General features: G+C 41.0%; 2 long non-coding RNA genes across 2 annotated transcripts; one reads left to right on the top strand and one right to left on the bottom strand.

Annotated features, from left to right (window-relative positions):
* The first annotated feature begins 41,011 nt into the window (after positions 1 to 41,011).
* Positions 41,012 to 54,061, top strand: LOC112545166 (uncharacterized). Its single transcript, XR_003088603.2, has 4 exons — positions 41,012 to 41,123; positions 47,600 to 47,643; positions 51,060 to 51,282; positions 53,881 to 54,061. It is a non-coding gene; the product is annotated as an uncharacterized LOC112545166 (long non-coding RNA).
* Positions 54,062 to 68,070: 14,009 nt separating this feature from the next.
* On the bottom strand, positions 68,071 to 128,258 carry LOC102455542 (uncharacterized). Its single transcript, XR_012901536.1, has 3 exons — positions 127,864 to 128,258; positions 86,889 to 87,048; positions 68,071 to 68,642 (listed from the first exon to the last, which is right to left on the bottom strand). It is a non-coding gene; the product is annotated as an uncharacterized LOC102455542 (long non-coding RNA).
* Between the last annotated feature and the right edge of the window lie 15,921 nt (positions 128,259 to 144,179).

The following is a 144,179-nucleotide window of genomic DNA, read 5'->3' as shown; positions in this document are numbered from 1 at the left end:
AATTAGCATAATTGTGTCCGGCTGCCATTTTGAAATCACGTTATTGCAAAATAAAAAATCCCGTGTAGCAGCGTTATTTCGAGAAAAAACCCTTCTCTTGAAATAACTGCTAAACCACATTGTATGATCAGCATTATGATCACGAGAGTTACTAACTGTCACAAGTCAACAATATACCTCATTTGGAACTAGAAGCACGCAATCAAGCAGCAGCAGAGACAAAACAAATGTAAAACAAATACAATACAGTACTGTGTTAAATGTATACCTCTAAAACGGGAATTCAGCATTTGTTCTATATAGCCAAGTTTCAAAGCTGTATTCAATCAATGTTTACGTGTTAACTTTTGAAAGAACAATCATCATATTTTGTTCAAACTTAAAAACATTTTAGAATTACAAACAACCTGAATTTTCAAACTGTTCATAACTCTGAGGTTCTATTGTGGTTCATAATAGTGTTTCTTATCCTTTGATACTGATTATTTAGGGTTTATAATGTCACTGTTTTTTCTTTCCTGCATATAAATTCTCTCTTCCACAGAAGAAACATTCCTGCTATTTATCACATATGGAGTACAGTAGAAATGGAAACCATCCTTGGCTTTTCAAGCACAAAAGGACATAATTCTTCATAATCCCTACGGGTATGTCTACACTACAGCATTATTTCAAAATAGCTTATTTCTAAATAGTTATTTCAATATAGCTTATTTCGAAATAACTCGTCTAGACACAAAATGCATTTCAAAATAGTATTTTGCTATTTCAAAATAGCGCGTCCACATTGATAGGATGCTGAATTGCATTTAAGGCCATCCGGAACCGGTTCTGGCAGGGCATCAGGTCAGGAGTTACCTTGTGTGGCTTCTGCTTGAGGCTATTTGAGATCTGTGCTTAAAGGGAAGCCCTCTCCCCCCACCCTCCAGACAACCAATTCTAAGGTTTCCCTGCTTGCTTGCCTACCTCGCTGAGGGACAGCAACGCATTTTTTTCTCTGCATGCTCTGGTTGCCCTCACTCAGGACACCACAGCACTCTGCAGCATGGAGCCAGAGCTGCCCCTGGGCACTCTGGTGCTTCTCCTGGATGTATTGCTGCGAGCCTGGCAGCACATTTTGCAGGCAGTAACAGTCTATCTGGTGTGCCCCAGTGGGGGCTTGTGCCACATTTCTCCCTCACATCCTTCCACTTACCCCTCACTAGCCCCCCTTCCTGCTGTATAATAAAAGACACATGTGTTCATTACAACAAAGCCTCTTTATTGAACAAAATTGGGGTGGGGGAAATGAAACTAAGGTAAGACTGGGGAAAGAGGGTGGGAGAGGGGAGGAGGGAGGGGGAAACCTGGGAGGAGGGAGTTGGCAGGGGGAGGCAAGAGGAAGAAGGGGGAGGAGAACCTCAGGGCTCAGGGTTGGGGGGTCTTGCCAGCTCAAATGTCTCCCAGCACTGGGGGTGCAGAGGCCTCGGCATCCCTGGGGGTGTGGGGAGAGTGGGGAGAAAGAAGCAGGAAGGGGAGAAGGAGTGGGAGAAGGAGCAGTAGCTGGGGAGGCAGCAGGGGCTGGAGCAGCAGGAAGAAGCAAGCTCTGCCCCAGGGTCAATGACAACCTGGGGACATGGACCATCCTGCCCCCCATGATGTGTTCCATGATGTGTCTGGGTCTGCCCCTTGTTAGGAGCTGCCCCCTGTAACCCTGGCATAGGCTTGCCACAGCTCCTTTATTTTCATGCGAACCTGCTCCTGGGTTCGCATGTGGCCTTTGGTGGACAGGCTGGCAGCCATCTGCCTGTAGATGGTTGAGATCCCCTGTTTAGTGCAGAGATCATAGATGTTGGAGGCAACTCCCCAAACCTGAATTAGATCTCCACACTGGACCAGGTAGGTGCCCAGATTTTCCGGCCCCTGGCAGGATCCTGGGAGCTGGCAGACTGGTCCTGGGGAGCGGTGGAGGGCTGGCTGGCACTTTCTGCCTGGCTCATGCTGGGGCCACTGGGTCAGGTGCAGTGACGGCTGGCAGGCTTGGAGCTGGCACAGGCTCTGTGGCCAGAGTCTACACTTTAAGGGTTCCGGGGAGTGGGGCATGGAGAGGAGTTTTCTTGGTTGTGCTCAGAGTGGGCCACCAGGCACCGTGGGAAGTGCTGGAGGCCCCTTATTTTGTAATAAGTATCTACACAACACTTATTTCAAAATAGCAATTTTGAAATTGGTTCTATTCCTTGTGGAATGAGGTTTACCAATTTCATAAGCCCTCTGCTATTTTGATTTAATTTTGAAATAGCGGTTTGGCTGTGTAGACGCTGGTAAAGTTATTTCGAAATAACGGCTGTTGTTTTCAAATAAATTTTCTGTGTAGACATACCCTAATAGGTGTACATAGATTTTTACTAGTTTGTCCTTCTTAAATTTAAAAAAAAAAGAAGCATGAAAGAAGTTTTATGTTTTCCTCCAAAGAAATATAACATTTTCCTTTCCATAGCAGCTCAAATTAAATAATTTTTAAAAGAATTTTTGGATGTCTATGAAGATCGTATCTCAGGCCAGGTCTATACTAGGGAGCAATGTCAAATTAAGGGATGCAAGTCCAGCTGCATGATTAGCATAGCTGTGGATGTAGTTAGAGTTTGAGTTACCACAGCATCTCTACTGTGGGATATTGCTCCACTGACATACAGGGATTGACAGGAGTGTGATCAGCAGTTGATTAAGTGGATTTTTACTGAGACTCCTGGGAGATGGATCACCACAGTGCCAGTGTCCTGGTAAGGCCTTAGCAGTATCCAGTCATTTAAATTGTTCTCTTATTGATATAATCAATAATAAATATTTTCCAGTTTCTAATTACACTGTCTCTATACCCAACAGGTTTTCTTAATGTGAAAACCCAAGTCTCTATCTCCAAACAGATTATATGCATTCACCAGGATTTTAATTTAGGAAAATATATAACCTAAAATAACCTCATACGATATTATTTTTAATGTGTACAAAATTATTACCTACTCTCTTGCCACAATAGAATTTCCACTATTAATTCAGTGCCCTATTTAAATAGTTTTGATTAATCTGTATTGCTGGATTACTGTGATGAAACTTGAAAAGGCCAAGATTTACTGATCTTGTCGGTAGTGTAAATCATCCTCCACTATTGACCTCCTTCACTGGAATACTGAATGAAGGCTTTTCTGTAGATACAACTGAAAATCCCAATGTAGCCCACACATCCTTGATATTTCATATCACTTAGCTTCTTTATATAAAGCTAAACTGTGAACCCATTACTTTCGCTGCTATGCAGTCATCAAGCAAGCTGGGCCACTGATTTCAGTGCCAGAAGGAATGAGAGTTTCATAATCTGGCCCACAGCAAATAAGGGTAAAAAAGGTCATATTCTTTTTCATTGCTGATGCAGAGAAAGAACTAAAGGACATTCTTAAATTTCCAGGATTTTTAAATTCAGACTACTCAGTCAGATTGGAGGATTTAAAGATATGCAGCTTAAGAGATCTGAAGAGCTTCTAACACCTGCAGCCACTGAGAAACTTTGTTGCAGAATAGAGCCTGCAGAGAGCTGTTTTCTTCTAAGTGTCTTTAATCATTCTTCTATTTTTCCCTAATGAAAAGTAAATAAAGGTACCACTTGCCTTTTATTCCTTCCCTTCCAGGTATGTCATTTGCCACATGACAATGGCAAAGAAGCACAGAAAAAGTTGTTTCCTGCTCCACAAGAATCTTTACTAGAATAAGGAAAGTAATATTATCCCTAAAGCTACTATTTTCCTTTCTTTCTCTATTTCATAGTTGGGCTACTGTTAAAGCCTTCACTGGCCTCCTTCTTGCCTGGATTTCTACTACATTTTATTTTAATCCTTGCTTTCTGGTTCCTTTTTTTGTTCAGTAATATCAGTAACTTCTAACATGCTACTACTCTTTTATATCATTATTATTATGAAGCATCCCTACCACCTCAAACGCTGTTTACTTCCTTTACCTTTACCTTCAGGGCCTTTTTGAAAAACTGTGTTGTACTGAAATTTCCCTTTCTAAAATTTAGCATCACTTTGTGCCTTTTTGGTCTCCTACCTCCTCTCCCCCAGACACTGAGGCTATGTCTACACTACAGAGTTTTTCCAGGATACAGGAGGCATCCTGGAAAAACGCTGCCAAGTCCAGGGAATGCGTCTGCTCTTCAGAAATTTTTTTTGGAAGAGCAGATGTGCTTTTTCGTCATCCCTGTAAACCTTGTTTTACGAGGAAGAAGGGATGTTCCGAAAAAGGTTTTTTTCCTGACATTTGGCCCATTGTAGATGGGCCAAATGTTGGAAAAGCCTCTTCTGAAAAAAGAAGCGGAAAAAGCTGCACAAATTGAGATTCGCAATTTGCGTAGCTTTTTCCAGAAGAACAGTGTAGTGTAGACATAGTCTAGGTCTAAATATATTATTACTGCTGTTACTTAGTGGATGAATTCGTTTGTGTGTGGCAAAGTGCTTTAAGGCAAGAATAGCATCCCCTCTTGTGTGCTCTAGAACTAGTTGTTCCAAGAAGCAATTGTCAACAATATGTCTCTAAGGTTTGTTTTATTATGCTGTTTGACTACTAGAGTGTAAGGCCAGAAGGTACCATTAAATCTTCTAGTCTGACATCTTGTATATCACAGGTCATAGAACTTCATGCACTAACTCCTTCATTACGCCCAATAATTTGTTTGACTAAAATATATCTTCCAGAAAACCACTCAGTCTTGATCTAAATACATCAAAGGATGGAGAACCCATCACTTTCTTGGAAGTTTGCTCTAATTGCTTAAGGCTTACTGTTAAAAAAACTGCTTAGTTTCTAATTTGATTTTTCTCTTTTTAACTTCCAGTCATTGCTTCATGTTAGGCCTCTCCCTGCTAGATTAAAGGACCCAGTCTAGTACCTGATACTGTCTCTTTTCCTGTGAAGTTACTTATACACTGTAATAAAGTCACTGCTCCATCATTCTTATAATCTAAAAGATTTTTCTCTTTAAGTCTCTCTCACTATATATTTTTCCTACCTATTGAATCATTTTTGGAGAGCTTTTCTGCACACTTACCACTAAATGTGGATAGTAGAAATCACCAGTATCAAAATTTTGTTTCATCTTCTGCCTTTGATGGCTTTTTCAACATTGTGTACCCTTTTCTTCACATAAAAGCTGGTACAGGTTGGACCTCCCCTCTCTGGCACCCTTGGAACCTGACCAGTCCCAGATGAGGGATTTTGATGGACCAGAGGAGGTCATATCTGTCCCCCTTGCTACCTGCCCCCCGGCCCCTGGCCCTGGACCAGCTGCCGGCCAGATCCCCATTCTGCCTCTGGCCTCACTTCTCCGATGGTCCCCACCATCCCTGCCTGCCATGCTGGGCAGCCTAGCTCCAGCCCAACTCCCTGCACACCTGGCTGCTGCCCCTCTCAGCAGTCCCGCTGGGGCATGCCGGGCATTTGATCACCCTGGGTAGCCCAGCTGCATTGCATACGGCTCTTAGCACTCATAGGCAGCCCTGGTGGATCATGCCCGGAAGCCCAGATGCAGCACACCAAAGCAGCCCAGCTGCAGGGAGCCAGGTTCCCAGCCCCACTGGCAGCTCACTGCTGGCAGCTGCCAGCCTACTGGGCTCTTAGCTACCAGCCCTCCACTGGGAATCTGGTCCTGGAACATCTCTAGTCCTGTTTATCCAGAGAGTCCCTGTTTACAGAGGTTCAACCTGTAATAAGAAGGTGGTGAGAATATCATTACTGCTCGTGTCACATGACAAGTCAACTACGCTTGGAACCAGCAGAGGTTGCCACCTGTCTCACCTCATCTGAGAACTGTGATCAATCATAGTGCAACTATGTCAGCTGAGATGTTTGGTAGCTTTTTTCTTCATCCCATTTTATCAAATTATGATCTTATGGGTAAGCTTCTAGGTGCATTCTGAGAGTTAAATAACACCGTTAGAGATCTGGCATATTAGACTCACATTCTTTAAGCAATCTTTCCAACAAAGGTTTACTGTAAGGTTAGAATATTGCTCTCTGATCTGTCCATCCATAGGAAACTGCACTGGGCTTACTCCAGTGACTGCTATGGGAGTTACAATTTGGCAGATATACTCATGTCTTTTGTGGTAGAATTCCCTTAGCATATTTTTTTCTCTTTCGGTCCTTTTCTATGTGGGTGATGAGGGCTTGAAGCAAAATACTTGAAATAATTCACTATTGCAAGTGTGAGGAACCTCTAGTATGCTAACCACACACCATTCATCAGGATTATCCATTGACGGTCTGCCTGATGGTTTGTTTACATGAGTGTCCAGAGGCTAATTTAATCCTTTCTGTTCTGAGTGGTGAAGTTGACAGGTTACTCCAAAGGTATGTCTAGACTAGAGTATCTTCACCTCTGGAGAACATGAGTGATCAATGAGGTTCCTTAGTAAGGCATCAATAATGTTAACTTCCAAGAACCCAATTGTCATCTCTTCATGTTTGCATTGCTGTATCTATCCACTGTACTTAGCACTATATTTTTATTATAATTAAACATACAATCAGTGTTTGACATCTTCAGTTCTAGACTCCAGATTGTCAAAAGGCACACTAAAGATACAGATAGACAGTGGGATTTTGAAAAAAAAATCAGGGAGCTAATTCTCACTTATTTTAATAAGAATTCAGAGCCTAGGTTCTTGTAAATATCCTAATAGGCATTTATAGACTTAAATAATTTTGACAGTCTGCCCCTAGATCTTTACTATTCATTAAAGCATTTGTGGTGTTTCACTAGCTTGACATTATCATGATTCTGCAGTGTTTTTGTGAACTGTTTGTGTGCTCATCAGCACACACAATTCATTCTCTTTGGCTTCAGCTGGTCTCTGTATCTAAAAGACCTCTAGAACTACATGCTATAGGTTCACACTCACCTCCATGTAACCAGGATAGCACCTAAGACCTAATCTACACAAAACTATTGATCAGTATAATGTTTTTACCATATAGTTATTTCAATAGAACCCCTAGTGAGGACTTGATGCTGTTATAAAGATGCCTAACAATGGAACGTATAGGATTGTCTATGCTAGTGTAATCAGTTTTAATATGTCATAGCTGCAACCACATTACGAGGCTATTTTACCACTTAAATTAGGCAACACAAAATGGTACGACTTTCTTGGGCAGATGATGATTTAGATTATAAATAGCGTGATCTTTTTGAGGAAACAATAAATATTAATTTACTCCAACATTTCGTCATGCCAAGAAATAGCAACTGTTCTGATACATTTTTAAGACAAGGCCAGTCTAGTCTAGGTCAGAGCAGGTGTCAGGCTTAATGGTTGGAACACATTGGGACCCAAAGACTAGGGTCAGAAGTCTGGATCTGGGTCAGAAGATGGAGCCAAGGATCAAGTCCAAGGTCAGGAACTGAAGCAAACAGGATATCAGACAAGGAAGGGCTAGAGGCAGGACACAGGCAAGGACTGGAGCAAGACAGGAACAGGCATAGTGGTGGGCATGAGCACTAAGCAGTCTGTGATGTGCTGCTGCTGCTGCTGGCTTAAGATGCAGATTGCAGGCCTCTGCAAGCCTCTGCAGCCAATCTTGCATGGTGCAGAGGCGGATTTAAGTGATAGTTACACACCACAGTTAGAAGTTTGCCAGTCTATATTTGAGTCTCTTCAGAACAATTACGTTAATACCATACATTTGTGGTGACTTATTAATGTTTAATTTATCAAATTGTTCCAAACCCTCCTCTAGTAACACCTCAGTCTGACGGCAGTTCCTCTTTATATTCTCTGCAGTGAAAACCAATGGAAAAAAACAACCATGTAGTTTACTGGAATGATATTGTCTTTTTTTTTTTTTTTTTTGAGTGCTTCTTTAGTGCCTTGATTATCCAATGGCCCTATTGACTATTTGGCAGACTTCCTGTTTTTGTTGTACTTTCAAAGAATGCTGGGTTTTTTTTGTTAGTTGCTCTTTACATTCTTTTTTTGGCTTGCCTAATTATACTTCTACACTTGACTTGCCAGAGTTTATGTTTCTTTCTATTTTCTTCAGTAAGAATTGACTTCTGATTTGAAAGAATGTCTTTTTGTCACTAACTGTCTCATTTACTCTGTTCTTTAGCTGTGAGTGGGGGAGGGAGATCCTCTTTACTATTTGTTAGGTTTGGGTTTTTTTGTTTTGTTTTGTTTTATTTTGTTTGTGGGGTTTTTTTTAAGGGTAAGGGAGATACATATAACCTGAGCCTTTAGTACAGTGGGTTTTTTTATAAAAGTGTCCATGCACCTTGCAGTTTGATTTTTATTTAGCTAAACTCCTCATTTTTATGTAGTTCCCCCTTTTGAAGTTAATTGCTACTGTGATGGGTCTCTCTGGAATTTTTCCCCCTACAAAGATGTTAAATGTAATTACATTAAGGTGGCTAATTACTTAGATCTTGTGCAGCATTTAAGACTAAATCAGGAATTGCCTCTCCCCTTGAGGATTTCAGGAAAAGTTGTTCCAAGATGTATTCATGTATTAGGTCTAAACATTTTAGCTTTGCCTTTTTTCCTGAGGTTACATATTGTCAATGTGAGATAGTTGGAAATCTTCACTGTTATTGTATTTTCTGCCTCTATAGCCTCTCTAATTTTCCTGAACATTTCACAGTCACCATCACCATCCTAGCCAGATGGTAGACATATATTACTACAGGTATATTTTTATACCTGTTTAAGCAAGGGAGTTATATCCATAGAGGTTCCATGGTACTGTTTGATTCATTTAAGATTTGCTTAAGATGCTTTACTTTCTTTTACATATAGTGCCACTTCCCCATCAGCACTGTTACCATCCTGGCCAGGTGGCCAGTATATATTTATACTATTATGCTCTTCTTATTCAAGCATGGAATTTCTCTCTGTAGATGCCTATTATAACACTATTCTGATTTGATGGTAGCCACTATAGTTCATTCATCTTAACAGGCATATAAAATGTGGCAGTAGTTAGTTGTCTACCTTTTTCATTTGTCTCTTTCTCTTCATTTCCCTCCTGTACTTTTATCAACTTCTATTCTTCCCTATTTAAAAGGTTATCAAGAATCCTCTTCAGTAAATCCTTCCCTAAAGAACATTACTGTCCAAGCTATGTACTTCTCCACAGCAGCTAGCTTTCCTTCATCCCTGAGTTTAAAAACTCCTCTATGACCTTTTTAAATTTTACATATCAGCTATCTGGTTTTGTTTTGATTTAGGCAAAGCCTACCTTTCCTGTATAGGCTCCTCCTTTCCCAAAAGGTTCCTCAGTTTTTATTAAGCTTAAATCATTCCTCCAAACACTATTGTCTTATCCATTAATCAAGAACACTTTCCTGGATCTCTTTGAGATAGGTTGATGGTTTCAAGACAGATAGACCTTTGTATCAGAGGAATTGCAAATTGGCACATCCCAGACAAGTACCAAGTGGTATTCTATGTTGGGAGGCAGAGTGCCTCTTGGAGTTCCCATCCTAGCCACGTCTCTGCTTCTGCACGCCTTGGCTATGTCTACACAGCAGCGTTATTTTGGAATAACTGGCATTATTCCGAAATTTGACTTTAGCTCTGCTATGTAGATGTGTCCCTTTATAGGAGGAAGTTTCCTCCTCCAATACAGCTGGCCAGCTCTGCAAAGCAGTGAATAGCACGGAGGAATGGTGCTATGATTCTCACTTCTGCCTACTCCTTCATGACCATTTTGGGGAGCCAGGCATTCAAGGGAAGTAGAAAGAGACCATGGGATTCATATTGGTCTTACTGAGGACTGAGTAATGATATATTCCCATTCCAGAGTTAACAGAACCCAGGCCTGAGGACTGGGTGAGGTTGTCCCAGGTGCGAGCAGCCACTGTAAAGCAATACCTGAGTTACTGCGTCCTTCCTGATGCTTCACATCCATTGTCTCTAGGACTTCTGAGGCAACATGGAGCCTGGTTTGCAGGTTTGTTTAATTTCAGTGCAGAATTCCAGGCTCAGGCTGAGGCCCAGACCCTAGAATCCCGAGAAGTGGGGTCCCAAAGCTTGGGTAGCACAGAAGCCTGTGCTGCAATGAAACGGCCCTGCGTCTGAGCTCCATCCAACTGAATTAGCTGACACAGGCCAACAGCAACATTTTAGTTGCAGCATAGACCTAGAAGAAAAAGCTCATTTTTGCCCACAGATCTATAACTAGACAGTGCATATCAGAAGAGGAAGGCACTGCTGAACATGGTCTGATAGGGGAATGACTTGCACACAAGAGTGTAAGACCAACCATTTACTATGTTATACTTTGATGTTCAAAAATTTAAAAAACAATGGATAGTCCTGCAGCACCTTAAAGACTAACAAAACATGCAGATGGCATCATGAGCTTCCATGGGCACAGCCCACATGGTTGTGCCCATGAAAGCTCATGATGTCATCGACATGTTTTGTTAGTCTTTAGGGTGCTACAGGACTTCCCATTGTTTTTTAAGTTTTTCCATTTACAGACTAACTCGGCTACCGCTCTGAAGCTTTTGATTTTCAAAGTTGTCTGAAAATAGATTAAGTGAAAGCAGCTATAAACTTTCCTCTTCTTTCCCTTCTTCATAGTTCAAGCATTCCTGTTGGGGCATGTAAGTTTCAATGCATGTAATTAGGTGTAAAGAAGCATGTGGTGCCAATATGATAATTCTGGCTCAGAATGAAGACTTCCTGTAAAACAAGTGACATTTGTAGGGTGATGCCAACTGTCTACATAAACCCTACTGTTGCTTGACTTCCATGCTGAATAGTAAGTAGGCACAATGCCATCCAAACAGACGTGCATGACTTCAGAGAAGCAAAATACCATGTATGTATCTCAATATGATCAAACATATTTGCCCAGAACACAGTTTCCACCCAGGAATGTCAAAGCACCCATCTGTCAAGTAAATCTAGACCCAATGAGTCATTAGCAACCCATCAATTATTTGGATTGACTTCTAAAAAATATTCCTCTGAAGTAAACAGATAAATTTTGTACCTGTTACCTGCTTCTTATGTCTGGTATTGGAGAGTCATTTTAATATCGTTTTCATTGTCTTTATTTCTATGTGCCTATCTCTATGGACTTAGAAATGAACAAATATTGGGATTATGAAACCTGCTGAGATACAGTTCAATTTTAAATCATATAGTATCTTTCATTCAAACTGTTTAAAATAGCTTACTAGAACAAAATGTTTAAAATAGTTTACTAGAACTAAATAATATGGAAATGCTGTGCTTACAGCAAAAAAAATCAGCATTAGGAGACAAATATGAAATATAGCTAACTTAAAAAAAATAAGATCCCAGCAAAGATTTTAAAAAATGAATGGCTAAAGTTAGACTTCTAATAGTACAATTTTCTAAAGTCCCTAATGGTACATCCACACAGCACGCTTATTTCAGATTTTTTTTCTGAAATAGCTTATTTCGAAATAGCACATCTACACTACAAGGAAGCCTCAAAATTAATCCAAACCAGGCTTCCCTAATGTGGATGTCCTACCTCAATTTAGAGCCCCAGGAGGCACTGGGGATTAATTACTTTGAATGGCCCTAGGGAGGAGCGGTTTTGAAATAGCAACAGTGGAGCATCCACACTACTGCTATTCCGAAATCGCTATTTTGAAATAAGTGTTGTTCCTCATGGAATTAAGTTTACAAATTTCAAAATAAGCCATCCATTATTTCAAAATTATTTTGAAATAACGGAATTGCCATGTAGATGCTCGCTTTGTTATTTCAAAATAACTCGTAATAAGCTACGCAAATTGAGCTATATCAATTGTGTAGCTTATTTTGAATTCGTTTATTTCAAAATTGGGAGTGACTCCACTACACTTATTTCAAAACAGAGCACTCTTCCACTGACTTTCCTCACTCTTCGCACAATGAGGGTTACAGGAGTCAGAGTAAGAAATCCTCCAGCTTGACAGTATTTAGACATTGTTACAAAATATCATCTTGCTGTGTAGACACTGACTAAGTTATTTCAAAATAACGCTAGTTATCTCTAAATAATGTTTCTGTGTAGATGTAACCTAAGAGACTTAGGGGACGTCTATACTACACGCTTATTTCAGAATAAGCTATTTTGGAGGAAATACTCCGAAATGGCTTATTTCAAAATAGCATGTCTACACTGAAAATGCCATTCGAAATAGCACTAAACTATTTTGAAATGGAACAGCCACACTCATTGAATGCTGAATCGCATTTAAGGTCATTTGGAAGCACTTCAGACAGGAAGTACACCAGGACAGCACTCTTCCTGGAGCTGCTGCCTTAGGTTATGTGAGGCTTGAGCTTAAAGGGACCCTCCCCCCTCGTTTAGCCATGTCTCAGGATCTTCTCCTTTGCCTACCTCCTTGAGGGACAACAAAGCCTTTTCTTTGCCTGCTATAGTTGCCCTTGCAGATGCCTCAGCACTCCTACCAGGGAGCTGGATTTGCCTGTGAGCAGCTGATGGCACTTATACGTCTTAGTGCACATCCTGCTTCAGTTTCTGTGAGCTGCCTTCATGGCTCTGCAGGAACATAACCCCCAGCTTCTTGTGGATCAATTCCTCACCTCTCCTCAGGTGTTGCTCATGCAACTTGACCCAACTCGCCCTTCCCTGCAGATCGTGCAGTGCCACTTCTGTCACCTGGACAGCGGCTGTGACTGATGGGGAGGAGAGGCTCAGGGCTGGGGCTGGGAGTGGCACCTGTGTCGGGTGGTCCCACCGCTTCATGTGGAGTGCCCTCAGTGGCCATGGGGGGAGTTAGAGGGAGAAGCTGTAGGGCTGCAGCAGCTGGAAGAGCTGCAGCAGCTCCTGCCAGGTGTTGCACCATAGTTAGAGGTCCTGCTCCAGTCTCCAGTCCTGCCAGTGCCTGGAGTGTTGCAGGGCTTGCAGGGCAGCAATAGGCTCCCTCTGGAGGTCCTCATGGGCTTTCTGGCACTGGTGTGTCATGCAGGGTCAGAAGCATGGCACAGGAGGTGTTGACCACTCCCCTCTCACAGCTGGAGAGGGGCCCTGAGAGGGAGAACAAAAAGAAGGTCAGTCATCATATGCATCATATGCATATGCCATACATGAAGCCGAGCCTTCATCTCTGAGCTCAGACCAAAAGGTCACAGGTCAGATGAAAGTGATGTGCTTTGAGTAAGACCATCTGTGGCCAAGACAGCGGTCCCTTTCCTGCAGGGACCCAGATGTCCTGGGGGGGAGTCTCACTACCGCCATGTTCCAGGGATAAGCAGGTTTAGGAAGCTGCTGGCCAGATGGGGGTCCATGGGGCAGCTGGGCTTCCCTACATGCCACACAGACACTGGGTCCAGAAGTGGTGGCGTCCCACAGGGAGAGGACTTGTATCTCTGTGTGTTGGAGGAGAGGGGCGAAGGGTGTTGGAGGGAGGTGTGTGCATGCGGCAGACACTCCTGCACCTCACCACACTGTCCCTGGAAGCAGATGCTGCCCCAAGAATGCGCGGCACTGCTCTGTGTGTCTCTCCATGTCCCCAGTCTCCTTCTAGTGGTGGCTTGTGGTGGGAGGATCCTCTGTTGCTGCCTCCTGGAGCTGTGTGGCCTTTACTGGCATTCTATGGGCACCCACATGCACAGGTGGTTGTGCGATCCCCAGGCTGAAAAGGCTAATTCAGACCAAAAGTCCATCTAGCCCAAAATCCTTTCTTCCAACAGTGGCCAATGCCAGGTGCATTAGAGGGAGTTTTACTCTGAGAGTATTTTGGCATCTAAATAAGTAAGCTGATTTTCATAAATTCTCAGTACCCAGCAGCTTCCACTGATGTTAGGTGGACAGCATTTCTGATTATGAGGTCACTTAGTCAGATGCCTAAATATAGATTTAGGAACATAACTTTGGACACTCACTCACCTTTGAAATCATGGTCAATATGATTTGAATATCAGACTAGAGCAGAGATAGATTATTTCCGAGGGACACACGAACATGCCATTCGGATACAGCAACTATGAGATCCCCTGACAATACTGTGCACAGAGACTCTTCATCAGACACAACTAGTGTAAGCAGGGGCTGAACTGCTACTTGCTATCAGCCAGCTAAAAGGAGGGGTGAGTGTGCCTACTACAGTTGTTCAGCTTTGCAAGGTAATTAACTGTTAACTGTTGACATGTAAATACTGCTCAGGAGAGAATCCCAGGTGTGGCTATGTAAAAATCCCATTCAGCCAGGGCCGATGGAAGGTCAGTGTTGGAATGGAATGTGGAGAATTGTGTATAATTTGGGACTGTTGTGGGGGTAACTAATCATGCTACCCCTAAATGTGGGAACTGTAAAACTTGCCACCAGTGCTTGCAGGAGAGACACCACCATCATGGTAAGAGGTCTCGGAAGAACAAGCCTCCCCCTTCCAGAGTTGAGTGAACTGAGCTGGGGGAAAGGGTTAAAGGACTTGAATCAGCCTGCTTCACACCTGCCAGGTGTGAGCTATAAGACTGGCCCAGCCTGCACCTTTCCCCCTTTGTTTTAAGGACAGACCTAAAGCAGACTCGCTCAGGAGTCTTTTCTTTCGCTAGTCCAGTGAAAGCTGGATTAATTTGGCAGCCCAGCTGGTGGCTAAAGAGTTGAAATCACTGAGAGCTGAGATCACTGGTTTGGCTGAGAGACAGACCTATTGCAGCCAGTGAAGTGGTGGCGATCTGCGGCGTGGCGTGGCGTGGTGGCAGGTGAGGAGCAGCCATCAGCGGCATGGTGTGGCGTGGTGGCAGGCGAGGAGCAGCCACCAGTGGAGTGGCGTGGAGCGGCAGCAGGCGAGGAGCAGCCATCAGCAGCGTGGCGTGGAGCAGCAGCAGGTGAGGAGCAGTGACCAGTGGCGGCAGCAGACGAGGAGTGGCGGCAGGTACCCAGCGGAGCGTCCAGAGGTGTGGGACGAGACAGCTGGTGGAGTTTCATATAAGGTGCCCCCTATCTATCCCCCCACCCCCATTTCTACCCAGGTTGGGAGGTGAAACCCTGCAGGTGAACTTTGAGACTCTGGGTGGCACAGACCAGGGGACTTTTGGGGTGTCGGACTCTTTGGACTTTGGGCAATTCTTGGCTGGGGTGGAGGCTTGGCTCATGTTTGAGTTATGAACTCTGTGGTGTTTTCCCCAAGTTAATGCCGTATGAATTCTCTCTCTGTTTCATTAAATGTTTCTTTCCTACACTCAGACTCAGTGCTTGCGAGTGGGGAAGCATTGCCTCTCAGAGGCGCCCAGGGGTGCGTGAATTTCCCAGATTACTGGGTGGGGGCTCGAGCCAGTTCTTTGTGAGATTGACCCCAAGATATTGAACCCAGCCCTGGTTACTGCCAGGCCTACCCAGCAGAAGGGTTACACTAGGATAAGTCAAAACCATCTCATCTATTCAATAGAAAGCAGAGTACAACTGGAAGCCTCATAGGGGTCCTAAACCCAAGAGGATTAATGTCCTAAAATTATCGTGTTTCCATCAGTGCCTGTTCAAAGGTGACATACCACATCAAGTTAGAAAATTAACTTGTTCCTTTGACACAGATACACAATATGAAGTAATACGGCATTCATTCTCCAATATGAAACTAAATATAGTATATATCATCCCACTGTTAAATTGTAAAAAGACATAGCTCTAAATTTTCCTAGGGGAACAGATTAGTTTTGCACAATGCCCTGAACATTAACACACTCAAGTTCCACAGGGTCAAGAAGGGAAACAAATTGTAAAGTACCTGCACTGAAAAAGCCTTTCCCCCTACATTAGCACCGAGAGAATACAAAACAAGAACACATCAGTTGTTCTCAACTTTGGGGATTGTGCACAGAGAGATAGGTGATTTCTCAGCTAGCTATGACCCAAATATGTATCTGCAGCTTGAATTGTACCTGAAAGTGGATCAGGAAAGCACTTCTATACATTGTTTTCCACTGTTCACTCAGCTACACTAGGTAAACTAATTATGGTTTCAGCAGCAAATGTGAGGTTTGTGCTAGATAAAAGAGATCATTACAAAACATTCTTACAGCATCAGATGTAGTTTCACAAAAGGGATTAAATGACAGTGCTGAATTCACACATTTTTAGATTTGGGAATATTTAAGCTATTTGGCTACATATATGGAAAAATGGTATTTTTCACTGACTGTCATTGTCATATTATGTGATTGATAGCAATGTATATTGCAGGCAGGTCTATATTGAATGATTAATGAATCTGAAATAAATGTCAAAGAGTTTTTGAAGTTGAATACCTAAAATTACTGTTTCTGAAGAGCTATATAAAAGTACATGACTTTTTGCATTTGTTCCTTCTCCTTGATGAAGATTTTAAGTTGAAACTTATAGGCACTTTAAGTTTTTGATAGCCATTGAGTGATGGCCTTTGTCATTACTGTATGAAAAAAAGGATCTTACATTTTAAGTGGTAATTAAGTACTGTGCATCTTAGGTGCCAACATTAAATGTTTAACATTTATAGGTAAGATAGCACTGCATTCTGTTTTCCCACAGCCATTATTTTGCTATTTTTTTCTTTATACAAATGCTAAAGCTACAGCATTCCCATATTTTCTTTGTAATTCAATCAGGCCTATAGAGGGGCAAAGAAGTTCAATTCCAGTGAGTCCTACACTGACCCACTACTTTTATTTTTCATAAGTAATAATCACATCCTGTTACTGTTTCAATCACAGAATCCTTAGAGGCTGAGTCCTATGCACATCTGACAAACTATATTGAACCCAGTGTGATTCCTTGTCACTATATCAGATGGGGCTTTGGGGGTATCATATGTCTTACTTTCTGGTGTGGATAATGGCATAGTATAATCTCTAGGATTTAGTCGAGCAGGTATGAAACACATTGCATATCTAAAGGTTATTTTCTGTCAACAAAAGCAAATTCCACTGAAATTAGGAATGTATTTTGGCAAACACAATAAAGAAGAATATCTAAAACATTGACTGAAATAACTGAGGATTCCTAAATGTAGTCCATTATGCCCTAAGTCATACTGAGGGTGAAAAAATAAGCTTTATACATAACCCATTTATTTTTCATGTCTTGTAATAAGCAAGCTGTAAGCACAGTTCAGTATGTGATAGATTTCCTTCCATAGAATTTAGCCTTCCTCCGTCCCAGCCCATTGACAGAGTTCATTCCTGAAATTTATCAGCATGGGTCAGTGACAGAGAGGGTTCAGCTGTTGATACATCCCATGAATTTTTACACAGAGTAAATGCCCTGAAGTACCTTCTACTCCAAAAAAGAAAGCTTCAGTATAATTACAGGATTGAGCTATGAAATAGTAATTTATTAGGAAGAAAAGGCACATTTTGCTAACTCAGAACTGTATTTTCGTAATTCTATAGTGAATACAACAGAGAAGCTAGATTTGTACTATTAGATTACCTTTAGGGTTTTCAAGAGGCATTCTGAGGGATTGTCTAGCCTATTTTGTAATAGGAGCAACAACCCCATTAAAAACCAATCTAATTGCATAATCTTGGTATGCACTGCACAAACCAACTGCCATTCACTTGAACAGGTGTACAGCAGGAGAACCAAGCAAATGGGCCCCTACCAGATAGCACATATTATATGACTACACTCTGGACAATGGGACAACAGACCAATATTTAACTGGTCTTTTTCGGAGAAAGATTTTCTAGCTGTACCCCAGATCCTACGTATGAAATGGTCCCAGAGGCATGATTTTCCAGTAGTTACAAGTAGTTGAGTAAAGAATGACTATGCTGATTTTTGTCTGTACGTTTTCAAGTCATTGTACCTATGATATTTGCAAAATTTCTCATCCACCCTAGTAAGTAGTGTCTGTGCATGCCTTGTGGGAGGTCACCAAAGACTAAAGCACAAATCATCTTCAGTACTTGTCTACGAGCTGTTGTATATCTGGCACACTACCAATAACAAGTAAATGAGACGTTTTAATGTATCTCAGTAACTCCACTGAGAAAGGAAATTTCCACTAGTAGGAAAGGAACCTGGAGTATCACTAATGATGCTGCCATTGGAAGGCTCGGCTGAATTACTACCAAAGGACCTTGTGAAGCTTGACACTTCAGGAAGCATCATAGGAGGGTCTGAATTGCAGTGCCTTATGGTCCACTGATTGGTAGGTGGTGACCTATAAACCAGGAAACCATTTTAAGAGAGCTCTCCAAGCAAAAAATGAAGATAATCCGCTTGGTACCTCTTCCAATCTGTCCTTGCTCTGAACCCTAGATTCTGGCTGATGACCCTCGTTTGTCCCTGGCTCTGCTACCTGACTATTGTCTGTAACTTGGTGCCTGACTATTGACTTCCTGGTATCCTCCCCTGGCTTATCCCCAACTGTGTTATTTGTCTCTTACTCATAACTTGATGTCTGACGCTGACTTCCTGGGACCCTGACTCGGCTCAGCTCCAGTCCTGCTACTTCTCTCCTCACTGATAAATGACTAGTGGATGAATGCTGCCTAAGACATAGCCCTGACATGCTCAGGAACAGAACACTGGTCTCCTACCTCCCACAGAGCACTACTGCAAACACATTCCAGAAAGATCCCAGAACACTGTGATACCAACATATACCCTAACGAGAACATGAACACACTGATCCACTCTAAAAATAAGGTCAGGATGAATGTGTGATGGATAGAGATGTACATGGTGATGGGTGGTAACTGGCTACAGGGGGTGTCATCTAAACATGTCAGAGGGGCATGTTTTATCTCTGTATACATGTTTTATCTCTATATGCACTTGTATTTCAAAGGGATCATCTTTATCTAGCAGAGGAGACAATGGAAAGTCCAACCACTGACTAAGCCAGTCCATTGTCATAGGTATGTGCACTGTCGTGCATTGACAGTACTTGTAGAATGCATCATTAGCAAAAAACAAACAATAAACCCCAAACAACAAAAACACCTTACCAAATTCTTTATTGGGAGTTTAATTAAAGTCTGCTGTTTCTATTATCTGCACAGAGCTGAACTAGCATGCCAAACATTTGTCCACTCTACCAACACCACTCAAGAAAGATCTTGGATTCATTATATAGTTCGCTAAAAAATTCAGCAGTTAAAAAGGCTAATCGAATGTTAGCAGCAGTCAAAAAGGCTAATCAAACTTTACCAGCAATCAAAAAGGCTAATCGAATGTTGGGAACATACTTAGAAAGGTGCAGAAAATATCATAATGCCACTACAGAATTGTGTGGTTTACTCATAGAATCACATAATCATAGAATCCTAGAACTGGAAGGGACCTCGAGAGAGCATCCAGTACAGTCCCCTGTCCTCATGGCAGGACCATGCACCATCTATCCCACCTGCTCTTAAACATCTCAAGTGATGAAGATTCCACAACCTCCCTAGTCAATTTATTCCAATGTTTAACCACCCTTACAGTTAGGAAGTATTTCCTAATATCCAACCTAAGCCTTCCTTGCTGCAATTTAAGCCCATTGCTTCTTGTCCTATAATTACAGGCCAAGAAGAACAATTTTTCTCCCTCCTCCTTGTAACACCCTTTCAGATACTTGAAAACTGCTATCATGTCCCCTCTCAGTCTTCTCTAAACTAAAAAAGCCCAATTCTGCCTTAAAATCATAGCTCATATTTTCTATGCTTGTAATCATGTTTGTAGCTGTTCTCAGGACCTTCTCCATTTTCTCCCCTTCTTTCTTGAAATGTGGTGCCCAGAACTGGACACAATACTCCAAATGAGGCCTAATCAGCACAGTGTAGAGAGGCAGAGTGACTGCTTGTGTCTTGCTCACAACACTGTTGTATAAAGCCTCCGCCGGAGCTGTTGCTTGATTTACACATACATTTTCTGGAAATGCATTAAACTGTAAGGTTCTGCCATCGCATGACTTAGAGAATGACAAAACCTGCTGCTGACTGCATTGTTGTGAATAGTAGGTTTTGGGGGGGGGCAGTTGTCTTCTAAGTCACTTTATTACTGACGATTTATGGATAATTAAGATGGAAATTGTTCTCAGTCAGTGCTGTGCTTTGAAAGGTATCTTTGTAACCATTGAGCTTTGAAGCGTTGCAATTGTTTCTCTATAACTTTCAGCTACCTTGCCTTTTAAATTTTGCAACTTGTTGTGAGATTGTTGAGCTTTGCAACTTTGTAATCTTTCTAACTCTCAGCCACTTTGCTTGTAACTTTCTCTAAGCTGCATTCCCCCTTATGATAAGAATGTGCATGTGAATGGAGACTGGAGCATGTTTGTGGTGAGGGAAACAAGGCTAACCACATGGAGCCAGAAACCATGTGGTGACTAATTAAAGCAATCACAGAGACACCAATGGAGGAAGATCTGGACATGCTTCTCAGTGAGGAACATGGAAGAAGGACCCTGCATTGGTGACAGGAGCCATCCAGTTCCAATAAAAGGAGAGAGCAAGTGGCAGTAGCCCTCTTTCTGATCAGTTCCCGAGCTGGGATCCATGGCTAGATGAAAACCTCTGGAATCAATATGCCTGCGCTCCCTCTGCAACTTTTTGCCTGTGTAAGTGTGTGAGAGTCTGAGGTCATGTGTGAATGGATGAATGTATGTGTGTATGTGTGTGTAAGATAGCTCCTTTCCCTTTGGTTTAACTCTATAGTGGCATTCAAAGACAGCTCAAACTTTAATTTAACCCTGTAGTGGATTGTTAATTCCTCATTTAATAAATCGATATGAGTGTAACCCTGAGATGGTCTCCAGTGAAATTTGGGATAACACACTCCTGTTAATGCATCCCAGAATCATGTTTGCTTTCTTTGCAATAGTGTCACACTGTTGATTCATATTTAGCTTGTGGTCCACTATGGCCCCCAGATCCATTTCTGCAGTACTCTTTCCTAGACAGTCACTTCCCATTCTGTATGTGTGAAACTGATTGTTCCTTCATAAGTGGAGTACTTTGCATTTGTCCTTATTAAACTTCATCCTGTTTACCTCAGACCATTTCTCTAATTTGTCCAGATCATTTTGAATTATGACCCCATCCTCCAAAGCAGTTGTGACCCCCCTCCCAGCTTGGAAACTTAATAATTGTACTCTCTATGATATCATCTAAATAATTGATGAAGATATTGAACAGAACCCACCACAAAATGGACCCTTGTGGAACTCCACTAGTTATGCACTTTCGGAGTCATGGAGAACCATTAATAACTACTCTCTGAGAATGATTATTCAGAATGCTTATGCACCTACCTTATAGCAGCCCCATCTATGTTGTATTACCTAGTTTATTGATAAGAAGGTCATGTGAAACCACTGGAGCATCGTTGGTCTCATATCAAATCCTTTACTAAAGTCTATTTATACCATATCCACAACTTCTTCCTTACTCGCAAGGCTTGATATCTTATCAAAGAAATCTATCAGATTGATTTGACATGATTTGTTCTTTATATCAAATTTTCTTCCAGATGTTTGCAGATGATTTCCTTAATTACTTGCTCCATTATCTTCCCTGACACAGAAGTTAAACTGACTGGTCTGTAGTTTCCTGGGTTGTTGTTATTTCCCTTTTTATAGATGGGAACTATATTTGACCTTTTTTAGTCTTCTGGAAACTCTCTCAACTTCAATGGCGTTTCAAAGATTACAGCTAAAGGCTCAGATACCTCCTCTATTAACTCTGAGTATTCTAGGATGCATTTCATCAGGTCCTGGTGACTTGAAGATATGTAACTTTTCAAAGTAATTTTTAATTTCTTCTTTTTTTATTTTAACCTCTACACCTACTTCATTTCCACTAGCATTCACTGTGTTAGACTGTCACTGTCACCATCCATCTTCTTGACAAAAATTGAAACAAAGAAGTCATTAAGCACCTCTGCCATTTCCAAGTTTCCTGTTAATTCCAGATTTCCTCTTAACTGAGCAATGGGCCTACCCTGTCCTTGGTCTTCCTCTTGCTTCTAATATATTTGTAGACTGTCTTCTTGTTACCCATTATGTCTCTAGCTAGATTGAGCTAGTTTTGTACCTTTACCTTTCTAATCTTGCCCCTTCCTTAACTGTATTGTTTGCTTATATTCAACCTTTTAAATTTACCTTCTTTCCACTTTTTATACAACTCTTTTTGATTTTTAGATCATGGAAGATCTCCCAGTAAAGCCAAGATGGGTTCTTGCCATACTTTCTATTTTTTTTATGCAGTGCTATAGTTTGCTAATGGGCCCTTAATAATAATGTCCCTTTGAAAAACTGCCAACTCTCTTCACTTGTTTTTCCTCTTAATCTTGCATCCCATGGAACTGTATCTAACAGGTCTCTGAGTTGACTAAAATCTGCCTTCCTGAAATCATTGTCTCTGTTTTGCTGTTCTCTCTCCTACCATTCCTTAGAATCATAAACTCTATAATTTCATGATCACTTTCACCCAAGCTGCCTTTCACTTCAACCAGTTCCTCCCTTTGTTAAAATCAAATCTAGAACAGCTTCTCCTCACTAGCTTTCTCAACCTTCTGAAATTAAAAAAAAAATGTCTCTAGTGCAGATCAAGAACTTAGCTGAATATCTATGCCCTGCAGTGTTAGTTTTCCAAGAGATGTCTGGATAGTTGAAATCCCCCATCAACTCCAAATCCTGCACTTTAGATTATTTTGTTAGTTTAAAAAAAGCCTCATCCACCACTTCTGCCTGGGTAGGTGGTCTGTAGCAGACCCCTAGCAAGACATCATCCTTGTTTTTTTACCCCTTTTAACCTAACCCAGAGACTCTCAACAAGTCTGTCTTCTACGTACATCTCCACCTCAGTCCAAGTGTGTGCATTTTTAATACATAAGACAACACCTTCTCCCTTTTTATTCTGCCTGTCCTTCCTGAGCAAACTGTACCCTTCTATACCAATATTCCAGTCATGTATATTATCCCACCAAGTCTCTGTGATACCAACTATCTGATAGTTGTGCTTATTTATTAACATTTCAAGTTCTTCCTGCTCATTTCCCATACTCCTTGCATTCGTATACAGGCATCTAAGATACTGATTTGATTTTGCCCCACAGTTCTGCCTCACCCCTCCTTTTGTCTCTGATTTTATACCGCATGTTTCCTCCCATTTCTGAGCCATCTCCCAGGTCTCCATGTTTTTCACTTACTTGTGGGCGTTGGTCACCTACCCCAGTCGAACTTAGTTTAAAGACCTTCTCATTAGGTTAGCTAGTCTGTGTCCAAGTACTCTCTTCCCCTGCCTCAAAAGGTGAAACCCATCCCTGCTTAGCAGTCCTTCTTCTTGGAACATCATCCCATGCTCAAAGAAACCAAAGCCCTCCTTTGACACCAGCTAAGCAGCCAGCCATCCACATCCAGGATGCACCTGTCTCTTCCTGGGCCTCCACCTTTGACAGGAAGGACTGAAGAGAATACCACCTGCACTCCATACTCCTTCACCAATACTCCCAGAGACCAGTAGTCACTCTTGATCCACTCAAAGTCACATCTTGCAGTATCATTTGTGCCCACGTGCATGAGTAGCATGGGGTAGTAGTCAGAGAGCCAGATAATCCTCAACAATGCCCTCATAAGATCTTGAATATGGACTCATGGTAGGCAGCATATCTCACAAGATGACAGATGGGAAAGAAAAGAATCTCCAACCACCACTACCCTAGGTTTCCTCGCAGTGGTGGCTGAAGACTTCCCAGCCTTGGAGATACACTGCTTCTCCTGTTCTTTCTTAGGGGGTGATTCTTTGTCTCCTGTATCCAGAACATCATAATCGCTCTCCAGAACCATGGTGGGAGGGAAGGGAGCAGGTGTAGAGCACTGCCTGCTGCCAGAAGTGACCAGCTGCCAGTGTCCCCTCCCTCCTGAGACAGAGCCATCTCCGCCACCAGTGGTGTGTCAGCAGTCTTTTGTAATGGAATAGCTTCCTTAGCCTCAACAGTCTCCACATGAATACTCTCAAGGAATTCCTCGTGGATTTGGATGCTCCTCAACCTAGCCACCTCCTCCTATACTTCTCCTACCTTCTTCCTGAGAGATTCCACCAGCAAGCACCTTTCACAATGGATAGTCTTCCCAACCTGGATTTCAGTAAGTGGGAATTACAAGCCACTTGGTTCATATCTTAAATCATGTCACCCCATCTGGATATTGTGGAACTGAAAAAGTTTCAGAGAAGGACAGCCAAGATGACAAAGGACATGAAACAGCTTCTGTACAAGGAAAGACTAAACAAATTAGAGCTGGTCTTCTTAAAAAAAATGATTAATGGGGTATATGATCCATAAAACCATGAACTGTGTGGAAAACCTGAATAGCAAAGTGTTATTTATCTCTCCTACAATAAAAAAAGCAGAGGTCAGCCAATGAGATTCAATGGCAGTAGGTTTAAGACAAACAGGAAAACCTTTTTACATACAATGCATAATTGACCTATGGAACTCATTGCCACTGGATACTGTGATGTCCAGGAGCATAACTGGGTTCCAAAAAAGAATTACATAAGGACATAGAGGACAGGTCCATCGATGGTTATTAGCCAAGCTGATTACCAATGCAACCCCATGCATGGGTTTACCGTAAACCTCTGACTGACAGAAACTCAGAGGAGAAAATATGGTTATATCTTGCTTCTTTGGTTTATATAATGCATTTTATATAACATACAGTTTTCAAGGAATGTAACTACCAAGTTATATAAGGATTTACTGTATTTTTTACCTTCTGTTCTGTACTACGTGGCCTTAAAGATTTTGTGTTGGAATGCTAGTGAATAATGAAAGTTAATTTAAACAGTCTCAATATCTATGACTGAACAAGGTATGTTTGTGAATCTACACACACACACACACACACACACACAAACACGTATATATATACATATATATGGAACAGCTTCTGTACAAGGAAAGACTAAAAAGAGAATATGATCAAGCAGAGTTTATAAATTCCTTTAGAAAAAGAAGTGTTCTCAGACACAAAAATGAATTTTTGATACAGAAAGTCCCATCTGCTATTTTCTCTAGTTTCCATATGCAACAGACAGTGCATGACAGCAGGCTGCTGTCCTTTAGTAGAGGATGCATAAGAAGCCACAAATTCTGCACTTTGCCTGCTTTCATTGAGGCTGTTGAAGCATTTGACTAATTATGATGCTGTTATTAGTTCTCCTATACCTTCAGAGCAATTTTCCTCACATTTATGTGCTCTGCCAGTGCACTTTCTCAACAGAGGTATAAATAGGGCACTTGTAAATATTTTAGGAAGGGCACAGATGGAATCAGACACAATACTTCACTGTAACATAAAAGATATTCTAATCGCATCTAGTTACAGGGAAGAGAAAATAATTTAAAACAAATATTTAAAAAAAGAAAAGTCAAGTTTAATAGGGAGCTGCAATCTTGACAATCCTGATATAAGAATGAGAGCAGAAGGAGATAAAGCAGGCTGCTCCCTTAGGCAGATTGGCTCAACTCAGTCATCATGCTCCAAACTGGATCTATGCTGATAGCCCCAGAACACATGCTCCCCTACAGAGGTTCCTCTCCTCCAAGCAGGAGCAAGAAACCCCCTGAGAAGTTAAACTTTATAGCTTAAAATGTTAACACAATTTTTAATACATCACAAGAAGTAAACTTAGAGAAAGGGAAATACAACCCATGTGTCTTATAGTCAAGCATTTCACTTTGGCCCCAAAAAAGGTAGGGAGAAAGTAGGGAAGAAACATGGATTTTCATTGGAATATATTGTGCCTCTGTGCATGTGCAGCAAACCCAGCTATTCAGGTAGAAGGGTCCAGAAAAAGGTTGTGACAGTTAGTGGACATGCTCAGTAGCTGTTTCTGAAGCTGCATCTTTCATTATTGATAGGGCTATGATTTTTGTCAGAGAGGTGACAGTGGTCATAGAAATTGTCAATTTGGATAGAAATGACTGTAAAAAAATCATGTTTTATTAGGCCCCAGAGGCTCTGATTAGTCTTTGTGACTTGACAATGTGGTTTCTGTAGATGAATATGGAGAGATGATTGGTTTAACCCATCCATCCCTTCATCTCCATCTACAGAAGGGTCAAACCTGAGTGGTGCTGATATCTTGTATGCCAGGTTGCAACATCCAGAGCAGGGAGTCTAGACCTCCCACACAAGAGGCCTGATATGGGATAAATTTACCCATCCTAAAGATATCTTAATGAAAGAACATGCAAGAGCTCACATAGCAAGAAATTACAAAGGACCCTAGAAAGCTAGTTGTTTAGTGAGGTTTAAAAATTCAATAGTTACAAGAAAACGAATTGTACCATTCTTACACAGGTTGAACTTAAAAAAACACAGATAATCTAGTAGTACTTTAATATCTTAAGCTAAGCTCTTGTTTAGTTTTATATTTTCGTGTAACTTTTCATAGATACTACAATTCACCAAAAACTTGAAAAACTAGAGACTTTGGTTTCCCTACCCTCCAGGGTGTCCCATTTCCCGAAAGTCCTTCTCACCCACTAAAATGTATGAGTACATATATGTCCAGCAGTGCTAAATCTGAATACTGTACGTACTTATATGCATGTGAACCCCGAATACTATCTGTTTTTGCACTGGTGGTTAATAATATGTTCAGATTATTAATATGGTTAAGGTTAATGAACTAATTATTTTTAGACAAGACATGAGGCACACAGACTCACTTTATTATGTAAATAACTGCTAGCAGTCAGTGGCCTTTGTATTGCTGTTTGCACCTATAAATTAATCTTGAGCAATTTTTAATAAGATTTCAGGGAATGTTTGTAATGATGGTTTTTAAAACAAAATAATACTGTTAAAATACTGTTCACTGAAGAGCATGTTTAGTGTATATGCATAAACATAAACAAATATTAGAAAAACTCCCTTGCGAATGGATGTTCTGGGTGGAATGGAAGTCCAGCCAGAAAAGATAGAGGACAGAATGTCCTCTACATTGGCAGATGAGCACTGCAGCCATAGATTCCTAAATAGGGCAGAAGGTTGTGACAAACAACCCAGAAGTCATTGCCATGAGCCTGCTACTGTGGGAAGCCAAGTATTGGCTCATGTTTAGCTTATATTTCTGTACACAACTGAGCATGTACACATGGCAGCTATACCCAAATCCAGTCAGAAGCATTGCTGCTTCCCCTGGCCATCACATTCCAAGGTCTAGATGCAATGGACACAAAAACACACACACAATATAGCCCACAGATGGTTCTGAAATGGACAATTAGCAGCAGAAACATGATTGTGCTCCCAGAGATGGACACCCACTGTTTGAGTTAAGACTCTGTGGGTGTGTCTAGACTACAGATTTTTTTTCAAAAAAAGTGGCCTTTTTTCGAAAAAACTTCCCCTGAATCTAGACTGCTGCCACGTTCTTTCAAAAGTAAATCGAAAGAACGCGGCAGTTTTTTCGACCACGGAAAACCTCGTTTTATAAGGAATAACAACTTTTTTCGAAAGTGCTCTTTCGAAAAAAGGCTCTATGTAATGAAAACTGTGCTTTTTCAAAAGAGAGCATCCAGACTGTCTGGGTGCTCTTTTGAAAAAGCGGCGTGCTCTTGCTGCTCTCTTTCAAAAAAGCAGCTTGCTTTTTCGAAAGTACTGGTTGTAGTCTAGACTCTCTTTTTCGAAAGAGGCTTGCAGTCTAGACATAGCCTGTGTGTCATATGTGGGCAGGGAAAAGAAGCAATCCAGAGACAGCAAAGCTTGCTGTGTGAAGAAAGATGTTGGAGCACATGAAAGAGAGAAAAAAATACAGAGGTGAGTTATAGCTAGTTGTAAAGTGGCAGACTGTGAAGTAAATTTCAGGAGCAATAAAATCCAGAGGGGGCTGGTAATAAACAAAATAATGAGCAGCAAGCAGAAGCACAGTTAAAAAGGATAGTAATATCACCACCATAAGCCATGGTACATCCTTTTGCTAAGGGGCACAATTAGTATGTTTACCAATCACAGATAACCTAGCAAATGTAATAGGTGACAGCCGTACAACTATATGCTCCCCAGGATAAAATCTTGGGTGGTACAAAGATTGCTATACAAATTCATGTTTAGCACTTTATAGATTAATTTTACATTTGAAGCAGAAATTGGTAATACAGGCAAGTATTTTGTAGCGTAGAGAGTTTGTTTATTTTTTAAACATATATCCTTTTTCCTCCTCTGACTACGAGTAGCAGCAGACTATTCACTGCAGAGCTGTGTGAAATTTTTCCAGCAATTAGTAAATTTGCCCACCAAAAACATTTTAGGGTATCAAAAGTATTCACTAAAGATGATGAATTGCTGAAACAAGGGGGGGGGGAGGAAACATGTTCTGTTTCATTTCAAAAAAATGTTTCACAATGTAGCTGCTTATTAAAACAAAAAGGTGAAAAATACCCCCAAATGAAACATAATTCAAAAAAAGTAAAATGTCATGTCTGGTAGTTTCTGAGCTATTTTTTTTAATTGAAGAAAAACCAAAAAAATCAGCTTAAGTTCAAAACAAAACAATATTTCAGGGGGACAGGGTCAGCACCAGAACTGAGGCAACTATTCATTCAATTCTAATCCACCAACCCTTTCTACAGGCATAGCTCATTTGCCCTGTTCCCAGAAGCAACATTCTCACACACACACACGCACCCAGTTTTTGCCCCCAAACCCAAAGCTGCACAAATTTCTTAATACACGAGTCCCTGAATTTTATACCTAGTAAACTCAGTGAGAATTCCCTCTCCCCCTCACACACACACATTCTGCTAATGTTCATGCAATACTAACGAGATGCAAAGCTTTAACAGCTAGACCTGAGAGTGAATTAACTGGTATTGATCTAAAAATGGTTCCCTCTCTCAGCCACAGAATATTTCCGTTAAAAAAAAAAGTGGAATATTTCCAATTTGAATTAAAAAAATCTGTTTTCTGGCCAATAAAATCAAACAATTGTGAGGAAAGCAAATACTTACTATGAATCAGTACAGTTCTTTCTTGATAAAAAGCTATGAGTGAAAGATTTTCATCAGCTCTGGAGTTACCCACTTGGTTTTCTGAACAATATAGAGGGTGTGGTTACTTCATAGAAACTTGATTGCTTTCTATGGGAATTTCATTCTGCGTGCTCACACATCAATGAATCCCAATGGCAAGCACTTTTGGACATAACATAGAGCACCATGTGCATGCTCAGCTGTTTAAGAGATAAATATGAAAAATCTGAGTCCAAATTCAGCAGGGCAGTCTCACTACCGTGTGTTGTTGCATTGATGCACTGTGGCCATAAACTTGCAAACACTGGCCAATTCAGGCAGGTTTATGGCTACTTTGTTTTGTCAGAGTAGGTGCTAAGCTGCAGGAATATACCATTGAAACTTGAGCTAGAATCTTACTCTGAAGGGCTTGCAAATGAAATAGATGAGGCTACAAAGAAAGGATAGGGAAAATGGAGCAGCCACAAATGCTAGACTGTTGGCAGCCTTTCTAAAACATTGTGTGGGGTTTTGGTTGGCACTCTACTTATGTCACGACCACAGGGAAGAGCTGAAGGATCCTGGGACTGCCAGGGCATCTAGCCATTCAGCAACTGACATATCAGGGACAATGGGAAGTATTAGGAACCCTGAGTCAGTCTAATTGACTTGGTAGCTCAGCCATGGGCTGGAAGACAGTAAGGGGAAGTAAATAGATTAGGTCTGCGGTGCCAGGAAGTAGGGTAAGGATTGCTTTAGTATACTTTTAAAACTGTCGACTGCTTAGTATGTTTTGTAACCTGCTAACAAACTTTTTCCTGTGTTTAGGCTGAGAAAAGTTAATCTGTTTGATTGGATTTGGTGTTGTTTCTGTGTGTCCTTTTTAACTGTTCAGTTTAAGATAAAGCTACTAGCTGAGCTGAGGGTATGTTATATATTGGGCATCTGTCTATTAACTAGGAGGGAGCACTCCACCTCACAGATGGATCTGACTTGGGAATGGGGAGTAACTGAGGTGGATGCACCATGATGAGAGGGAAAGGTGAGGGCATCTCACTTGTCATAGTCTCCATTGTTCAGGCTCAATCCTGGGATCTAACAAGCAGTTGTGATGTCCCTCAGAATGGAGGAAATTGGGCAGCAGCCTTACACCCAATCCCACAGTGTTCTAAGGCCCAGTAAACCAGGCCCTGCTGGGATAACCTTGCTAGATAGATTGGGGGGTGGAAGTCCCCTGAAGCTACTACTGACCTATCTCTTCCCACAGGCAGGGAACCACATCCCGCCTGTTTCTCTGGATAACACCAGAGGTGGTGAGAGACACATTGCTTCTCATTCCAATGAGATAACTTAGAGTGGGATTGGATCCTATTTTACAATATGCCTGTCCCTAACCACATTACATAAAGCACTGGGATTTGCACATAGCTTTCCATTTCACATCCATTGTTTCTGGGGTTTAATTTGGCAGTTTTAAACATCGCAAGTACTGTACCCTGACACCTCGCTTGTTTAAGGAAAACCTATGGTAAAGTATATCACTGTGAGGCAATCGGATAAATGTGGAGTTTTTAAAAGCCATTCATATTCATCGCTGGCCATGAATCAGAAAAAACTCTCAGCAGGATCTGGATGAACCATAGCTATACACAGCTGTGCATGGCCTAGGCAATGTGCTCTAATCTTCCCCTAACATCCATAGATGCCAGGAAATAATGACACATTGCCAGTATTATGTGCAGATTTTAGTAATCATGAATTCAGTGCTGGGCATAGAGAAATGTATAGGACCAGTAGCTTTTGTACTGCTCTGGCCACTAGGTTCATGTGTATACTGCAGTACTCTGTGTGCTCATTCCCTTCAGCCACAAATTTAACAACTGTGGGGGATTGTCATTTTTTCCTAAATGTAGTGGTTACACTGAATGTTTTACTGACAGCCTCTCCTGCCCCATTCACTTTGCCACAGGTAGTGTAAGGCCTATTTTTCACCCTCTCTGGTGTGGATTAGGTTATTCTTGTATAAAAAGATGCAGGGTGTCACTATTTAAGATTTGGCAGTTGGTAGGGTTTGCATCAGAATCTTTTAGGGACTGGAGTTCTGTATTATTGGTAGATTTATCCCCCTTTCTCTCAGAAGGTAGCAATAAATACACATGCTCATTGATATTTGCTTTGAAGCACAGGCATTCCCTTAGTTACAAACTTCTGACCTATGAACAGCCACACATACAAACAAAAGCTCACCTGTAGCCTCAGGGGAGTGGGTGAGAGGCACAGGTGGCAGTGAACAGCACAAGTGCTGGCCGGAGGACTCCAGAGGAGCAGGGGGTGGTTGAACAGCCAGTACCTGGAGCAAAGTGGTACTCTGAAATGGACACTTCCGCTTCAAACTGTCGCTTCTCTCTAGCCACCGACTGCATAGCTGCCTTGTGCTCCTCCGGAGTCCTCCAGCACACTCTCGCATCACTCATCACCTCCTGGTGAATGGGGACTGGGTACAGGCTGCAGCTGGTGCCTAAGGAGGTGCAGGAGTCAGGGCAGGGCCTTGTGGATGTGGGGGCCTCAGGTCAGGAGGCTGGAGGCATGGGGTGCAGGATTCAGGGTGGGGGGATGTGAGAAGGGGGAGCTCAGAGGAAAGAGTGGCAGGGTCAAGGAAGAGAGTGGGGGTGGCTGCCAGCATCTCCCTAAGGGTGGCTCAGAGTGGGAGGGAACTGCCCACGCCACTTGCTGGCTTCTCCCCAGACTCCACACGATTAAGAGGGTGTTGCGTTCCCTGCCTCTTGGCTTTGTCCCTGGGGCTGGGCTGGAGAGGGGGTCTAGGGTAGGGGCAGCCACACAGGCCGGCCCTCCTGGCACTACCCAGTCCTGGGCGAAGAGGGAAGGGGTGATCCATGCAATCCAGTGCTCCCCAGGACTGTTCTGGGGTGGGGGGCAGAGGGGATGGTTTACACAACTGGCCCCACAGGTGAGCATATGCTGCAGAGTCTCTATATGCTCTTACAGTCCCCATCTGCTGGCTCGTTAGCTCCAGTTGCCACAGTTCATGTTTTTAGCTTTAAAAGTCCCTAGTAGGCCAGACCATCAGTCACAGATATAGAGGGATTTCTAAATGGGCCTGATCCAATGCCCGTTGAAATCAAAGGAAGGACTCCCATCGGGTTCAATGGGCATTGGATCAGGTGCTGTATTTCACTGAGTACAGAAAATTCTACAGCTATCAAACCGATCTACCAACTGATCTTAGGAAAAAAGTAGCATAAAGCATGCTTCTCCCCCTGCCTCCAAAAATCAAAATGGAAAGAACAAATGGAAACTTTTTTTTTCATAATCCAAGCATTAGGAGGGATAAAAGCTAATATTATGTCTGTCAGCCTGGCAAGTAATTGAAGCAGCACTAGAGACAGTTGACCACCAAAATGGTATCCTAGCAACATAGAGTAGTCCAGTTACACACAGTGCTATCAAGCCAAAATTATCCTTTTCAATATCTTAGCTTCAAGAGAGCAGGGATGAAAATGCAGGGAAGGATGAATGTGGTGAACATTAGAATGAGAGAATGGGGCTTTAATTTAAGCAAGGATTTTTAGAAAGTCTGTACAAATTGAATAAAGAATACTCCCATTTTCTGATAAGTAAGACCTCCTACTTTTGGTCAGAGATCTTCAGACAATTATTATTTCAATATATTTTCAGAATATGACGCATGTATATTTTTGCTTTGTGTAATACATATATCAATGTTTCCCTTTAAAGTCACTTAAATGTTTAACAGAGTGCAAATGGGGAGGTGGGTGAAGGCAAATTATATTTTAATCACTTGACATTTCTAAATCTTTAAAAAAATATCTCTAAGTAAATTCGCCTATAAATTATAGCTCTCAAATACAATTATTTCTTATATTGCTTCTAATAATAAAATGGGGGCAATTACAGCAATGTTGATAAACTCCAAAACTTGAGCACTTTCAAATTGTGTAGAATAAATTCTCTTAAGAGCTTTTATTATTGCTACAGCTATTGATCCTACTGTATTGAAATCATTTACCAGGATGCTTAATGATCATCCTGTAAATGACAAGTGAATCTGTATGTATAGCAATTGAAGCAAAGGATTCCATCTTCATCTTTGAGTAGTGACAAAAAGAATCAGTTGACAAAAATGCAAGTACTTTCAGACATGAAGAGCCAGAACTTCCAGCTGCTGACAGACAATACAGTTCCATTGACTCTAATCAAAATAGGTTAATTTACACCAACTGAGGAGCTGGCACATTCAAACTCCTGAGAATATAGCAGGGTTGGAAGGGGAGGAGGGTTGTTTTGTTTGTTTTTGCTAATGCACACAGACGGTAAAACGACCATCATTAACAGATGTCCTGCTGCCTAAATAGTATTTCTGGAAATACCGTGACAGTGCTCCAGTTTGCTGATTCAGTGACTGTTTAGCTTAGTGCCCAAGTATTATCCTTCTGGAAGACCCTGAACCACTGAACTGATATTAAAAGTACAGTGTTTTATGAGTTCTTATCCATTTTTGCATAAAAAGCTGTATGTTAAAAATGGTTCTAGATGCAGAGCCAGAATACATGACTCTTTGCTGATTTTGCTGACCCCCCCCCCCACAAAAACAGAACCTCAGAAGTTTTAAACTAAATTTAAGAAAATTGAATTAATTGCAATATTAATAAAACAATTTTATTCAAATACTCATCTTCTCCCTTAATTTGTAGTTCTAATTTCTTTCAGTGACCTGGCAGTTTCCAGATAGCTCCCTCTTTTTGTTACTCATGTAGGTGATAACTTCTCCCCTTTGCCATTTGGGCAACTTCTAGTGCCTCCTGGGAGAATTGTTTCATCCCATTTGATATCTTCTTTTGCTTTCAAAGAAATAGTTTGTCCCGAGAATTATCTTAATCCACTAGGACAATGTATCCTTCTTTCTCTAATTCCAAGACTAACTCCTATTTTGGCCAAGGGTATCTGAGCAGTCATGTAACCAATTGCAGAAAACAAATATTTTCCTGTGATCTGGCTGCCACTGTACAGGCTGAATGTTTCTGACAGGCAATCCCTGAATAATAAAGCTAAAGAATTCTGAAAAACAATCAGGCCTGAGAGTTGATGGGAGCATGCATTAACTGAGGCTTTTAAATGAGATTCAGATGAATATTTGACCAGGAAATTGAGATGCCTTTGGTAAGTTAGGCTCTAATAATAGCAGGACAGAAGATAAACTCAGTCTATAAATGTATGAGATCTAGTTTGAAAAGCATGAACCTGAAAGTCTGTCCATGATAGGCTATGACTGGTCTTTTCCAATCCCTACAGGAGGCTCTAAGGCCCTACTGAACCATGATCTTATTGCCCTATGCTCCAGGAAGCAGAAAAGTGACAGCAAAGGAGCACCAACAGTGGGTCTGCCAGGTCTACCTAGAAAGGCTTTACAGATGTTATCAATCAGAGCCCAACAGGTTGAGATAAAAGGACTTGTCCTTAGCAGATCAGTTCCTGGCTAGAACCGAAAGGGTGAGTTGCTCTGTTTTGTCCAAAGGAGCTGCAGGGATAAACAGAGTTTGTTTCTGGCTCTTTTTTCTTACACTGCGCTTGCAGAGAGAGAGAGAGAGAGAAAGAGAGAGAGAGGAGGAGGGGGAGAGGGAGAGGGAGGGAGGGAGAGAGAGAGATGGAGAGAGGGAGGAATTAAAAACTGTAGCCCTGAGGTAAGGATGAAGCTAAAAGGAGCTGGATATAAAGTAGCCGAGGAAAGAAGCAGCATCAAACTTAAATGGAGCAAAGCATAGCTGCTGTTTATAGAGTTCCTGGCTTGGAACCTGGAGTAGTCAATGGGCAGAAGTTCCATTACTGACCACAATGGCATAAGGACAGGATTCATTAGAGAGCCTGAAAAAAAGGGTCTGAAGATCCAAAAGGAGAGTTAGGAGACTATTGGATTGTTTATTATCCCAGAATGGATTCACTGGAATATGTGACTTGGCTGAAGAACCTCACCATGGAAGACCCACCAATGTCAGCTGACAGCATGCAGGGGGTGCCAGTGTGAGAAAAGAACTACATGACCACCCCAGCCACTAGGAAGTGAGCAATAATTGAGTGCTTCCTATCACATTGACAAGAGCACATGAAACCTAAATGAGAATAAATAGATCTGTAGGCTTCCTCGGTTCCACAAAACTAAGAAAATAGTGTTTTGTTACTTTCCTGTGTGTGACAAGTTTTTCTGTGTTTAATTTCCGGTCAGACAGGTGATAAGGTCAAGAGTTGTCCTGGTTCAGATGAAGATGAACCTGGAAGAAGCTGGAATAATTCCTAGAATGGCAGTCTTTTTTTTTTTTCCTTAATGAAATTCTAAACTAATTTCTATGTAACATATTATAATTAAGGTGTATGCAATAGGAAGATCACTGTAAATGCAGATTGATTAAAAAATGAATAGACCAAGAATCCAAGTATGTCCCAAAGATTTTGTTCAGTACCCAATTAATGTTTCAGTGATATTAGTGAATTTATTTGTGAGTTGTTGCTGCAAAATAACCTAATCAAGAAGGATTTGAACCAGCTAGCCTTCAGCCATACTCCTGAGGATATCAATAACATAGATTCAAAAAATGAAAAATTTCATTGCCAGTTGTGCACCTTGTTGGGTTTCACTAGCTCTAACATGGTGTGTGGGGGGAATTTCTTTGCTGAGGTTCCTTTATCTGCACTTCTGTATGGACAAAAAAATTAGATGCTCTACAGATCAGGTAGATTAAAAACTCCTCTTTTTGTTTGCAAAAAAGCAAAATAGCTTATACTATCTTATATTCCTAGTTTGGTTGACAAAAGGAATCTCCATTCATAAGCATGGGTGACAGTCAGGCTTTCTGCCATATTCATCTTGTGGGTAAAATATAAATATGTGGGACATTCTGCAGCCAGTAGAGAGAACTTTCCTTCTTAGTTCTTATGTATCAGCTCACATTCATTCAAGAATGTTTCTTTTCAGTGAACTTCACTTGTATTCCCTTCAACTACATCACCTTTTTTTCATTCAGTGTTACCAGAGAGAAACTCATTAATATGACAAAAAAATCAGTTAGCAATGTTAGACCACTTAGCACCTGAGCACATTCCCAAGCCCCTAGCTTTCCTAAAGATGTCATTCAGGATGAAGAGAGATTTATTAAATCTTTTTTGGAGACTCTCGTCTAACCTATATTTATGGGGGAAAATAGATGATGGCAGCAGCAATTAACAGTCTGACAAAACTGCAAAATGAATGTGAAACACTTTCTGCTTCTCTGTATTTATTTTTCATGGGACCAAAAGAAACCAGAAACTAATAGGCAATTAGATGAGTAACATTCCTGTGAGAAGGAAGTAGTTATGACCCAGGTTCTAGAGATGAGTAGCAGTGGATTCAAATGAACATGTCAGTAATTATGTTTTTCTTAGATAGTATTTGCCTTCGAGAAACACAATTTTTAAAGATAATGAAAATTTGCAGAAGCAATAATTTTTGAATGCAAGATTTTCATTCTGTTGAAGGACATACTTTTTTTGGTCAATTTGCAGCCTAAAAGAACCAGATTTTGTTCCACCGATGTAGCAACAGTCAGAATAAGGGCCAGAGTGGAACTTCAGCTTGAATACAGAAGTGCATCTAATAAAGATAAGTGGGTACTAGTGTTTATCTGAGTAAAAGAATGCTTAGACCAGATGAGGCATTGCATATTAAGACCTGTATTCGCCACACTTTCTCAGACTTCAGCCTCTCAAAACTCCCACAAACCTTCTTGTCCCTTAAAGGAAAAAAGTTTTTAATTAAATTCTTGAATAAACCTCCAGAACAAAAACACATCATGCAGACTTCAAGCACCAGACAAATTGCCAGTGCAGCAGCCTTCAGCTAGGTGAATTATGGATGCCCCTGAGCTAGGTGAAGTATGGATGACCCTGATTTAGGACTTGAATAATGCTATCTGCTTGCTTCTGTTGAAAGAGAGCTGTTTATCTGGGGTTTTGTGGGGGAAAGAACTTGTGCTGGCTTTTTTTTCCAGGGGGAGGGGAGGGTGTATGCACACAAAATACTTTACTAATGAAAGAAATAGTTTGCTAATGAACTTTTAGCTTCTCTATATGTGAGCCTTCGTAAACCATGGAAAAACTGAAAAACTTGTAAATGGTAAATGTTCTTGTATTTCAGGATATTACAGATTTGTTAGAGACAGTTGTGATTATTAATAGGACTGGAAGAAAAATGAGGGTGACAGATTTGTTTGCAAAACGTTTTAATAGGCAGTTTTGGAAGTAAGTGTGCAGCGTTTCTTTAATTCTGCTGTACTGAATAAAGCAAGAAGTAATTTCATTCTAGACAGGTTTGAAAAATTGATTGACTTTTGATTATTCTTATCCAGTTCCCATAAGATATTCTGGTATTAGATCTACAGTGTATCTAATTACTTTTTGCTATGTGTCGGGGTATTCTGCATCCCCGCGGGAGTGTATATGCCAGTGTTGAGCAACCTGCAGCCTGTGGGCCACATGCAGCCTATCAGGGGTCTATTTGTGGCCTATGAGACATTTTGTTTACCATTGCCCACGTACAGGACTGCTTGATTACACTGGTTTCTGTCCATACAGGGGTTTTTCCTACCATTATTATTTAAATTATATATATGTAGAGCAAAGGCATTTGAAGTGAGGTGCGTGCGGATTGCACACAACATTGACTATGAGAGCCATCTGCTCCCCCTGCATCCAACCAATCATTGCTACAGTTCAGTCAGTACATCCCAGAAATTCCAGTTATACAAGTGCAGTTAGCAAAACTACTGTATCCTGGGAGGCTGTCCTGTATATGACAATTTTGCAGTCCACTGAAATATAGGGTCGCTTGCGCAGCCAACACACTAGCTTCGGTTGTCCATCACTGGTACATGCAAACTGGATGAAGTAATAAATGTGGCTTTGTAGGTGCAGGCAGCTCCATTGATTTCAGTAGAAGTTTTGTGCACAAGTGATTGCAAAATACTTCTACAGCTCAAGAGTTACTTCAAATTGAGACCATTTTGGGTTCCTTCAACATTCAATCTTATTAGTAAGTGCTTGACTTTCTGACTTTATGGATGTGTATTTCTCTTCAATGTGATTGTCTTTCTAGGGGTTTAAAAGTGGCTGATTCATGTAGCTTCAGGGCTTAGCCAAGTTAGTCTGTACAGGTAAACTGAAAAAACAACAAATAGTTTGGTAGCACTTTATAGACTGACAAAACATGCAGATGAAGTCTACGCAAGTCCAAAGAATCCATTCTCAGAGTTAATCCTAGGAATTTCATAGAATCCTACTATAGTAGAACTAGAAGCAGCCTCAAGAGATCACCAAGTCCCGTCCCCTGACCTCACAGCAGGATCAAGCACCATCTAGATCATCCCTGATAAATGTCTATCCAACCTGCTTTTAAATATCTCCTGGGATGGAGATTCCACAACATCCCTAGGCAATTTATTCCAGTGTTTAATCACCCTGGACAGTTAGGAAGTTATTTCCTAATGTCCATCCTAAACCTCCCTTGCTGCAGTTTACGCCTGTTGCTTCTTGTTCTATCTTCAGAGGCCAAGGAGTACAATTTTCCCTCTTCCTTTCTGTGATACCCTTTTAGATACTTGAAAACTGCTATCATATGCCCTCTCAGTATTCTCTTTTCGAATCTAAACAAGCCCAGTTCTTTCAGTCTTTCCTCATAAGTCATCTTTCCTAGACTTTTAGTCATTTTTGTTGCTCTTCCCTGGACCTTCTCAAATGTCTCCATCTTTTTTGGAATGTGGTGCTCAGAATTGAACACAATACTCCAACTGAGGCCTAATCAGCACAGAGTTGAGTGGAAGAATGACGTCTTGTGTCTTGCTCACAACACTTCTATTAATGCATCCTAGAATCATGTTTGCTTTTTTTGCAGCAGAGTCACAATGTTGGCCCATATTTAGCTTGGGTCCACTATGACCCCTATATCCCTTTCTGTAGTACTCCTTCCTAGACAGTCATTTCCCAGTGACCAGTGGAAAGTGCATGACCCTGGAAGTCATCAATTGTGGAATATATTCCTGTCTCTATCACTGACTCAGTATGGGAATTTGGGCACGTAACATAACTCTTCACTCTGTTTTCTTTTCTGTAAAATAAAGTTGAATGATGCTTACTTGTCTTTGAAAACTAGTTTGAAATCTATGTATATTTCTACTAATATAAGAAGTCTGAACATTAACTGTTCAATTGCAAGTTTGTCTTTAGGTTTTAAAATTATCCTGCTGAAATGAATGAAGTAGTACAAACCATCTGCAGACTTGGAAACACACCATAGATCAGTTTATGTTCAGCTTATGTTTTCAAAGGTGTCTGTACATCTATATGTGCTAACTTCTGGAGCATACCTGTGCACAGGGGATAAATTCCAAAATACACCCCACAGCCACAGAAGTTCAAAATACAGAGGACCCTAAAATACATCAATTTTCAGCTAAAAGTGGAGGGTCTCTGTTAGAAAAGAAACAGGCAACCCAGGAGTGGATGAGGTAAAAGAAACTGCTTTATTGCCCACGCATGTTAGCCTCGGACCCCTAATACATCGTTCCGAGTGACAACAATTTGGCACCAATTACTGTACACCCTTTTATCTATTTCAGTATATTAATTCACACGTCTATCACTACTTTCCCTAAAATCTTATTTAGGATGTTAACTCACATGCAATGAATATTAACAGGCAGGTGATGAATATTATTATACCTGCTCCTAATTACTATTTACAAAATTTCTAATTAAATCAACACTTTTCTACACTACAAACTTTCCAAATCACCGGGTTACAGAGATTACAAAGAAAATAACCCTGAAAATATTTTACACGGAACCAGTGAGGGCAAGTAAAAGACACAACAAAGGAGAGCAGTTGCATGCTTATCAATCTTTCTAGGCTGCAAGAACAAAGGGAAAGAGCATATTTATTCATTAGAAAGGATACCACCTATTTTGACCGAACTCTTAATCTATCTTTCCAGACTGCAAAAACAAAGGGGAAAAACATATTTAAAGGGCAATGACTATTTTGGCTAGACCCCTGATGCATAGTCATCCCAGACCCCTATTAATTTTTACACATCCCAGCAGTCTCACTGTCCTCTCATTGTGACCAAGCTTTTGTCATAAGCACTCCTGGAATCATCATCTATCCACCATTCCAACAAAAGAACACTAAGTCTACTTAGCATCTTGGGTGCTAGTTTAGGAATTGTCATGGGTTTGGGAGACACAAGCTTTTAGTATTTACAGCCCAGGGTAAAGAAACAAAGAAATAGAAACAATGAAAGGGTGAATAATGGAATTCCAGTGATAAAGAGAAGCTACTGCTATTTTCCTTGATAAATAAAAGAGATTCCCTTTTTAGAGGCATGGAAATGTCCTGCAGTGATCATCTACCCAGCATGCTTTATTTAAAAGAAACACAGGATTGTTGTTTCTGAACATACATTATTATCAAGTTCTAACACAGAAACTGTATCAAATGTCAACTACTGTGTCAGCTTCTCATAATAGCTGGATTCTCTTTGTGCCAGCTGTACCTTCAGATTCTAGTAGAACTGCTATCCGAAGAGACTCAGTTAGGTAACTATGCAAAGCATAAATCACTAAACTTCCAGAACCAAGCTAAGTCCCCCTCAAATAAACCAGTCTGCCCTTTGGTAAATGATGTGTTGCTGACTGCCAATGCTGAAGCAGGTAATCACTGTAAGGAAAGACTTCAAAGACCCTTTGACTTGATTTATTTCTAGGCAAATGTAATTCTATGCACTTTCAGGTGTAATCTGAATTCAACAAGCCTGGATCAAAAACATAAGCAGACTACTTTATTTAAAAAAGAGGAACAACACAATTTTTTATTGAATAAAGAGAAACTGTAAGAGCTGGGATGTCTTTTTAGACCAGAGGTAATCTAAGATGCATGTCATCTGCCATTATGATCAAATTATGATGCAATCAGTCATTCGATTGAATGGATGATATTTTATTGTGAGGAACTTATTCAGTGACACCTGATGTTTGTACAGTAAATTGTAAATTTAACAGCTGAACATGAACAGAAATGTAGTTTAATATATGGTATAAAAAACACTCTTCAGAAGGTATTGTATAACTTTTCTTAATGACTTTCATTTTATCCACACCTGTGTTCTCATTTCCATGTACATTTTAATACAAAATTGTTATGTTATGTGGCATGATTAACATACCTTTGTTTGGAAGAAAATCTTTATTAGAAAATCATGATGTTAGAAAAATCAACAGTAACTGAATTTCTTTTTTTACCCAATGGTTACAAATATATTTTAAAACACAATGTCCTAAACATTAAAATGCTTGCCATTTATTTTCAGATGTTGCAAGTCTAAAGAAAAGAAATCCCATTATTTTAGGTAGTCAAAAAGCTGCAATAAAGGGACAATGTGGGATAAAGTAACAGAAAGCTACTTCGAAAAAATTAGATTCTGAAATATTCTAAATGCACTAACAATTACAGACAGATTCAACCTGACCCTCAGTTCTTCTGAGTTAATTGAAATACTGACATGGTGTTTAGGATGACAACTTCAATTTCCTTTCTTACTCTTCATTCTTACAAGTTGGAGATGGTGAGTTGGTCTTATTGAATGAAAAGGTAGCAGGAATCTCCAACCTAGAGTTGCCATTTTACAAAGAGAGAAAGCAAGCAAAGAACATTATTGGGGTTGCATTTGAATTTCAATTTACAATTACATTGCCAATTTAAATTCTCTTTTATTTGATCACAGTGCCTGTGCTTCTCCAGCATTACTACATGAGAAAATTGAATATCAATGCAGCGCCACATTAATCACTGCTGAAGTAAACACCCAAACATTTTCATTCACATTAACATAAAATATGATGGGCTGGAACTATAATTTATTATAAACTATACTATATAAAATTTATAAATATCATATGTACTTATTCATAAAATAAAACTTCAAAAAAAGGAGCCCAAATCCATGTTTTAGAAGCAATGTTTTTCAAAAATGCTGAGGCCCATTGGACAGCTGACAAATATGGTTTGAGGAACTCACATGTATGTTCCTGTGGCCTGGTTTTTCGCTGGATAACCATCATTGCCATCAACTTCAATGGAATCTACTTGTGACCATATTTTAGCATTCCCATAGCTGCATTTGGCCTGAAAAACTCACGTTGGCTGTCACTGCTGGCTCCTGTGAACCTCAGCATCCCAAATATAACTGTGGAATTTGGTGATTTACATGTTGAGGAAAAATCATTTATGTTACTTCCAAAATAAACCTTGGCTTGTTTGTATAAATGGCTCAGGGCTAAAAGTTGTCACACAGATTCCACTCTTTTGCTATAAAACCATTTACAGAGTGTAGGTAGTCATGGTAAGCTCATTCCTTGTTTTTCAATTCACTGTTCTTTTAATTATAAGTCATAGACATAGGGAGAGAGAAAATTGAACTGTCAAGTTTGCTTTGAGTTCTAACATTAAAGAAGGAAATTAAGCATAATCTGGAGATTATGAAACAGAAGTTGATCTGTATACAGATTTCGACATATAATAAATGCATAGAAGGAAAACTGCTATGCACCGTGATAAAATACCTGTTAGAATATATCTTACACAAGGTTTTATGGATAAATACTGGTCCTTAATTAAACCTAGTAGTTTATCAAAACTTCTGAGATTACTCAAATTATTGTAAAGGATTTTTCACAAATGAGGTGGAAAAATCCCAAGGCCCAAATCTTCCTTCACTTAGGTAAGAGGCAAGAAAGAGGAGCTGGTGTAGAATACAATCTTACCAGAAAGCTTTTCAACTAATGTCATCGCATTTTATCACTTTTCTTCTACTGCCCATTGTGTTAAGTGCACATCCCTCTACTGTTCTTTGACGATTCATCTTTATTTGTCTATATGTCCAGATCCTGAAGTCAGAATCTAAAGAAAAGAAGGCTAGAAATATGCATCTCACTTGCCTTGGAAAGCATTTTGCAGGTTCTTCAGAACCCAAATGAAACATTCCACCTGGTTTTAGGTGTTTTTATTGTTGTAAGGAGTATTTTGACTGTTGGTCAGGCCAGCTATCTGCCCTGTTTAGGGATGGGGGTGAGGAATGGGGAGGGGGTGGGTGGACCTGTTGTGTATTCCTTCCCTGGCTTCTCCTCTGCAGATCTAATACCTCCCTGGGCCCCTGTCACTGGGCTTCAGACTGAGGTTTATTCAGGCCCCAGGTCCTCTGGCTCACCCTACCTTTCCCCAGCACTGCTCTGTCTGAGGTACCCTTGGCTAGTAGACAGCAAGATCCCTCATCCTTAAGCTGAAGGGAGAGGGAACCCTCCTTGCTGAACATCTATTTATATACAGCTGATGGGCTTTGATTTCCATAGACCCTCTCCCAGTTGGTTCCCACCCTCAGTCCTCTCCTAGGGCTGTTTTAATATTTCCCATTCGAGTGTGGGGAAACTGCCCCACATTATATGGAGGTATAGGTTAGATATTAGGAAAAAACTATTTCACTAGGGCTGTGTCTAGACTGCAGGGTTTTTTCAAAAAAAGTAGCCTTTTTTCGAAAAAACTTCACCTGCATCTAGACTACAGCCACGTTCTTTCAAAATTAAATCGAAAGAACATGGCTTTTCTTTCGACAGCGGTACTCCTCATTTCACGAGGAATAACGCCTTTTTTCGAAAGTGTTCTTTCGAAAAAAGGCACTATGTAATGCAAACTGTGCTTTTTCGAAAGAGAGCATCCAGACTGCGTGGGTGCTCTCTTTCGAAAAAGCGGCTTGCTTTTTCGAAAGTACTGGTTGCAGTCTAGACACTCTTTTTCAAAAGAGGCTTTCAGTCTAGATGTAGCCTAGCATGTGGAATCTCCATCCATGGAGTGGGTGGACTCTCTATATGGGTGGGCTCTTCATCCTGACAGGTTTTTAATTTCTTTCTTGACAAAGTCTTGACTAGGATGATTTATTTGGGTTTTGTCCTGCTTTTAGCAAGGGGTTAGACTGAATTACCTACTCAGTGTTTTCCAACCCTCATTTTCTATGATAGTAAAGTCTATGCCCAAAGGTCTCAGGGCATCAAAAATGACTAGATAAAAAGGGCAACAGGCCCCCAATAAAACTGTGAAAAGTTAAAAATCCAATATCCCACACATCTGTAAACAGCCCAGCTAGGGAATGATATAGAATACCATTCTTCTCCACAACACAAATTACTTGTCCTTTGTTCTTTACAGTAACTTCCAATAGAATTTTGAATCAAGTTCAAGGACTCAGTCCTTACTTTCAAGGGCCTGAGACCAGAATATTTTAAAGATCATTCAAAGCTATGATACAAAGGCCATAGTTAGCAAATTTGCTCACTTGGCACAATGGCATGCTTAATGACACAATTTGTTGAAAAACCAGTCTGAGACTGTAGGATGACCCCTTCCCAGGAATTAAGAACCACTCTAAGTTCCAGATGTGTTTCTTTGATCTTTCCTTCTCTATCATGAATGCAATGGGACAAGTATAAATATAAAACCTACCAAAACAAGACACACCACTGATTATGCTCCTGCCCCATGAAAGTTGTAAGTCAAGTGGCTTAATGCACTACTGGAAGGCACTCACATATTGTCAATGTGATAAGCACAGTATCAGATCTTATTCAGAATAGAGATTTAGGCTCATTCTCTGTATTGAAATACCCCAGCACTCAGCACGCAATTCAGAAGTTCAACCTCGATCTACAACTCATCTTATAGCTAGTGTTTTACCTACCTCTATTATAGATTTAACTGGAGCCCAAGTTCCACACATACACAGAACTTACAAATTCAAAAGCAGATCAAGATGTCAGTTTTATCGCTCAGATTCAGTTCTAAAAACAACATGAAACACAGCAGAAAAGAAACAAAGTTAATCCTTTGCACCCTAGCATGCCACCAATGTGCTCTGATATGTCAACAAAGAGAGCATTCCCAAGTGCTGGGTTCCTTATCCTATCCCCTCTAAAGTCTATATACCCCATGCTAGTTCAACAGCGAAAGTTAAAGAAGCATTTGCCTGTCTCCTCAGACATAGTTGATGGGCAGTACCAAAGCTTCTATGAAAAGGAAATGGCTGCAAGGCAGGTGGATGTGGTAGTTGCTAGAGAGGGAGGGGAATAGCAAAAGAGGAAGGCTCCAGCAAACTGGTGAGAAGCTGTCAGACAAGCCAATACTCCAAAGTGGGTGAAGCTAAGAGGTAGGAAATAGCTCTGGGAACATCAAGTTCTAGCTGTTCCAAACATGGGTCCTGAGCTAAAAGCTGGGGAAAGTCCTACCTCCCCCAGCCAGGGACTTTTAAAGAAGAAGCTCCTAAAACCAAGAGAACTAGGGATGATTAACCACTAATAAAGATATAGAACTCAAAGGGTCAGAGACTATTAAGGACCTGGCCAGGAGGAATTAGGTCATAAAAAGGACTGGACAAATGCAGCATCAGATGTATAGGAAGGAGCCAGGTTGGTGTAGTTACCTGTCCTGCTACAAGGGGACACTAATAAAGATCTATATATTACACAGCCCTACCAGCCCTTAGTTACTGACAGGATGGTAGGCGGGGCTTAGATAGCCCTGTATTTTTCTGGAGAGGGAAGGATGTTACAGCAATGTGAGACACAGAACTTCCATTTCATAGGAAAATCCATAATTTTGAAATTTGTTTTCATTCCAAATTTGAAAAACAAATCAAATTAACAAAAACTGTCAGGTTAAGTGGAGGGTTTTATTGAAATGATTCATTTTCATTTCTATATTTTAAATATAAAATTAGCTTTTGAAATGAAAATTCAACATTCTGTTCTGCAAATTGCACAACAGAACATTAGGCCATTAAACACTTTACTCTTTGTTGGTGTTACTCTTCATGTGGGAATTTATGATGTTGCAGAAATGGCATTTTCCAATAAAAAAAATTTTCACCAGAAAAACCTTTGATCGTCTCTACAATATTAATGTTTTGTAGTTAACCATAAGGAAATTTGGACTTTCTGCAGTTGCTAAAGGCTTCCTATGTAGCCTTGGACAGGCCTTCTCTGGGATTGGTTCTCCATTATTTTGCCCTAATCGATTTGGCTGTGTCTACACTGGGCCACTTATTCCGGAAAAGCAGCTGCTTTTCCGGAATAACTTGCTAGCTGTCTAAACTGGCTGCTTGCTTTTCCGGAAAAGCAATGACGATCTACTGTAAAATTGTCAGTGTTTTTCTGGAAAAACTATGCTGCTCCCATTCGGGCAAAAGTCCTTTTCCGGAAAAACTGTTCCGGAAAAGGGCCAATGTAGACAGCACAGTAGTCTTTTCCGCAAAAAAGCCCCGATCGCGAAAATGACGACCGGGGCTTTTTTCCGGAAAAGCGCGTCTACATTGGCCACGGACGCTTTTCCAGAAAAAGTGCTTTTCCGGAAAAGCATCCTGCCAATGTAGATGTGCTTTTTCCGGAAATACTTATAACGGAAAACTGTTCCGTTTTAAGCATTTCCGGAAAAGGGGGCGAGTGTAGACGTAGCCTTTATGTATAGCTCTGCAAAGTGTGTAAAAAAATTGTTACTGAATATAAAGTGCTTGCCACAGGAATACATGCTGTGCCAAGTTCAAGCCAATGGATAATCAAGACTTTGATTTTCCATTTGCCCATGCATACAGAGGTGGCTAAATTCCTTATATCTGTAAATACATGCAACATGCTATAGTGTTTTCAGCTTTAAAAGCTAACAATACCGTTTTGATACAAACTTGCCCTTAAGCACAATTATTGTCACTGATTTCAGTGGGCATATTTACCTGCTTAAAGTTAAGCACATGAGCTCTTTGCAGGATCAGGGCCTTGATTAATAATAAGCAGCCACTGCATTTTGAAGCACATGGGCTTTGCTGACTATCTTGTGCAAATCTGCTGCTTCCTTTAATAGCTGCAATCTACTGTACAAGGTGTTGCAAGAGTAACTTCAAATAAAGCACATTACAGTAACCTCACCTACAGGTCATGAAGGGATTGAATTTGAACATAAGACTATTAGTGGAGGTTTCTTATTGTGTAAATTATTCATATTTCAATTTTAAGGGTTTTTTTTCCAAATGTTATTGAAATCTTCCTGCCCTGGAGCAAGCTTCATAATAACTTGAGTTAATATATTTGCCTTTCACCTTTCAGAGGTTTGGGTTTAAATCTGGCTCAGGTCACAAGCAACATTAGTTCACTGGTCAGATTAGTTCTTTAATTTGTCCATATCACAAAACCACTGTTGTGGCGGAATTTGGCTATAGAGTGCAATGGGGAAGCTATAACAGAGGGAACCTAGAGCTTGAACAGGGATTCTGCAGGTCAGGTGTATTTTTGGCAGAGCTATTTGGATCTAGTCAATACTATACATTTCCCACTTGCATAAGAAGTGTTATTCAGCAGTTTTATTTGCGAAAATGAAGAAAAATTTGTTTAGATATTGGTTTGTCATTCATTTATTGAGATAATAAAGCATCATTAGAAGATTTATTATAATCTCATGCCAATTTCTGACTCTAATCTTGCTATGACTTATTCTCATCAGGTACCTACTCCCATCTGTTCATCACAAGAAGACAGCTCATATGGGTAAAATTTAAGCATGCATATGAGTGCAGTATAAGGCTCTTAGTGGTGATATCGTGAAAAAAAATAAACTCAGACTTTTTCAAATGTGAATACATGTTTAGGTTAAAACAAACAGCCTAATCATAGAAAAACAAATGGTCTAGTAGCACTTTATAGACTAACAAAACATATAGATGGTATCATGAGCTTTTGTGGGCACAGCCCACTTCTTCAGATGACCGGAGTTATGAGTTTAGGATGTTCACACCCAAAATAAATAGGAGAGGAGAAGGGGGAGGTGGGAGGAAGAAGGGGAGTGGGAGACAGGGAGCTAGAGGGAATCAGTAAGTATCTGAAGATTGGGTAGTTAAAACTAAGCAGATAAAAATCAAAGTCAATAGATAGTATCCTTCCTGACGTAAGAGTCTACACAAAGAGCTGTTCGTACCTTCAATGAGATGATCAGATAAGGACAATAATTATTTGTGAATAACTTACCCAGCTTTTAGTGGGATGGGAAAAAAATCCAACAATTATTTCTTGTTATTTATTGTTTGATTAGCTATAGAACAAGCCAAATAATTATTAGAATAAAATTGCAAAAATTGTCAGATAAATAATTCACAACCAATAATGCAACCAATTCCATTAATACTTTAACACCAATTATGGTGCATGTCCTTTATTACTTTTCTCCTATATTTTTGACTATGGACTAAGATGCACTCTGATGTACCAGTGAACTCCCAATGGCTTCAGTGAATTTGGCCATATGTTTAAGAATATTCAAGGATAGCCATACCTACAAAACTCACACCCATGCTTAACTGTATGTATGCCAGTATTCCAATTAGACAAAGGCTACGTCTACACTGGCCCCTTCTCTGGAAGAGGCATGCTAATTTACAACTTTGGAATAGGGAAATCCACGGGGGATTTAAATATCCCCCACGGGATTTAAATAAACATGGCCGCCACTTTTTTTCCGGCTTGGGGAAAAGCGCGTCTAGACTGGCGCGATCCTCCGGAATAAAGCCCTTTTCCAGAGGATCTCTTATTTCCTACATTTCAAGTAGGAATAAGAGATCCTCTGGAAAATGGCTTTTTTCCAGAGGATCGCGCCAGTCTAGATGCTCTTTTCCGGCTTTTCCCCAAGCCAGAAAAAAAGCGGCGGCCATGTTTATTTAAATCCCGCGGGGGATATTTAAATCCCCCGCGGATTTCCCTATTCCAAAGTTGTAAATTAGCATGCCTCTTCCGGAGAAGGGGCCAGTGTAGACGTAGCCAAAGGGTATGTCTAGACTACACACTTCTTTCGAAAGAAGCTTTTTTCGAAAGAATCTTTAGAAAAAGCTTCTTTTGAAAGAGATCGTCTAGACAGCCACAACTTTTTCAAAAAAGCGATCCCCTTTTTCAAAAGAGAGCATCCAGGCAATCTGGATGCTCTCTTTAGAAAAAACCCTGTTTGTATTAAAGAACGCCTTTTTCTGAAAGAGCTCTTTTGGAAAAAAGGCATTTTTAATAATGGAGAATGCCTATTTCCTAGAACTGGAAGGGACCTTGAAAGGTCATTGAGTCCAGTCCCCTGCCTTTACAGCAGGACCAAGTACCACCCCTGACAAATTTTTGCCCCAAATCCCTAAGGCTATGTCTAGACTGCAGGCTTCTTTCGAAAGAGGCTCTTTCGAAAGCATCTTTCGAAAGAGCATCTTTCTAAAGATCGCGTCTAGACTGCCGGTGGATCTTTCGAAAGAGAAATCCGCTTTTTCGAAAGAGAGCACCCAGCGAGTCTGGATGCTCTCTTTTGAAGACGGCCTCTTTACATTGAAGAATGCCTTCCTTCGAAAGAGGAACTTTCGAAGGAAGGCGTTCTTCCTCGTGAAACGAGGTTTACCGCCATCGAAAGAAAAGCCACGTTCTTTCGACATAATTTCGAAAGAACGCGGCTTGAGTCTGGACGCAGGGGAAGTTTTTTCGGGAAAAGGCTACTTTTCCCGAAAAAACCCCTGAGTCTGGACACGGCCTAAATGGCCTCTGCAAGGATTGAACTCACAACCCTGGGTTTAGCAGGCCAATGCTCAAATCACCGAGCTATCCCTCCCCCTTGTAAAATGAGGTTTACTGCTGTCAAAAAAACCGCCGCTTTCTTTCGATTTAATTTCGAAAGAACGCAGCGGCAGACACAGGTGAAGTTTTTTCAAAAAAATCCTGTAATCTAGACATAGCCTTAGTGTTTGCAGGATCAGTTTACTGATATGAGATAACTTTACATCACATCAATATAATCGTGTGTCTGATTTTTTTTAAATGTGCATGTATCAGTGCCTGAACAGGACGATCAGGTTCATACTTGGATCATAACTTCTCCTGGACAAGGATCTTGTCTTCTCTAATATGTACAAGTGTTGTATACACCAATGATTCTGTAGAAATAATGACTGTGCAAAGGCTTCCCCAACCGACAGATCCGCGTCTAGACTGCCATGCTGTGCCGGATCAGCTGATTGTCGGCACAGTGCGGTGGCCATGTTTATTTTAATGAAGAGGGGATTATTTAAATCCCCGCTTCTTTGCCTATGCCGGGTAAACTAGTTTACATGGCTCCATCGATGGAGCCATATAGTCTAGATATACCCTGTATGATCATGGATCAACAGTTAATGGCAGATGGGACTTTGTTCTTCTTTTCTTGATGGGGCTTTTGTCTCTCTTTCTCAGGTGGGTTCATTTGCAGGGCTCACTCGTATTGTTCTTCAGCCATCATGGTGGTACTGTCAGGTCGTCTCCAGGCAGGCTGGCTTCAGAGACTGATTCCTTTACGTGCACACACACACACACACACACACACACACACACACACACACACACCTAACTTTAAACAGAGTTAAGGCAGTACAAAGTTTAAAATGCAGTTTCAGTTACAATATGGTTAAAATGGGGTTTCACTTAGAATATATAAAAAAAAAGTTTCAGAAAGAAGTTACAACAACAGATTCTCCAAAGGCAATTCTTAACAGGTTATTAACAATTAATCAAAATCAAATTAATAAAAATCGGGCCACAATTCATGAAATTACATACATGATGTCACATTAAATATTAAAATTTTGTAATTTTGTGCTGCAGCCCTACCAAGAGACAAAAGTGTTAAGGTGACCATGTATCTGTCCAAACCCGGAACATATCTGGGGTGTGAGACTTTGGGTTATCTTTCTTTTCTTCGCATTCTCTCTCTCTCCTTTTTCCTTATGTGTAAATAAGAGTTTGGTTTTGCTGGCCAAGACTGTATATTTTTGTAGCATCACAAGCCTGAGATCAGACAGGCCACAGAAAGCAAGCCCTAACCAGCCCAAACAGTGGTGCATGTGTGCCAGGTCTCAGAGTGACTGATAAAACAGTGTTCTGTGTTTGTAATATTTGTTTGTTTGTTTCCCCAGCAGTGAGACTGCAAGAGGAAATCAGGCCCAGAACAGAAGCGACATTTTCTATCTTTGCTGTTCTCTTCTGACCCCTTTTGCATGTCTTCACCTTGTTTTGCTTTTAAATAAATGGACTGGGCTTTAACATTAGCAGCAACAACTGCCTGATGTTGACATCTTTAAAACAATTTCAAGGACTGTCAGGCAAGAGGATTTTCCTCATAAAAGCTAAAGGCTAAGGGTAAGAAGTTAAATGGTTAAAATGAAAACCTTATTTAACACTTTACATTTGAAATGCTTTAACAGTTTCCCTTCCTTTCCTATATCTTCCAGGAAAGGTTAAAAAGATTTTAGTGGCTTGTTTGCCATGGCACTAACAAGGCTGAGGTCTCTGTATACCTACCCTCAAACCTTGTTTAAAACTGTTTAATAGGATGTTCATGATTTAGAGAGAGTCAGTGGAGATGATGATGTTGTATGAGTCCCTTGCTTTGGTCTGTCCCATTGTGGTCAGGACATTTTTTAGGATAAAGACAGAGGACTTGACAGCTGCCTGGCTCCATCTTGTTATCCGATTTTTCAGTCAACCAGCATTTGTATCTGCTTGTTATTTCCCGCCAAACTCTCTTTTAAAGAAACTGATGTGAAGTGGTGGGTGGAATAGCCTATCCTCTCATTATTTTGTCCACCAATTAAGCCTAATTTCCATCACAACAATTGTACTGCATTGAATTTCAGTGCCACACTTCTCTTGTTTACCAGGCATCATCTTAACAGTCACTGAGTTATGTCAGTAGGCTTATTTGTTTTGACTTATTCCGTATTTGTTTCCCTTGCACACCCTCCCCATCAACATTTATTGTTATAGGTTATTGTGAGATTTTAAGGGTTTTTTCTTTCCCACAGTTAAGATCACAACTGGGCTGCACCTACTAGACCCCAGTTATCATTACAAACCTAACAATTGCTGAAAGCACGTTTCCTAAATAGGAATGTTTTCCTGAACTGAGGTAAACAATCCTACTGCTCATATTGATGTCTTTGGCAAAATTACTACAGTGGCACCTCCAAAATCTGGGATTCTCTCGTCCAGCAACATCCGTGGTCCAGCATGACCATAGACGTTCTTGGATGAGAAAGCCCCAGCGCAGGAGGGACAGCAGCTGGGAGCCTGGTGCAGCCCTGCCAATCTACTGGCAGCAGAGCTGCAGCAGCCTGGAAGAAGATGTCTGTCACACACATCTGCAGCATGGCCTAGACCACAGCAGCCCATAACAGGGAGTCTGGCTAGGCCTCATCAGCCTGAGAGGCAGCGGGGCTGAAGCAGCCGACACAGCAGTGGTGACAGCATTGTGATTGGGGCTGCCTGCCACCTGGCATCAAGGCTGGGGTCACAACTGCAGTAGCTGCAGTGTCTTGCTTTCCAGACCCTAAGATTATACCTACTTATGTAACCTCTGGGTTTCAGCTGCAAGTAATTAAACACACAAAACAGTGCTGTCAAATTCTGGGGTACACACAGGAATTTCAAATTCAGGGGCTACAGCCCCCAAAGATGACCACCACATCACCCTCCCTTCCTACCATCTGCTGTTCTTCTCTATCTTCCAGTACAAATGAGGTGAAAAGCAAAAGAATAGGCAATCAAGCCATCAGCCCCAGAAGGCTCTGCATACAGTCTTAGTCCTTCACTAACACCTCTAACAGGAGTCCTCAGGATAAGCCTGTCTTCCTCCCCTTTTTGTTTCCTTTTAAACTCTTCTCCAGTTGGAGCAAGTTTTGCAGAGCAGGAAGAGCCAGTTCTGCCATTAACCCCTTCCATCCCAGTGCAGAGTTTGCATGCCCCATCAAAGCTGGTAACTTTTGATTTAACTGTGTCACGTGATTATGAAGTCACACAATCGTACAACAACTGAAGAACAAAAGCAGAGTAGAAAACAAAGGATACACATGGCAGGTACTTATATGGATGTGTAGGGAGCCTGCTTCTTCCTTGCTAACACCTGTCACTGCTGTAGTTCCTGAGCTTGGCTAGGGACTGGGACACTACTTCAAAGAGGCAGGGAATGAGAAGAAAGAACGGGGTCCATTGTTTTGTACCATTCCACAGAGTCAACCAGATTGAATGGGCAAGCAGGATGCAGCAACTTAAAGTTATTCAGCTGCACAAGAGACCAGCCTAGATGTTTGAGGGGTGGGGCAGAAGGTTTGCAATCCCTGTCCAGTCCAGATCACTGTTCCATAAGGGCAGAATGTGAAACCCTACTCTGGAGGCAGATAGGCACACTGAATTAGTAAACTGGGGGAGGCCAAGAGTCTCTGCTAGAGACCAAATTTTCTCTTCTCACCTCAGCAACTGCAACAGAGATGTCAGCTGCATTCCACAAAGCAGCTGCACAACCTCCCACACTTTATCTCATGTAGTATTTCCAGAATACAGCCCATCTATTCCCATTGTAGAATTAGGCCAGGCTGAGAATTTGGCTCTAGAGGGTTCATTTTGAAAGTTCCTGAGTGCTTGAGAGCATAAACAGGAGACATCCAGCACCCTGCATGATAGGTGGTAGAATATAAATGAAATGGCCCCTGATTTCCCTGTATATAGAAAGGGTGTCATTTAGTCTGTGCACCAGCTCTTCAAATAAGGCAGAGTCTCATGTACCAGAATAATCTTTCTGTGATGGTAGCAATCAGTGTCTCCAAGATAAAGAGCAGCACTGAGAATCTGCATTCACCTTTTATCTGCCCTCTTTATGCTGGTTGTGTTGATGAAGTCTACAAAGCAGCCTGAATTGAAAGTCAGTTTGATAATTTGTATTTGCTTTCTTACCTATCATAGTTCTCATCTTCCGCAACATTTTCCATTGCTTCTCAAACAAGTGAAGTCAGCGATTTTTCTCCTGGGGGAGCAGTACAGCTGTCAGTATCCCAATCTACCCTCAAAATGTGGTATTCATTTAAGAGTTCCGGGGAAGAGCAAAATAGATGTAACCTTATTTGTTTATTTTTAAATTGTCATGTTGTTTCAGATCATTGAAGAACTCGAGAAATAAATGAGTAAATGAAAAATATCACTAAAAGTGATGTTGTATGAAATTAACCAGGAGAATCAGGATTTTTGAGGACATTAAGTTCATTCTCGTCTTTAGAAATTCTGTTGATTATCCATTTTCCTGCTAACTCAGATATTGAAACACAAAGAAATAAGTGACTCTATGACAGATTTACGCTCTTGTAAATGAGAACAGTATTGGTCCAACAAGACTGATCCTAGACTATATTAGGTACCAATAACTATGAAGAATAATACAACAGTGATCTGGTGGATTGCTTTTGATTATATACGGAGAGTTCTGTTTCAAATACATAGGCACAATATGGCCTCCTGATAGTGATGAGCACTCACAATTTCCATTGAATATTACCTAAAATCAGGTCAAAATTTAGTATAGGAACAAAAAGAAATCAATAGTGGTTGAAGGTGCTCTGTTCATGATAAGACAGCTCAACACCATGCAGGACAGGCCAAAATTAACTTAAATAAGGTCTGGGGGATCATTGCTCTTCTGTTACCAAATATCTAGAAAATATTACACTTATCCCCAACAACAACAAAGAGAACAGAACTGCATCAACATACCTAAATAAATTTATATATGAATGATATCGGCAGAGTCATGCATCAGATAGGATCATTGGAAATACATACCTGTGAAAAGAGATCAACAGTTACTTAAAACTTTTCAGGAAATAAAATAATATTCACAGTAGTGCCAATGGATTAGAGGTATACTAAGATGGACAGTTCATAAACAATCTGTTTTGTTGGCAATATAAATAAGTGGGTAACAATTAAAAATAAAAAAGCTAAGCTGCAGTAGAAGAAGGGCTTCTAATTAACCAGCTTTTGGAAAGAACAACATAAAACAGTCAAGTTCCACTCACTATTCATGCTCTGAAATTTCCATCCTTGTCCCAGCCTTAAATTTCCATCTTCTGTGCACATAATGTATATGACTGGAGGGACTGTATTTGACAGCAAATTTTCTCTGACATGGAACACATAAAAGGGGTTATGTTCTCCAGTGTGACCCTAGGAATCTTTGATTGGGGGCTTTTGACCTAGACGTTTGATATCGAGGAGCAATGCATTAGGTACAGTGATAAGTATGAAAATAATGATGTAGGTTAATACTGTCATTAAGGAAGACACTTGCTAATATTAATTAGGGCTGTGGTGACATTCTCCATACTGATATGCAACAATCCCTTGAAACAAATATCCATACATTTGTTGGCAAATTCACAGATGATGTACAGTTCTCGAGTGCCAAAGCACATACACCTACTAAAGCAACATTTATATTTGCCTCTGTCAATACATGGCACTTCACAACATTCCAGAGGAATGACTGAATTCAGGGAAGTTCAGGCTCTGCTCTAGGTACCATCATTATCACAAAGGGTAGCAAAAATCCAAAATTACCACCTCTCCTATTGATCTATCTTTCCATCTATGTCCCTAGTTAGATTCCCCAAATAGCTAGGCTTCCATGGTCCTCTCCTTCTTTTTGACTAATCAAAAAAAAAAAAAAAAAAAAAGCAGTCAAGTTCAGCCACATCCCATCTGTTTCAAAGACAGCTATCCGGAGCTCACTTCTTCCCTGCCTCCTTTCCTTGGCTTGTTTTGATAGTATAGTGAACATGAAAATCCAATATTCAGGTTCATTTTGGCAGACTGGATTGTGGCAGTCCTCATACTTCAGTTTGAAAGACTCATCCAGCACTACTATTCATTTCACTTTAATGCTTTAAACATAAAAAATATGATTCAGGAAATATCCAGGGACTCAGTACTTAAATTGACAGGGCTAAATGGTGAGTGCTCTCACATATGAAGAAAAAAAAAGATGATAATGAGAACAATTAATTACCCAAAGTACATTTTTAAATTTCTTTAATATGTTCTGTTACTGACGATTGCTCTAAGCACAGTTGACAAAAACAGGCTTTAAGAAATCTCTAACATCTAATGGTTGATTTGATTTTAATAACATTAACAAGGTTGATTTCCACCTTCAATATGCCCAGGATGCCTGACTCTATCGCCCACTTACATTTTGAAACTAAAATGTTCCATCTTTCTCTTATGCTGCCCCTCACACTTGGGAGCTATTTCTCTTATACGTCTGCAAATCTCATCATTCACCTCTTTCAAATCCCTTCTTAAAAGTCTTCTTTGGTGTTAGGTATATAAAACAGGCTATGGGCATCCTGAGACCACAGCTTATTATGTGGACAAATACTGTGTCCTTGTAATCAGTCTGTCTGTATCCACCTGTTGTCTTTTATCTTAGATGATAAGCTCTTTGGCCCAGGATCTGTCTTTTTGTTCTGTTTTTGCAGTGCCTAGCTCAATGAGATCCTGGTCCTTGACGGAGATTTTTGGCGATAAGATAATACAAATAAAAATATACTTTTAGATAGCACCATTTATACTGAAGAATTCTAAAGAAGATAGATAAGGTGGCCCAGGTAGTCAGGCAGACAATCTGCACACTGTTCACTATACAACAAACGTTTCTCAAAGACACCGGGATATATTTCTGCTGCTGTGAAAAATGTCATAGAACCATAGAAGATTGGGTTCGTTAGGACCTCTGTAGGACCATCTGCCTGCTCAAAGCAGAACCAGCCTCCACTTAAATCCCAATTAAATGTTGCCCAGCAGATAGGACCTTAATTTTCAGTTAAGCCTCATAGGCCTGGTCTACACAGGAGTGGGGTCAACCTAAGATACACAACTCCACCTGTCAAGTATGAGAGGAGTAGCCGTGTTAGTCTGAATCTGCAAAAGTGATGAGGAGTCCCATGGCACTTTATAGACTAACAGATTTTTTGGATCATAAGCTTTTGTGGGCAAAGACCCACTTCGTCAGATGCATGCAGGTCTTTGCCCACGAAAGTTTATGCCCCAATAAATCTGTTAGTCTATAAGGTGCCATGGGACTCCTCATCGCTTTTGCAGATTCAGACTAACACAGCTACTCCTCTCATACTTGACACCATTCAAGGCACTGCATTTAGTCGTATGGAGTGTAAATCCATCAACCTCATGAAGAAACTCGCACAAGTACAGACAGATATGATCTTTCTCTTCAAATGCAAATGGATGGACATCATACCAAATGGACATGCCTCTGACGAAGTGGGTCTTTGCCCACGAAAGCTTATGCTCCAATAGATCTGTAACTCCACCTGTGTTAATTGTGTTGTTGTAAATCCTTGACCACACTGCTGGAGGACAATGGGAGCATACTATCCTGCCAGCTTCCCTAACTCCTCACAGAAGGAGGAATACTGGATGTCATCCAGGGCTGCCCTCAGTAGTCACTTTAGGGATCTACACTAGACCCGCTAAATCAGATGCTGGAAGATTGACCTCCAGAGGGTTGATCTTCTCTGTCATGTAGACATGCCCATACAGCACACTGCATATCTAAGTGCTCCACTAACTATATTTTATCTTACAAGGATGAAAGATTGTGCTGAGTACACTTGAGACTTAATCCTGTAGTCCCCAAAAGTCTGAGTATCCCAGATCTGGAGTCTCTTCTAGCAAGGTGTTCAGCATCTCTTTGGAAAGTAACTGCATGACTGACACAATCCACCAAAACAGGAACAAATCATATTTTCATTTGACTCATTATGCAGGCTAAATTTCATGAAGGGAGGAGGGGGGAGAAGAGATCACAAACATTTTCAGAAACAAACTAACGGCCAGATAAATTCAAAAGCAAGGAAAAATATGATTCCACAAATAGTAGTGAAACAAACTTATGATGTTTCTTAACAAACTGCTGTTTTTACTATTCAACCAGCTCTAATTAAAATCAACTGTACAACTTGTTTTTTGGCAAGCCATAAAAGGTTTAACAAAATAATATGCCACACGTATACAAAGCACATTTGTAGAAACCCTATTGAGAATAGAGAGGGCATGGTTGAATAGTGGTGAGGTTTACTGATCCATTCCATGAGACTGAAGAATAAAGAAGAGGTAAAAAGCACATGTTAAGCAAGTCCCCAGTTTCTATTATCCCACAGTTATTTAACAAACCTAGCAAACAGCACTTCACATTCACATCATCTGCTGCTGTACTAAAAGTGGCTCAGAATGCAGCCCTGGGGAGGCATGTTTTGATCAATTCTGCTTCTTTCCCTTTCAAAGTGAATGAGATAATGCAGCCGTGGAACAGCACCTTTTAATCACATCAGCAGGATCCCATTGAAAAGTAGTACAATGCCTCTGTAAGTCAGCTTTTCCCTAAAACAGGTACTCCTCTCTCCTCTTCTTCCTTTGAAGAGGTGAAAACAGCTGACATCCTTATATCACAACCAAGGCTCAGAACAAGGTGCTCTCTATTATCTCCAGTAGTTAGTCACTTTTGCTGGCAGTGAAGAGCAGATTTGGGTGGCTAACAAAAAGTATATGTAACTAGCAGAGGCCAAATTAGATTAGGAAGAGCTGAGGTTTAAATTCTACTGACTGTCTCACTTGCTTTCAAAGGAAATGTTGTCCTTGCAAATGGAATTAAAAAAGGAAACACAGGAAAGTGTTAATGATTACATGATTACAAGTGCTAGAAGGATGACAGAAGAAAATATGCAGATAAGGTACTAGGTAGGGTTCTATCCCTGCTAGTGAGCAAATACAGTGGTTGCACCTCTGTTTTCTCTTTTTGTGGGACAGATTAGTAGCCATAGCTGGTATGGGTATGGACAAGGTAATGAAGACTGTAGTGTACAGGTTCTGAAACTCTGCCTAGAAAGGAAAAAGTAGGAAGGGCAGAGATCATAGAAAGAGTTCAGAGATGACCATTGGTCTAAACAAAATGATGTGTGCTACTAGCAACTGTGAGGGATGCCTAAACATCAAAGACTTCAAGAAGAATGACAGTCTTTAGTAATGTGGTTCCCCTATCTGTGCATATAAAAACCCACTTGTCGTCTTGTGATACCACTTCAGAGAGTATGTGAATCTGTTACTGTCTTACATGACCACAGAGCCTTGCTAGAAAGTTTTCTGCTTTTTCCACCTAAAAGGTCACTGATTTAAATCCTGGTTGAGCCCCTATTCACAGGATTGCCATAATCTCAGTCCACAGTGGGCTCCCAAATTGATAACATGAGTTTCTACATTTTACACTAGATAGATAGGCTCTGTAGGTAGGGGCTAAACCAGACACATCTGCCATTGAGCACACATAAAAGAGGCCACTTGACAGGTATGTTATGCGTCATTAAGAAGAAACCAATTCAGAATATATGTTCTGTTTTTCCTTCAAGTTAACTAGTCGTTAGCCATGGTCTTATCTTGGGACATCCCTGAAGTTCTCACCCATTTGTGGAGCTGCAGTGGAGCAATCTACCTCAAAGAGCAATGAGGTCTAGGGGGCCATGTCTACACTGGCGGGTTTCTTGCACAAGAACATCTTGCGCAAGAGTTCCTGCGCAAGAACTCTTGCCCAATAACACGTCCACACGGCCATATGCTTTTGCACAAGAGATGTGCTTTTGCGCCAGAGCATCCATGGCAGTGTGGATGCTCTCTTGCTCAAGAAAGCTCTGATGGCCCGCAAGAGCGGGCGGGCTGTGTGGACGCTCGGCGGGTTCTTGCACAAGAACCTGCCAGTGTAGACATATCCAGTGTGTGTGTTGTATGTTCAAAAATTCCTCACTGAGGCCTACAGAAAAAACAGGAAACTAAAGTCTCGCTGTAGGGCATAAGCACTTTCCCATAGACCTAACCTTGAAAGAACAGAGGTTTGGGTCACTTTTCCTTAGGGAAATGTGTTGGAGATTTTTTCTTTTGAAGCTCAGAGAAGCTGAGGTGTTCGCTACCCACTGTTTTTTGGCCCATTGGATGGGGCTGATTGGTCAAAACCTATAAAGAGAAGACTGTGTATGTGTGTGGGCGGGGGGAGGGAGGAGGAGGAATTAAAGAGCTGAATAGTTGATTACTAGCCTAAAACTGAGAGTGAGATTTTGGCATAGGACAGGGCTACTCAACATGCAGCCCATGTTTGCATGCAGCCCGTGGTGCCTTAAGCTGCTTCCCAGGCCACCTGCCTGCCTCATTGATGGGGCTCCAGTGGCAGCACCAAGCCAAGCACTAAACCGCATGGCTTTGAACCAGGCCACATGTGCAGGAGCTGTTGACAGATGGGCGTGGGGAGGGGGAGGTGGCAAGAGGTGGCAGCAAAACACACCTACCACATCTGCCACAGTGGTAGTGTCTCCCTGAGCCAGGCCAGGTCGATGCGTATGCAGAAGCTGCCAGGAGCAGCAAGAGGCATGTGGCCAGACAGTGACAGAGCTGGGCAGTGAGACAGCATGGTGGTGGCAGAGCCAGACAGTGAAGCCAGGGTGAAAAAGGTCTGTGCTGGGGCTTGGGTAGGGTTACCATATGTCCAGTTTTTCCCAGACATGTCCTTGTTTTTACATGTTAAATCACCATCTGGACAGCTTTTAGAAGGCAAAAAATGTCTGGGATTCCAAACTGAAAAGTTCCAGTTGCTTTAGCCCAGTATCCTGTCTTCTGACAGTGGCTTGTGCCAGATGCTTTAGAAGGACAATTATTGAATAATCCATCCCCTGGCACTCAAAGGTTTAGGGATCCTAAAGCATGGGGTTATATATCTCACCATCTTGTTTATTTGCCACTGAACTTCCCTAGTTCTATTTTGAGCCCAGTTATACTTTTGGCCTTCACACCACCTGACAAGTTCAATAGGTTGAATGTGCACAGTGTGAAGAAGTAATTCCTTATTTTTTAAAAAAGCCTGCTACCTATTCATTTCATTGGGTGATCCCGGTTCTTGTGTTACATGTAGAGCCCTACCAAATTCATGGTTCCTTTTGTTCAGGTTCACTGTCACAGGTTTTTAGTTAATTTCAGTGTCAGATGTTTCATATCTGAATTTTCAATGTTGTAACCATGGGGATATCAATCTGAAAGGGGGCCATAAAGGATCTCAGGATTGCCACCCTTATTTCCTCACTGCTGCAGCTGGGGAAAATGCCTTCAGATATGGGTGACTAGTGAGCAGCAGCTGCTGGCCAGGCACCCAGCTCTAAAAACAGAGCTGCCACCAGCAGCAGTGAAAAAATGATGATCACCAAGTATGGGCAATTATCACTTTTTGGAGGGCAGGACTGGTCTTATGGATCCCATTGTCAGAGAGGCATTGTGGTTGCTCCTACAGCAAACTCACTTTTAATCTGTAGCTGGGGAAGAAGCAGGACTTTTTTCCCTGCACTAGTTGCTCTCAGGATTGGGTCAGGCTCACCTCCATAAATCTTCTCATCTGCAGGGAGATCTGTGACTGTGCTACCTTCAGAGCCTAAACTTCTGTGATACTCTCACTTCTGTGCTACCTTCATATGCATCCTATGATCAAATTTTATCCCAGGGTTTTGTCCTCCTCTGTCACTTCCAAATGATCAAGCTTATAGCAAAATGCATTGCTATTAGTCCATAAGTGCATGACTTTGCACTTTACACTGTTAAATTGCATCTGGCCTCCTATGGAAGCTATTCATTTTGTTGTTCTTTTGTGTACCTTTCCCAATTCTAATATTTCTTGTTTGAGATGGAATGACAAGAACTGCATGCAGTATCAAGTTGTGGGCACGTCATGGATTTATAATATTATAATACTTTCTAGCTTTTTGTATATCCCTCTGCTAATGATTCCTAACACTTTTAGCTTTTTTTGACTGCCACTGCACATTGAGCAAATGTTTTCAGAGAGCTATCCACAATGACTTCAAGATCTTTTTCTTGAACAATAACAGCTAATTTAGACCCTATTGTTTTGTATATATAGTTAAAATTATGTTTTCCGGTATGCATTACTTTGCATTTATCAACATTAAATTTCATCTCTCATTTTGTTGCCCAGTCATCCAGCTTTGTGAGATACTTTCATAATTCACAAGAATCTGCTTTAGACTTAATTATCTTTAGTAAATTTGTTGTTGTTTTCAAGCTTTGCCACCTTACTGTTTCTCCCTTTTTTCATTTATGAATAGGCTGAACAACACTGGTTCCAAGACCCCATTATTTACTTGTATCCATTGTAAATCCTGACCATATATTCCTACCTTTAATTTTTTAATTGGGTACTAATCAATGAAAGGACCTCCCTTCATACCTCATGACTGCTTATTTTGTTTGAGAGCTTTAGGTGAAGGATCTTGTCCGCGACTTTCTGAAAGTCCATAGACACTTATATCCACTGTCTCACTTTTGTCCACTGCTTCTTGACATCCTCAAGGAATTCTAATAGATCGTTGAGGCATGATTTCTCTTTACAAAAGCCATATTGACTCTTCCCAGCATTTGTATTCAGCTGTGTGTCTGATAACTACTTTTTTTTACTATAATTTCAACCAAATTGCCTGGTAGAGCTGGGAATAAAACTACACCCCATCCGCCCCCGTTTCTAGTCCAATATCCTACCCATCTTGTCATACTGCCTTTAAGGATCAGGGTCTTATGGCCTGATACAAAGCACATTGAAATCTCTGAATATACTCTAATTAACTTAAGGGGTTTCTGGAGCAGGATCTTTGTGAATTTCTTACACATTGAATTTTGTGGAAGAGTATATTTCATAGTATAATTAGAAAAAAGCCTTAACTGTGAGTGTGGGACTTTGCACAGTTGGTGCCAGAGATTAGAGCTGGTGCCTAACAATTGTTTCAATTTGGTTTTTTTTCTCTAGGTTCATTTAAAAAAAATCCTTGGCTTACCACCTGACTGTTCAAATTTAGTAATATCACATGTCTTTGACCTACTTCACATGTTTTGTTTCTGTTTTATTTCAATCATATTGTTTCATTTGAGCTGCTAGTTTCTTCTAGGTTTCATTCACATCATATTCATATCATTTTATCTCTGATTTAGTCCAGTAGCTCCATCTTGACTTCATTCACATAATTCCACTAAGCTAAGGCACCTTTTTCAACTTTCAGTGTGCATATAACCAGTAAACACACACACACTTTTAATAGCATAATTTATGTAGTCCCTTGGCTTTACACTTTTAATGTGGCAAAAATAGAATTTTCAAATACATATTTTAGCCACTTCAAAACTGACCCAATATTTCCAGATTATCTTTTTTGGGTGCTGAGATCCTTTCCAGCTGAGTTTGTTCAGGACAACATCACCCTCCGCCCCCTTGTCCACACACGTCCCCCCCACCAAAAAAAACCCCAACAGGTTGCCAAAGAAACAATAGAATTTAATTCCCAAGTGAAAGTCTAAAACACAGACTAATATATTTATTATCCACACTGTAACAAACCTTCTCTTCACTGCAGTACAGTTATCAAGTTTTTCAGAACCCACCGTTACTTTATATATTTATGTAGGATTCCTAGGGAAAAGAGGGAAGTCAATTTCCTAACCAAAATCCTTTATTTCCTATGTTTTATGCATGATTTATTTTCTTAAAGGGAAAACCCCCCTGAAAAACAGATAATTGCTACTGTATTCTTAAATTAATGGATTTTTTTTTAATAATGGAAAGAGAACAATACAGATGCTTCCTACACACATCTCTCAAGCACATCAGACACACTAACATATCTAGTCAAAAATACTGAGAGATTGGTCCCAGCATTCTACCACATAAGGAAAACTACCCAGTGCCCTATAATATGCCAAAACTCCAGTCAGTGATCGCAACATTAGGTGCTAGATAACTAGTAAATAAAAATAAAAATTCTATTTGTAGATAAGGTCGAAAAACTCAGCATGAATTGCTGGTGGGGTTTGTTTTGGTTTTTTCTTTCAGTGAATTTAGTGCTTAAAAAGTGACAAATTGACTGTCCAAGCAAGTAAAGCCCTCTGTTTATCCAGAGACTGGGTACAGTGTGAATAGCCGTGCATATTTCTCCAAGCCTGCCTTCAGTGTACTTCAACTCTGTCCTACAGGGTATTAAGGATCAGGGCCTGCAGCAGATTTGGTCTCCTAGCAACTCAACAAGAATAGCTAGCCTGCAGCAGGTTACCTGATTGACAGCATCATCAGGAAGGGCAGCTGTCTGGCTTTTAAGCTCAGCAGCAGCAGCAGTTTCTTAGTTGCTCAATGTGTACCTTGACTGCCCTAGTGGTACTGATCCTTGGCTCCACCCTGATTCATGCATTTAGTTCTGGTACTGACCCTGAACTCTACCCACCCTACATGTAGCTCTAACTGGTAGGCAGAAGTCTTGCTTTAACCACTAGGCAACACTTTCCATGGCCTGATGTCTAATACAGGGATCATTATTAGGATTGAGAGAGTAATTTAGCATTTGGGTCTATCCAAGCTCAAACACTTTGCGGAGATATCCAAGAAGTGTCAACTGAAGACAGCTGTAATGTTAATAATGTATCTATCATAAGTCAACAAACAGATATTAACTAACTCATTTCTCAGAGTATGTCTACATTACGGGATAAGGTCAAATTCAGATACGCAACTTCAGCTATGTTAATTGCGTAGCTGAAGTCGAAGTAACTTAACTCAACTTTTGGTGCTGTCTGCACTACTGGAAGTTGAAGTCCCTTGACTTCCCTTACTCCCTGTGGAAGCAGGACTACCAGCATCAACCAGAGTGCCCCTTTCAATTCAATTTGCATGTCTTCATTAGACCCGCTACTTTGAATCCTAGAAGATCAATCGTGGCAGCTTCAATTTTCTCAGTAGTGTAGACATACCCTCATAGACCAGCAAAGTTAGCGAAATAGTTGTAGGTCACTGTACTATGCTTAATCTGAAGCAATGATCTGTGGGGAAAAATATTCTTTATCCCACTATACATTCTCAGACCCATTAATTGCTCAGTCAGGTTGCTTGTACTAAAGATTAGACTAACTCCCCTAAACCCCATTTTTCCTTCATGCAATAAATAGGCAAAGCATCAAACCAGGGAAATAATATTTAACAGTGGGAGTAGATACCCAGATGAATCACTGAGGGTATGTCTACACTACCCCGCTAGTTCGAACTAGCGGGGTAATGTATGCATACCGCACTTGCTAATGAAGCCCGGGATTTGAATTTCCCGGGCTTCATTAGCAAGTGCGGTATGCATACATTACCCTCCTAGTTCAAACTAGGAGGGTAGTGTAGACATACCCTGAGACATGTTTCTTGCCCTATGCTTTGCTGCCCCAAATACCATTCAATATGCTCAAATTTTAGTGCATGGTGACTCGAGAGTGGAAAGGAAGCTATTTGGTGCAGTGTGTACACAAATATTGCCTGTTTTACGGCTTGGATTTTTTTTGGACCAAGTTTTGAAAGAGAGAAACTTTTGAGGTCCACAGAGCTCTTCTCCAGGTCTCTTGGCAGCTTGAAAGCTTTTCTCTCAGTAACAGAAATGTGTCCAGTAAAAGATATTACTCTCTCTCAAAGATATTATGTAACTCACATACCTACTGGGTGTGCTTTACTGTCCCACGTAGTGGCACTTAGACCACTTACCCCGAGAGATAAGAATGAATGAGCTCTAGAGTCTAAGTTGAGAGCCCATTGGCTTAATAGATGAAGATATAGCAGCTGCTACACTTAGCTCCAGCAGGCTCAGGTTTGAATCCATGTAGTGGCAATTTTGGGGGGTTGTTTTTACACTATCTCTTTCATCTCCTGGAGACCAACATGGCTATAGCCAGGAGTTCTCAATCTTTTTTTTCCTGACAACTCACTCAACCTGCTATAAAAGCTCCATAGCCCACCTCTGCCATAATAGTGCATATTCAACAGATTAAAAGCCAGGGCAGGTGTTTGGTGGTAGCAAGCAGACCACTTGCCCATAGTCCCATGCCACTGCTGGCCCTATGAAGCTAAGAAGCTTTGACTTTCACTTTGACTTTCTTCCCCAGGCCCCAGTGACTCTAATGTCACCCCTGTTCTCTGGTTTATTTTGATGGACTCCCAGAACCTGCTTGTGAGAATGGGGAAGGACTCAGATCCCTGAATGAGAAATGATGTATAACAGCACTATGAGCACACATTCGGTATGTCTTCATTGCAGGCTTCTTGCGCAAGAACTGTTTTGCGCAAGAGTTCATCCACACTAGCGGGATGCTCTTGAGCAAATACCTCTCCCCGGAACTGCTTCAGACAGGGCAAAAGGGCACCAGGACCTTCTGGGGGTGGGGGCTGGAGCACCTCTGAGACACGTGCATAAAGGGATCTCCCTGGACAACCGTTTCTCTCCTGCTGCGTGCTTTGGGACCTCTTGTAGGGACTGAAAGCTGTAGCAGTGCCTGTTGTGGTTGCTCTCTGCCTCATTGGACACCACAGCTTGTGCTCTAGTGCCTTTGGGGACTTTTGCCTTCTCCTTGCTATGCCATGGAGCCAGGAGTCGCCCTGTGCCTGCTCTAGCCCCACACAGACATTTTGGAATGCCTGCAGCTGCTGCTCCATGCTTCCTCACTACTCCTGCATGAGCTCGACGCCAAGCTCATTCTGGACTCCCTCTCACCAGATGTGGTGGCTTCACTACCCGACTGTGGAGAGGTTCGGACTGGCTGGTCCTGGAGCAATGGGATGACCAGAAGTGACTCCAGAACTTTAGGATGCTGAAGCAGACGTTCCTGGAGCTGCGTGCCTGACTCGCCCTTGCGCTCCTCAGACATGACACCCGGCTGCAGCCCGCCATCCCCTTGAACAAGAGGGTTGCCATTACCCTGTGGAAGCTGGCTGCACCGAACAGCTACCACTCGGTGGCACACCAGTTCGGGGTGGACAGGTCCACAGTGGGTGCCATCTTGATGCAGGTAAGGCCCTCGTGGGGGGGGGGGCTGAACTCCCTGCCTGGGGGAAGGGAAGACTCTAGGCTTGGGGGGGACACGACAGTGGGGGAATCCCCATCACCTATGGGCTTGTGCTGTCCCTCCCTCACATAGGTCTTCTGGTATGGGAGGGGGGTTCTGGGGTGCAGAGGTCCCGGCGTGTTTGGGGAAAGGGAATCACAGGGGGGCGGGAACCCCCCAAGGGCTCATGCACCTGCCCTGCCTCATTGTGTGTGTTCCCTGTGTTTCTGTGTGCCCTTCTGCAGGGTCATCCGCCTGTGGGACATGGACGCAACCATGGCTGGCTTCACTGCCCTGGGGTTCCCCAACTGTGGGGGAGCCATGAATGGGACCCATATCCCCATCCATGCCCCAGAGCATCAAGCGACCCATTTCATCAATTGGAAGGGGTACTTTTTGATGGTGATCCAGGCCCTAGTGGACCACTGTGGCCGCTTCACTGTGGGATGGGCTGGCAGGACACATGACACCCGCATCCTGAGAAACTCCAGCCTGTATCACAGGATGGAGGTGGGCACTTTCTTCCCCCAGTGGGAATTGATGTTTGGGGACATCCACATGTCACTCTGCATTGTGGGGGATGTGGTCTATCCCTCATGCCCTGGCTGATGTGGCTGTAATCCAGACGCATGGACCCCAGATGGAAATGTTTCAACCACCACTTGAACAAGGTCTGTATCCAGGTGGAGTGCGCCTTCGGATGGCTGAAGGCCAGATTCCGTTGTCTGCTCACCCATCTCAAAATGGGTGAGCAGAACATCTCTGACGTTGTGGCAGCATGTTGTATGCTGCACAACATAGTAGAGTGGAAGTGGGAGGACTTCCTCCTGGGGTGGATGGCAGGTGAGGGCCGGGCATTTGAACAGCCCTGCATAGCTGCCATCCGGCAGGTGCATCACGATGAGGTGCACATCTGGGAGGTCCTGAAGGATATATTTTTCTAGGCCCCACAGTAGGGTTGCTTCTGCCTCCCATCTACATCTTCCTCCCATCCCCAACCCTTTCCTCCCCTGTATTCTCTCACCTCCCAGTAAACAAAACAGTTTTTTGTTTAAAGAAGATTAAACTGTATTTTTATTTACAATAGAGAAGAAGGTTGGGCAGTGGGAGGGGGCTCTGAACTGGAATGGGGATGAGGAAGGGGCTCTGAGCTGGTAGGGGGAGGAGGAAGGGGCTCTGAACTGGGAGAGGGAGCTATTGTTGGGAGGAGCGGCTCCTACCAGTGCCTAAAGGGTGCGGATGCCTCGGTGTCCTTCAGGCCAGGTTAGGGCAGGCAGCGCTGGGAGGTGGGCAGGATGGGGTGCAGCAGGAGGGGGCATGGCAACAACAGCAGGAGGGTCATCAGGAGGGTCATCAGGAGAGGTGGCTGGAGGGGCAGCTGGAGCAGCAGCTGGAGGGGTGGCAGGAGAGAGCATGGGCATGACAGGGAGGGCAGGAGGATGTGGCAAGGCCATGCCATAGTGCACAGCATGGCCGATGTGTGACATCATGGTGTTGATCATGTTGCACATTCTGTTGCACCTGTGGAGGAACTGCCCCTGACTGCTACCATCACTCCAGGTCGGCCTGCAGCTTGGTGGTGACTGCTGCCTCCATCCTCTTCACTGCCTGGATGTGCCACTGAAAGAGATAGTCACACTGCCTGGCCCACCAGACTGGTGCCTGGGTGTTTGGTGCTGCTGCCGCAGGGCTGGAGAATCCTTCAGTCCTGGGTGGTCCTGCTGCAGAGAACACAGAAAATGATGAAGTGGTCAGTCAGCCCTGCCCACACTGTCTGTGAGCCTTGTGCCCTCTGCCCTGAACCCCAAGTGACACCACACAACTGTGGCTTGGGCTCCTGTGTGTATTCTCACGTAAAGGACTAGCTCAAAATCCCTGGAGTGAAGTGATCCTCCATGGACTGTAACCCTTGGTTGACATCACTGTGAATGAAGACCCCTTTGTCTGTGTCCTGGCCACTTGGCATGCAGTGTGTGTCTGCGTAGCACTATGCACACTCCCTCCCCAAGGTAGAGCACATGGCTTTTACTCTTGTCACGGTCTGTGAGCAAACACCATTGATGCTCTAGTCATGTTTGTATGCACATCCCCACATTGCATGGGAACAAGTGTGGCAGACGAGGTCTGGGTTCTTGGACTACTGTCAATTGATTTCCTCGGAGACAGAGACAGGGCTACTGGGGAGTGTACCATCCCTGAAGCAAGACTCAGGTGGCCAGAGGCCCAGGCTAGCTGCTTCCCCACTCCCCCTCCCCACATCCCTCAGACAAGTAGCCCAGGGAAGTGTGGGCCGCAGTGAGGGGCTTCCTTTGGGGGCAGCCTAGGATCCAGGAGCAGCTGAGGAGTTCTGTTGGGGGCCATGCTCACAGGGCTGGCTCTCTGCAGTTTTCTTAGGAGCAGGTGCTGTGTTGCATGGGCAGGCGTGGCTGCATGCTGTCTGTGTGCGTCACCCTTTGGGCAGTGTAGGGTCTGGCCTGTGTACTTGGGGCCCTGGCTGCTTCCAGCCAGCATTCCCCCTCCCCCCCGGTCAGGATGTGTGTGAGCAGCAGGGTTCTAGGCGTGGCCTGGAGCTGCCTGACACATCCACATGCCACACAGTTAGGTTGCACATGCTGCACAGCGTTCAGCTCAAACTACCTGAGTGATGCTCCCTCCCGCTCCCCCTGGGGACCCAGCTCCCCCGACCTTGTGAATGAGAAGCACAACACTGATTGGAGGATCCGTTGCTGGCCTCAGATGAGGCCTGGGAGAAGTCCTGGCTGCTGGGCACTGGCTCCAGGTGAAGGGTGATGGGGTGGTCCTCATCCTCATCCTTGGAGCTGGTGGTCAGGCCACTCTCCTCCTCCAGGTCAAGTGTCCTGACTGTCACGGTGTGCAGTCCCATGTCCACTGCCAGCAAGGGCCCTTGGACTGCCATCTCACCGAGGATGGTGTGCAGCCGGTCGTAGTGGGGGCAGGTGTCAGCTCCTGCCCCCTCACCCTCAGTGGCCCGGATAGCCCAGGCACACCTCCTTGACCTTGGCACCGACGTGTTCAAGGGTCCAGGCCAGATGTCCCTGTTCTGAGAGTGCCTGGTACATGTGACTGAAAATGTCCACATTGTGGCGACAGGCACGGGGGTCATGGAAGGCTTCCTCTTCTGCTCACAGGTCCAGAAGAGCCTCCACCTCAGTCCCGGATCAGCAAGAAGTGCACCACTTGTTGCCCCTCCCTCACTGCTGGGAGCCCTGGGGTGGCTCCTGGGATGAGGGTGCAGACTCACGGGGTGGCTGAAAGGCAGATATGACTGCAGAGCTGCAATGCAGAACCGTGTGGTGGAGATATTCTCCTCTGTTGTTGCTGCTGCCACGTGGCATCTGCAGGCTGTGTGTCTTTAAGCGGGGGGTCTGACAATCAGGAAGTAGCAAGGTGTGAGTGTGGGTACAGAGCATCTAAGTGACCACCTGCGCTTCTTCTTGGGAGGCCAATTCTTGTGAAAAATCTCTTGGCTGCCTGTCCACACTGCCCTCTTGTGCAAGAATGCTTGTGCAAGAAGGCTTCTTCCTCATACAGAGTGTCAGAGCTCTTGTGCAAGAAGCCCTGTTTTCTGACGCTGTACTGTAAATTTACTTGTGCAAGAACGTGGGTGCAGTGTAGATGCTCGGCAAGTTTTTGGCCAAGAATAGCTGTTCTTGCTCAAGAAGCCTGCAATGTAGACATAGCCACTAAGTTTAGTACTTGTAGTAGATGCTAATAGCCTTAGTCTCTATGGGTATGTATACACTACCCCACTAGTTCGAACTAGCGGGGGTAATGTAGTCATCTGCAATTGCAAATGAAGCCCAGGATTTGAATTTCCCAGGCTTCATTTGCATGAAGCCGGCCGGCGCCATTTTTAAATGCCGGCTAGTTCGAACCCCGTGCCGCGCGGCAACACGCGGCACGGAGTAGCTAGTTCGGATTAGGTTTCCTAATCCGAACTAGCTGTACTCCTCATTCCACTAATTTAGGAGGTATCTAAGTCCCTATCTTTGAAAAACTTTATCTTTGAAAAATCATGGAAGATGGGAGGGATTCCAGAAGACCGGAAAAGGGAAAACAGTGCCAATCTATAAAAAGGGAAATAAGGGCAACCCAGGAAATTAGAGACCAAACAGCTTAATTTTTGTGCCAGAAAAGATAATAAATAAAATAATTAAGGTATCCATCTGCAAATATGGTGATAATTAACAGTCAGCATGGATTTGGAAGGAACAAATCATGTCAAACCAATCTGATTGCTTTCTTTGATGGAAAAACAAGCCTTGTGGATAAACGGAAAGTGGCAGATGTGGTATACCTAGACTTTAGTAAAGCATTTGATACTTTTAATCAATAAACTAGGGAAATACAATGTAGATAAGGCTACTCTAAGGTAGGTACATACATGTTTGGATAACCATTCTCAGAGAGTAGTTATCAATGGTTCACAATCATGCTGGAAGTGGGAAAGCATAGGGATCAGTTTGGAGAATGGTTCTATTCAATATCTTCATCAATGTTTTAGATCAGTGTTTCCCAAATGGTGTTCCGTGGAACCCTGGCTTTCGCAAAGTGAAAATAAGGGTTCTGCATAAAAATTCCATTACAATAACATTTTATGATTTAAAAAAATAATTATTATGACGTGATTTTTGTTTTTAAATTTATGCAATTAAACTAAATGTTGATCCCATGATCTTGTTTAGCATTTGTTTATTATCATCCTTACTTATTTGTGGTCTACTTTTCAGCTCAATATATTAGACTGTTATTAGGAATTCCACAAAATTCTTTTGAGTTTAAAAGGGTTCCGTGGCCAAATAAAATTGGGAAACACTGTTTTAGATGATGGAATAGAGAGTATGCTTATAAAGTTTGTAGAAAATACCAAGCTGGGAGAGATTGCTTAGGGGGATATGATTATATTTCAAAATGATCTGGAGAAACTGGAGAAAGGATCTGAGGTAAATAAGATGAAACTCAATAAGGACAAATGAAAAATACTCCACATAGGGAGGAACAATCTGTTTCACACATACAAAAAGGAAAGTGACTGTCTGGGAAGGAATACGGCAGAAACAGATCTAGTAGTCATAAGGCACCACAAGCTAAATATGAGTCAACAGAGTGACACTGCTGCAAAAAAAGAAAACATCATTCTGTATTAACAGGAGTGTTGTGAGTAAGAGACAAGAAATAATTCTTCCACTGCTCTGCGCTGCTTAGGCCTCAACTGGGGTATTGTGTTCAGATGTGGGCATCACACTTTAGGAAAGATATGGAGAAACTGTAGAAGGTCCAAAACAGAGCAATAAAAATGATTAAAAGACTAGAAAAACATGACCTATGAGGAAAGACTGAAAGAAATGAGTTAGTTTAGTCTGAAAAAAAGACTGAGAGGGGACATGATAGCAGCTTTCAAATATCCAAAAGGCTGTTACAAGAAGGAGGGAGAAAAAAATATACTCCTTAACCTCTCATGATAGGACAAGAAGCAATGGCCTTAAATTGCAGCAAGGGAGATTTAGGTTGGACATTAAGGGTATGTCTGCACTACAAAGTTAATTCGAAATAACAGCAGTTATTTCAAATTAACTTTAATAGCGTCTATACAGGCAAACCGCTATTTCAAAATAAATTCGAAATACTGGAGCCCTTATTTCAAATTTGGTAAAACTCATTCTACGAGGAGTAACACCAAATTCGAAATAGCTATTTCGAATTAAGTGCTGTGTAGACACTTAATTCGAAATAGGGGGCCTCCAGCCCTTCCCAGGGAGCCCTGGTGGCCACTCTGGGCACAACCAGGAAAACTTACTCTCCTCTCCCCCAGCCCCGGAGCCATTAAAGGGGTAGACCCTAGCCACAGTGCCTGTGCCAGCTCCAAGCCTGCCAGCCCAGAGCTAGCAGTGGCCACCAGGGCCCCTGACCCAGTGGCCCCAAAACATGAGTCAGCAAGCCACTGGCAGCCAGACCTCCACCACTCCCCAGAAACAGTCTGCCAGCTCCCAGGAGCCTGACAGGGGCTGGAGAAGGCGGGTGCCTTCCTGGTCCAGGGCGGAGATCATGGACCTTATTCAGGTTGGGATGTCCCCAACATCCATGATCTCCGCACTAGATGGAGGAATGCGGCCGTCTATGGCAAGATAGCTGCCAGCCTGGCCACCAAAGTTCACATGCAAACCCAGGAGCAGGTTAGCATGAAAGTCAAGTTGGTCTGGCAAGACCCTCAACCCTGAGCCCTGAGCTTCCCCTCCCCATTCTTCCCCTTGCTTCCCCCATCCAGCTCTGTCCTCCCACGTTTCCCACCCCCCTTTCTCACCCTCTGTCTTCCCCTCTCCCACCTCCTTTTCCCAGTCTCCCCAGTGATTCTCCCCCCCCCCCCAGTTTTGTTCAATAAACCCAGTTTCTATTTTTGAACATACGTGTCTTTTATTTGACATCAGGAAGGGGGGCTGGGGAGGGGTAAGTGTATGGACGTGAGGGAGGAATGGGACATGAACCCCCGGTGGGGAGGCCTGGGGAGGCTCTGAGGGCTACTCGGGGTGGACGCTCTCCCTCAGAGCCTCCTGGATCCTGACAGCGTCCTGGTGGATCCCCCAGATGGCAGCGTGCAGCAAGTGCAGCTGGGCTGATGGCAACAACCCCACGAGACACACTGGCGTGCCCAGGGGCAGCTTTGGCTCAATGTGGCCAAGTGCTGTGGTGTCCTGAGTTCAGGCACTCAGGGCACTCCAAGACAGGACTGCTTTTTTCTGTCCCTCATCGAGGTAGACAAGCAATCAGGGAACCCTGAGAACAGTCTGTCCGGGGTGGGGGTAACACGGAGCTCAGTTAGCTTCAGGCATCAGCCCCACACACTAAGTCCTAACCTGATGCTCTGCTGGCACTGGTTCTGGCCAGCCTTAACTTAGTTTCAGGGTCCACTCGGTGTGGACGTGCTATTTCGAAATAGCAAAATGCTATTTCGAAATAGCTTTTGTGTATAGATGTGTTATTTCGAATTAACTTAATTCGAATTAAATATTTCAAATAAAGTTAATTTGAAATAGCACTGTAGTGTAGACATACCCTATGAAAAATTTCCTGCTATGGTAGTTAAGCATTGGAATACATTTCCTAGGGAGGCTGTGGAATCTCCATCATGGAGATATTTAAGAGCAAGTTAGAAAAACATCAGGAATGATCTAGGGGGTTTTTGGTCCTGCTGTGAGGGTAGGGGACTGGACTTGATCTCTCAAGGTCTCTTCCAGTTTTAGTATTTGTAAAAAGAAAAGGAAAAAAGAAGACATCTCCGTTTTTCTATTGCTCATTTGGACCTTCACAGAAGGTCACTCTCAAACACAATCTTTGGCTGTGCCTTCAAAACTCAAGACTAGTAGTTGATAAATTGCCAAATTTGCTTCAAAGCCCCCCTAAAGTGGCTTGTGTGATTGAATTTGAACATGTGGTTAACACGTCTCTGGAGCTCTAATCCCAATGAAGCATAAAGGAATGTTATGTACACAGCATTCAAACAGCAGGTGTGGATTCATCACATGTGGCCAGTTTGTAGAGACTGACATTAGCCTAAAGCTTTCAGTTCTCAGATTTACTTTTTACCATCAAAACAGTTCAGGAATGTGAAAATCCTTTTGTATAAACCCCAAGAGAACTAATTATGTGCTGAGAAGAGTGCATAATATTAGTGTGTAGCATAAAATTAAGAAAAAAATTACCATGTGTCATGCACTTAAGAGCAGAGAACTTTAGGCCAGTAATGGGTAGTGTTGTATGTGGATTTACTCTTAAACTCTAGTGCTGGCTATCAACACACTAAGGCTACGTCTAGACTGGCCCCTTCTTCGGAAGAGGCATGCTAATTTCTAACTTTGGAATAGGGAAATCCGCGGGGGATTTAAATATCCCCCGCGGGATTTAAATAAACATGGCCGCCGCTTTTTTTCCGGCTTGGGGAAAAGCCGGAAAAGAGCATCCAGACTGGCGCGATCCTCGGGAATAAAGCCCTATTTCGGAGGATCTCTTATTCCTACTTGAGTAGGAATAAGAGATCCTCCGAAATAGGGCTTTATTCCCGAGGATCGCGCCAGTCTGGATGCTCTTTTCCGGCTTTTCCCCAAGCCGGAAAAAAAGCGGCGGCCATGTTTATTTAAATCCCGCGGGGGATATTTAAATACCCCGCACATTTCCCTATTCCAAAGTTAGAAATTAGCATGGCTATTCTGAAGAAGGGGCCAGTGTAGACGTAGCCTAAGGGGCTGTGTCTAGACTGGCCAGTTTTTCCAGAAAATCAGCCACTTTTCCGGAAAAACTTGCCAGCTGTCTACACTGGCCATTTGAATTTCCGCAAAAGCACTGACTTCGTACTGTAAGAAATCAGTGCTTCTTGCGGAAATGCTATGCTGCTCCCCTTCAGGCAAAAGTTCTTTTGCGCAAAACTTTTGCGCAAAAGGGCCAGTGTAGACAGCCCAGATTTGTTTTCCACAAAAAAGCCCTGATCACGAAAATGGCGATTGGGGCTTTTTTGCGGAAAAGTGTGTCTATATTGGCATGGATGCTTTTCTGCAAAAAGTGCTTTTGCGGAAAAGCGCCCGTGCCAATCTAGACGCTCTGTTCCGAAAATGCTTTTAACGGAAAACTTTTCCGTTAGAAGCATTACTGGAAAATCATGCCAGTCTAAACGTAGGCTGAGGTATTCACTAGTGGATATTTTCCTTATCATCTTCATAGTGTACACTTTGCCACTGCAAATGCAGTTTCATCCTGATGTGGAATAGGAAAATGTTTGAAAGCTTTGCAAGAGAGGAAACCTATTCCTCCCGCCCCAGCTCCAAGAGGATGTGAGCACAGTCTGCTGAGTAAAGTACATGTAGCATGAAGTCTTTTCAGCATGAAGTCAGAGAAGAGAAGGGTGCACTGAAGGGTAATGAAGAGACTTATTGTAGAGTCAAACTCTGGTACCCTTACCCCACCTTTGACAGGACTACTTGTGAAGTGACACACCATCAAACACAATAAGAGTGGTGGAATCTGACCTTTAATGGTATCAGTACAATGCCTTACGCGTGAATTAGAAGCACCACCTTATTCTTTGGGGGATTAGAAAGCCTACTAACGTAGCAGTTTGTTCACATTTAACCCCCATAAGTCATTTTGACCTTTCATGGTGGATTAGCTTAAGTGAGCCTGAGTCACATCTTGAGCTGTACAACACTCAGCAGTTTTACAGGGCAAGGGTTTATGTGAACCTTTTCTTTGCTTTCAATGCACATAGATTGGCATCCACTCTGTTTCAGTTTGGATGATTGGGTTGAGGCCAAACTGAAAGCTTAAAGCAAATTCAGCAAAACCCCCACTGTAACCTGGCTTCATATTTACATCATGTGAAACCTTACATTTTGCATGATGTTTATTTCCATTAGCGCCCCTCCCCCCCAATTAACCTCACATCACTCACTGCTGTCATTCAAAAGGTTTATGAAATTTTCTGAACCATCTGAGTAATCTGATTTGTTGTTCAGAGATTTTAATGTCACCACAAAACCCAATGGCTTAAATTATATCTGGCAGATATGAGCAAACTGTAGTAAGTCACCCAGTGTGTTGAATTCAGTTATTTTTGTCTGTTTGTGAATTAGCCACGAGTTTATGGATTTTCTCCAGTTTATTCTTTACACCAAGTTATTTGCTGTATATTGTCTGAAAACAATTACTTGCATGTAGATTGTCCCATTTTTTTAGTATTTGACATTCAAAATTTGCGCTGGGTTGTCACATACGTTTCTTTTGCCTGACTGAATGTTTGAGACTTCAAAATTCATTTTATATGGCTATTCCATCCTATTAGTTTAGTATTTGCTATTTCTACAAATAATCCTGCCAGAAAGATTTGTTCACTGGAGTATTTGTGGACAGTAAAAACATTTTTAAAAAGGAAAGCTTCACACGGCAAAAACCAATTCACTCTTATTCAATTAACTATTTGTGAATACCTCTGAAAATCCTCTCCCGATCTAGCTTCACACAGTGCTAGTTATTATCTCCTAATTCCAAAAGCATCTGAAAAGAAAAAGGAAAAAAAAAACCCAACGACCTGGATTGGAGAATTCTTGTTTTATGTTTTAATAATATTACTTCTTGTTTGTTAGGGTTTTTTACTGTTATCATTCAAGACAAAATCTGCACCTTTTACCAAATTTCCTGTTTTGCTTGGTTCTCAATAAACACGTCTGTTAACATCAAGATAGCAGGTTCTCAGCAAACAGAAAGACTCAGTTGAATGAGCAAGGGCATTAAATTCTCTTTTTACCTCCTTTCTGGGATCAAAAGAAGGACTTTCATCATTCCGTTTGTTCATCTCTGGACTTCTAAATTTGGAAACGGATCACAATTTGTCTGTAATATGAAGTTGATGACATTCAGACTGTAATCCATTAGAAGCTGAGCTGAACCATCAAATTCATTTTGATTGTAATCCCAAGCAGTTCAAATCCAGTTCTCCATAAGGGAAATTTTAAATACATTAAGTCAGTCAAGATCCACACTTCTTCATGCATTGAGGAATCTCAACCCCCCTCTCCCCCCAAAAAGCAAAAACCAACATAGTTCAAAGAAGGGAAGGACTTTTTCTTACAGTATAGTTCATTTACATAACTAATTGAAGTGCATTATAGGCACTTTGTAAGCTTCCTCAGCTCTTCACTTTATACAACATAAAAAAAATCCCATTGCTTAGTTCTTTTTATTCTTTGCTCTTATTGATTTTTCAGAAAACACTTAGGCTCTTAGTTAACATTTTACATTAGTATCCCTAATTACTGTACTGATCAGCATGTAATTATACTTTATATAAATGCAAATACAGTTTTTTGACATTTAACTTTCTGTGCTAGTAAAGTCAGTGTAGCTATTTATTTACAATAGTTTTGTAGCCCTTATTATACCAAGAAACATTTGAACTTGAGCATAATTCAAATTAACAACTGATTAGAGATATGCATTAAATGTGTAGGAATGCAGTACACTTTAGGGTGGAAGTTATGCCTCTTCAACTGGAAGCCCTGATTTTTATTCAGTGACTGCCATGCGATTAGACACAAAAAATATAAAGTATTTGAACTTAGATTTCCTGTGCACATCAGCTAGAATGTCTATTAAGGTAACAACCATTAAAAGCTTCTAAATATACATTAGATGTACATTTGGAGCATGTAGACACACTGAAATTCTAAACAACTGGTGATGGCTGCAGTGTTTAAAATAGTTTTGTCTCCCTACAGTCTCATATTTAAGGGCATTTGTTATCCCACCTCCAAATCTCTCCCAATACCAGATTTCTGCTGTGGAAGTTCCAGGCTTCAGATAAATCACCTACAGTAAAGAAAAGGTTTTAACCATAAATCTTCTGTAAATCTCTTGTCTGGTTGATCGGAGAGATTTTTTTATTGTCACTGTTTTCCTGGATTACTGCTGGGCAGAGAAAATGGTTTCATACAGAAATAGAGTTTTTCACTTTAAAACTTGTGTCCGTCTAACTTATTTTAGGCCCAGTCCCACATGCCTGACTCTGGCACAACTCCTACTGACATCAATGGGCATGCTTCTCCTTAGAAAAGGTGGTAGCTACAACTACTCTGTCCCTGTGTTCATTGGAATTGTTTGGAGCCATTATGCGAAGGCAACAGGACTTTTCAAAAGCACAGTGATTCAGTATAGGCACAGGGCCCTTAAATTATAACTTTGGAAGGGCATGAATGCTTCCCACCCTTTTTGCCCCATACAAAGTTCTGACATTATAGGCCTTAATAATACTTATTATGCCCACCGTTTGTTTTTATTTTTCCTCTTGGAATGTAAACTACTATGACTAGTGATATTAATTACAGTATTAGCTGACTCCCTCTTACATTCTTGTAACTGTCATTTCAAAGATAGAACTTAATGTAAGTATTTTATTGCTTTAATATTTCTGACTTAGCATACTGTGCTGAGTCACCAGCCAGGGAAGAAAAAATACAGTCCCAACTAAGAACTTGTCACAGCCATTTCTTTTGAAGTTAAGATGCCCATATTAATTTATAGTTGACTGTAGTGACTCCAGAAATATTCTAGGCCATCATGTAAAATTATAAGTCTTATAATGTGCAATGTCTTGTAGAAGGAACAAATATCAAATGAGGGTGTTATTAAAATGCAGAATTTTTTTATTTTAGCACTATTATGGCTTATCAAGTCATGCTTTACTTACAGATCTTTGACTTCACAGATCATTGACCAAAAAGCTTGTAACAGCTGCTCTGAAATCATTATGTTCTTTTATGTCAACCTGGCTTCCATGTAAGCACACTAAACCACTTTGAGAGTGAATAGGTCCGGCTAAGGGCAACAAAGATGGTTCATATGTATGGTGGGGCTTGTATATGGTGAGAACATGTAACAACTAGGCTTACGTAGTCTTGTCTTCTTGCTCCAGGCCAGACAGCTCCCCTGTGGAACCATGTAAGCACCTGGGATTTTCACTTCTGGTTTCAACAAAAATACCGAACGCCTTTCTCCCCTCCACCCTCCCCCCCCAAAAACACCAAAAAAACCCCACCAAAAAATTCTGTTGGGGGAGGGGAGGAGACCAAAGTTGTTGAGGGAAAAAAAAAAGTATAAGGACCCCAAGAGTTATTAAAAAATAACTAACTAAATAAATAAAATTGCCCCATTAATTGTGTGCAGAGTCAGAATAGGGATAGGAAGAGGCGAGGTTGAGCACTAATACCCAGGGAAGGCATTGCTTCCCCTTGTTCAGGTCTTTAGGTTTTTTGCCAGTGGCCGTTTTGTTTTCTTGGTCAAGCTAGAAGGGAATTTCCCTGAGGAACCAGGTAAGCAGGGGGTCGGGGTCTGAGGGTCCAGGGAGAAGGGAGGGGGCTGGGCCCAGTTGCTGAGTGTGTCGTAGGGTTGCCAAGTGTCCGGGATTTTCACCTCCTGGCAGGGAAAAAAACAAAATACCGGACATTTTAGGTGTCTGGTATTTTCTGAATTTTTGTTTTTACTGGACAGGAGGCGAAAATACTGGACTGTCCGGATCAGTACCGGACACCTGGAAACCCTACTGGCAGGGCGGGAGAAGGTTTTGTTTGCTCCCTCGCTCCCAGCCTATTAAGGCCTGGGGGTGAGGGAGCACACAAAGCCTTCTCCGCTCTGCCCCTGCCGCGAAATACTGGATGGGGAACTGAATGAGGTTATCGACCTTATGGAGGAAACAACAAAACAATAATTAGTTGTCCTTGTCCAACCTGTTCTATCGTATTAAAAGACACATTAAATTAAATAAAGGAAAGGAAATGTGTGGCCTATTAAAGAATATACGTTTATAAGGGAGTCTGAGACTCTGGAATCACTACAGCAGAAGGCCATGAGAAAAATATTATGGATAGATTTAAAAAAATACTAAATAATTTTGTTACCATTAATAACATTTGTAACTGTGCTAGCTAAAATAATGTTAATCAAATCTTATGCTGTAGGGCATAATCTGATCACATGCTGCAGTCAGGAAGTAATTTGTTTTCCATGCACAGTATAGTATTGTACAACTTGCAAGGTGCACTATAAAAGGAGTTTCTTAGAAGGATCATATGCAAATCAATGGTTCCAGCCATTTACAGATTAATTGAATAACAAGCTTTGATCCACTATAGCAAATCCTATGTTGCTATGCCCAAAATTACATTCTAAGTCAATTGTTCTCAGTCTTATTTGATCATGACCACCCACTTTGTGTCTGTAGTAGTAAACAGGTAAGACCAATGTGCCACTATAATAAGAGCAATGGTAAAACAGCAATTCTGATTGGTGCTTACATTTAAATGTTTACATCACATTGCAGCAATTGCATAAACATACAGATGGCAATGATTTTGTATAAGGCTAGGGAAGCTTAACAGAAACCCACAAAAATTCATAGTGCCATCTAGAATCAAATGCACAGCACCATGCAAGGACCTGATCTGTGTGGTGGAATGAGCTTTGCTAGCTGTTCATTCTTATGCATAAAATAGACTTAATCCACTTTTAGGGTTGAAAAAAAATCCCTTCTCCTGGCCCCCAGAATACATTCCGTGCCCCCAAGGGAGATCTACAATTCTCCTCCCCAGTTTGGGAACCTCTATTCTAAGTGATGCTCTCTATTGCAGGAGATCAGTCTGCAACTGACAGCAATCCTTTGCTTATATTTTAAGTTGTACTTAAGAAAATAACAATTAATAGCCATTCATTTATACTCATACATACTAATATTATACTATACTTATGCTAAACTATAGTCAAAATAACAGGTTTACTAATCCTTGTTTCTACTGCATTCTTGCGAATGATCCTCATATTTGTCACTAAAGTGGCTTTTCCTCAGCAGTATTCTCCAAGATTTTAAACTGTCTTTCCAGCAGCCTTTCTGTTCACTTGGAAAGCCCTTTGGTCTTCCACAGTTAGGACTCTGAGCAGCTTCTTTCCAGCATGACTTCTCATTGAATCCTATATGTCTTCTTTGCTTGCTCTTTAGTATCCCACCTCTAATTAACTTAACTTCCTGTTTTATACACTGGTTTACTGGCTATACGGTCTCTACATGGACATGCTCACTGCTAAATATTACCTCATTCTTGGATGAATGCCAACACTTTGCATATGCTTACTGTCGACATTACTTTGGGCATGACTGTGCTTGTTTAATACTATTAACCTTGCACATGCTCACTGCTTTTATTTTGTCCCAGAGCTGTGATTACCTCATCTGACCCTACTGCCCATGCGCCAAGCCACTTATTTTGTGGCCATACCACTAGATGAACTGAGCATCTGCAATTTGACCTGCTAAGATTATTTTTATAGAGGATACTCATGATCTGAAACTTCCATTTAATGGCTGAGTGATTCCGGTTATTTGGAATAGAGATTGGGTACACAAAATGGAAGCTATATGATTTTTCAAGTAACACTTATGGGTACTCCATTTCAGGTGCCTCTAAGTGGATAATTTGTGGCAGCCTGCACTCTGTAGACACTAATAATCCAATTTGAGGGTATATAATGCAGGGCAGACTCACCACTACTTCAGTTCCTTCTTGACTACCAACACCTGGAGAGGTAGTCATGTCCATGTAACCAGTATCATGTTCACAAGTTAGCATATCCTTAGTCCAAGCTAGCTTTCCATACCTTATTCTTGATTTGTATCTTTATTTTACTTTTTTTAACTTGCCTTGCATACTTGTCTTTTTTTTTCCTAACGGAATTCCACCTTCCCTTTTGGGTTTCCCTCCCTCTTTCCTTTGAGTGTCTCCCTTTCATTGAAGCTTTTTTTTTCTCTTTTCTTGATGGATATTCCGAAAACCATGCCAGATATTTAGATGGTCTTTTCTTCTCACCAATAGCAAATCTATCTATCCAATATGTGTGCACCTTTGCTTCCATAGTTCTTACTCTCTTGGGTAAAAAACATCAATCAACTCCACAAATTAGCTCAAAACCTCAAAAAAGAAACCTAAATCCTGTGATAGTCACTGAAGTAAAGGGGCAAATCACCTAAGAAATTTTGCAGCAAAAAGACCTCATGCCTAAGAAGCAGTTCAATCAAGACTCTTAGACCCTCAGGTACCAAGTTGCCTGCACTGACTAAAAATACTTCTGCTTCAAGCCACACTGAAAAGTAGGTGAGAAGGCAACCTGATCTGGGGATATCTGTCTCAGAATGGACCAAGCAAAATTATTCCACTACTAGAATTCAGTAATGGTACCAGTTTCACTGGTACCGGCCTCTCCAGTGGGGCACAAACAGAAAGGGTGCATCTAGACTGGCAAGATTTTGCACAAAAGCAGTCCTGCCATGAGGGCAGAGGATTGGACTCAATGACCTCTCGAGGTCCCTTCCAGTCCTACTATTCTATGATTCTATGACTGTGTGGGTGAATTCTTAGTAGTAATATAAAAGAAAGATGGATCTTTGTTTATGTTTAGATCCAGAAGAATTAAATATGTTAAAAGAAACATTTTTAAAATACCTACCAGACAAAAAATATTTTGACAAATGTCAGAAGCAAAATACTTTTCTTCTATAGATGCTTCAGATGGATTTGGGACAAAACCATTGAAGCAAAAAAGTCAATTGATTTCTATGTTTAACACATCTTATTGATGTTACTATTTTCAAAGGTTACCTTTTGGATTATGTTAGGCTCCATAGGTATTTCATAGAATAATGCAAAAGATTTTTGTAAATACTGATAGCTCAGTAGTGTACATAGATGATAGAGCAATATGGGGAACAACTTCAGTGGATCCTAATATAAAGCAAACTGAAGCATTATCTAGATAGAGAGAAGCAACACTGAAACTTTGAAAAAGTAAATATAAATTTATTTTGCAGTAATTAACAAATCTAGGAAGAAAAATTGACCAGATAGTGATTACAGCTTGAGCCATAACAAATAGGAGCCCTTCATAATATTGCTTACTCAAAAGATAAGCAGTCATTACAGAATTTTGGGGGATATAGTTGACTTTTTAATGAAAATACATAACAAATCTACCAGGAAAAAGCCAACAAACTTAAGGGCTTTACTGTATAAAAATAATTGATGGAAATGAGACTGTTAGCATCAGCAAGAACTTAAGAAGATTAAGCAACTAATAAAAATAGCTCCAGTATTAAAGTATTTGATGGTAACAGACTTGGAACATTTGTCTTCAGAGGCAGGCAAAACAAGGCATAGGAGTAATTCTATTACCAAAGTGTGGTGATCTATGGAAACCAGTTGCTTATTTATCTAAACTGTGTCAAAAACAGAATGTTGACGTACTCTAGTAGAAAAAGTTTTTGACAATGGTTTTTCTACACAAAAAATGTCACATTTATATGATAAATCTTTACTGGGAGAAACAGACCATAAGCTAGTAGTTAATATTTCAAAAAGGACATACCACCTTGGTTACAAAGATAATTTTTCAGTTGCATTTACATGATACATAGTCCATCTATAATAGCAGAAATTGGGCTTGCAACGTTACTCTAATGAAACAGTACCTTAGCCTTATAATGACATGACTCTAATCAAGAATATAGATGAATTCAGACACTTGCAATTGTAACCTGCAAAAGCAGACTTGGCTGAAATAAATGATATAGTGCAGCAACAAGACCAGCAAAAATGAAAATGACATAATTCTTCCAAGTAGTGCATTTTAATAACAAAGCAAATATAGAAGTGTGATGGCCACTGAGTCAAAAGAGACCTGTGAAAAGACTTACAGAAAGCTGGTAAGATAATTTGGAAATACGTCTACACAAGTTTGTAGGGAGGTTGTTGTGGTTCTGGGGTTTTGTGTTTTTGGTTGTTTTTTTGTTTATTTTGTTTTTAGGAGTTAGGGTGTTATTGTGGCTTTGAGAATGAATAGAATCATCAGGGTTCAGGAGCTGATGGTGGCAAAAGGCTTTTTAGTTTTAGGTTTGACTAATAAACTGACCTGACTTAAGTTACTCTGCATATTTGCTATGTATCTAATAAAGACTGTTGTTAAATTACTAATAATTAATTATTAGTAAGATTAGAGGATTATTCCTCAAAATGCCAAACCTCCCCCAGCTTCAATTAAAGCCTTAGGTATGAGAGGCTGCCTGCAACTGTTGTGTCACATCGCTATATCATTCATAAAACCTCTTGCCAGAATACATTCCTGAGGCCTGGTTTAGGACTGTGGAGAGGCCTACAAGCATCACCTAAACAAGCTAAATCTATTAAAGTACCTATGTCCTTTGATTGGTCAAAGTGTCCCCACAAAGCTTATCTGGGAGCCCCATTCACTCATTTCCACATTCCTCTCCCCCGAAACTATAACTATGCCTCTGATATCTGAGGTGCCCATCTTCAGAACCTTATAGTACAGAGCAAATGGATACATTCAATCTCACCTTAATTTCAATCTCAGAGCATTTTCTACTCCATAACCAGAGATGATAATCCTCTGGCTTGCAGCCTATCTACTGGCAAGCCTCCAGACTTTGTTTACATGAAACCTGTGGGTCCCCTAGATGATCGAGCTATAAAAGGAGAAATTAAGGACGATAAAGCCATTGCGGATAAACTAAATGATATCTTTGCTTCAGTCTTCACGGCTGAGGATGTTGGGGAGATTCCTGAATCTGCACCGTCCTTTTTGGGTGATGAATCTGAAGAACTGTCCCGGATTGAAGTGTCATTAGAGGAGGTTTTGGAACAAATAGAAAAACTTGATGTTAACAAATCTCCGGGACCGGATGGCATTCATCCAAGGGTTCTAAAAGAGCTAACATGGGAAATTGCTTAGCTATTATCTGTGGTTTGTAACGTATCCTTTAAATCGGCTTCCGTATCTGATGACTGGAAGGTAGCCAACGTGACACCAATATTTAAAAAGGGCTCTAGAGGCGATCCTGGCAATTACAGACCGGTAAGTCTAACTTCAGTACCGGGCAAATTAGTTGAAACAATAGTAAAGAATAAAATTGTGAAGCATGTAGAAGAACATAATTTATTGGACGAAAGTAAACATGGTTTCTGTAAAGGGAAATCCTGTCTTACTAATCTGTTAGAGTTCTTTGAAGGGGTTAACAAACATGCGGACAAGGGGAATCCAGTAGATATAGTATACTTGGATTTTCAGAAAGCCTTTGACAAGGTCCCTCACCAAAGGCTCTTGTGTAAATTACATGGCTATGGGATAAGAGGGAAGGTCCTTTCTTGGATTGCGAACTGGTTAAAAGACAGGAAACAAAGGGTAGGAATAAATGGTAAATTTTCAGATTGGAGAGGGGTAACTAGTGATGTACCCCAAGGGTCAGTCCTGGGACCAATCCTTTTCAACTTATTCATAAATGATCTGGAGAAAGGGGTAAGGAGTGAGGTAGTAAAGTTTGCAGATGATACAAAACTGTTTAGGATAGTTAAGACAGAAGCAGACTGTGAGGGACTCCAAGAAGATCTCACCAAACTGAGTGATTGGGCAACAAAATGGCAAATGAAATTTAATGTGGATAAGTGTAAAGTAATGCACATCGGGAAAAATAACCCCAACTATACGTACAGTATGATGGGGGCTAATTTGGCTACGACAAATCAGGAAAGAGATCTTGGAGTTATCGTGAACAGTTCTCTGAAAACTTCCACACAGTGTGCAGCGGTGGTCAAAAAGGCAAATAGGATGCTAGGAATTATTAAGAAAGGGATAGAAAATAAGACCCCGAATATCTTACTGCCCCTGTATAAAACTATGGTACGCCCACATCTTGAATACTGTGTACAGATGTGGTCTCTTCACCTCAAAAAAGATATTTTGGCCTTGGAAAGGGTTAGAAAAGGGCAACTAAAATGATTAGGGGTTTGGAACCGGTCCCATATGAGGAGAGGTTAAAGCGACTGGGACTTTTCAGTTTAGAAAAGAGGAGACTGAGGGGGGATATGATAGAGGTATATAAAATCATGAGTGGTGTGGAGAGGGCCGATAAAGAAAAGTTATTTATTAGTTCCCTAAATAGAAGAACTAGAGGACACCAAATGAAATTAATGGGTAGCAGGTTTAAAACTAATAAAAGAAAGTTCTTCTTCACACAGCGTATAGTCAATCTGTGGAACTCCTTGCCAGAGGAGGCTGTGAAGGCTAGGACTATAATAGAGTTTAAAGAGAAGCTAGATAATTTCATGGAGGTTAGGTCCATAAAAGGCTATTATCGAGGGGATTAAATGGTGTCCTTGGCCTCTATTTGTCAGAGGCTGGAGAGGGATGGCAGGAGACAAATCGCTTGATCATTGTCTTTGGTACACCCTCTCTGGGGCACCTGGTGCTGGCCACTGTCAGTAGACAGGACACTGGGCTAGATGGACCTTTGGTCTGACCCAGTACCGCTGTTCTTATGTTCTTATGAATGTACACAGGGCACGGCTGCTCACCATTCCCATTGGTTGTGGTTCTCCATTCCCAGCCAATGGAAGCAGCAGGAAGCGATGGTCCGGCCTGCACTGACTTCAGTTCTCCTGGGATACATTCCTCATTCCATATCCAGGATCTCTGCAGTATGGTATTCCTCCCACTCTGTTGCTTCTTAAATTCCTGAAAAAATATGAAACAGGACAAATCCATTCTGGTTCTTGGGACTGATATACCTGTCACTTTGGCCACCTCTTCATCTGCCATTGACAACAGAAATACCACTCCAAATCTCATAGGGTATGTCTACACTAGCCCCTTCGTTCGAACTAGGGTGACTAACGTAGGCATTCGAACTTGCAAATGAAGCCCGGGATTAAAATATCCTGGGTTTATTTGCATCTTCCCGTCCGGTCGCCATTTTGAAATTTCACTAGTCCGGACTAACTGCCCGCGGCTATACTTGGCAGTGAAACGGTAGTTTGAATTAAAGCCCCTAATACGAACTACCGTTAAACCTCCATGCAGGAGGAATAACAGATAGTTCGAATTAGTGCGTTAATTCGAACTACCGGCTCTCTGCCACTTGTAGCCGCAGGCAGTTTGTCCGGACTAGTGAAATTTCAAAATGGTGACCGGATGGGACGATGCAAATAAAGCCCGGGATATTTAAATTCCGGGCTTCATTTGCAACTTCAAATACCTACCTTAGCCTCCCTAGTTCGAACTAGGGGACTAGTGTAGACATACCCAAAATGCCAAAACTCATGTTAAGGTACTTAGACTTCAGCTATGCAATTAACATAGCTCAAGTTGCATAGATTACTGTGAGACATACCCTTCATTACTCACTCATTTTCCTGTCTACTTCAGAGTCCTGCCATAAGGTTGGTTCTCAGCATGGAAGAGGAACTGGAGGGGTGACTGATTCACTTTGCTTTATGTACTGTCAGGAGCAGACCATGTAGATACTGACACCGAACAGGTGATTACACTCATGCACCTCTGAAGTGGAGCACACATAGGGACAACACGTCTTGAATGTATTACATAAGAAATAATCTTTATTTCCTTTTTTTTTCTTTCTGCTTTAAAATCTGTTTTTATTCCTTCAACTGTGTAAGGAAAACACATTGCATTTAATTTTTTTTTCAATTCTGTAACATAGTTCCTATGCAGATTATCATTCTGAATGTTTTGCAGCATAATAATTGACAATTAACTGGAAACTTATCAAGGCAGATTCTTCATGATAGTTTGTACCACTCTCTGAAGTATCTGGTGCTGGCCAGTTGAGTTATGGACTGGGAATAGACAAAAAAATCAGCTCTTCATTAGTAGGTCTCAAAGTGTTTTACAAAGGAAGCCATGTAAGGAAACCTTGGGACACACAGATTTGCCCACAGCTACCCAACAGTCAAGTGACAAAGCTGAGACTGACTTAGCTCCCCTGGATAGTAGTTAAGTGTTCTAACTAGTAGGCCACTCCACTCTACAGAGAAACCCCAGAGACTATTGGCTTGATCCAGTTTGGCACGTCAAAGCAACATTAAAATATATGTTAAGAAATATTACGTGTTACCCTCCTGTACTTGAATAACAATAGGCATTTGTACAGTTGTATTAATAGATACAATCATCAGACACAGGTGTTTAAAATTAGGCACTAAAATGCTGATATACTCCTTTACATCACCACATAAGTGTCAGACATAGGTATTTAGGTGCCTAACTTTAGATCCTTTGCTTTGGAATGTAAACCAATAGCTATTAAATTTTAAAAGAGCCAGGAACTTCTACCAGACATATTTATAAAACATGAGCAAGGTGGTGACTTGGCTTTTGGAGATCCATTGGGGAATATGGAGGGACAGTTTCCTCTTTAAAGCATTTATTTCCTCATTATGGCTAAGGAAGAGGCAGAACCCTGGTGCAGCCCTCCCACAATGCAACCAGCTGCAGCCCACATACCTCAAGTGTGCTGAGAATCTTGGGGAGGATTGTTTACATATGATATGATATGATATGATATGATATGATATGATATGATATGATATGATATGATACTTGTGTGAGATAGAATCTCTTCCTCTGAGACAGTGAGGCAGTTCATCTCTCTTTATATAAGGCTATGTGTAAATCTAAACCCTATTGCTTTCTAAAGCAAAAATAAACACTGGGGGAAAAAAGGAAATATAGCCTTAGAAAAAGGAAATATGCAAGGATTTTCAAGTTCTCTGGAGGGAATTACTGTCTTTTTAAGGAATAGAGTAACATTTGAAATTGTTGCTGAATATGGCTTGACCTAAGTTTCTCTTTACTTGATTCTGAAAGCTTGTGACAACTTGAATAGTCTATTCATAAACCAGGCAGACTTTTGAGGAAACTGCATAGAAAGGTGAGCTGCAAATCCCTGCCTGTATGTAACACGCATTGGCATTCATTATCATAGACCTCTTGCTTCACAAGAGGACACTGATCTAATATGTGTCAGGTCATAATATGGAGAACGGAAGTGAAAGAAAGAGTGTGTGGGGAGGGTGCATGCACATATGTGTTTGTATGTGTCCTTTCCCTGCTAGAGAAAGCTTTTTGGGTTACAACTGTGAAAAATACATCACCTTTGTTTTCAGGCTGTTATAATAGCAGACTAAGGTTCCATATTTCATCACATTCAGCAGCCAAAGATGACTATATGAGCGAAGAACAAGTTGTGTGAGAAAATTGCAAGGTTTGAGAGTATAAGAGAAAATAAAACATAAAAAACTCACATTCATTAAACACTTTTAATTAGCCAATCAACCATAGCATGTTTATCATTAATTCATTAATTTCAGGTTGTTTTAGCTAATGTGCAGACTTGAGAATTCTTATCAAAATACACTTTAAAGATAAATAAGAAATTGCAGAAAGTAAACTAAGTATAATTATATGAGAGTGTCTAAATGCATGAATTTAATTTATGATGTTAAAGCTTATCAAGAAGTAATAAATCCAAACATAATAAATCAGTCTTCTTATCAAATAGTAAATGTATTCTAATTCTTTATTTTGTGGAGGTGATCTTGTGTAACAAAATGGAACTTTGGTTCTTCAATACAAGTCTCCATCAATTTGTCAAACTTTATATCAATCAAAAGTTACAGAACTGTCAGTTCTAACAGCAGTAATTCTAAAGTTAGATGTTTGAACAATTAGTGAATTACTGAAATGTCAATTAAATAAAAAGTTACCACCCATGATGGTGATGCTTTACAACCAAATCTTTTTTATTACATTCACAAACTCCTAAAATATGCATTTAACAACTCAGTTGTTTCTAATTTCTATGGACATTTCCCAACATGTATAAACATGAGATGCATACAGACCTATTCAAAAGTAATAAACATATGCATTTCCTTGCCTCAGTTATTCACCACTGCACAGTATTTTTCATCTGTGCTCAAGGTTTTTTGGGACCATCCTAAATTCTTCGGCTACGTCTAGATTGCATCCCTTTTTCGTAAAAGGGATGCAATCTAGACGTAGCCTTCTATTATAGGTACAGGGATTTCTTTCTCCACTTTTATCTATTCTGATATTGGTTAATCGATTCCCCCATCTCCTCTCCTGCTAGCTTCCTTTATGATTCTTGTTTCCCCTGACCCACCTGGCCTCTGTGTTTTAAAGGCTCTCATTGGTTGTCTTTGTTCTATCTTTGGTATCTTTCCACTCTCCAAACCATCAAGGTCCTGTTGAGGGAAGTTCAAGAGAATTAATTACATGACTTCAGCATCCTCCTTAGCATATCTATAAACCAGTCAATCATTAAAATTAAGTAGTGTGTACCTATGCCAGGTCACCTCAGCAATGGTAGAAAGATAGAGGGATTCGTGGAACCACATTTTTCACAGCAACAACTACTTATTGAAAGAAGAAAGACGATTAAGTAAAGAAAACACAAGAACAGAAAGGAAAAGAGAAAGGAGAAAAGCCTTTTTAGGGACACTTTTTCTTCAGCAATTCTAAGGGAACCTTCTCCTAGCCATCAACCCAACATATTCTCAAGCAGGTAAGAAGGGTTCTTTCAATGTACCATTTCACAAAGGCACTTTAGGTTTTTGTTGGACTGATGTAATTCTGTATTTGTTTCTCAACAGCTGTGTCTAGACTGTGTCTAGACTTTAACTTTTCCGTTAAAAGCATTTGTGGAAAATCATGCCAGTCTAGACGTAGCCAATAAGTTTAATGCAAGCAGTTGGGCAAAGTAGTTCCAGCCTTTTAACCAGTGAATTTTCTAGTTCATATTCCACCTTGGGAAAACAATGGATGATGGAAAGAGAGATGGAAAAAGTAGAAAAAGTTCAGCTGCAGATTGGATCTCTTTTTGTGTATGTGTGTGTGTGTGGTTTATTTCAAACAGCCATTTATCCTAAATTTGATTTTTCTCCAAGTAGGGAATCAAATGTTTGTTTTAGAACAATACTACTGAAAAGTGTTCACCCTCTCTCACAGTGATTCTCTCAATACTTCCTTTTTTCAGTGGCCGATCACATCTGGGTATGTCATTCTTTTGATCAGTTCCTGAAATAAATATGCATAATTCTCTCTGCCACAAGAAAGATGCTTTTCTTATGTGCTAAAAGTGGTGATGGTGAAGTGAATAATTAGCAAAGGATTGTTATTTCTACATATCTGGCAAGCTTGCAGTGGAATATCACTCTCTGATCAGATGATACAGTGTTCTCTACCAGGGGTTCACAAACAGATATCAACAAGTGTTCAACTTATCTTTCTCCCATTACTAAATGATATAAGGTCTATCTATTTCCTAGCTGTATAATATAAGGAGCTTAAGATGAGGGGAAAAACTTGAAGTATGGGGAAAAGATCACAAAATGGAACAAGTTTGCAAATCACTGTGTTACTACATATGTTCTATAGGGTGAATGCATACAAATTCATTATTATATAATATCTCACCATTATTCAGCACAATCTGACTCTCCTGAGAGGGAGTCCTTTTTTAATCTCTTCCCTAAGATGTGTGAAGTACTTTAGGAGAAGACCTCTGAAGAGCTTCTCATTAAATGTTTAGGCAGCATATTAAATATCAAGTAATCAGTAAACACACACTAATATCATGACAAAGTAGATATCAAATGGAGGAGTATATCTCTATTTCTTCAGAATCCAGCAGCAGAGAGTGAATCTTGAAGAAACAATGAGACAAGAGGCCACCAAACTAATGTTCCATCAACTCAGGGCCCACACAGTATTTCCATATCCCTGTCTAAACATTTCTCTTAAGTAAACATACAATTTCCCCATCTGTTCAATACTTCACCACACACCCAGTGTCTGTGGGGTAACTGAGCGACTTGATTTTCAGAACAGAGAGGCACTTAACTATCTATAAACTCCTACTCAAATACTATGTAAATGCACTTATTTACCAGTAAAGGAGAGCGTTTGAACTTTGAAAGTCTGCTTGCTTTTTTAAAAATAAAAGCTCAGAAAAGTGAACCTTCAAAGATGACAGCCTTCAAAAGAAGTATCAGTTTGCTGGGCCACTGCCAGCCAACCTCATTCTAGCCCTGAACATATTTAGTAATCGAGGGCAGAGTGCACCTTGCTAATAGGAGGTAATGGATTCTCATATAATCATACAAGTCCCAAAATGAGAACATTCATTTAGAAACAATATTTATTTTGTTACAGGTTACTCTGGTGACTAACGTGCAAAAAGGATGCTGCTAGTATGTCTAATTGCAATCATTCCTTTGAAAGCCTGAAACAAAACCTGTACTTCTATCTACATCCATTTTTCTCTGCGTCAAACAAACATGCTTATTTGTTACACAGGAAGATAAGACTTACGTTGCTTTAAAAAAACCACACGACTAATTAGCAAGAAAGGACTTTAAGGAGATGTCAAAATACAAACAGGCATAAAGGGCGGGTGGGAAGTAGGTCAAGTGCAGGGATTCTGAACCTTGAGAATGTTGCTGGGCATTAGATGAAATGGACTAAACTTTAAAAAATGCAAATTAAACGTATCCAGTTTCCACTCCTTAATAAAGAGAAAGGGAGGAGCGGCATCAAATCTATTTGAAAATAACTAACTGGGCCTTCCTGAAATTTCAGCTCTAGGCATGTGGTGTGCAAAGGTACGTGCAGCAAGGAGTGGCAAGATCTCTCTTCCCTGTGCCAGATGATGGTGCCTATGGCTTCTTCAAAAACACCCCAGGCACAATGAAATCACTATGAGATACGTGGTAGATGAGAGGAGAGTGGGCAGCTGCATTTTGAACTAGCTGTAGATCTACCAAATTATTAAATAGTTTGCTGTAAAATGTCAGTTATTCATGTATTACAGACTATGCCAGTATGTATTCACAGGATGCGCCATAATGGCTCTTGAGAAGCCATTATGGTGTACTACACTAATGATCCATAGATAATGAAAGTGTCTCAGTCACCTCCATTTACTTCATGATGGATCCTTCACACTAGTGACACTGAACATAACAAATTTGTTTTCCTTCTTGGAAATAAAAAAGTAGACATTAATTATCTCTCAATTACAGTAATACTCCTAATGAACAATATGGATTCACTCATTGATTTTATTAAGTTATTGTGATCAGCTCAAACGTGGCCAACCAACAGAAAAAAATGCATCCTTGCCTTCAATTGAATTATGTTTCAGAGTTGGATTAGATTCCAGTCTTGGCTCCACAGGGAGTTGGTCTATTGATATAGGCACATATTATGTATGTGTTATGGTAGCTCCCTTTCTGCTCTTGCAGAAAAGGCCCCAACCAAGACTGGAGCGCCATAATATTAGCTCTTGTACAAATCAGAGGCTTAGACAGTCCCTGTTATTAGCTCAAAATCTAAACAAACAGGTGAGAAAAAATAGGTATTATTATCACTGTTTTTCAGATGGGCATGGAGAGACTTGGCCATGCAAGTCTGGGCATTAGGAAAAACTTCCTAACTGTCAGGATGGTTAACACTGGAATAAATTGCCTAGGGAAGTCGTGAAATTTCCATCTCTGGAGATATTTAAGAGCATGTTGAATAGACATCTCTTAGGGATGGTCTAGAGGCAGTGCTTGATCCTGCCGTGAGGGCAGGAGACTGGACTTGATGACCTCTCGAGGCCCCTTCCAGTTCTAGTGTTCTCTGATTCTCTGATTCTATTAACATGCAGCTAGTTCATGGCAGAACTATGTATTCAATCCAGTTTTCCTGGACCCTGGTTTGATGCCTTGATCATATGATCAGCCCTTCTGTCTTCTCTCATCCATTTGTTAGAAATCAAATCCATGAAACTAAAAAAATTCAGTCAATACATCATGTGTGCTGGTCCCTCCATTGCTTCCTAATGAAATGACTATTAAAAGTTAAAATAATTTAATAAAACAAATAATGAATGGATTCTAGGGCAATATTTCACAAGTATTTACCCTCAAACTTAGCCAGTGGCTCAATAGCATTTCCTTAGGAGCATAAAAAGAAGGCATCTTAAATAACAGTTTTATGATGAAGAAGATCTGAACGCCATCATTTTGGCTCTTTTAACATGATGCTTCGTTTTCCCTCTTGTTCACTAATATAATTAGGAGTCCTGCTGCATGTATAATACTATGTAAGACAGTAGGTTCCTATGAGAACTTGTTTATGGGTTTTAGATTGCTGCAGTAACAAGACACGGTGACTTTAGTTAAAGAAGGAATGGAAAGCTTGAACTCTGAGGCTACGTCTAGACTACAGGCTTTTTTTCAGAAGAAGCTTTTTTCGGAAGAGATCTTCTGGGAAACTTCTTCCGAAAGAGAGCGTCCACACTTGAAAAAATGCATCAAAAAAACCATCTGCTTTTTCCAAAGAGAGCATCCAGACTGAATGGATGCTCTCTTGCATGTAAACTGTAATTGCTATAGACGGAATGGCAGGGCACCTGTGCTTTTTCCTCTTTCCTCTTCCCTCTTCTTCTGAAATAACTCCCTCTTCCCCGTCCCCACAAGCCTTTTGGCGAAAGAGCTCTTTTGCAAAAAGGCTTCTTCCTCGTGGAATGAGGATTACCAGTTCTGGAAAAAATCCTCTGTTCTTCTGATTTTTTTTGCAGAAGAACGTAATTGCAGTTCTTCTATGGATGTTTTTCTGACAAATCTCTGTAGTTTAGACATACCCTGAATGTCTTGGCTTTTGTGAGTTTAAGTCAGACACTTGTCTATGTTTTTTGTTACTTGGATTATTAAATAAAAGCTATTGATGGAAAATGTAATAATTGAAGCCAGTAAAGCATACTAAGGGGTTCTGTAAAACATCTCTTTCATTTGAAAAAAAAAAAGCTCCTATTTTAGTGTTTTAAGTAAGCTATACTTAAAGCATGCCTGGTAAATAACTGTAAAAATATGCCCCCACAAGCCGATAACCCAAATGTAAATAGACATTAGGTTCCTCTGTGTGTTGGAGACACAGCCTCTTTTTCTGTACTTTACTCTTAATATTTTTGAACAGCTTGAACACTTGAGCTGACCTGACAGAAGACCATTCTCAGCAGAGAACCTTGATCTTGCTTCCTCCTCAGTCTAGCAGAAGCAGATTTGTGATTTTCAAGGCATGCTACAAGGTACATCTCTTATACAGGGTTTGGGGGTATTTTTTGGTGGGGGGAGGAGGGGAGAGGCTGACTGAAAGAAGGCCTGTAAAAACTTGCCAATTTTGCCATAGGTAAATACATAAGGTCACTTCAGTAAACTCACTCTAGGGAACAGCATAAGCATACTGAAAATACTGAAGTAATTGCAAGCTTTAAAGCAGGGGTGGGGAACCTCAGGTCTGAGGGCCAGTTACGGACCCCCAGTTTGCCTGGATTCAGCCTCCAAGACTCAGGCCTTCCCATCCCCCAGCATTGGGGAGCCCACGCTGGTGCTCCATCATCCCCACTGCCCAAATGCAGGGCAGGAATACACAAAATCTACTAGTCTGGGTCCCTTTAGGCTGTGGTGTAGGAGGAGAATGTGGGGAGTGTCTTTCTCCTTCTCAGTCGGGGGCCACATCAGTGAGGGGCTTGTTGGTTTGTTTGTTTATTTTTGGTTTTTTGCTTCTTACTTAAGTGCAACCCCCAACTGATTTTTCTGTGGGTCAGTGGCTCCCACCCAAAATATGTTCTCCATTCCTGCTTTAAAGGGTATCCAGTGTAGGCAAATTGATTGATTTTTTTAAAATCTTTTTTGCATGCTGACATTTCTATTCCATTATTTTCTGAACCAATTTAAATATTTCAACACAAACGCCAAATTGCCCTGTGAACAATAAACAAATATGGTCTTTATTTTCTCAGTGGCAATAAAACTTAGGGCCTATTTTTAAAACTCACAGTCCTAAAGTTCACTGTTGTTGTCTAAGTTTAACTTCTCCCTACATGACTAGAGAACAAATTGTAGTTTGAATATTATGAAGCACATAAGCTATCCATCCCATCAGATCGCTTGAGTTTGCTAATGTGATGAGGCCACAAACAGTATCTGCATTTCTTCATTACAGGTAGGCATATAACTGATTTTGATTAGCTACCAGTGTTGAAAAAGATACTACCCATAACAGTAAATAGTCATTAGGCCAGAAAGGAAATTAGACTGCGTCTATAGTACAGAGGTTGAAGGCCCAGAAATGGGAGATTCAAGTTCTTGTCCTTAGTCCAATTAATTTTTTGTACAAATCTCTTTTTTTAAGGAGAGATTAAGAGACATCAGATCAGAAGGTGTTGAGGGCTGACTTTTTAGGGAGTGTATTACAGAGCTTTGGATTGACCTTTTAGGAGACTCTGCCTCCACTTCCTCACTCTCCTAGTAGCAAGTCATTCAGGACTAGATACAAAGGCTTGGGAAATGCAATGTCTAACACCTCGGTGTACTTAGTGGAATCCTTTAATCCAAATTAGGCCCCTGGTTCCCTCATACCGTGCAGGGGTAGAATTAAGGGATTTTCAGAAGCCAGCAAGTTGAGCGGAGAACCAACTCATGTTGTCAGACGTAAAGTGCAAAAGAAATGGGTGGGACTTAGGACCCAGATTCACAAAGCTATTTAAGCATTTATTTCCCACTGATCTGGACTTTAAGCACTGGACTGGTTAGCGATAGGGATTTCCTTATGTTGGAAATTTTCAACCATAAACCCTTTCCTAGAGTTAAGTATATGATCTGGAGTAACTGCCCTAGGTATCTCATGTTCTTTCTTTCAAAAAGCAAAAAGAGCCCATGTTACTGTACCTAATAGTTAGGGCACTCGTGCAGGCAATATGGGTTCAAGTACTCCAAATCAGGCAGATGGGGATTAAAGCTGGGGTCTCCCATATCGTAGATGAGTATCTATGTAGGATAATCATCTATGATATGGGAGACCCCAGCTTTAATGGGATCTAGTCACCTGTCTCTGGTTACCTCAGCTTCCTTCTCTGTAGCTTTAAAAAGTTGCTCATATCTAAACCCTAGGTTGTATAGCATGCTTCAGTGGCCATCTCTCCCTGTGCATGTCTACCACATCATTCCACTGGGCCCCTGTCTGCTATATAAATGTTCTCGTCGTCTTCAAGGCCTTGCATGGCCACTTGCTCACAATCCCTTCAGCTCTGAAGAATTCAATGTCTTCTTCATTTTCCTTTCGGCAATGACGAATGATGCTATATAACTTCAGGAACTCAGTGTGCTTGTCAGATACTAACCAATTAAACCACATGACACCCTACTGAAGTAGATTTTATTCTGCACATGGGAAAACCAGTTTATCCCTGTTCCACCCATGTGCCAAATTTGCAGCTCAACATGTATCACTTCTACACTGTCTTTAGCTGGTGATCTTTTACTCATTCCCTATATCCATGCTTACTATTACCAGCACTTCACAACTCTTCCAATCTGTTATCCCCGGGGCCAGATTTAGTGGCAGGAGACCCAGGCAATACCTGGGGTGCAAGGATTGAGGAGTGCCATGCTCAGGCGGCTATTTTCATTGTTAGTGACAAAACTGAAATATTGCCAAAGGATACATGTTCTGTTTTCAGCATCAGCTATCAAGTGGAAAATCTTCACAGACAATGTTATAAATCTGATCATTAAGCCCCCAAGTGACACTAGCTGGTAGAACTGTATTGACAGCATAAGGCCAGTGAGGTACCAGTTATAACAAATGTACGATGCTCTGATGAAACTGGCATAGCTCTGAGTAAAGCGAAGACTTGAACCCAACACAAGGCATAAAACCTGGCAAACAAGAACACTGACTTCAAATGTATGGATTTATTTGTGGTTTGGCATGATATCCCATGCCAGGGATATGTTGTAAGCAAGGCATTACAAGCTCAGTTGATGGATATCATAATGGCTATTATTTTGGTGAGAAGATGCCTTGATTTTTGTGTGGACTATAGAGAGAACAAATTTGAAGAAGCTATCATAGTTGCCAAATGAGCAAAAACTTAGGAGTTAACACTGTCTTCAAGGAAACACATATTTACCAGAAGATACAGCTTGATTACAAGGACAGAAATTAGGTAATTGGAAGCCTAGAAGAAAAATTCAAGATGGAAATTTTGCTCACTTGTTAACACTGCTCAAGTGTCTATTAAAAAACAGGACTGGACAAATGAAGATCTTCAAAAAGACCTGGAAAGTTTGTTTGATCTTAGTTAGCTGCTGGATGACAGTACAACTCTGCTGAGCAACTTTCACTGCATGCTGGCAAATGAGGAATGTTCAGATGTCAATGTTCAGATACAGACACATATGTTGAACTCAGTAAAATCCACTGAATTTTGCAAAAACAGGAAGTAGTCTCCATACAAAGTACTCCAATTAATTCATGATGCAGAGAGGAAGGACACTTTTCCTAATGTGTGTGAATAGCTTTAAGGGTTCTGCTCAGGCTTTCTGTCACAGTTGTGAGTGAACTGGTTAGTGCAGTTTTTCGAAGCTCAGGCTCATTGCAACATATCTTTGATGGAAAATGGCCAAGATTCTGACATAACTCACTATTTTATCACTTGAAAATTCCAATGGCCAGTCTTCGGATCTTCATTTCACAAAGGCAAAGGGAAAAAAGTGACCTTATCAACTAAAGAATCAGGGTTAACATTTTAAGGCTGTCACATACTGTAACACAATTTAATACCGGTCTACCCAATGTTTATGCACAGTTCAATTTCTTGATCTTAGTACATTCCAGTTTATTCCTAAAATTAAAAAAGTTTCTATGAGCATAGAGGAAACAAATATATTGCTCATATATGGCATGAATAAATACAGGTGAACAGATCCTAGCAAGCAAATTTATCATCTCCTAAAATAGGCATAAATCATGAATGAAAATTGTGCATCAAAGTTGTAAAATAAGCTACAAATGCAATAAAAATAAGTATTCAAAGTTTAACAAATATAGGGGAGCCATTTAGTTTAGGGTCAGCCCTACTTGTCCCACATACTTTAACTTCTTATTATTTGTTATTAGTTAGTTTGACAGTGCCTATAATGTACATTGCATCTACAGTAGTAGAAAATATATTACAAGAAAACTATACACATGTTCCTTAGCCATGCTCAGTAAGCATTACCTACATCTAAAATGAGAAGTTACAAAGCAGCCGCTTTTCAATCCCTTACCCTACAACTGTTTTTCTGCTGTTCCCATCCCCTTCATGGTGTAAAGCAGCTGAAACTATTCTGTTTTATAACAGCCCTAAAGGATTATCACTCTAGCCACACATCCTCATGCTCATGATAGAAACAGACCCTGAAATCCCTGCCTCCAAAAGCTTATACGCAACTAAAACAGTTTACTGTATTTCCTAATGTTAGTTGTATTTGTCATAGGCTATAAAATTATAATGTTGTGCCAAGAGTTCTTTGAACTACTGTAACCCTTCAGTCAGGTGCCAACAGCAGCACCAAGAGTAAAGTTTCGTCTGACTTGGGGTTCTCTTCTAAGAATAAATATGTATAATAAATACCTGTCTCAAACCCCTATCTGGAATTATATTTAGACCTGGAAGCATTAGATTTTTATTAGTAAATGTTGGTAAGCCTTTATTTCACAGTACACACACAAACTGATGAAAAAATATTTCCCTCAGTAATAATGGAAATTTACAGAGGCTAAGTCTAGATTGCAGTAGTCTTTGACTATGTCTAGACTACATCTCTCTTTCGAAAGAGGGATGTAGTTTAGACATACAAGCTACGTCTACACTGCAGGCTTCTTGCACAAGAACTGTTTTGCACAAGAGTTCTTGTGCAAAAGGTCTTCCACAAGAGCTCGTCCACACTGCCATAAACTTTTGCACAAAAGATGTGCTTTTGTGCAAGAGCGTCCATGGCAGTTTGGATGTTCTCTTGCGCAAGAAAGCTCTGATGGCCATTTTAGCCATAGGGGTTTCTTGCACAAGAAAATCATGTTGCCTGTCTATACTGCCTCCTTGTGGAAGAGCTCTTGCGCAATAGGGCTTATTCCTCATGGGGCGAGGAATAACTCTTCCGGAAGAAGCTCTGTTTTCCGATGCTATACTGTACGTTTACTTGCGCGTGACACCCAGCAAGTTTTTGCGCAAGAACAGCTGTTCTTGTGAAAAAAGCCGGCAGTATTGACATAGCCACTCTGTCAGAATAAGTTTTTCTGAAAGAGATCTTCAGGAAAGATTTTTGGCAGTCCACACTGCCAAACCTCATGGAAAAAGCGATCTGCTTTTTCAAAAGATAGCATCCACACTGATTGGACCCACATCCCGATCTGCGCACCTCAACATCGAGTGGCTCAGTATATCAATAGGAAGGACTACTTTTCAATGGTGCTGCAAGCCCTGGTCAACCATCGTAGACAGTTTACAGACATTTTTGTTGGGTGGTGGGGCAGGGCACATCATGTCCGCATCTGTCGTAACTCCAGCCTCTACATCTAGCTAGAGGTGGGCACATTCTTCCCCTGCCGTGACTTTGTGGTTGGGGATGTGCAGATGCCACTGTGCATTGTGGGAGATGCAGTCTACCCCCTGATGCCGTGGTTAATGAAACCCTACACTGCCCATCTGGATCCCAGCAGGGACCAGTTTAACTCCCACTTAAACTGGGTCAGGATCCAGGTGGAGTGTGCCTTTGGCCACCCCAAGGCATGGTTCAGGAGCCTCCTGACCCGCCTCGACAAGGGAGAGCACAACATCCCCGAGGTGGTCATGGTGTGTTGTGTCCTCCACAACATTGTGGAGAGGAAGCGAGAGACCTTCCTCCCGGGATGGGGGGCAGAGCCCAGCCGCAAGGAGAGACCCTTTGAGTAGTCATGGACAGCTGCCATCTGCCAGGCCCATAAGGACAGGGTGCACATCGAGGAGGCCCTGAGTTTCTATCTAGGACCCCAGTAACTCTCCCCAGGGCCTCCCCACTAGGGGCCTGTGCCTTGCTCGACTATCCCTTTCCCACCACAACCCCTCTCTTTGCCCCCTCCCTGACCTCTGAATAAACACACCTGTGAGGATTTCAGAACTTTGTATTTGTCTTTCAAAAAATATAACTGGGGAGGGAGGCTCCTTACCTGAAGGGGAAGGGGTACTCCTAACCTGGAGGGAGGATCAAGGCAGGGAGTGATGTGGGGGACAGCTAGATGTGCCACCTTGGGTGGAGGGACCTCTTTGACTTGAGGTTGGGTAGGTCCAGGGACCACAGGGAGGTGGGCAGGATGGGGGGAGGGAGTTGGAGTGGGATCAAGGATGGCAGGGGAGGAGGCATGGGCATCACTTGGGGAGGGGGTATGGGCATCGTTTGGGGAGGTAGTAGGAGCATTGTTTGGGGAGCAGAGGGAGGGGGAATGGGCATAGCAGGGAGGGCAGGACCCTTAGCCCCCAATTAAAATGACTAATCTTTTGACTAGTAAGAAAGGTCTAGTGAAGTATATATATTTAAAGGTATATTGCTTCAGAAAAAGAAACACTATTCATGTAGAAAGGACACACATTCTCTTGCAAAAAGATTTTCTATTTGCAAGATGTACTGAATATTAGAACAAGTGTCTAAACCTGAAAAATAAAGAGCATTTCAGAGGTTTTTTTTTTATACTGTGCTTGTAAAATATCTGGGAGGTTTGCCAGGCTCAGTCAGAAAAAGAACACGGTATTTTCTCATCACTAATAACAATGACCTGAAGTCACGTTAAAGATTGTAAGGTCAATTTCCCTCTTACATAGAAAAAAGAAAATAAGAGAACAGAATTGAGTGGTTGCTTCTGTATTTATAAACTGCAGTGACATCAGGGTAGGACAGATGATCTCTAGTTTCTATTAATTTAAGGTTTTTTTTTATTAATTCACTCATATTAATCAGATAAAAGAATAAAGGTGTATTTCCTTGTAAGTATTATATAGTATAGGCCAAAAAACATTTTTATAAAGGACATTTTAAATTGAGAATTTCTTCATTAAATGCATTCAGATAAGCTTGCCAGATAGAATAGAGTTGTTCAAGGTTTTCTGGGCACTGAATTACCTATACCTAATGTATGAAGTGTAAAATATTAAAAAATGTGTGCAATCATAAAAAGTAAGTTTTAATAGAATATGTATACTAACTATAACTGTGAAAGCAAATTAAAACTACTTGCTATCAGTTGTTCTTTAACTTACAGCTATGAGTAATTGAGTGACATACACACAATGTTTTCTTTCTTGCTTTCTTTTTGTTTACATTTCATATATACATACTAGAGATCTTTTATTCTGCTTGACTTCAGATGCTAAACTATTCTCATTAATGACTCATTGTTTTTCATTAGCTGAAGAAGGCCTTGCAAAGTTATACCTATATTTAGTCCTATATTGAGTTTGGGCTACCACTACCCTGTATTACATTCCTTACCATCTATTTGTGGGATTTAAAAAGAACTGTTTCCATTAGATTATAAAACTAGATATCAGTTACAGTGTGGAACATGTATATTGACCCCCACCATCTTTTCCTTTCCTCACTGCCCTATGAGTCCAAAGCAACGGCCCAAAATGAAGATGTTCCACATGGAGGCATTTAATCCATTAACCAAACACAACAGGACCAGGATGTTATATAGATCTTTGTGGTCTCTTGGCAGAGGTTTCACTAACATATATCTCACATAAATCTTACACTCTGGAAATCTTTCATGGAATCTGAAGTAATCCTTAGGCTACTTAGCACTCAGATAGAGAAACTGGTTAATGATTGCCCAAAAGGGGTTGAAAGGAAATTAAAAGAGTTAGGAAAGAGTAAAGTATGGCACACACAATATTCTCTCCCTAAGGAGCTTTAGAAAAATTGGGAGCATAAGTTAAAGCAGCCCTCAGGCAACTTTCACTTGTGCAATCAGCCTTTACGCAGCAGATTGTCCTAAGCCTCCCTCACCTTGGCAGCTTTGCAAGGGTCAGATTTGCACATGGATGAAATGTTCCCGAACAGTTTCAGCAATGTACAGAATTAGGCAGGAAAACAATTTTTTGTTTGTTTTCAAAGTGAAAGACCTCTTTTCAAGTCTTTTTTTTCAATTGTGGACAATGGAAAGGAATCCATTCATATTGATATTCCTCTGGGTACTTTCTAATAGCAGCTCCAGGCCACCATCATCCAGCAGGGCTTTGGACATTATCGCCCCCAACCATTTGTATTCAATCTTACTACTATATCCTTTGCATATTTTGTAGTGCATGGCAATTCTTCAGCCCAAGAGTTTTGCTTCAGTGGCAGGTCCCCTGCAGCTTTGGCCAAGTAATGTCAGCTGTTACATTTTGCCATGAAAGTGGGACCCTCTGGGCACATGAATATTTGATACACCAGCTCTTATATCCTTCCAGGTACACAAACATTTCTTCTTAATTAAAAAAGATTATAATATCTAATTTGTTTATGGATTTATATTCACTTCCCAGATTGGGCTTAATGAGAGCTGCTTGAAGGCAGATATATACAAGCCGGGGGCAAATGCTGCAGGAAGCCCTTTCTGCCTTGCCCTCCCTTACAAAAGCTTGCCACAATGCCACTTCAGTTTAAGAGAGGATAAACTAGTATGTGGCAGGTTTCTACATTTCTGAAGAGGTCCAGAGGCTTTGTCCTGGTTCTGTACACTCTGCACATCTGCTGGAGGACAGAGGGCAATGCTGGAAGGAGTGTGATGCTACTCTATCATTGAATCATAGAATCATAGGACTGGAAGGGATCTCGAGAGGTCATCAAGTCCAACCCCCCGCCCTCAAGGCAGGACCAAGCTCCGTCTACACCATCCCTGACAGATGTCTATCTAACCTGTTCTTAAATATCTCCAGAGAGGGAGATTCCACCACCTCCCTTGGCAATTTATTCCAATATTTGACCACCCTGACCGTTAGGAATTTTTTCCTAATGTCCAATCTAAACCTCCCTTGCTGCACTTTAAGCCCATTACTCCTTGTCCTGTCCTCAGAAACCAAGAGGAACAAAGTTTCTCCTTCCTCCTTGTGACACCCTTTTAGATATTTGAAAACTGCTATCATGTCAGGCTTCATGAACTGGGCTTGTTTAGTTTGGAAAAAAGAAGATTAAGGGGGGACATGATAGCGGTTTTCAAATATCTAAAAGGGTGTCACAAGGAGGAAGGAGAAAATTGGTGCTGCAGACTGGGTTTCTTTCTCAAGTGTGTGCCAGTCAATAAGTGCACAATGTTCACTGTAGTCTAACTTCCATGCTTGCTTATATATTTATATATATATATATATATATATATATATATATAAACCACCAACAATTTCTAATTTGATTATGGAGTTTTCTACTTTTATGACCATATCAGACGTGTGTATTTAACACAGTATGCTGTAGCTCATCTGCTGACAATATACCTTCCTGAGAGAATATCACATTGGTCCATGGAGTGGTTATATCTTGAATGCCAGATTCATTATAAGGTCCTGATCTTGGTCTGCAGAGCTGTCCTTGGACTAGCAACTAATGAGCTCAAGTACAGCCTCTGTCTAGTTAAGCCTAGAGAATATTGGGATCCACAGAGTCACAGAGCCCAGGGTAAATATCTTTGATACAAGAGGAAAAGCACATGAGAAAAAGTTCTCTGGCTGTGCAGTAAACTGCTATCAGAGCTCAAGACAAGTCCATGTATCTTCTCTTTTCAAACAACTGGAATTCTCACTTCTTTAAGAAGCCCTGTCTCCAACAGATGGTACTATACTCTTATTGATCTCTCCCTTTATTACATTCACCCAAAATAATACTCTTAGGCTGTGTCTACACTGGCCACTTATTCCGGAAAATCAGCTGCTTTTCCGGAATAACTTGCCAGCGGTCTACACTGGCCCCTTGAATTTCCAGAAAAGCACTGTTGATCTACTGTAAAATCATCAGTGCTTTTCTGGAAAAACTATGCTGCTCCCGTTCGGGCAAAAGTCCTTTTCCGGAAAACTGTTCCGGAAAAGGGCCAGTGTAGACAGCTCAGATTTCTTTTCCTCAAAAAAGCCCCGATCATGAAAATTTCAATTGGGGCTTTTTTGCGGAAAAGCGCGTCTACATTGGCACGGATGCTTTTCCGGAAAAAGTGCTTTTCCAGAAAAGCATCCTGCTAATGTAGACGCGCTTTTTCCGGAAATACTTATAATGGAAAACTTTTCCATTTTAAGCATTTCCGAAAAAGGGTGCCAGTGTAGACGTAGCCTTCTGGCATGACAGCAATTATCACGATTCATAGAGAAGCAAAAACTTATTTTTAATAGACACCTACATGACACTACTTACATTGAGGACTGTTAGGGCACATCTACACTACATGGAAGATCTTCCAGGGTTCAATTTAGTGGATGTAGTATAGACCCACTAGATCAAATTGAAAACCAATCCCCATGTTGGATCTGCTACTGCTACTTCTTAAGAGGAGGAGCATTTGCTCCTGTGGACCTCCCACTTTGTGCATAGTGTGGAAACATGATGTAAGATACATTGATTCAAGCTACATAATTTATGTAGCTAAAGTTGCATATCTTACTTCAACCTTCTCATGTAGTGTAGACCAGGCCTTAGAGCCCAATCTCTTAATCCATTAAGAAAAGGTTAAAATTAGATTTTGGTTGCATTTAAATAAAGTTGAATACTGGGATCCATATCCTCTAAAGTATATAGGTGCCTAACTCCATAATCAGAAAGGTTTGATTTGTCCTTTTCATATGTGTTCGCTTTTTTTTAAATTATATCCTTTGGTATATATGGTTGTGACAATTTTCTTCCACTATTTGATCTGAGGAAGTGGGTCTGGCCCACGAAAGCTCATCACCTAATAAACCATCTTGTTAGTCTTTAAAGTGCTACACAGTCCTGTATTTTGTTTCAGCTATACCAGACTAACACGGCTACATTTCTATCACTAACTCCATAAACACATCTGAGGATCTAGGCTTAGGTGCCTCATGTGTTTCTTTTAACCTGAAATGCCAGGGACATGTAAAATATGATTCATTGTTGAAACTAATGCACTATTATGAATATGTGTTTACTTAAATAAGTCTAGAGATGAAGCTGTGAAGAGCAATCTTTGAACGGTGGCTAGACTGCTGTATTAATCTCTAAATTCATTGGAATTCTGTTTTGTATATGTTAATCATTTTGTTAAGGATTTGCAAGTTGGTGATTCTGATTGCTCAATACATAACAGTTGTTCTGCTGGTAATAGTACATAAGTGTTCCATTAATAATGATGCATTTTATTTTCAATGGAGTAGCACAATGCAATTTTATGCAGATATTACATGCGCTTGTATGGGGGTTTCACGGCATTTTATCATACTTTGCCAGTCATGTAACTTGCTGGGCACTTACACCTCCTATTCATTTCAGGAGGAGAGACCATCCTAGAACCATAGGCCAAGTAAGCATTACTTTTTTAAGTGTCATTTTATTTTAAGTGTGGTATCACTATGAATGTATCAGAGAAACCACTAATATACATAATCAATTTATCATTCCTAAAGTTGCACAGGGCTTAATTTGGCACTGTCAATCATGATCAGTTAAGAAATACCAATAAAATTACAAACTAACCTGGTCTGATATACCCTAGTGTTAATTCGGAGTAACTCAACTGGAATAATTCATCTGAAATTAATGGAGTCACTTTCGTTTTGTACCCGTAAAAATTTAGCCCTTAGTTTTTGTAACATCAATCTGTCTATATATGCAGTTTATTTACATGGGGAGAAATACTGCATGCCAGCGAGTTTAAATTGGTAGTTAGGTCTGAGAGCAATGACTCCAGGGTTCTTTTCCTGGCTGTGCGACTGCCTCCATATATGATCCTAGATGGAGCCCTTCGACTTGAGTACTGTGAATGAAGTCTCAATACCATTGCAATCAATGACAAAACTCCCAACGACTTTTAATGGGTTCATGATTTCACCTTGTGTCCACTTAATACAGGCTCTGATCCTTAAGTGCTATTAAATCACAAAATGAGATTAAAACTATCTTTGGACATAAAGTGTAATAGGAAAATAGCTTTAGAAATACATCAGAAAAAACAGGAAGACCAAGAACAGGGTCAGCCCTTTAGTCAATGAAGAGAGAAAGGCAATAACAGAAAATGCAGCAACAGTTAAAGTATTAAATGACTTTTCTATCTCACTTTTCACCAGAAAGATTAGCAGTGATTGGATGACTAATATAGTGAACATCCATGTGAAATGGGATAAAATCTGAGGCTAAAGTTAGGAAAGAATGAGGTAATAATTAGTTAGATTGGTTAGATTTCTTCAGGTCGACAGAATCTGATGAAACACATCCTAGAATAGTTAAGGAACTGGCTGAAGAGATCTCTGGGCCATTAACAATTACTGTTGAGAAACCATGGAGGACAGAACAATCCCATAGGTGAGGAAAAGAGCAAATATATTATCTATCAATAAAAAGGGGAATAAGAACAACCTATGGAATTTACAGACATGTCAACTTAACTTCAGTACCCAGCAAATTAAAGGACAAAATAATCAAGCAATCATTTTGAAAGCATCTAGAAAATTATAATTTGATAAGTAAGTCAACACTGATTCGTCAAAAACAAATCATGTCACACACTAATACTATATGACAGAGTAGCAAGTCTTTTGCAAGGAGGAAGCAGTAGATGTGATATATTTAGACTTCAGTAAGGACCTTTGATCCTATCTCACCTGACTTTATCAGAAGCAAACTAGAGAAATATAACTTTGACAAACTTACTATAAGGTGGGTTGGAAAACCCTACTCCTGGAGTAGTTATCAGTGAGTCACAATCAAGATGGTAGGCCATATCGAACAGGGTCCCACAGGGAACTTTTCTGAGTCTAGTTCTTTTAAATAGCTCCATAAATGATTTGGATAATAGTGTAGAGAGTTCATGTATAAAGTTTACAGATGATAACAAGCTTGGATGGGTTGCAAATACTTTTGGAGACATGATTGGAATTCAAAATGATCTTGATAAAATGGAAATGTGGTCTAAAATCATTAGGAACATTTCAATAAGGCCAAAGGCAAAGGCAGGAATAATACATGTAGGAAGAAATTATCAATTGCACAAACACAAAATGGAAAATTACTGCCTAGGAGAGAGTACTGAAGAAAAGGATCAGGGGATTACAGTGAATCTCAAGGTAAATTTGTGTCAACAGTTTAACACTTTTGCAAAAAAAAGACTTCATTCTGAGATTAATAACAGACATGTTGTAAGCAAGACACAAGAAGTAATTATGTCACTCTACTCAGCGTGGATAAGGCTGCAACTGGAGTACTATGTCCATTTCTCAACATCATAGATCCTAATTGTAAGGGCAGCAAATCCCTGGGACAATTTACTTGGAGAGATTGTGGAATCTCCATCACTGGAAATCCCTGAGAAGAGATTAGCTGAATACCTGAAAGGGATGATCTAGATCAGGGGTGAGCAATAATTTTTGATGAGGTGGTGTCACGTTACTGGATTTTGAGGGGAGCAGCCGGGTCACTGCTGCACCCATGGGAGGGTGTTCGCCCTAAAAGTGCTACAAGGGGCCATGTGAGGTGTTAAACAAAAGCTTACTTTCTACTGATTCTGTATATGCTCTTCATATATCTGTATAATGTCTGGGTGTGGAGCTATTAATATGTACTCTGTATGGAGACTGGAAGTTTCTCTGTATGTGGTTGAACGATGGGCTCAGCCTATGGACATGCTAATTAGCAAAGAGACCCACCTATGAAGGAATCTAGGTGCCTGGTCAGAGATCATGTGACTGTCTCCAGCTTGAAAGATGCCAGGAAGGAGGTATAAATAGGCCACGTGGCCAACTCCATCTTGGTCTCCAGATCTGTTCCTGACCCCAGATGCAGCCTCACAGAGAATCTCGAGCTGGGAAGAACTGTGGACCCATCTTGGCATAGGATGTGCACCAAGGACTTTTAAGACAGCAGCTATAACATCCCTGCTGCAAGCCTGCATCGAGAACTGGGAGATTCGATGCATGTAATGTACGATACTTTAACAGCCTTACTCTCATGCTTTTCTTTCTTGTAGTAATAAACCTTTAGATTGTAGATTCTAAAGGATTGGCTCAGCATGATTTGTGGGTAAGATCTAGAGTGTAAATTGACCTGGGAACTGTGGCTGGTATATTGGAACCGGACAGAACTTGTTCAGGGTAGGTGAGATTGGGTTCTAAGACCCCTCATCTGTGTATGAGGCTCGGGGCCATCTGGGGCACGGATACTGCTGGGGTATCCGAGGAGTTTTGCTCGTGAGGTTTCAGGCTGCTGAAGCACTCTGTGGGACTGGTTTGTGGCCTATTTGGGAAGGTCTCCAGTCTGGGGGCTATAGAGAGCCCCGAATGTGAGCAATATGCCCTGAGCGGACGCCCTCAGCTGTGCCCAGACCCAGCCCAGTCCGTCACAGGTGGCCACTCCAAGAATTTGGAATTTGGTCAAGGGTCACACTCTTTATATTAAGGCAGGAGGTGTGGAGTCTGGGATGAAGGTTGGGTGTAAAAGAGGGTTAGAAGTCTGGGTGAAGGAGGCTATTGTAACTTGGGTTTAATACATCATCTCATGGAACCAGAAGGGACCTTGAGAGGTCATCAATTCCAGTCCCTTGCCCTCACAGCAGGACCAAGTACCATTCCTGACAGATTTATCTTAGAACCCTAAATGGCCCCCTCAAGGATTAAGCTCACAACCCTGGGTTTAAGCAGACCAATGCTCAAATCATTGAGCTATCCCTGCCCCCCAAGGTGTAGGGGCTTATATTGTGACCTTTGGAAAGAGGGGGTTGTGAGATGGGGATGGGAACGAGGGTGCAGGAGGGGGTGTGGAGGAGTTTGGGCTGTGACAGGATAGGAGGGGGTTGTGCCGTGGGGCAGGAGATTGGAGTGCAGGATCTGGGAGGGGATATGGATGCCGGAGGGGGACAGGACAGAGAGTTTGGGTTGTGAGCTGGAGAGGGGATTGGGGTACAGGATCTTGAAGTAGATATGGGGGAAGGACGGGGGCAGATGGTTTGAGTTGTGACATGGTGCAGGGGATTCGGGTGCAGGATCTGGTAGGGGATATAGGAGTAGGAGGGGAATAGAGTGTTAGGTTTATATGGGGTAAAGGGCAAAAGTTTGGGGTGCCAGTGTTCCCTCTAAGGTTTTCCAACCATGAGTGGAATGAGTTTGGGCTTATGCACCAATGTTGAGGTCATGTGAGCTGGTTTGGATGTGTGCCACTATAGCACCCAATTTATTAACATACACACATTTCCAGCCACCGGAGCAGAACGTCCTCTCTCCCCCGCCATGTGGCAGGTTCCATTCCCAGCTGCCAGAGCAGACCATGCCCCTTATCTCCCATCCACATGGCATGTCCTGTTCCCAGCCCCAGCCACCATAAGAGGCATTGGCCACCTCCGTCTGCCCCACTCCCGCATAGGCTGTAGGGGCCATGTGGTTTTTGAACAGCTACGGGCCTGAGGGGAGGAAGGGAAGGGTGCCTCCAAAGCTCCCTGTTGACAACAGGCAGCTGCCATTGGCCAGAAAACAGTCAATGGGATTGTGCCGGAGGCAGGAGTAGCATGCAAAACCTTTCCTCACTCTCCTGGGCTCACAGCTGTTCAAATAGGCCCATAACAGTCACATTTCTCAGCAGCATGTGGGGAGGCAGGGAGTCCATGGGTCAGAGCTGGTGGCTTGGCAAGATGTGTCCAGCCCACAGAGGGTATTTTGCCCAAACCTGATCTAGATAATACTTAGGCCTGCCTCAGTACAGAGGATATTTCTATGATTATAGATTGTGTGGACCCTGGTGCCTTATGGAACTCCCATGGCTGTATAAGTATTCTGCAGAGATGTAGAAGTCCATGCCAGCAAATGTCATTGCAGAATCAGCTTTTGAGTGTAAAATGAATATTACAATAATTAGGGATGTACATCACGATGTAGCTGTAAGGCCTATTTAATTAATATTTGTATTGTAAGTCACCTATTGCTCTTTGGATGAAAGGTGATCTATAAATGTGAAGTAATATTAAAATTTACCTATACAGTGCATCTTTAAGAAAAAAAGGCAACATCTAATCTTAATTAATTAATTAGGGGGAAAAGTAGAAAAATGCTAAATAATCTGTAATTTATATTTCTCAGTGAAAACCAATATTCTGTTTAGATTATAGTCCGGATAATATTATTAGTAGAATAACTGAGTCAAATGAATCATAACTTAAAATCTGATTACCTCAAGGACCATGCTGTTATCATGGACTTCACATATCTTCTTTTATCTTCTCATTGCAACACCAAATATACCCTAGTATTCAGTGGGTTTACAGGATCTTCAGTTTCCGATGTCTTATAACTGCTCCTTTGATATTATAGTGCTTATCTTGTGAATGATGGGTCTTAAATTAATTTTATTCTTACAAAGAAGAAACTACAGACAAGGACAACTGTTTTTAATAATATTATTTACAAGGAGCTAATGTGCAATTTGTTGCTTGTCAAAACAGTGGAAATTATGTTCTCATTCCATGTTAATATAATTAGCCTATACTTTCAGACAGGATGTGCGGGCAGAAGAGGTGTCTCATATTTTTAGCTCTTTTTCCAATTTCATTATTTGCCTACATTTGTTCTCTTCCTCTTAAAATATGGAAGAGAGTTAAAGTCCCATTATATGTATGTTCAAAAAAATCTAATAAAAATAAGTTAGATTTCTTCCAATGTATATAAAGATTAATATTCTGTTTACATAAAGACCTTTTTTAAGGAAACTAGTTAGAATTAGAGTGCACACAATGAATAACGACACCAATTCTCCTGTAAGATGTTTTTAAAAAGTATAATCTGATTTAATGTCATTGTTTTCATAACACTTTTTCCCAAAGAAATTACACGTAATGTAATATAAACATTTTTTAACTGAATTGATGTTCATTTTGTTTAAGAAATAGAATCTAGTCATTGTGGTTATGTGACCAGGCCCCAAAGAGGTTTGGAACCCCATGTACTTAGCACAGGACTAGCTCGAGCCATTCCTGTGCCCCAGACAGTGGACGCGCAATGCATGCGTGGCTCCTCCCCCGGGCGCACAACACATGCACGGCCCCACCCCCGGCGCGCTGCACACCTTACAGCTGCAATCGGGCGCGCGGCGCCTGATTGCAGTTTTAAGGGGCACCGCGCGGCCCCCAGCCCTAGGCACGTGGCGCCTGATGGCAGCTCTAAGAGGCACTGCATGGCTGGGTGCACGGTGCCCCTTACAGCTGCCATCAGGCACCCCCCATAAGTTGGCGCCCCAGGCAGCTGCCTGGCTAACCGCCCCTCCCCTTAATCCGGCCCTGATTGGCATTCTACTAACATATCAGTTTACAATATAAAAGACAAGACATAACAAATGGATGGAACAAATAAGACAGTTGGGAGAAGAAAGGGGGCAGAGGCTAGGCTGACAATAATAATAGGGTGTCTTCATATCAAATAGCTGTGGACACAATTGGTAGATGTCTGATCAGTTACAGTAATCAGAATAATTACAATTCTTCTCCTGTTTATCCAACAGACTATTAAGCTGTTCCGCCCCTAGGTACATCATGCAGACCTACTCCGTCCATGTTGGAATACTGAGGTCATGACTTTCCTTTTCCAAGCATTATTGCTCTCCACTTCCAGCACTCCGTTTCTTCTATTTTCTTCCATGACCTTCTCTTTCTCTTTGCTACACAGCCAAATAGATGAATGCCCCTCCCTTAACTAAAAATTCCAATTACACAGTAAGGCCATGTATACACTAGCAAACTATTTTGAAATAACTATTTTGAAATTAGCATTATTCCCTGAGAATAAAGCAGGTGTAAAGATTTTGAAATAATTGGCCCTTATTTCAAAATAACAGGCATGGTAGGGTATGTCTACACTAGCTACATGCGCTTCATTAGCATGATCTTGCCGGTGCATTACTCTGATCAACAGCTGTTTTGAAAGTGAAAGTGTGCACCAGGATGTGTTAGTTTGAACCAAGGGGTTTGGTTCGAACTAACGTGTCCTGGCGTGCACTTTTACTTTTGAAATAGCTGTTGATCTGAGTAACGCGCCTGCGAGATCATGCTAATGAAGCATGGGATATTTAAATCCCCACTTCATTGACTATTTCAAATGCCTACATTTGAATCCCTAGTTCAAACTAGGGTGCAAGTGTAGACATACCCGTAGTGTGGACGCTACTCTTGTAAATTTGACCTACGGGGGTTATTTCGAAATAAATCTCTAGTCTATACCAAGGCTCACATACCAGTATCTCAATAACATCTGTCTGTACAACAAAAGCAAGAACCTCAGATAAGAGAATACAGAACATTCTACATTGGAGTGCAAAGTGGACTGATATAAATGAATGTATTTTAGGCTCTGATCCTGTTTTAGCCACACAAGATACTGCAACTCTGTCTATACTAAGCTACACCAAAGTCATTAGGGTTCTGTAAAAGATACATGCATACAGATGCATTTGCTATAGTCATCTATAAATATAAAATTATCTATAAAAGTAAAATATAGAACATCGAGATAGAAAACCCCTTTATTAATTTCTAGAGAACAGGAGGATTTGTAACACAGAGACTAATCCTTTTCATGTGAGTAATCCCAGTGGTCGGAGATAACTCACACAAGTTCTACAGAGCACTTGCCTGAGATTCAGAAGACCTTGTTCAATTCCTGGCACTAATAAAAATTATTCGATGAGTCACTCAAGGTAGTTCCATAAAGAGGCCTTACACATAGGCTCAGCAACGTCTAGTCCTAGGATCCTGTCACCACCTTGTTAGAATCTACCACCCCAAATTAGGTGTCCATGGTCTCTATTCAATGCATGGGGAAAGTAAGGTGGTCTTAGGATACAATTCACAATTGGGTGAGAGAAAAAGTAAGAATAACCCTATAGCCTAGTCATTAGTACACTTTCTTGGGGGACCCAGTCCAAGTCCCTTCTCCAATGATCATGCTTCAAACAAAGTGAAACAGCTTCAACAGGAGAGACTGAGAAAACGCTATTTTAGGATGCCTCATCCCCCAGTGGTTAGGGCTCTCAACATGGTAGGTAAAAGACTAGAGGTTAAAGTTGAAGCTGCCCATCAAACAGAGTAGGCAATTCAACTGGTGTCTCCCACATACTAGGTTATTGCTCCTGCCACTGGGCTAGTTAGTAAAAGGAAGGCACTCCCTCTTCCTCTGTTTTGTGCTGGGCCCAGTCTGTCACGCATGCAATTAGGCAGCTTCTGACAATATGTCCAGGGTTGAGCCCCAGAGGCAAGATATGGGTGAGTGAAGGAAGTGCCTAGTTTGAGCATCACACTGATGCTTAGGTATAAGGTCGGGTCTTAGACAAGGTTTGTGCCCATCAGCAGAAATGTAGACACTTAGGGGACTTTACCAGTGGAGACAGACATGCCTATAGAATTTAGGTGTCTGCAGAGTTAGGCAGCAAATAGGTGGGGGATTTGAAGATTCAAATTTTGAAATTAGGCACCTAAATCCTTGCGGCTCTAGCCCCTACTTTCTAAATGCTTCAGTTCCTTATCTGTTTTTGGCTTTTAGATGTTCTGCTTTCTTTGAGAGGGAGTAATTCCATTTCCTTAGTGCATAGAAGTGGGAGTGAATTAGTTAATGTGTGAGAGGTGCTAAGACACTATCATCATGAGAGGCATATAAACACTTAGGCTGCGTCTAGATTGGCATGATTTTCCGGAAATGCTTTTAACGGAAAAAGTGTTCCGTTAAAAGCATTTTCGGAACAGAGCGTCTAGATTGGCACGGACGCTTTTCCGCAAAAGCACTTTTTGCAGAAAAGTGTCCATGCCAATCTAGATGCACTTTTCCGCAAAAAAGCCATTTTCGCGATCGGGGCTTTTTTGTGGAAAACAAATCTGAGCTGTCTACACTGGCCCTTTTGTGCAAAAGCTTTGCACAAAAGGGACTTTTGCCTGAACGGGAGCAGAATAGTATTTCCGCAAGAAGCACAGTAGGAAGTCTTACAGTAGGAAGTCTGTGCTTTTGCGGAAATTCAAGTGGCCAGTGTAGACAGCTGGCAAGTTTTTCCGGAAAAGCGGCTGATTTTCCGGAAGAATTGGCCAGTTTAGACACAGCCTTAGATTAAAAAAGATAAAAAATGGTGCAGGATTTATCCTGCTTTGGCCATACACATGCACACAAATGATTTTACAGAAACAAAGGATACAGTACAATGCCTAATATTCATAGAAAGCCTCTGAGTGCCTAAAATATATTGTTCAATCATGCTTGAAATATTATATAATTCTGTCAAGGTCAGATTCTGGCAAGTGTCAGTTTCTATTTGCTATATAAGCGCCAGGTGTTCAAGTTACAATAGAACTACCCTAGGGCTAGTATAGTTGTTGCATCAAACTTTTCAGAACATTTTGTTTAACATTTTTATCCATGCCCATAGCTCCTTTGTGCCATTTCTGTCTTTTCTCTCTTCTAATCTCCCCCTCCTTTCAATTTATGTTGGCCCCGTCTTATACCAAACAAGAAGCTCATTATACATCAGTAGGCATATATTAGTACATTTCAAGCACACACGAGCAGTGTAAAACTATGCAATCTTTCTGTATACCATACTTTATATGCAATTTAACAAATGCATACCATTCATAAATAAGGCTCCAGGGGACCTATCTCAAATGCATATTAAAGCATACAGAGCATGTCCACTGAATGAAAAAAAGAGAAAACCTTTCTATTTTCAAATAGGCTATACATCCTGACACATAATGCTACTCTGGAGTGAAAATGATCTGCACTTCCAAGGTTAAAGGTGAACTGAAAAGCTTTTATGTAATATTCTCTCAATATTTTACTGTTATATTCTAATATGGGAAAGCCTTGTAATGGAAAAGTTACTTTATGCTAAACGGCTAGAACTAGAAAAATATTTAGAGCTGTCTCTCCCTTTCATACAGTACTTAGAAAAATCTGTCCTCTCATGATGTAAAAAAAAGCCAATCTACACTATATACATATACTAAATTCCTCGGTTCTCAAGCCTCCATTATCACAAATTGCTGATCACCTAGTCCTGAATGATATTGGGAAGCAACATGTAAAATGTAATCTGTATCTCTCCACTCTATCTATATTATTTTAAATAGTTTTTAAAATGAGAACATGTTGGTATTTGTTCTAAATAGGGATAAAACCCTGGCCCTAATGGGATATAAACCTTCCAAAAGTTTTAAAGAAAGTCCAATTAACCTGAGCATCACTCAGGCCTCTCTTCCTCTACAGCAGCAAAGGATGATAAAGTTCAAGAGTTCTAACTCACTGACACAGGGCCAAGGCCTGATGTGCTACTGAATATGGGGCGTTCCAAAGCTAGAGTACAAGCAAAGGTCAGGGATCAGAATGAATTAAGCAAACATGGATTAGGAAAGATCAATGAGCAGGGAGACAGACTCATCAGGCTCTGTTTAGATAATCTGCTTGTTCTTACTAAAATTTCCTTCCAGCATTACAGCTGAAGAAAATGTACTTGAAGCTCATCCTTATCAGCTCCTGAAAAACTACCAGGAAATCAAGAAGAAGAGATGGTAAAGGACTATCTTCCTTTGTAAAAGCTGTGCCAAACCCTAAGCCTAAGATACCTTACAAGTACATGACTCAAAGTCAATGTACAGGTCTACAAGCCCAGAAAACAAAGCCATCCAGTCACCTGCTCTGGGCCATTCAATACAGTATTGCAGAGGAACAGAAATAGATGACAGTGGACACCGTGTTGGACTAGGACAACGAGAAAAATGAAAGGTGTTTTCATCTGCATTTTATCTTTCATGATAAAATACTAGCAGAAAACATTTTTGTTTGGAGGAAATAGCTTTGATAAATATGAAATTCTACTAGCTGGTCAGAGCAACCCCTAAATAGTGGTGAGAAGATAGGAAAGAAAAGGGTGAAATGAGCCAAGTTCCAATAAGTACTTGGCACACATTGGGCAGAAGCATCAAGAGCAAGAGTAGCAAAAAAAAAAAAAAAAAAAAAAAAAAAGGGAGATTTGCTATGTAAGAGAATTCTCACACAAGTGAATGCAGTCTGTCAGTCTGTGTACAAAAGCAGACAAAGTCAATATTCTGCAGACTAAGCCAAATAAGACTGAAAAAATGAAGAAATCAAAAAGAAGTTTCAGAAATACTGCTACGTTGATGATGATGTTTCTTAGGGTGCACATTCTGTCTATTAGGGTGCATCTACACCGCGATAATGTTATTATCTACACAAGATAATATAAGAACATAAGAACATAAGAACATAAGAACAGCCGTACTGGGTCAGACCAAAGGTCCATCTAGCCCAGTATCCTGTCTACCGACAGTGGCCAACACCAGGTGCCCCAGAGAGGGTGGACCGAAGACAATGATCAAGCGATTTGTCTCCTTCCATCCCTCTCCAGCCTCTGACAAACAGAGGACAAGGACACCATTTTATCCCCTGGCTAATAGCCTTCTATGGACCTAACCTCCATGAAATTATCTATCTTCTCTTTAAACTCTATTATAGTCCTAGCCTTCACAGCCTCCTCTGGCAAGGAGTTCCACAGATTGACTACACGCTGTGTGAACAAGAACTTTCTTTCATTAGTTTTAAACCTGCTACCCATTGATTTCATTTGGTGTCCTCTAGTTCTTCTATTTAGGGAACTAATAAATAACTTTTCTTTATCGGCCCTCTCCACACCACTCATGATTTTATATACCTCTATCATATCCCCCCTCAGTCTCCTCTTTTCTAAACTGAAAAGTCCCAGTCGCTTTAACCTCTCCTCATATGGGACCCGTTCCAAACCCCTAATCATTTTAGTTGCCCTTTTCTGAACCCTTTCCAAGGCCAAAATATCTTTTTTGAGATGAGGAGACCACATCTGTACACAGTATTCAAGATGTGGGCGTACCATAGTTTTATACAGGGGCAGTAAGATATTCGGGGTCTTATTTTCTATCCCTTTCTTAATAATTCCTAGCATCCTATTTGCCTTTTTGACCGCCGCTGCACACTGTGTGGAAGTTTTCAGAGAACCGTCCACGATAACTCCAAGATCTCTTTCCTGATTTGTCGTAGCCAAATTAGCCCCCATCATACTGTATGTATAGTTGGAGTTATTTTTCCCGATGTGCATTACTTTACACTTATCCACATTAAATTTCATTTGCCATTTTGTTGCCCAATCACTCAGTTTGGTGAGATCTTCTTGGAGTCCCTTACAGTCTGCTTCTGTCTTAACTATCCTAAACAGTTTGGTATCATCTGCAAACTTTACTACCTCACTCCTTACCCTTTTCTCCAGATCATTTATGAATAAGTTGAAAAGGATTGGTCCCAGGACTGACCCTTGAGGTACACCACTAGTTACCCCTCTCCAATCTGAAAATTTACCATTTATTCCTACCCTTTGTTTCCTGTCTTTTAACCAGTTCGCAATCCAACAAAGGACCTTCCCTCTTATCCCATGGCCATGTAATTTACACAAGAGCCTTTGGTGAGGGACCTTGTCAAAGTCTTTCTGAAAATCCAAGTATACTATATCTACTGGATCCCCCTTGTCCGCATGTTTGTTAACCCCTTCAAAGAACTCTAACAGATTAGTAAGACAGGATTTCCCTTTACGGAAACCATGTTGACTTTTGTCCAATAAATTACGTTATTCTACATGCTTCACAATTTTATTCTTTACTATTGTTTCAACTAATTTGCCCGGTACTGAAGTTAGACTTACCGGTCTGTAATTGCCAGGATCTCCTCTAGAGCCCTTTTTAAATATTGGTGTCACGTTGGCTACCTTCCAGTCATCAAGTATGGAAGCCGATTTAAAGGATAGGTTACAAACCACAGATAATAGCTCAGCAATTTCCCATTTATTTCTTTTAGAACCCTTGGATGAATGCCATCCGGTCCCGGAGTTTTGTTAACATTAAGTTTTTCTATTTGTTGCAAAACCTCCTCTAATGACACTTCAATCTGGGACAGTTCCTCAGATTCATCACCCAAAAAGGACGGTGCAGATTCAGGAATCTCCCCAACGTCCTCAGCTGTGAGGACTGAAGCAAAGAAATCATTTAGTTTCTTCGCAATGGCTTTATCGTCCTTGTTTGCTCCTTTTATAGCTCGTTCATCTAGGGCAGGGGTCTCCAAACTACGGCCCGGGGGCCGGATGCGGCCCGCGAGGCCCTCTCATCCGGCCCGTGGAGACCTTTTTGGATTCAAAGGCAGAAGAAGTGAGATTGTTTCAAAACCCATTTGAAGCAGATGTGGCCAGTTGCCCAGATGAACTGCAGCTGGAAGTCATTGAGTTGCAAGCAAATGACCTCCTTAGGGACAAGTTCAAAATAGGACTGGTGGGTTTTTACCAGTTTTTGCCCAAGGAAGACTTTCCTAATGTCAAAACTTTTGCATCAAGGTACCTTTCAATCTTTGGAACAACATACCTGTGTGAACAAACATTTTCAAGAATGAAATACGTGAAGAACAATTTGAGAACAAACTTGTCCGATGATAATCTCAGGTCACTGTTGATGTTAGGGACAACAAATCTAAAGCCAGAAATGTCTGCTATTTTGGCATCCAGGAAACAATTTCACCATTCACACTAATACAGGTGTTCATGTGTAGTGTATGAATGTGTTATTAAATAATAACTGAATAAAATAATATTAAATAAATAATTAAAAACAACATCCATGTTTTGATTGTTTTTTATTTGGACCTCAAGTGTGTAGTCGGCCCCCGAACTGCTGTTTGATAGTTAATGCGGCCCTCGGGCTGAAAAGTTTGGAGACCCCTGATCTAGGGGACCCACAGGTTTTTTAGCAGGCTTCCTGCTTCTAATGTACATAAAAAACATTTTGTTATTTCTTTTTGAGTTTTTGGCTAGCTGTTCCTCAAAATCTTTTTTTGCTTTTCTTATTACATGTTTACACTTGATTTGACAGTGTTTATGTTCCTTTCTATTTATCTCACTAGGATTGGACTTCCACTTCTTAAAAGATACCTTTTTGTCCCTCACCGCTTCTTTTACATGGTGGTTAAGCCACGGTGACTCTTTTTTAGGTCTCTTGCGATGTTTTTTAATTTGGGGTATACATTTAAGTTGGGCCTCTATTATGGTGTCTTTAAAAAGTTTCCATGCAGCTTTCAGGGATTTGGCTCTAGTCACTGTGCCTTTTAATTTCTGTTTAACTAACCTCCTCATTTTTGTGTAATTCCCCTTTTTGAAATTAAATGCTAGGGTGCTGGACTGCTGAGGTGTTCTTCCCACCACAGGAATGTTGAATGTTATTATATTATGGTCACTATTCCCAAGCGGTCCAGTAATGGTTATATCCTGGATCTGATCCTGCACTCCACTCAGGACTAAATCGAGAATTGCCTCTCCCCTTGTGGGTTCCTGCACTAGCTCCTCCAAGAAGCAGTCATTTAAGCCATTGAGAAATTTTATCTCCGCTTCTCTTCCTGAGGTGACATGTATCCAGTCAATATGGGGGTAATTAAAATCCCCCATTATTATAGAGTTCTTTATTTTGGTAGCCTCTCTAATCTCCCTCAGCATTTCAATGTCAGTATCGCTGTCCTGGTCAGGTGGTCGGTAATATATCCCTACTGCTAATTTCTTATTATTGGAGCATGGAATTACTATCCATAGCGATTCTATTGAACATGTTGATTCACTTAATATTTTTATTTCATTTGATTCTACATTATCTTTCACATACAGTGCCACTCCGCCACCCACCCGGCCTGCTCTATCCTTTCTATATATTTTATATCCTGGTATGATTGTGTCCCACAGATTTTCCTCATTCCACCAGGTTTCAGTGATGCCTATTATGTCAATCTCCTCATTTAATACGAGGTACTCTAGTTCACTTATCTTATTAGTCAGACTCCTAGCATTTGTGTACAAGCACTTTAGAAATTTGCCACTGGTTATTTGTCTGCCCTTCCCTGATGCATTGGATTCCTTTGTATGCGGTTGTTTGTCTGCTCTGGCCCATGGTTTACCCTCTCCCCTCCTCTCTTTCTGACTACAGCTTAGAGAATCTCTATCAATGGATTCTCCTCTAAGAGAAGTCTCCTTCCGATTTACATGCATCTCCGCACCAATCGGCTTTCCCCCATCTCTTAGTTTAAAAACTGCTCTACGGCCTTTTTAATGTTTAGTGCCAGCAGTCTGGTTCCACCCTGGTTTAGGTGGAGCCCATCCTTCCTCTATAGGCTCCCCTTCTCCCAAAAGTGTCCCCAGTTCCTAATAAATCCAAACCCCTCTTCCCTACACCATCGTCTCATCCACGCATTGAGACTCTGAAGCTCTGCCTGCCTACCTGGCCCTGCGCGTGGAACTGGAAGCATTTCCAAGAATGCCACCATATCCATTATCCCAAAATCGCATTCTGCAAATCTTAATAGAATGCCCATTATTTCCAGATACATTGAAAATAACAGGCTTCTCATTCCAGATTCCTAAAAAACCTCATTGCACAAGGATTAAGGAAGACACTGGAATATCAATTAATTTTGAAATTAGCACTGTGTAGTTATTGCCAAATTTTGAAATAAGCTATTTCAAATTAAATAGCTTATTTCAAGGTATGCAATACTGTGTAGATGTACCCGTAGTGAAAAGAACCTCTGTCACCAAAGATAAAAAGAGAAATCTCAGTAGATACTAGGCTGTGAATAAAAACTCTTACGCACAGTGATGTTTACTCAATTTATTTACCTTAGAATATCATAGATCCTGATTCTCTCTTTACCTCCATGGGTTTTACATTATTGTAACTTCATTAATTACTCCTGATTTATGCCACTTTCACTGATAATCAGCCCAATGGAGTTTAGACATTAAAAGCTCTGCTTAGTAATATACTCCTTTTTTCTGTCACTATGGAATTTTTCCCTTCAGTTTATTTTCTAGTGATTTGCCAAACTGGTTTTAAATTGCTTTTGATAAAGCCCAACCCACTAATGCTTTGAAACCAATGGGATTTTTGCCTAAGGTAGGACTGCAGGAGCATCATCCATAAGTTTGAGAATGGCTGGCTGACTTCTAGCAGAGTGACTGATGGAAAAATACATTTACTCTCCTAGCAGGAAGAAAAGCTCTGGAAAATTGCAAACTGCAAAACAAACATTATTCTTGGACATCTGACTAGGATACTGTAAGACAGGAGTAGTTACACAGAATAAATAAACTACAGGATAGATCAGAAAACATCAGCATGAAACAGTGTCTATCAGAATAATCCCTGAAAATTATAAGGGACTCCATGAACAGCTATAGATTCACAAAAATACAAAGTGACTGGATTTATAAATTTATAGATTTATTTTTGAGGGAGGTTAAGATTAGAAAGGACTATTGTGATCATCCCATGTAACCTGCTGAATAACACAATGTCCCTCTATTTGCTCATATGAAAAGTATCTTTTAGAAAAACATCCAATATGGATTTTAAAATTTCAGTGATGGTAAATCCATCAAAATCACTGGTTAAATTGTTGCAATGGTTAATTAACCTCAGTATTAAAAATTTGCACCTTACTTTTAAAGTTTATCTAGCTTCATTTTCTAGTAATTTTATCTTATTTTACTTTTGTCTGCTAAATTAAAGAGCCCTGTATAATAAAACTTCTCTTCCCTGTGTACATACTTATGGATTGTGATCAAACTTTCTCAATAAAAAGCTAACATTTTTCACTATAAAACATGTTTTCCAATTCTCAATCATTCTCATGACTCTTCTCTGAAGCATAGTCATCCTTCTTGAAGTATGCATACCAGGACTAGATATAGTATTCCAGTAGCAGTCTCAGCAATGCCAATACACAGGTAATGTAATCTCCCTGTTTATATACACCAGGATCACATTATCCCTTTTAGCCTCAGCATTGAGAGCTCATGTTCAGCTGATTATTCACTATCACCCAAAAGTCCTAAATCTTAAAGCTCACCCATACTAACAAGAGGGACTAGCTGGTCCTTGCAAGTCTTGATTCCTTTATACACAATCATAGCATTTTGGATGGACCAAGTTTGGACTACTTTACAGGAAAGAGGTTTCATGTATATTTCATTTACTACATGCACTGGAAAACAGAAATAGATTAGTAGGCCCCTCACACTCATGCAAAGCTCATTCTAGTTAAAGGAAATATTTCCATTGATTTCAACTGGCTTCCCATCAGGAACTCAGAAAACACCAACAGTCAGTTTGGCAAAGTTATGTAAATAACACATGAAAATCTTGTGTATTAGCAAGAAAATCATTCTACTACAAGAAAGCAGGTAGCTACGTTAATTATTTGTTTTTTGGGTTTGGGTTTTATGTTTTATTTTGTTTTAATGAGAGTTGTTATTAATCATATGCACAATCATAATTTTTAAAAAGCAGCATTTATAATAAACTGCAACAAAAAACTATTAAAATGCCATTCCGATTTAAGTGGCTAAATTGATTATGACATATTCCTTGACTTTATAAAGTTCATAGTGCATATGATTGCAAATTTCTATTAAAATATATGTACTTCTTTGTTCACTAACAGATATTTAAGAGCCCTTCCTGAAGAAATGTAAGTGCTATTACTGAGACTGGCATGCCATATGGCAACCAGGATCAGCTGCAGCTCTAAACACTGCTGTCTTTTTTCCCTCATGCTACAGTTTTACATGATGTAATGTTTCTCTGTAATTGTTCAGTAGTCTACAATTTAAGCCAGCCATATCCTAAAATGTCACTTTATGGGGTTGCAGCTGATCCTGCTCACCATAAGTCTGCATTTATTTCACAGATGTCTATCATGCTGTCATCCCACAGGTGCTCTCAAACTTTAAAATTTCCCTAAGCTTCAGTTTTTAATGTAAGAAAAATGTATTATGCAAGACAAGGAAATGGCAGCCAAAAGTAAATGATGCTAAATGTCACTTGACAATACAACAGGCATGCAAATGCAAAGCTTGTGTATTCCTACCAGGTGACAATATTTGCACTATCTGCAAAGGTACGTAATACAGACAACACTAGGTGCAGAATGCTACTTTTTGGAAAAAGAAGTAAACACCCGGGGAAAAGAAAGGTGGGTTTTTTTCACTTGATTCAAGGAAATGATTAATTGTTTCAGTAAGTGTCACTCAGTACAAGGCTTATCAGTGAAAATAACATTACTTTCTAGAATTGGATGCATTCAATAGTTATTTACTAACTTTAATGCAGTTACAGATGAGAGCAAGTAAAAACAAAATTTGTTAAAGCGTTCTTCCACTGCAAAGAGACTGTACAAAAATGGCTACTTCTTAATCAGAAGCTTAACTCCTTTTGTATATTCAAGTCAGCTTACTTTACTGTCACAAATAGTTTGACAAAGTGGACTCCAGTCCATGAAAGCTTATACCCAAATACAGTTGTTAGTCTTTAAGAAGCCACAAGACCCCTTGTTATTTTTACTGAAAGTGTATGTCTACACAGCAGTGTCAGGGCCGGCCCGAGCCATTCACATGCCCTGGGTCCCGGGAGCACGATGCCGCCCCAGGGAGCGCGACGCATGCGCGGCCCCACCCCTGGGCGCCCAGCGCATGTGTGGCACCGCCCCGGGTGTGTGGAGCACGCGTGGTGCCACTCCTGCCCCGCCTGGCAGCCCCGCGCGGCGCCCCCTACAATGGGGCACTCCGGGTGGTAGCCAGGTTGGCCTGTACCTTGGGCTGGCTCTGAGCAGCATTATTTCAAAATAATGGACAGCTTATTTTGACTTCTGTAAACCTCATTCCACAAGAAATAAAACCTCTTCTGAAACTGCTATTCCAAAATAGCTGTAGTATGGATGCTCCACGGCTGCTATTTCGAAATATTTCCTCTCTAGGGCCATTCAAAGTAATTACTTCCTAGTGCTTCCTGGGGCTCTAAATCGAGGTAGTACATCAACATTAGCCTACCTTGGACTAATTTTGAGGCTTCCCTGAAGCGTAGATGCGCTATTTCAAAATAAGCTATTTTGGAGTATTTCTTCTAGTATCGCTTATTCCAAAATAAGAGTGCAGTATGGATATACCCAAAGAAACTAACATACCTAACCCTCTGAAATAAATAATCTGCTACTGTCTGCTTCCATTAGCATTGCAGAACCAGTACAGATATGGAAGGAGACTATGGATTTTATTATGGCTCATATTTCATCATGAAGTTTACTAAGGACAAATGCAAAGTACTCCACTCAGGAAGGAACAATCAGTTTCACACATACAGAATGGGAAGTGATTGTCTCAGTAGGAGTACTGCTGAAAGGGATTTGGGTGTCATAATGGATGACAAGTCAAATATGAGTCAGCAGTGTGACACTGTAGGAAAAAAAGCAAAAGTGATTCTGGGATGAATTAACAGGAGCGTTGTGTACAAGACACGAGAAGTCATTCTTCCGATCTATTCCATGCTGATTAGGCCTCAGTTGGAATATTTTGTCCAGTTCTGGGCATCATATTTCAAGAAAGATGTGGAGAAATTAGAGAAGGTCCAGAGAAGAGCAACAAAAATGATTAAAAGTCTAGGAAACATGACCTATGAAGGGAGACTGAAAGAACTGAGCTTGTTTAGTTTAGAAAAGAGAAGACGGAGAGGGGACATGATAGCTGTTTTCACGTATCTAAAAGGGTATTACAAAGAGGAGGGAGAAAAATTGTTCTCCTTGGCCTCTGAGGATAGAACAAGAAGCAATGTGCTTAAACTGCAGCAAGGGAGGTTTAGATTGGACATTAGGAAAAACTTCCCGTCAGGGTGGTTAAACACTGGAATAAACTGCCTATGGAGGTTGTGGAGTCTTCATCACTGGAGATATTTAAAAGCAGGTTAGACAGCCATCTATCAGGGGTGGTCTAGATAGTGCTTGGTTCTGCCGTTAGGGCAGGTGACTGGACTTGACCTCTCAAGGTCCCTTCCAGGTCTAAGATTCTATGATTCTATACCTGAAATTGTAAATTTTTTGTTTTAGGGCCAAATTTGCCTTATTTACCTCTGTGTTCCCCACTGTCTTCACTTGGGTTGGGCAAAAAAAAGTGAGGACAGAATCTGGAGACAATGAAACTGTAATTGAAGGCAAAATTTAACCTACTGAAAATGTTACTGAGTATGATATAGAAGCAAGAAAAGATGCAGTTTGGCTTTTGAATCCTAATAAAAAAACCAGTAACTTGTATACTAAACATATTGGATCCAGAAATCACTGCAACACAATATATATGGATCTCTACAATGCAATTTATAAAAAGTCACCCTCTAAACTAAAATAAATATAGGGCAATAAATATAGTTTCACAATCAAGGCTCATTTCCATCATTAGATATGTTGTTGCATGTTTAAAATTAAAGGTAGAATAGAAATGAAAATGCCTTTGTTAAACAATTTGTTAAAAGTATAAACCAAGGTCATAGGCAGAATTAATCTCTGTATTCTTAGGCTGTGTCTAGACTGGCATGATTTTGCGCAAAAGCAGTTGCTTTTGCGCAAAATCTTGCTGCCCTGTCTACACTGGCCACGAGTATTTGCGCAAGAACACTGACTTTGTAATGTATAAATGTAATGTAATATTCTTGTGCAGATACTCTGACACTCCCGCTCTGGGATAAGCCCTCTTGTGCAAGAGGGCCAGTGTAGACAGCAATGTTAATTTCTTGCGCAAGAAAGCCCGATGGCTAAAATGGCCAGTGGAGCTTTCTTGCGCAAGATAGCATCTACACTGGCACGGATGCTTTTGCGCAAAAGCAAATCTTTTGCACAAAGGCACATGCCAGTATAGACGCTCTCTTGCACAAATACTTTTAACAGAAAAACTTTTCCCTTAAAAGTATTTGCGCAAAATCATGCCAACCTAGATGCAGCCTAAGGGTATGTCTACACAGCAAAGTTATTTCAGAATAACGTCCATTATTGCAAAATAACTATTTGAGAATCTACACAGCAATTCTGTTATTTCAAAATAATTTTTGAAATTTCAAAATAATTTTGAAATAATGGACGGCTTATTCCAACTTCTGTAAACCTCATTCTATGAAGAATAGCACCTGTTCTGAAACAGCTATTTTGAAATAAGACATGTGTAGCTGCTCCACTGCTGCTTTTTTGAAATAGCCCCTCACCAGGGCCATTCTAAGTTGTTCCTTCTGGGGCTCTAAATTAGGGATGCCTTGGACTAATTTTGAGGCTTCCCTGCAGTGTAGACATGCTATTTCAAAATAAGCTATTTCAGAATAACTATTCTGGAAAAGCTTATTGCAAAATAACTGTGCAGTGTAGACATAGCCTTAGTTGTGTCCATGATGCCTAGATTTTGGAGTACAGGCAGTCCCCGACTTACGTGGATCCGACTTACGTCGGATCCCTAGATACGAACGGGGTGAGGCAACTCCCGCACATGCGCAGCAGCATTCCCGGGGCTCGCTCACCTGGGTCCTAGGATCCTCCTCCTCCTCAGGCCGGCTCCGACTGGGGTCCCGCAGAGTTGCCGGGCAGAGGAAAAGTGCCTCCCCACGCCCGCTGCCAGCAACAGGCTGCCCCCTCCCCTGAGCAACAGGCTGCCGAACAGACAAAAGCAGCCTCTCTGCCCCTCCTCCCCTCTATACATGCCGGGCTCCCAGAGCGCAGCAGCGTCCCCGGGGCTCGCTCACCTGGGTCCTAGAATCCACCTCCTCCTCCTCTTCGGCCGGCTCCAACTGGCCTCTGCCTGCAGCAGCTGGCCACAGGGACAGGGATCCCGCAGAGCTGCCGGGCAGAGGAAAAGTGCCTCCCCACGCCCGCTGCCCCCCCCCCCCCCGCGGCCTCGCATCCTGCACGCCTCCCCCCTCCCCCCCTGCCAGCAACAGGCTGCCCCCTCCCCTGAGCAACAGGCTGCCGAACAGCAGACAAAAGCAGCCTCTCCGCCCCTCCTCCCCCTATACATGCTGGGCTCCCTGGGCAAACAAAGACTCCACCAAAACAAACAAAGTGCTGGCCTCATTGTGTTAGCAAAAAAAGGACCCTCCTCCTAGAACCCTGGGTGGTGTGTGGAAATAAAGCTATTAGCTCAAAGCATGGTGCAGAGCTGTTTGGTATTTGATGAGTTACTCCTTTAGTCCTGAGTTTGTCACAGGGACAGAAATAGATGTGAAATCTTCTGAACAGGGGAACAGACAGCAAAACAAACATTAGAGGGGAGTTAACCTTTCCCTATGCTATCCAAAACTAAAAAGAATGTTTGGCTAGAGTTTCCCCTACAATATGTACCAGTTCCGACTTACATACAAATTCAACTTAAGAACAAACCTACAGTCCCTATCTTGTACGTAACCCGGGGACTGCCTGTATAATGCCTGTTACTCTGTATTCAAAGATCACATAGGCTTCAACAACTACAGCTGTTTTTGCACAAGAGGCTTTTGCACAAAAAAACGCAATGTAAATGGCTCCTTTTTGCACAAAACCCCTCTCTTGCGCAAGAGTCATTCTTCCTCAAAAAATGAAGGGGTTTTTGCGCAAAAAGGAGCCATCTATACAGCTCTTTGGCATAAAAGCCTCTTACACAAAAATGGCTGCTCATTAATTATGCAAATGAAGCACAGCAATATTACACGCCGAGCTTCGTTTGCATAAGCTTTTCCGCAAGAAGGCTACAGTGTAGATGTAGCCAGGATGTTTAAAAGATAATAAAAGTGAGAACTACCAGATGATATATTAACACTGTGGCTACGTCTACACTGGCCCCTTTTCCGGAAGGGGCATGTAAATTTCACCAGTCGTCGTAGGGAAATCCGCGGGGGATTTAAATATCCCCCGCGGCATTTAAATAAAAATGTCCGCCGCTTTTTTCCGGCTTTTAAAAAAGCCAGAAAAGAGCGTCTAGACTGGCCCCGATCCTCCGGAAAAAGTGCCCTTTTCCGGAGGGTCTTATTCCTACTTTGAAATTTACATGCCCCTTCCGGAAAAGGGGCCAGTGTAGACGTAGCCTTTATGTTTAATTACAGTGGGACATGGTGATGATTCACTAAGTTTCTTCCAAATAATTATTAATAAGCAGAGCTGGTAAGAAAATATTGGTGATGATGGAAATAAATGACATTTTTAGAGCATTTTAATATTTTATTTTTTTCTGAGCAGTTCTACTAATAAAGCTCTTACTTTTGTGGTAACTATACCTGTGCTCTCATGCCACTTGATCTCACTTCTTCTCTAGAGTTTTCCACCAGGCAGCCATTTGCTTTTTTTTAAATTAATGTTTTCCTTTTAATTTGGATAACCAAAAATTGATTAATTGGATAACCAAAAAATGAGTAATTGATTAAGAAACAAAATATATTTGTTTTTGGTTAAAAAAATGAAAAGTATGCAAAACATTGAAAAGTTTCTGCTAGTGTTTTTGGAAATGATAAAGCTATAAAATGTTCCAAATTGTAATTTTAATGGAAATAGCAAACAATATTGCTATGTTGTTTTAATGTTTATAATTTAATATATACATGATTAACTATGTAAAAATGTTGTAGTGGATGAACTGGAGACGACTGGAAGTAAAAATCCATTAACATAATCTATATATAACAAGAGCATGGAAATACCAGAATGTTTCTGTCTACAATTTTCTCTCAACTATGTGGCCCAATGTTTAGTTTACCGTGAATTTAAAATATTTAAGTAATATGATGAACATATGTTTGGCCTGTAGAATGTAAGTCAAATGTGTATTATCTGGTCTTAAGGCAGCTTCTCGTTACATCAGAGTTGTGGTTTAAGGATATTTATGGGTGAAGAGGAAAGGTATGTCAAAAACAATGTAATCACAGGGAAATAAGAAATGTAGGTTGGTTGGTAGATGACATCTTATATTATGATGAGTCTCTGTGTTTATTTGAATATGTTTTTATATGAAGATTGAGACTCAAACTTGTAAAATATATTCTGACTTAAATATCATGCCAAATGTCACTGGAAAGATGATTTTCTCTAGATCTGCAATAAGAGCTTGGTTTTGTTTGATAATCTCTCAGATTTGACCTATGAGCTTTAATGGTCAGCTCTGACTATCTCCTGATCCTTGGATATGGATAATTATAGTCCAAAAGATGAATGTTTCAGAAAATGCTGGCATGTTTTGAATGGGGGAAGGGAGGATTAATGGAAATGTTTTGCAACTTTAACTACAGCAGGCACAACCAACAGAAAGATCTTAACAGGGAGGAATATAATGTCACTGCTCAACAGTCTCTAGCTTTACTTTTTTCTGATGAGCAGTTGGAAGAGTAAAGCAAGAAAGGATGCAGTAATGGTGAGGGAGAAAAATAAAACAAAGTTATAAGGGATAAAATAAACTAATTTAAAGAACAGTGTGTGACCCATGTACCCAGTAGGGAGATATCTTTTTAAAAGATCTATTGATGGGAAGCTGAGGGGGGGCGGTCATTGTTGCTAGACAGATTTAGCATTCCACACCCAGAAGTTTCTGGAATTGGATGTGGTAGTTTGGGGTCTGCTCCAGTAGATTCTGTCTTTGTGCTGGGTGCTGACTCCATGAGCAAGCAGGCAGAGCAGCAGCTTTTCTAAAGACCATGTGCCCTGTGTGAGCTGGGAGAAGCTGAGCTCAGGAACGAAAAGCAAGGTGGTTTTCCTCATTCTGAAGCACTTTCCTGCAGGTAGTGACGATGTTAACCCTCTACCAGGGAACATGGACAATATTAATTATTGCAAGGGGAAAGGGGCAGGGAAAATAACTTCCTCTGTTTTAGTGGTATGCTTTGAGGACAGCAAACTGTCCTAATTCGCTTTCTCAACTAGTATAATTCATCATCTTTTCTTTAAATGTACTAATGGGGAAAGTGTCATTTTGCCTACAGTCAGCCCCCTAACCTTAAGCAAATACTTACCAGTAGAAACACATCACAGCACAGATACATGCACCCAGGAACCTACACCTGCAACACACCCCATTGCCAACTCTGTCCACACATCTATACAAGTGACAGCATCATAGGACCTAACTGCATAAGCCCAGCATCAGGAACTCATACAGTCTCTGCAACAAAGGATTAATGGACATAAATCAGACATCAAAATGATAACACACACAAACTTGAGGGGGAACATTTTAACTTCCCTGGGCATTCAATAACCATTTTAAAAGTAGCCATTCTTCTACAGAAGAAATTTATCACCCAATTACAGAGGGAGACTGCTGTACTGAAATTCATTTACAAATTTGACACTATCAATGTGGGCCTGAATAATGATGTTAACTGGTTAACAAACTAGAAAGGCAATTTCCCCTGATTTTGCTATACACATTTACACATCAAAAGCTAGGAATGGGATACATCCAGCCTGATGCAATTAGCGCCATTAACACTGGTCCTATCATTGGCAGGTAAATGCTTTTGCTGTTATATATACTCTGAATTCTGTAATTTCCACTCCAATTAAAAGTGGCCCAGTTTTACCCATGAAAGCTCATAATATATTTGTTAGTCTCTAAGGTCCACAGGAGTGCTCATTATTTCTATTTTGTTATTCTCAGTTTTTCTATTTTCTTGTAACAGGGTTTCCTTTAAATCTGCATGCTTGTGACATAACTGGGGGTATGTCTATACTGCCACCCTAGTTCGAATTAGGGTGGCTAATGTAGGCATTCGAACTTGCAATTTAAATTTAAATATCCCAGGCTTCATTTGCATGTTTCTGGGCACCGCCATTTTTAAATGCCCCGTAGTTCGAACTACCTGCTCGCGGCTACACATGGCACGGACTAGGTAGTTCGAATAAAACCTCCTTGTAGAAGGAATAACAGTAGTTCAAATTAGGAGCTTTAATTCGAACTACCTAGTTCGTGCCACGTGTAGCCGTGGGCAGCTAGTTTGAACTACAGGGCATTTAAAAATGGCGGTTCCTGGGAACATGCAAATGAAGCCTGGGATATTTAAATCCCAGGCTTCATTTTCAAGTTTGAATGCCTATATTAGCCACCCTAGTTCGAACTAGAGTGGCAATGTATACATACCCTGGGTGACTGGTTAATCAGTTAGTTGACTGGCTAGGAGTGATCCACAGCAGAGGAAGAGTAGGCCTGGATTCCAACTGAGGATTCCTATAAGCAAGTGGAGGGAAAATGTTTTTTAAGACTCAGCAAATTGTGCAGATTTGGTGATCAAAGACATTAACTGAGATTTAGGTGAACTAAATCTAATCTTTTGGGATCTCTCAGTTTCTTCTATCTGGCTGTGTCTACATTGGCATCCCTTTCCGGAAAAGGGATGCTAATGAGACACTACGGAATTGCAAATCCGCGGGGGATTTAAATATCCCCGGCGGCATTTGCATTTACATGGCTGCCGCTTTTTTCCGGCTTGGGGTTTTTGCCGAAGAAAAGCGCCAGTGTAGATGCGATTCTCCGGAAAATAAGCCCTTTTTCTCAAGGAATAAGGGATCCTCCGGAAAAGGGCTTATTTTCCGGAGAATCACGTCTACACTGGCGCTTTTCTCCAGCAAAAATCCCGAGCCGGAAAAAAGCGGCAGCCATGTAAATGCAAATGCCGCTGGGGATATTTAAATCCCCCGCGGATTTGCAATTCCGAAGTGTCTCATTAGCATCCCTTTTCCGGAAAGGGATGCCAATGTAGACACAGCCTTTGTGTTTAGTGGAGACTACACTATTCAAATTTTACTTTTGGTTTTCTCTTTCTTTATATTTATTGTAACTGTGAAGATAGTGTCTGAGTTATAAAATAGCTATGTTATGTTATAAAAATTGGATTATTATTTGTTTCTTCATCCTAAGGTTTTATCAAGTTTTTACATTAATTTCTTTAGTTCCTTTTGGGACTTGAATGTGGGGAGAGTAAAGCAGTGCAATCCTTGTTGAAAATCATTAGAGACTGAACTCTGGGTCTCCAGCTATTTTCTCTGGGAGCTGGGTTTTGTTAAGGCACTGGAGTAGGGCAATGAAGGGAAGTCTAGCCCACCCAAGGTTACAAGAGCACAGCTTGGGAAGCGTGAAACAGACTTCATTACTTAGCACCGCTTAATGCCATATCAGTCAGAGCTAATTGGATTACATTGTTATCCAATGCTCTGCAATATTTAACAAATTGTCATTTGTCGGGCCACCTAGTTCTCTTTAGTATTATTTTGGGACAAATTAAATGAATAGGGTATGACTCAGGCAAAGTTTTTGCCCTTATTGCTTTCAATATTATTATCAATCCCAGCTGTACTGTTTAACAGAGACTCACACTGGTTCAATGCTAGTTAGAATTAAAATCTGTTTTTACTCAAGAGTGTCTTGTGAAAACAGGACAAATGTGTAGACCAGTGAGATTGGCAAGGCTGCTGTAAAAGACTGGCCCATCAATAAAATGGAGTGAAGACGGTAAAGCAAGTTTAAATGCGAATATTGTAATGTACAATAATTGAAATATTCTTGAATTGGGCACTTTCATGTCATTTAAGTTGAATAGCTCAATTTAGTGGCAGTATGTAGTTCACTGTATATGAAATATTCATGATAGCTTTGCACAATATTTATATGCTTGAAAATTTTAAATGTGATATATAAATGTTTCTTTTTAATCCATCATACATGATTTTGCAATTACCTCCTGTTCTGGCGATTCTCAATAACCTAGTTTGAAGTTGTATTTCTATTACTATTAGTATATGTAGTTTACTTTTGGTTAGATCAAGCAATTAGGATGTACCGTTACTCTAAATAAGGGAAAGGGACATTTTTCCTGCTCTGAATAAAGGAATTATGTTATTACCTGGCCAGCAAATTGAGTAAACTGTTAAATGACGTGGATTCTCCATATTTCTCCCTTTTCTTATCTTTTGTGTACTTCAATGACATGTGCTCTTCTTGCTCCAAGCCAGAGGAAGCAGAAATGTGTAAATAAATACCCTAACTATTGCACTGAGGATCTCAGTCTATCTCAAAAACATTAATTAATGATGCCTAATAATAATCAGCAAGGTTAGTGTTATCATAGACATTTTACAGATACATTAAGGCATAGTGTCAAAATATTCAAATTTGGGGTGCTTAAAGTTGGCACAAAAAGTCAATAGTTGGCACCAAAATAAGTGGCCTGACTTTAAGCACCTCTGAAGATAAGACTTTTTATATATTTGTGCCTAATAATGGATGGTGGATGCTTAATTTTAAGTATCCATAAATAAAATGTTGCCCAAATGTTACCAAAAGTTTCACACTGAGTCAGTAGCAAGTTAGAAACAGAAGTGAATGAACCCTGAGTTCTCACTCCAAGACTTGTGCTCTAATTATTAGTCATAATGGACCTGTTGTCCCTTATGAATGCACAGTCAACATGAAGCTTCAGTTGGCTGTATATAGCAGTTATTTATTGATCAACTGAATATGGAGAAAATATAAAATATTCGGCAAAGCAGCAATTTTTTGATGAATTTCTGTAACACACTGTGTGTTATTTGGCGCTCATAAAAATGACTGGATAAGTTGTCTTTGTCCCACAAGTGGAAGGAGAGGGGATTCTTTGCATTCAGATGGAAAGCTGGAGACACTCCCCGCTTTTTCCCTGGTTCAGTGCTTTCTTCACTCACTAAGCCTGTTTTGCATCTATTATTCATCCTCCTGGCTGATGGGTACTCTATGGGATTCTCCTCAGAGCCCAATGACATTGCTCAAAAATCAGCTAGAGGGGGCGAATATTAAGTAAAAGTATTTTTCTCCTTCCATTCTCTCTAAACTGCCTTTAGAGCAGCCTTTTTGTCTGGCAGTTCTGTGGCATGAAAGATCAGGACCAGAAATCAAATGTAGAGACTAATGTGAATTAACGTGGAAGAGCACACTCAGTTACTAATTTTTTCATTGTGATTCAGCACAAAGGATCCACAAAAAGTTCACCTAAATCAGGGGAAGGCAAAATACAACCCATGGCCTGGATTTGGCCTGCCGAGCCTTTTAGTCCACCCTGCCTGCCCCTGCAGCACAGAGCAGAGCCGCTCAAAGTGGCTAGCTGTTCCCTATGGCTCTCTGCACTGAGGAAGAAGATGTGTAGGCTTTGGGCACTGCCCCTGTCCTCAGATCCACTTCCAATCCAACAACAACATTATCAACATTGCATGCATGAATCCCCACTAGCCTTTCAACATTGTCATAAACACTTGCCAACCTGGGCATACAGTCTTCACCATCTCTCTCAACAGCAAAATCATCCACCATTTCACCCACCCTGGAACAACTGGCCCCTTCTTCCCCATAGCATCTAGTTTTGGATATTCCCTCTGAAAAATCCAACATCTGGCCTCATCACACCAAAATCTTCTCCCTAGCCACAAAATAAGGTATTTTATACATATATTGGTTCTTTCTTTCCTCTGGATTTTACTGGTAGTGATGAGAGTGGGGGGTTCGTATACATGGGAAACTCAGGGTCAGTGTATCATCTGCCCAGCATGTGCTCTAGAAAAGCACTCCAGCTTCCCTTTGATTATTGACACAACATTGGAGGCAGCAGTAACTGTTTCTAAACACTTACTCAATGGCATAGAGACAAGCAGCAGGGGCTGTCTCTGATGGTAGGCATGATTATTGTATCTCATTGGACAACCACTGCCCACCATAAAACTGGGCAGCACCAAGATAAAATGGCATCATACCACAATCTGCCTATTTCAAGGCGTGCTTAGAGTTTTATAACTTGAGAAGTGGGCTGTAATAAATGTACTAGGCAAATAAATAAAAGAAACAAAACATCCTTAAAAATAAGGGTGGAGTTTTGGGGAGTTTTGCTCAGCAGCAGCTGTGCGCTCCAGAATGCTGTTTGCTTTTCATCCTATTCTCCAGATACCTTCAAGATAGCCCACCAGCCAGGTGTGAGAGGCATGCATGGAATGCAAGTACTTTCCCTCGCTCCCTGATAGTTCAGGGAACAGGACAAAAAGCAAGCTGTGCCCTGGAATGCATGGCTGCTGCACCCCCTATCCTCCTGAAACTCTGCCCTTGCTTAAAAATAGGGTGTTAGAGTATTCACATTGTAGCAACTGGATGATCTGAGCACCTTGAACAAATCAACAATGCATGTAAATCTGCTGAGATATATGATCAGCTGAAATTATTTAAAGTGGATATTGCATCCCTCCAAGAACCACTGCTAGCATCAAGCACATCTCTCAGGGTACGGCTAGACTGCGAGGATCTATCGGAAAAAGATATGCAAAATGTGCTCCAGCTTTTGCGTGTCTTTTTTCGATACTTTTGTCAGAAGAGACTTTTCCAAAATTTGGCCCATTTAGACTGGGCCAAATTTCGGGAAAAAAACCATCTTTTGAAAGCCCCCTTTTTCCTCATGGAATAAGAAATACAGGGGCTTCCGAAAAAGCGTGTTTGCTCTTCTCGAAAAAAAAAGTAGAAGAACAAACACATTCCCTGGGCACAGTGGAGGTTTTTTTGGGATACCAGAGGTATCTCGAAAAAACCTCGCTGTCTAGCCATAGCCTCAGAGAAAAAGACTACAGGGGAGAAGAGCAGAAGAAGCATGAAAGCATGGAGCGGGATTTGTTATCAAGAATTCATTTCTGGGGATGACTCTGCTGCATTCAAATGGGTCAGAAAGAAGTTTGGCACTATGCTTGTTCACACCTGATAGCTTGTGAATGTGTAAGCCCCAATGATCTCCTAATCTTCTGACTTCAAGGACCAGTTCTCTGACCAGTTGAACATCACAATCAGCAAGATTCTGAAACATAAATATGTTTTTCTGCTCGAAGATTTCAGTGCAAGGATGGGAGATGATTATGAAACAATCAAATATGATGACCCCATCAAATGGGAAATCCTGAAAGGAAAGCTGGGCCTCTGGAGACAATCCCTAGAGGAGCAAAGTTGCAGGTTTCCTATAGAGATTTTCATTTAGTAACAAAGTTAATTACACTCTCCTCTTGAAGTCCAATATGCACATTGAATAGGAATGGAGACTGGATGGACCCCTATGGCTCTACATAGGTGACTGCTCTTATGAAAGAGGATCAGCTGCCCTTTCTATTTTGAAAAAAAAAATAATAACACATATAATCATTATCACATTTAAAGCACTTTACCATTTCAAAACCTTTTGCAATCAAGTAATTAATGTTTACATAACATAATATATCCCAATATGCAAAAACATTGAAATAACAGATAGTTTTAGAAAGCACAGTACAAATCCCTAAGCACATCCTAAGAAGCTACACAACATAGCAGACAAATTCTCTATACTGTACACCTTTGAAGAGTAATGTACATAAGCTATCCATGGCTGCAGGACTAAGTAACAGAAGAGATAATTTGGGAAGTAGCTAAAATCCTCAAGGAAAGTTCAATGGGTTAGATGTGCCTTCAAAGCATTAGAGGCTATGTCTACACTTCAACATTAGTTAGGAATAACTGACGTTGCTCCGAAATAACACAGTTCGTGTCTACACGACAAGCAATTATTTCGACATAATGTCAAAATCATGTTGAGCTGGAGGACTTCTTACTCTGACTCCTGTAACCCTCATTTTACAAGGAGTAAGGGAAGATGGAAGAAGAGTGCTCTTTCTCAGACTTCCTGATGTGTACATACACCAAAAGCCAAAATAAGCTATTTCGACTCAAGTTATGCAATTGATATAGTTCAAGTTGTGTAGCTTATTTCAGCTTTAGCCCTATTGTGTAGATGTGCCCAGAGTGAGTGGAATGGTGCATTTGGTCAGACTTGACTTGCCATATATTTATTATTGGGTGGAAGGGAATTAACCAGATCCGAAATTTTTCTTTTAAGCATTGTAAGATTTTTCTGTTAGTTCTGACAATTTATTTCCTTAAGATCTGATCCAATGTTTTTGATGTCCATAAAAGCCCCATTGCTTTAAATGAGAGTACTGAGTACACAATGAATTCAGGATAAGACCTTTAGAATTAGAATCATTATTTAAATTTTAGGCATGCTTGGAATCAGCATTTTAGCTTACTAGGACATTTTGCTTCAATTAGCATTGGGTCTCCTGCATTCTTCCCCAAATCCCTCTGTCCTTGTTTAACAAACTTCTCTCTTCACATTAACCAGCCAGGTGCTCTCTACCACCACATGTTGCTGAAAGTTACAACATGAGCTGGAATTTGCATATTGTGTCTGATATGTGTGCACTCCTTTGCCATGGAAAATGCGGAGTGGATTATTTGTATGTGTGGGTTTCCCTCCTTAAACTTTGTTGCTGGAATCTTTAACAGAACTGAACTTAATACGAGGGAAAAGAAATTTTCAGGTCCTACACCAGAGACTGTAAATTACGCTAATGATATTTGTAGTTGATCAATTCTATGAGGGAGCTAAGAAAGCCAAAACAAAGAACAAGAGACTACTTGTATGTCTAGGTGTGACGGACCGGGGCAGATCTGGGTACCACTGAAGGCGTCTGATCAGGGCAAATTGCTCGAACTTGGGGCTCCTTACAGCTCCTGACCGGACACCTTACCAAACAGGTCACAAACCAGTCACACCAAGCAAAACCCCATAGACACTCCAGCTCTCCCTTATGCCCCAATCAGCCCTGGACCTAACACACAGGTCAGGGGTTATATAACCCAATCTCACCAACTCAGAATGGGGTTTTCCAGTCCCAAGAAACCAGCCACAGTTCCCAGGTTAATTTATACTCTGGATCTTACCCACAAGATCACACTGAGCCAATCCTTTAGAATCTAAAATCTAAAGGTTTAATACTAAAAGAAAGAAAAGCATGAGAGTAAGGTTGTTAAGGAGAATACATTACATGCATCGAATCACCAAGTTCTCAGTGCAGGCTCTTAGCAGAGATGTTATAAACTGCTATCTTATAAGTCTCTGGTGTACATCCTATGTCAGGATGGGTCTATGGCAGGCATGTCCAAAGTCCGGCCCGCGGGCCAATTGCGGCCCGTGTTCCGATTTAATACGGCCCCCGCTTCCTCCCCCTCTCCTGGCTCCCCGGCGCTCTTTTGAACTGGCGCACCCAGTGCGCCGCTTCTGGCCGCACCGCCGCCGCCCATGGTCTCCGCGGTCCTAGAGCCTGCCCTGTAGGGCGTGTCCGCAGCCCCGCTCCCCTGCTCAGCTGCGGGTTCACCCTGCCCCCGGGCCGCCGTGAGGCCGGCATGCCCTGCGCTCTCCGCCCGCCTCCAACCCTGCGGGCCCTCCGCCTTGGGGATGAGAGTGCGGGGACGGCCCTCACGCATGTTCACTTCTTCAAATCTGGCCCTCTTTGAAAAAAGTTTGGACACCCCTGGTCTATGGTTCTTTCCAGCTCATTGTTCCCTGTAAGGCTGCATCTGGGATCAGGAGCTGAACTGAAGACAGATGGAGGGTGTCACATGGCACTTATATACCTCTCCTGGCATCTTGCTGGCCAGAGCTAGTCATATGGTCAAATGACCTATCTCTGTTTCACCTACTGGCAACCATTATGCCCTGGCTGGTTTTCAGGTATCAGATATATTCCTCAGGTGTGTATTGGTCCCTAGAGATTCATTGTTTCCTTGCTAATTAGCATAGCCACTGGCTAAACGTTCTTTGCCTACTGCTCTATCTCAGACAGATAGTTTTCCAGCATCAACACAGAGAACATATTTATAATTCCAAATACAGATATTACACAAGTACATGAAGGCTATGTCTAGACTGTCAAGTTTTTCTGCAAAATCATCTGATTTTGCAGAAAAACTTGCCAGCTGTCTACACTGGCCGTTTGAATTTCCGCAAGAACACTGACGATCTCATGTAAGATCGTCAATGTTCTGGTGGAAATACTGTGCTGCTCCCATACGGGCAAAAGCCCTCTTGCGCAAATCATTTGCACAAGAGGGCCTGTGTAAACAGCACAGTACTGTTTTCTGCAAAAAAGCCCCGATCGCAAAAATGGCAATCGGGGCTTTTTTGCGGAAAACTGCATCTAGATTGGCCAGGGACGCTTTTCCGCAAAAAGTGCTTTTGCGGAAAAGCATCCTGCCAATCTAGACATGCTTTTCCAAAAATGCTTTTAACGGAAAACTTTTCCGTTAAAAGCATTTTTGGAAAATCATGCCAGTGTAGACGTAGCCGAATAGTATGTACAGAATCAGTAGAACATAAGCTTTCATGTGACACCTCACACGGCCCCATTTGATTTTTGGGGCACCCCCCCATTGGTGCAGCAATGACATTTAAAATCCAATAATGTGACACTAGGAAATATTTTTTGGGGGGGGTAGTGGGGCTCAGAAAACTGGAGTACTGATGTCTTTGCATGGCTTTCCACTTTAGAATTGCAGTTTGAAAGCAGCTTAAAAACATAGTATAACATCCACCACAAACTGAAGCATCTTGCAAAGTGGGGACATGAAATTACAAGTTTTACTTTGAGTTCAGTGGGAAAGTCATAGTCTGTGCTCTGACACCTTTGAAGGTATTTTTCTCTTTTATTGCAAGCAGTATAATAGGCAATCAGTTCCTGAAATCCCTGTTGTTTAGATGAGGCATTTATAGGTGTTTTAACTACTTGAATACTAGTTAATAAAAATATCTAGTCTTTACTAGTTCAGATTCTAAGGCCCTGATCCTGTAATGAGCTCTGTATGGACAAAACTCTGTGCCCACCTGGAGCTCACTTCAGCATGAAAGTATACATTACTAAATTGCTCAATGTAAATGTATCTTCTGAATTTACACCTGGATTTCGCATGGAAACAATATTGCAAATAGAACACCTTGATTGCTACTAAAAATATGGTGTCTGTCCTTTGAAAAGTTAATTTCCCTAGATTTATGCATAGATTTACATAGTAATCTGGTAACAGACGATACTTCTCCTAATGAAATAGGGGATTACTAATATATATATATATATATATATACACACACACACGTGCATATATCACCACAAATGTTTTTCATGGGCAAATACTGTCTTTGAATGCATTCTAGTCAAAACCCTATGCAGAAAACAACATTTATTCATATTTTTAGTAAAACGGAAATGATTCTTTTATGTCAACAATGAGCTTATATTGCTAGAAAGCATACAGTGGCTAGACAGGTGACCTTATGGGCTTCATTAAGGGAAATTTTTTTCTGCATAATGCCTAACCAATCTGGTTTTCTATTGGTGCAAAGCAATTGGAACAAAATCTACCTTCATAATGCCACCTGGCTCCAGCCCTTTCCAGTTTATCATCTCCATGTTGTTCTGTGCAACACTGGCACAACCAAGTATTGCCAAATTCAAAAATCATGATTAAGCTGCAAAACACCATGAGAATGGCTTTAAAATTTATATATATATTTGGGTTCTCTGTTTTCTTTGTGGTTTCTGAGCACTTGGTGTGCCTGCAAATCACACAGGTGTCATTTGCAAAACTGATAAGCATCTCTCTACTCCATTATCAAAGTCATTAATGAAAATAATGATTAGTACCAGATCCAAGACAGAGCCATGCAGGACTCCACTGAATACATATCCCCACTTTGATAGTGAGCCATTGATAATCACTCTATACTGTAGTCTTTCAACCTGCACCCACCTTATACTAATTTCATTTAAATTACATTTCCCCAATTTGCTTATAAGAATGTCATATGGGACTGTGGGAAAAGCCTTACTAAAATCAAGATATATCACATCTACAGCTTCCCTCCTATCTACTATGCCAATATAGACATTTCTACAGTCCACCGAGGCTATGTCTACACAGCAGTGTTATTTCAAAACAACTGATGTTATTCCAAAATAACAGAGTATATCTACATTGCAAGCCATTATTTTGAAATACAGTAGAGTCTGGATTATCCGACCTTCAGTAATCTGACATTCCACTTTATCTGACCCTGCAGCTCCTGGGGACAAAGTGGCACTGGTAGGAGCAGCATCAGTAGCTCCAGGGCGCGGGCCGGGAGAATGACCCCGCTCACTGACCTGTTGCTCTCCTGGAGCCGCTGATGTCGCTCCTGGCACCACTTCCTCCCCAGGAGCTGCAGGGTCAGATAAAGCATGGGCCGGGAGAATGGCCCCGCTCGCTGCCCCATGGATCTCCTGGAGCCGCTGATGCTGCTCCTGCTGGCGCCACTTCATCCCCGGGAACTACAGGCATCAGCGGCTTCAGGAGAGCGACAGGCCAGCGAGTGGGGCCATTCTCCTGGCCAGTGCCCTGGAGCCACTGATGTCACTTCAGCCGGCACCACCTCATCCCCTCCCTGCAGCACCCGGGGATGAAGCGGCGCCGGCAGGTGCAGCATCAGTGGCTCCAGGAGAGCGATGGGGCAGCGAGCAGAGCCATTCTCCTGGCACGCACCAGGGAGGGAAGGGGCCAGAGCCAGGCAGAGATGGGGACCAAGCGGTGACAACTACAGTAGAGTCCCTATCATCCGACATTTTCAGAATTCTGACCAGCTGTCGGTCCCGTTTAGGTCGGATAATTGGGACTCTTCCGTAATTGTGAAATGGAAGACTTCTTACTCCAACTCTTGGTAATCCTCATTTCATGAGGAGTAAGGAAAGTCGAAAAAAGAGTGTCCTTCCTTTGACTTCCTGCTGTGTAGACAGCGCCAAAAGCCGAGATAAGATTTTTCATCTTAAGCTATGCAACTGATGTAGCTCAAATTGTGTATCTTTATTTGGCTTTCGCCCTGCTGTGTAGATGTACCCTGAAAGTTCTGGCATGCAGCCTGACTGAATACTACTTGAAAATATATGATAGATTATGGAGTAATGATGATCTCTTTTACATGTAGAACAGTGGAACAATAGCAACTCAAAGAGCCACCATGTTTTCCTTAAATTTTCATTGAAAACACTCTACATTAGTTTATTTAATTTAGTTAAATAAAGAAAGCTTTTTTTACCTAATTGTAATTTCTTTGTGGGCAGGGAGGCAAGGCCTGACTTCTTGTTATGTGTACATAAGGCAGTGCTTCCCCAACAAAGATTATAAGGATGTTATAAAGAGGAGGGAGAGAAATTGTTTTCCTTGGCACCTGAGGATAGGACAAGAAGCAATGGGCTTAAATTGCAGCAAAGGAGGTTTAGGTTGGACATCAGGAAAAACTTCCTGCATATCAAGGTGGTTAAACACTGGAATAAATTACCTAGGGGGGTTGTAGAATCTCCATCACTGGTGATATATAAGAGCAGGTTACACAGACATCTGTCAGGGATGATCTGAATAGTTCTCAGTCTTGCCGTGAGGTCAGGAAACAGGACTCAATGACCTCTCGAGGTCCCTTCCAGTTCTATGATTTTATGATTCTATGATTAGGGCATCAAGGAACTTTTTACTTTTAATAATAATAAAAAGTAAATAACTTCTGATAATCACATTTTTACTTCAGTACTTTCATATATTAAGAGTTAGATATTTTTAGAATGTATTTGAGTGAATTAAAGTGCATAGACTCTCCCAAAGCAACAATACCACATAGTTTAACCCCCAAATATAATTTTTCATTAATTTTTAAGATGTTAAGAAAATGTAAGATTTAGATATATTTCATATAGTTTCAAAGATGAAAAAAGTTTGTTTGATTATAGACTATTTACATTGTGTATTTCTAATTATAATTATAACTTGGTCTCCTATGGAAAACTGTTTTTTTTATTCTATAACAAAGGACAAAATGGACTTTAGGGAAAAGTGTAATAGGACAAAAGAGATAAAAGGCCAGATGTTTGGGAAAATGGGCCATATAACATCCAATCACAGGCTACATCTACATTGGCCCCTTCTCCGGAAGAGGCA

This window comes from Pelodiscus sinensis, chromosome 1 (assembly GCF_049634645.1).
Source record: "Pelodiscus sinensis isolate JC-2024 chromosome 1, ASM4963464v1, whole genome shotgun sequence".
NCBI lineage: Eukaryota > Metazoa > Chordata > Testudines > Trionychidae > Pelodiscus > Pelodiscus sinensis.
The sequence above is the reverse complement of the archived record's forward strand: the minus strand, read 5'-3'. Positions and strand labels throughout refer to the sequence as shown.